General features: G+C 38.1%; 11 protein-coding genes and 2 pseudogenes across 16 annotated transcripts; 9 read left to right on the top strand and 4 right to left on the bottom strand.

Annotated features, from left to right (window-relative positions):
* The first annotated feature begins 45,182 nt into the window (after positions 1–45,182).
* On the top strand, positions 45,183–72,183 carry LOC137708474 (kinesin-like protein KIN-14A). Of its 2 annotated transcripts, XM_068447561.2 has the most exons (19): positions 45,183–45,446; positions 45,698–45,821; positions 46,140–46,226; positions 46,369–46,539; positions 46,691–46,797; positions 47,263–47,394; positions 47,508–47,686; positions 48,711–48,872; positions 49,232–49,323; positions 49,622–49,773; positions 50,082–50,255; positions 50,524–50,670; positions 67,587–67,772; positions 68,439–68,510; positions 69,044–69,099; positions 69,218–69,437; positions 70,791–70,982; positions 71,112–71,303; positions 71,974–72,183. In XM_068447561.2, the coding sequence occupies exons 1-19, from the start codon at positions 45,183–45,185 to the stop codon at positions 72,181–72,183; spliced, it is 2,919 nt and encodes a 972-aa protein (XP_068303662.2). The 2 variants fall into 2 exon arrangements, with proteins under 2 accessions (XP_068303662.2, XP_088541696.1); XM_088685570.1 differs by lacking the exons at positions 71,112–71,303; positions 71,974–72,183 and adding an exon at positions 69,761–69,930 and having other exon boundaries at positions 70,791–70,931.
* Positions 54,132–56,235, top strand: LOC148690641 (uncharacterized). Its single transcript, XM_088686064.1, has 2 exons — positions 54,132–56,030; positions 56,201–56,235. The coding sequence occupies exons 1-2, from the start codon at positions 54,902–54,904 to the stop codon at positions 56,233–56,235; spliced, it is 1,164 nt and encodes a 387-aa protein (XP_088542190.1). The 5' UTR covers positions 54,132–54,901.
* A 7-nt stretch (positions 72,184–72,190) lies between the features above and the next one.
* LOC148690640 (kinesin-like protein KIN-14B) lies at positions 72,191–74,459 on the top strand. Its single transcript, XM_088685569.1, has 5 exons — positions 72,191–72,324; positions 72,810–72,908; positions 73,256–73,396; positions 73,492–73,650; positions 73,797–74,459. Exons 1-5 carry the CDS (start codon positions 72,208–72,210, stop codon positions 74,253–74,255), a joined length of 975 nt encoding a protein of 324 aa, XP_088541695.1. The 5' UTR covers positions 72,191–72,207; the 3' UTR covers positions 74,256–74,459.
* Positions 74,460–79,206: 4,747 nt separating this feature from the next.
* LOC137739754 (Alkaline-phosphatase-like family protein) lies at positions 79,207–87,493 on the top strand. Of its 4 annotated transcripts, none has more exons than XM_068479463.2 (17): positions 79,207–79,512; positions 79,832–79,925; positions 80,206–80,250; positions 80,377–80,544; positions 80,632–80,716; positions 80,821–80,927; positions 81,261–81,341; positions 81,734–81,786; positions 81,872–81,974; positions 82,522–82,665; positions 83,082–83,178; positions 84,342–84,567; positions 84,658–84,751; positions 84,888–85,904; positions 86,078–86,170; positions 86,280–86,563; positions 87,089–87,493. In XM_068479463.2, exons 1-17 carry the CDS (start codon positions 79,388–79,390, stop codon positions 87,195–87,197), a joined length of 2,925 nt encoding a protein of 974 aa, XP_068335564.2. In that variant the 5' UTR covers positions 79,207–79,387; the 3' UTR covers positions 87,198–87,493. The 4 variants fall into 4 exon arrangements, 3 of the variants coding, with proteins under 3 accessions (XP_068335564.2, XP_068335572.2, XP_068335555.2); XR_015956895.1 differs by having other exon boundaries at positions 79,230–79,512; positions 85,186–85,904; XM_068479471.2 differs by having other exon boundaries at positions 79,235–79,512; positions 80,372–80,544.
* An 800-nt stretch (positions 87,494–88,293) lies between these two features.
* Positions 88,294–90,073, top strand: LOC148690639 (uncharacterized). Its single transcript, XM_088685538.1, has one exon. The coding sequence runs from the start codon at positions 88,455–88,457 to the stop codon at positions 89,601–89,603; it is 1,149 nt and encodes a 382-aa protein (XP_088541664.1). The 5' UTR covers positions 88,294–88,454; the 3' UTR covers positions 89,604–90,073.
* Positions 90,074–91,766: 1,693 nt separating this feature from the next.
* Positions 91,767–93,631, bottom strand: LOC148690638 (feruloyl CoA ortho-hydroxylase F6H1-3-like). The gene is made up of 2 exons (XM_088686697.1): positions 93,041–93,631; positions 91,767–92,616 (listed from the first exon to the last, which is right to left on the bottom strand). Exons 1-2 carry the CDS (start codon positions 93,556–93,558, stop codon positions 92,043–92,045), a joined length of 1,092 nt encoding a protein of 363 aa, XP_088542823.1. The 5' UTR covers positions 93,559–93,631; the 3' UTR covers positions 91,767–92,042.
* Positions 93,632–105,411: 11,780 nt separating this feature from the next.
* On the top strand, positions 105,412–107,148 carry LOC148690637 (GPI ethanolamine phosphate transferase 2-like). Its single transcript, XM_088686145.1, has 4 exons — positions 105,412–105,590; positions 105,764–105,856; positions 105,966–106,249; positions 106,772–107,148. The coding sequence occupies exons 1-4, from the start codon at positions 105,504–105,506 to the stop codon at positions 106,908–106,910; spliced, it is 603 nt and encodes a 200-aa protein (XP_088542271.1). The 5' UTR covers positions 105,412–105,503; the 3' UTR covers positions 106,911–107,148.
* An 867-nt stretch (positions 107,149–108,015) lies between these two features.
* LOC137731290 (uncharacterized) lies at positions 108,016–114,722 on the top strand. The gene is made up of 3 exons (XM_088685197.1): positions 108,016–109,174; positions 111,136–111,141; positions 114,523–114,722. The coding sequence occupies exons 1-3, from the start codon at positions 108,131–108,133 to the stop codon at positions 114,613–114,615; spliced, it is 1,143 nt and encodes a 380-aa protein (XP_088541323.1). The 5' UTR covers positions 108,016–108,130; the 3' UTR covers positions 114,616–114,722.
* Positions 111,903–113,775, bottom strand: LOC148690636 (uncharacterized). The gene is made up of 2 exons (XM_088685390.1): positions 112,650–113,775; positions 111,903–112,338 (listed from the first exon to the last, which is right to left on the bottom strand). Exons 1-2 carry the CDS (start codon positions 113,773–113,775, stop codon positions 112,301–112,303), a joined length of 1,164 nt encoding a protein of 387 aa, XP_088541516.1. The 3' UTR covers positions 111,903–112,300.
* LOC148690635 (auxin-binding protein ABP20-like) lies at positions 113,816–114,204 on the bottom strand (annotated as a pseudogene).
* A 2,024-nt stretch (positions 114,723–116,746) lies between the features above and the next one.
* LOC137724892 (feruloyl CoA ortho-hydroxylase F6H1-3-like) lies at positions 116,747–118,548 on the bottom strand. Its single transcript, XM_068463546.2, has 2 exons — positions 118,031–118,548; positions 116,747–117,600 (listed from the first exon to the last, which is right to left on the bottom strand). The coding sequence occupies exons 1-2, from the start codon at positions 118,546–118,548 to the stop codon at positions 117,027–117,029; spliced, it is 1,092 nt and encodes a 363-aa protein (XP_068319647.2). The 3' UTR covers positions 116,747–117,026.
* A 5,480-nt stretch (positions 118,549–124,028) lies between these two features.
* LOC148690634 (uncharacterized) lies at positions 124,029–125,676 on the top strand (annotated as a pseudogene). The gene is made up of 2 exons (XR_015957207.1): positions 124,029–124,432; positions 124,701–125,676. The product of XR_015957207.1 is annotated as an uncharacterized LOC148690634 (transcript).
* Positions 125,677–141,760: 16,084 nt separating this feature from the next.
* LOC137724900 (transcription factor bHLH131-like protein) lies at positions 141,761–142,495 on the top strand. The gene is made up of 2 exons (XM_068463553.2): positions 141,761–141,985; positions 142,088–142,495. Exons 1-2 carry the CDS (start codon positions 141,761–141,763, stop codon positions 142,493–142,495), a joined length of 633 nt encoding a protein of 210 aa, XP_068319654.1.
* The last annotated feature ends 626 nt before the right edge of the window (positions 142,496–143,121 follow it).

The raw sequence follows: 143,121 nt of genomic DNA, 5'->3' as shown, positions 1-143,121 counted from the left end.
GTAAGCCGTACCCTAAACCTTAAGTATTAGTAGCTTTTTACGGAGTGATCAGTGATCGATGTTGACTTGTCTTCCCCCATACCCGGCCAAGCATGTCCCTCCCTCGATCAGGCACTAACTTCTCTTTGAGATTCGATTTCTCTTTTTATTTTTATAACTAATCTTTCTTATTATTTATTGGGTGCCTCCAATCTCATTTACTGCATTTGCTTTAAATGTGCGTGTTGTACTACTGTTGTTCACTGTAGTATCAAAATGATTGATTTTTTTATAAAGATAATAAAATATAAAATAATAAAAATATAAAATATTAATGTTATTCAATCATGACCGAGAAAGGGATGGAAAGGATATCTAAATAGGAGAGAAGACAATCTGCCTCGATGCGTGAAGGGTTGGCCAACGAATCTCAAGTTTGGGCCTGAGACCATCTTCATCCGTTGGGCTAAAAGCTAAATTTTTTAGCCCGAAAAATTTAGTTTTTAGCCCAAAAAGAGTTTTTTTGCTCCAACCATTCAGACCTAAAATTTTGGTCTGGGATTATTAAAAAATGAACTTAAGCTATTTTTTTTTTCTTAAATTAACTTTAAAATAAAAAATTATGTAGACTATCATAAATTAATTTTATGAACATTTTAATCTAAAAATATTTAAATTCCGATAAATATTGAAAAATCACTAAATCTTTCCACAAAGCAAGCCTTCAACTTTCACCAATCTTTCAACTTTCACCAAACTTTTAACTTTCACCAATCGTTCAACTTTTACCAAACTTTCAACGTAAGTACTTCTTCCTCTCTGGAATGTATTTGTTGAGGTCCTTCATCATCAAATTTATTTCGAACCTCTCTGGCTCCCTATCCCCTTCTTCCTTCATTTGCAAGCGCATTCGGGCCACTTTTTTGGTGAATTTTGAGTTAAATATTTTTTTTAATTATTTTAGCCGTTGGATTTAAATTTGAGCCATTAGATCTGTTTTTTTTTTTTTTTTTTTACCGTTATATTTGATTATATTCGATGGGTTGGGTTTGGTGCATGTAATGATAGTGGGGCCCACCCTGTCGGGCGTTGAAGGGCTCAGCCTGCGTGCAACGAGTTGGGCGCGTGATCGGACCGAGAGTGGGCTGGGAAAGGGAGAGTCCACGCGTTTCTGGGCTATTTCTTAGGGGGAATTTGGCCCTCAATTGGTATTTGGGTTGGGTTGGGTTGGGTTTTGGGCGGAAATAGGGGGAAATTTGGCATTTAGCCTAGGGTTTGAGAGAGTCTAATGCGAGCAATAGCTTACTAGGAGATTGGTGTTGAATGATGTATTAATAGGGAGCATGCCCATCCATATGTGTAGAGTTTTCTATGTTATGTGTCAAGATCTAGCCAAGTTGTATAATCTAGTGGATGGAGTTGTACTTGTACTTTGACAGTATTGAGGATAATCCTTGTAGATATTATTAAACTCTTCTGATTAATAATCTTAATCTTAATCTTCTGATTAATAATATTAATAATCCTTGTGTCAACCTACTTTATCAAGATTAATTATTAATGCTAAGGATTATCTTGAAAAATCATTAATAGGATGTAATTAGGCTTCCTTGTGTAACGGAACTTATCTTCAATGAGGAAAGCTTAAAGGCATGAATTAGTTATTAATTCAAACCTTAATTTGTTGTATCATTGCCATGAGTAGAGGAGCTCGAAGAAGTGGTAGTCAAATCTTTTTCTCCACATATGCCTTCCACAATTGTTGTGTTGCACCTCCTAAGTGCAGAAGGTGTAGAAATTCTAATTTGAGTGGGCCAACCAAAAGTTAATTTATTGACTGTATAAGATTATGAGCTCTAACTTATAATAGTCTTCGAGAGATGGAGTCCAATTGCATTTTGATTTAATTTACTCTACTTAAAATACAAGACTAAATAAACCTAGAGAGTAATTATTTTCCAAACAAGAAAGAGAGAAAATCAGATGAAATTGTTCCCCTGTCCCCAATTTTCTTTTTTGCTTGCCTGTGAAAAGTTATTTTTCGTCTTTGTCGTTGTGTGTAGCGACTCCAAGGTAAGAAAAAGAAAAAAAAAATTTCTACAATTGTGGCTCGACTGGAACCACAGGAGGAGTCAACGACACAACTAAGAGGAGTATCAATGTAGCTGGACGTTGTGAATTAGGTAAACGAAACTTGGAACCGTGATGCAGGAGGGCTACCGCGAATTGGGTTGCCAAATGAAGGATAAGCGCTCTGCACTCACTGGAGCTGGGTTTGGGAGGCCTCTCTAGAGTCATTAGGTTGTAGCCTACTAAGGCTGCAAATGCAGCTGTTGTTGCTGTTACTTGGGTTGAGGCCTAGCACACGAGGGTGTTAAGCTGCAATCTGGTGCCCAATCTTTCTTCCTCCTATTTTTTCAAACAATTTTAAATATTTTTCGGTATTTAATGCACGGTTTTTTCAAAATGTCTTCCCCCAAGAGTAAGTGTAATGAATATCCCCCACCCAAGTATCGTCTTGGTGGTCTTTTGGGAAAGTATGATACTTAGAGCTGCTTATGTGAAGATTAACTTTGATGATTTGTTCCGAGACTTCCTGAAAGAATTTAAGCATGCAATTTCATCTAGTGCTCATGTGAAGCAGGTGGAGGATAGATGTAGTCAAGAGTCGTGTGTTGAGGCTGCTTTTACATGAAAGAGAGTTATCACATTCCATCCGTACTACTTCATGTTGGGATACTTTTCCCATGTTGCGCTTCTACCAAAAGGTGATCTACTCCATGAAGTATGCTCATGTTCAGTGTTCTCCCAATACAATTTGTGCGATGGTGGGATTTTCCAACCTTGTTCTTTCATATGGAATTGCCCATCGATAAATTCTGGTACTTCTTCAAAATGGGCCACAAGGATAGCATGAGGCAACTAAGGTTTGTGTCATAAGCTCTTTGATTCTTCAAGCAAGAGTGACCATAAATGGGCCAAGGAGACTTTAGAGGTCAATGGTAAGTGAAAGGTCCAACTCTTTAGCTGAGTTACATGTCTCAATGAAGTTTATTGAAGATAAGCAAATTGTATGTGCATTTCATATCTCTATTTGTGTTGCATTCTAACTAGTTTGATTGTCTAGCCAGTTTAGGGCACTGACTTCTAGTTGTCTAGGCACACAGATTAAGACAACCCACATGGACTTTTTGACACCTTTATGATAGTAGTCAGTTTCTGGCCATTGATTTGGCTAGATCTTTTCTGCAGCCGACAAGTGTCCTTGTGAAAAGTTGGCTGATGGAAATTCTGATTTTCTTGGGTATATTTGTTCCCTTGGGTTTTAGATTATTCCTTTGAGAACTTAGTTTTAGAGAAAGAGTTGCTTTAAAAGCTTAAAGCTTGCATCTTCTCCATTTATGAACCCTAACTGCCAAACCTTCCTCATTTATTAAACACCCAATCATTGTTTATTATGGTTGCATTGTTTTTAAGGTTTTGCATTATGTCTTGGTCTGGTTTTAAGCTTTAAATTCGTTTTGAGACCAATCTTTTGGATTCAAGTTAGATTATTCCTTCAACAATTTGATTGGAGAATCTGACTGGTCATTTGACTCCAAATTTCATGTGCATATCATAAAATCATATCATATCATTGATCGTGTTGATCTCGATGCACAAGGTGATGAGCTCATGAGGAGCTACCACTTCATGAAGATCGAATGAGTCCATCTTGTGTAAGGCAAGGTTGCACAAAGGTGAAGCTGCTCCGTAGATAAGGATCTAGGAATTGAGCTTGTGTAATCTTTGTATGAACCTTTGTTTACACTAGTGGATTGGACTCAGTGGAAAGTCCTCAGCTTTTTAACCCAGATGTGGGTTTTTCTAGCCAAAAATATCTTGTTTTCAAGTTACGTTTATTGAGTTCAAGTTATGCTTATTGTTTTACACATCCCACACACATGTACATGGTACATATATCTGTTGAACATCTAAATGGTATGTATTTATTGTTATGCTCACTTGACACATTGATAACATGCAACGAACTACAGCCTTGCTGACTATGATAATTTTTGGAAACTGAAATTGGTATTTAAATCTTTGATTTATTGACTAACAAATCTATCTTAGTTGACTAGTGGGCTTGACTAGTTAGTCCAGCGGATTATAATTTTTATAAACAGTTTATTCCACCTGGTACCAATTTCAATTGGTATCAGAGCCTTACTTTAGATATATATAAAGTGATCTCTGGGATTTAATGGTATTAGGTAGAATCTCACCATGGATCGTGATCGTGTTGGTAGCTCATGCAATACACCTCCATTATTTGATGGTACAAATTATGTGCGTGGAACGACAAGTTTTAGATATTCCTTGAGGCTCAAGATCTTATAGTTGTTGATTATCTCATTCTTGAGTGGGAGGCTCTATCGAGGCTAGTCAATAGAGAGTATGTGATTAAGCCAAAAGGCGAATGGCCTCAAGGAGAAATTGCTTCGACCATAGCTAACAGGAAAGCAAAAAATGCTATTGGTTTTGCCATTTTGTCTAATCAATTTGCTCATGTTCAAAATTGCACAACGGCTAAGCAAGCTTGGGATAAACTCTGAATTCTTCATAAGGGTGATAAACAATGAGAGATTTAAAGCTCCAAATGACCCTTTCAAAATTTGAAGATTTGAGAATGCTCGAGTTTGAGACTTTCTCAGTTTTCTTTGAGAAAATTGAAATGTTAACAAATGAAGCCTTGGGTTTGGGGAAGCCTATTGATGAACAATTATGGTTCAAAAGATTTTGAGATACTTGCCCAAGAGATTTCATGCCAAGAAGGCTGTCATTCAAGAATTTAAGGACCTAAAGGAGATCAAGCTTGAAAAATTGGTTGGGAAACTCATTACCTATGAGATGAAGCTTGACATGGATGAAAGTGACTCCAAGAAGAGAAAAAGAGTAGCCTTTTAAGGTGTTGAAAAAAGTGAGGTTGTTGGTGATGTGTGTAGACATATCTCAGAATATGATCTTGCCTTATTTGTAAAACAATTCAGAAGGATTCTCAAAAACAGAGGAAAGGGTTCAAAATGGTTTAGTGAGTTAACAAATAATCAAGAGAAACAATCTTCTAGAGTGAAGAATAAAGGGTTCACTAGAAAAAGTGACAAAGGTTTATTGAAGGTACCTGGTCTATACTTTGCATGTGGTGGAAGTGGACAAGGTTTTGTGCTAACACCAAACTTCTTGGTCAAAAGCGCGAAAAGGAAATGATGGTTACTTAGAATGATAACAATGAACAAGGTTTTGTGCATTCTGATGAGTCATCAGATAATGAAGAAAATGTTGTTGCTTTTGTTGCTCCAACTGAGGAAGTGTCTCTGAGTGATGATGATTCTGTTCTGAATGGCAATGAAAAGATGTCTTATGATGAATTGTGCATCAAGTATGATTCTCTCTTTGATGAGACTTGTACTACAAAAGTGGAGAAGATTGAGCTAACTACGAAGGTTATTAAGTTACAGAAAGAAAACAAGTTTCTTCGTCTAGTTAGAACTGAACTGGATAAAATAAAATTAGTTATCTTGAGGCTCATGTTGAGGAGCTAAATGAAAAGACTTCCAATTGCAATGACAAAGTTGAAAATGATGGTGTTATTACTACTCTTGAAGCTCAGGTTCAAAACTTGCTAGAATCTCAAGATAACTTGATGAATCAAATTCATACATTGAAGGCAAATAATGTGATGTATCATGAGGCCAATAAGAAATAGCTACTTGAACTAAATGAGGCAAATGATAAGGTTATTCGTCTTACTATTGGGGCTGAAAAAAATAACAAGATGCTGAGTATTAGGAAACAACACGGTGACAAAAATGGTCTTGGTTTTGTAGAAAGTAGCTCAAGTTTTGTCCCCACCAAAACAAAATTTGTCAAAGAATCTAGACTTGTATCTCAGAATGTCAAACCAGGTCCAAAGACAAGATCTATTCTTACGTGTCATCACCATGGTGAAGTTGGGCACATTCGTCCAAAATATAGAAAATTGTATTCTGAAAAGACCAATTTGTTAAAGGATCAGGTGGATCGTCTGGTTATTGAAGTCAATAGAATTGCTCAGCTCATTCATTCATCTTCATCTGGTAATTTTAAGCAAAGTTTGAAGTGGGTGCAGAAGGACTCAAACAGGTGCTTTGTTGTTTTAAATGCTTTATCTGCTACTAAACTAAATGTGTGGTATCTTGACAATGGGTGCTTTCATCACATGACTGGAGATAATGAGGCTTTCTCATATCTTGCCTCTTTTGTTGGTGGTGGAGTTGTGTTTAGTGGTGGAGATAAGTCTCAGATCACAGGAAAATGTGATGTCAAAATCCCTGGATTGCCTAAGCTTGAAAATGTTAGCTATGTTGATGGGTTGATGTCAAATCTCATTAGCATTAGTCAATTGTGTAATGATGTGACTGATGAAGTGTGCTTCTCAAAAAAGAGGGTGTTGGATTATAGATGAATATGGAAAGAACTTGTTTGTTCTCTCGAGATATGAAGACAATTGCTACATTCTTGATGTTTCTCAAGTTGCTGAATACTCCAAGTGGCATAAAGTCATTGACGATGCTAGTATTTTGTGGCAAAAAAAACTTGGGCCTTTGAACTTCAAAGACCTCAAGAAGTTGTCTAAACACAAGGTTGTGAAAAGGCTGCCACCTCTTTCTATTTCTAACTCATATGTTTACAGACCATGTTAATTGGGAAAGCAATCTAGAGTGGCACACAAGAAAGTGACTGACATCAAAACAACTAAGCCTCTTCAATTGATTCATTTGGATTTTATTGGACCAATTCAAACCTTATCTCTTGGTGGCAAGAAGTACGTCTTGGTAATTATGGATGACTACTCTAGATTCACATGGGTATGCTTTTTAAGGGGAAAATCTAATACCTTTCAATAGTTCTTCACTGTGTGTAAAGTAATGTTGAATAAATCTCTTCCTAGCCATCATGCTCTAGTCAGAATTAGAACTGATCATGGAACCGAATTTGAGAATGCTCACGTTGATTATTTTTGTTTAACCAACGACATCAAGCAAAAGTTTTCTGCTCCAATCACCTCTAAAAAAAATGGTGTAGTGGAAAGGAAAAATCGTGTTTTGATTGAGATGACTAGGGTGCTACTTAAAAGCAAAAACTTGGCAAAACACTTTTAAGCTGAGGTAATGAACATTGTCTGCTACATCTCAAATCGTGTGTTCCTCAGACCTGGCACCAATGTGACTCCCTATGAACTCTGGAGGGGTAAGAAACCAATGGTAAAGTATTTCAAAATCTTTGGGAGTGTGTGCTACATTCTACATGATCGAGAATATCTTGCGAAGTTTGATACTAAGAGTGATGAAGGAATCTTCTTGGGGTACTCCAACACAAGTTGGGCCTATAGAGTTTATAATTTGAGGACAAAGACCATCATGGAGTCCATAAATGTCAAGATTGATGACACTGATGTCCCTTCCTCTTTGGCAACTGAAAGTGATGATGTGTTATTTCCCTCTTCTGAGGATAATGGTGATGCTTCTTGTGAGTCAAGTGTGGTGTCAGAAAATGACAATAAGAGTGAATCAAGCACTAATCAAGATTCTTGTGGCCTACTCAAAGACAAACCAAAGTGGGCCAGAGGTCATCGTGATGATGAAATTGCGGGTCTGATTGACAAACGTTAGAACTCGAAGAAAAATAGCTGATGAAGTTGCAAATGTTTGCTATGTCTCCCAGATTGAGCCTAAGAATATCAAAGATGCTCTAACTAATAATGAATAGATCTTAGCCATGCAAGAATAGTTAAATTAGTTTAAGAGGAATGAAGTATGGTCCCTTGTTGATCGTCCATCAAACACTAATGTTATTGGGACAAAATGGATTTACAAAAACAAGTCTGATGAGTCAGGAAATGTAATTATAAATAAGGCCAGGCTTGTTGCTCTAAACTTGAAGGTATTGATTTTGATGAAACCTTCGATCATGTTGTTCGTCTTGAATCAGTCTGACTTCTATGTGTTATTGCATGCCATTTAAAGTTCAAACTTTTTTCAAATGGATGTCAAACCCGCATTCCTTAATGGATATCTTAATGAGGAGGTCCATATGGAACAACCAAAGGGCTTTGAGGATCCTTACAAGCTAGATGAAGTGTACAAACTGAGGAAAGCTCTCTACGGTCTCAAACAAGCCCCACGTGCTTGGTATGATAGGTTTTCATATCATCTTCTTTCTCATGGTTATACTCGTGGTTTTGTTGATAAAACTTTGTTTGTTAAGAAGGTTAAACCTCATGTTGTGGTTGCTCAAGTATTTGTAGATGATATAGTTGTTGGATCTATTTATGATTTTCTTGTGAAACAATATATCGATATGATGACAAGTGAATTTGAGATGAGTTTGGTTGGTGAATTAAACTACTTCTTTGGACTTCAAGTGAAATAACAAAATGATGACATCTTCATCAAACAAAGTATGCCAAGAACTTGGTGAAGAAGTTTGGTCTAGAGGGGTCAAAAACTGATAGATCTCCCATGAGCACTTGTGCCAAAATTCACAAGGACTCAAGTGGCAAGGATGTTGATCATATTATGTATAGAAGCATGATTGGAAGCTTACTTTACCTAACTACTAGTCGACCAGACATCACATTTGTTGTTGGGGTATGTGCTTGGTTTCAAAGTGTCCCAATGAGTCTCACTTACAAGTAGTCAAAAGGGTCATCAAGTATGTAAGTGAGACCACTGATTATGGACTTCAATATACTCATGACACCAACACAAACCTGGTTGGGTACAGTAATGCCAATTGGGCTGGGTGCATTGATAATCGAAAGAGTACCTTAAAGGGAGCTTTCTATGTTGGGAACAATTTGGTTGCTTGGCACAGTAAGAAGCAAAATTGTGTCTATTTATCTACTATCGAGGTAGAATTTGTGGCTGCCATTAGCTGTTGCACTCAACTGATGTGGATGAAACAAATTCTCAGTGCATACGGTATATCTCAATCCACTTTTCTTGTTTATTGTGATAACATGAGTGCAATTGATATCTTTAAGAACCATGTCCAACATTCGAGAACAAAACACATTGAGATTAGGCATCACTTCATTAGAGATCTAGTAAAAGCTAAAATTCTTACACTGAATTTTGTGCCAACTGAATAACAACTAGTTGACATATTCACTAAAGCCCTGGATAATCGAAGGCACAAAGATCTTCGATGGTCTATTAGCCTTTCTGCTATAAACTGAAGTGTTTGAATAGCTACGCTTCCAAGTTGTGCATGTCTTGTCAGCATGCTCATCAGATACCTACATTTTGTCTCTCTATATGCTTATCTTAACTGTCATACATTCATGATATGTTTTAGATTATCCTTAGTTAATTATTCACTGTGATGTCAAAGGTTCTCCCCATTGTCTTGATGATTTCTGAAAAATCATTTTTTCCAATCATCCAAAGCTAGTGGTGTTCTTGGATTTAATGTTGCTTTGGTCCTATTTAAGTGGTAGTGACTTTACTTACTCTATAATCTAGACTATGTGCCAATTCTCTTCTTTTTGTCCTCTCCCCAAATCAAATCAAAAAATTCAAATTGGAAAGTGTTTTATGAAATGGGTGTCTTCAAAAGAAAGTATATATTTTCAAATGGGAAAATCCCTTCATTTTGACCTTCCATGCAATGTCATGAGTAATGCCTCAAGATCCCTTATGTAGGTCATGTTTGCTATTCTCTCAAATATCAATGGTGATTCATCAAAATTTCACCTTCATTCAAATGACCTTGGCACTTCTCAAATTGGTGCCTCACTCAAAGTTCCTCACCAAAGTTGGCTTTTTCTTCAAGGCTTATGCCTTGCTTTTTGCGAGTCTTATCCATTGTCCATATTATGTAGGAAGTGTTGTCTCTTAAGGTCAATGGATTATTAAAAGCTTGGTTAACTTTGAAATGCTTTTGAGATTAAATGCTTGGTTCTATGATTTTACGATGGCTATCCAAAATCCTCTCTCCCATACCTTGACACATTACTGTCGGATTATGAGCTTATGTAATCTCATTATTAATGTTTGTGTATGCCTTTGAAGATTTTTCCACTGAGAATTGCATTGGACGTCTACTTTTTTGTGTTTCTCAAATTTCATATCTCTTGGAAGCATAGATATTGAAGCTACACTATAGTTCATTCTCATCTAGTCATTATGTTGTTGGTTGTCTATTGGTGCAAAGATTCAACTGTTATCTTGATCTCTATCATCTTAAAGAGCTACCTTCGGTTGTTTGGGTACATTTGTCTATACCTTTTTGCTCAAATTCATGTTTCAATAGGCATCTCTCCTTTCTGTTGAGTCACCATCCCTCATCAGATAAATGAAGTTCAATTTAGAGTTATTAGGGAGTGTTTTCATGAAGCGCATCAATTTTGGGGGAGTTTCCATTATGGGGAAGTTAGTTCACACTGCATGCATTTTTCATGCTTACTTGTTGATAGTCTAATTGTTGCTACACTTTGCTTGGGCACAAATGATCTATTGCATATTCTCTATCTGTTGTGCTCTTGTTGTTCTTATCATGTGTTTGTGTAGCAAATTTGACTCTTATGTGTGATTTCTACCATTTCTTTGTCTTACCATGACAAAATGGTGGAGAAAAATTTTGTTGTACTTCATATCTTGTAAGCCTTTACCCATGATAAATTTCACTTGTTCTTGTCAAGAGTTGTTCTTTTGCAGGAGTTATTACTTGGTCTTCTTCTATTGCTTGATGTTCTCTTAGGTGTGGGTTTTGAGTGAAATTAGTTATAGGCTTGGGATATTTTGTCAAGGAAAGCCAAAAGGGGAGATTGTAAAGCCTAGCTTTAAGTGTTTGACTTTCCTTGTTAAATATTGTAATAAATACATCACACATGCTCAATCTAGCTTTAGAATATACTAAGATTATGGGTTGATGCTACTGGAGTAAATGTTCGAGAATTGGCACATTTCAACTCTAAGGTTTGTTTATGTACATGCATTTCATATCTCTATTTGTGTTGCATTCTAACTAGTTTGATTTTTTAGCCAATTTAGGGCGCTAACTTCTAGCTGTCTAGGCACATAAATTAAGACGGCCTACATGGGCTTTCTGTCACATTTTTTATGGTAGTCAGTTTCTGGCCATTGATCTGGCTAGATCTCTTCTGCAGTTAACAAGTGTCCTTGTGAAAAGTTGGCTGATGGAAATTCTGATTTCCTTGGGTATATTTGTTCCCTAGGGTTTCAGATTGTTCCTTGGGGGTTTAGAACTTAGTTTAGAGAGAGAGAGAGAGAGAGAGAGAGAGAGAGAGAGAGGGAGTTGTTTTAAAGGCTTGAAGCTTGCATCTTCTCCATTTATGAACCCTAATTGCCAAACCTTTCTAATGCATTAAACACCCAATCATTGTCTATTAGGGTTGAATTGTTTTTAAGGTTTTGCATTTATGTTTTGATCTGATTTTAAACTTTAAATTCGTTTTTAGACCAAGTATTTTTATTCAAGTTAGATTCTTCCTTCAATAGTTGTTGGAGAATCTGACTGGTCATTTGAATCCAGATTTCATGTGCATATCATAAAATCATTGATCATCATTGATCATCTTGATCTCGGTGCCACAAGGTGATCAGCTTAGGAGGAGCTGCCACTTCACGAAGATCGAAGGAGTCCATCTTGTGTAAGGCAAGGTTGCACAAAGGTAGCTGCTCCATAGATAGAGATCTAGGGATTGAGTTTGTGTGATCTTTGTATGAACCTTTGTTTACATTAGTGGATTGGACTCAGTGGAGAGTCCTCAGTTTTTTAACCCATAGGTGGGTTTTTCTGGCCAAAAATATCTTATGTTCAAGTTACGTTTATTGAGTTCAAGTTATGAACATACATGGTACATATATCTGTTGAACATTTAAATGGTATGTATTTACTGTTATGCTTACTTGACACATTGATAGCGTGCAATGAACTACAGCCTTGCTGACTAAGATAGTTTTTGGAAACTAAAATTGGTATTTGAATATTAGATTTATTGATTAACAAATCTTTCTTAGTTGACTAGCGAGCTTAACTAGTCAGCCTAACGGATTATAATTTTTATAAACAGGTTATTCCACTTGGTACCAATTTCACAGAAAAAATCAGAATTTGGATTTTCTTCAAAGACTAAGTTTGACATGAAGAAATTGCATGTCATCATGGGCATTCCAGCTGAGTATTGTGAATGGCTTATGGATATTTAGTCCTCTTTGTAGGGAAAAGGGCGAGCTGCAACATTGGGAAGAGATTGAGCATATCAAGGAAAAGGCACCATTCGCCATATCGTTATTAAGAAACTTGCTGCCAGTTAAAGTGGAAACAAGATAACTTCGTCATCTGCTTGTGAGTCATTAGTTGAGAAGAAACTAAGGACCTTTGCTGCTCGTGGGAGTTTTGCGGCTCTAGGAAGCTTGTCATAGATATGTCTTCCTCAAAGAGAATGAAGTTATTGAGTCTGCAAAGTCTGTCACTCCAAAAAAAGCTAAAACTCTGGTTGAAAAGATTGCTCAACATCAGAGTTATGTGATGCCCCATCTTATCTAGTGAAGCATGCATTTATGGATAAGTCTATATCATTTTTTGAAAGGCTCGCCACTATGAAATGGGAAAGTAGATTCATTGCTAAAGAGGTGTCAAAGTTTTCTCCTTCTAGTAATGTCGCATCTGTGCTGTCTACCAAGAAGGAGAAAACTGCTCCTGAGGGCAGTTATGAGGAGTTAAAAGATTCTTCACTTGAAAACTTTTATGATATTCGCTCATTGCTCAATTCTAAAGCTTATGGATCCTTATGCTTGCACCAAGTTTGTTGAATGTGTTGGAAATGCAGTGGGCATAAATGTCATTTCAAAGCGTCCTCCTGATGAAAGAAGAACTTTTCTCATTGCAACAATGCAAAAGATACTGATCTTGACAGCTGAGACCATGCAAGTTGATAGGAATGCGATCTATGGTACCAAGGAAGCTAAAGCTGTAATGGTTGTCAAAGCTCGTTATGGGACCATTATTTTCTAGGCCTTTGACATGTGGCAAAAATGATCAAAATCCCCGAAGCCCATGGAGCGTAGTACGACAGACTAGGCTTAAACCCTACTAAAGATATGACTTGTCTCCCAAGTAAGGAAACCCTAATTCAAGTCAAATTAGGATACCTTGGAAATTAGGAAACGTAATCATGATATTAGGAGCATTGGGTATCCTATCCCAGATTTCCTCATAGATAGTCTCTCGATTTAATTTGGATTACTTTCCTTACAATGACTCTCAAGATCTCTATAAATACTCTAGCATGGGTACTTATCACGGGACTTCTCTCTAAGTATAATATTCTCTACAAGACTTATATTTTCTCACTACGCCACCACCGTCTATGTGTAGACAATCCATGGACACAGAGTTTATCGTTTAGTTCAACCTCCTATAATCCTCAGGCTTGCTTGGAATTAGCACACACTTCTTACTAATGCAAGTAGTCTCCATAATGTGGAACACGCTCAAGTGTTGATCCGTGCAAGCGCTCTAGCAGACTTTAGAGAAGCAAGCTCATGCTCCGATAACTCAGTCAAGAACTATTGTCAAAGTCGATACGTAGTAAGTCCTTCTTTGCCGTTTATCCCTGCCTCATTCTCATGAATTGAGAAAATAGGCTCATGTGTGGACTAAGGTAGCACTCTTAGTCAGGCCGATTGGCCGAGAGGATTCGCAAGCTTGAGGTGGCATTCTAGAGTGAATATAGGCTCAAAGTACAGTTGGAGAGACAGTTGCATAAGCAATCTACGAAGTTGGAAAAGATGATGGCGGACAAACATACTGCTGAGAACACTTACGAAGAGAATGTAGATGATGTCTTTGTCTAGCGATGAAAATGCAAAAGACGTCGCTCGAACCATTTTATTTAATTTTTATTAAAAACAGCAACTCGTTTTGGCAACTCGATTCGGTGAGACTCCAGCGCGAGCTAGGGTTTTTTTTTTTTCCTTTTTCTTTACTTATTCACATAGACTCAGTTCATCACAATTATAACAACAGTAGTATAATATAATTGCGAACAATAATTTAAGTAGATATTCGATAATTAAAAATTAAGATTCATGCTTAATGGTGAATGTTTCATGCAATCAAATTGAAAAAAAAAATATCCACATTTAAATGGTGTTATAGAAGAACCTAGATTGCAATGATAAATCTTGTGAACGTGTTTGTAGCAGAAAAATCTTCATTTCCTTAGTGTAGTAAGCTTGATAACGTGTTGTTGTCTTTTTTTACTGAAAGGAGACAGAGAGTGACAGAAACAGATGAAGAAGGATTTGAAGATCTTTGTGTGTTATTCTTCATGCCTAATGCATTTATTTATGGTAAACTGGATATGATTTCTTGTCTTGCAAGTAATACAATTATAAATGAATAAGATCCTCTAGTATATATACAATCTAGTAGTGATTTTTTTTTTTTTTTTTTTTTGAATCTAGTAGTGATTTACACAATCACACATGTGTTATATTTAATAGGTATAAATCACACATGTGCTATAATTAATAGGTTTAATTTCACTAACACCCCCTAAAATTTATCGTGTTTTCACAAAAATTCCTCAAGTTTGAAGCATTACACTAACATCCCTTCGTATTCTAATTTACTTTCATGTAACCCCTTTAGCGTTGACCTCATCTTAAAATATTTTCTTAAAGACAAATTTTCCCTCATTATTAATTACTTTAAAATATAAAAAAGCCTTTTAAAAATAAATATAATAAAAATTGATTGGATAAAAATTCAGTGTAATTTATCCGGATTAATACAAAGAATCAACATAATAACCCGGGTTAATAAAAAAATTAGTTTTTTTTTTATTAATTTGTTCAGTGTAATTTGTTCATTGTTTCAAGAAAAAAAAAACAAAAAACAAAAATTCATAACTAAATGGAGAAGGGTGGGCGGGGGACGGGGAAATTTGGGGTGGTTTGGGGCGAGAATGACAACTGTGTAAAAGGTGATGAGAAGACTTCAGGAAGGTGGTTCGCTGGAGGAAGGAAAGAGTCAGTGAGTTAGGTTAGGTCCCGGATCTGGGACGGGTTACAATTGGCTGTGTGTGGGTTTAATTGGTTATGGTGGTAGAGTTGGGATAAAAAATGTGAGGCTAGAAGCTTAGAAGCCTAGAATGATTTGCAGTGTGAAAACACGATAAACTTCGGGGTATTAGTGTAATTAACCCGATCGAAATATCACACAGTTTGTTTCGTTGATTTTGATTAGTTTACTTGATGATGTATAAAGTTGGAATCATCTGCTTGATTAAGGCCATCTTCTGTAGCTAACTCTTGTTTATTTGTTGCTTTGGAATACATGTTGTGTCAAGCACAGAAGCGGATTGGTTCCATTAGAATAACATGTCAAATGCCTTATGTCTTGCAAAGCTTGATACATGTAACAAACAATATCTTGTGGAATTTTCAGCCGCGAAATGTGTGATCAGAACACCCTGAGTTTGAAACCTCTATTTCTTTCACGTTGTCCCCAAATGAAATTGAGAGGACATCGATAGTCGTTGTTTAGTTGATCAATAAAAAACTTGAGAGGAGATCGATAATATGCACTTAACATATCCATTAGGCATCCAATAACTTAAGGCGATACCACCAGCATGAATATCGAACTTGAAATTCGAATACTTAAGTCGATGGTGCACTCAATGTGCCAAACAGGTCTTCCTGCTCTCAGAAATCGGCTCTCCGGTCTTTTGCAGAGTTCCATAACACAAAATTCACAAAATTTCCTTTCCTTGAATCTACTAAAACTCGTTTTGCAAAATATCATCTCCTTTCGCTGCGTACGAATAGCTATTGTATTCCATTTTGTGATTATATCCTCGATATGTTCTTATATTCTGTGATCAGAAGCATGTAACTTTTTTAAAGATGAGCTTTTATAATATTAGAATGGTTTGCAGTTGGGTGGTGGGGGAAGGGAGCGACGACGGAGGTGGAGGCGAGATAGACGTTTTTTTTTATATAATGTTTTTCTTGATCGAATCAATTTTTATTATTTTTATTTTTAAAAGACTTTTTAAGGTAATTAATAATGAGGATAAATTTTTCTTTAAGAAAATATTTTAAGGTGATATCAACCCCAAAGGGGTTATGTCAAAAAGAATTAGAACCGTATGTGTTGCTAATCTAATGTTTCAAAAATGAGGGATTTTTGTAAAAACATGATAAACTTCAGGGATGTTAGTGTAATTAATTCATAATTAATCTCACAAGTACTAAACTCTCCTCATTTTTTTTCTTCTTCGGTTCTTCCTCCAGAGATCCACCTTTCACTACAATTGGCAATTGCACGCTTGCTGCCGTCTGCTTCTCCCAAATATGTTAGATTTCGTCAATTTCACGGACCTAAAAAATTGCAAGAAGTCTACTTTTGATTTTATTTCTTTCTAATTTAGTTTTGGATCAAATGCAATGGGTGAGATCAACTTCTTCAAGTTCATAGGTAAGTATTCTTTTTGTAGTGGTCTTTTCGTTCACATTTTGATTACTCCCAGACAAACTAAAGAAAAACTTGCCTTTACTTTGATTTTAAGTTTACAACAACAAAAAGGTAGCAACCTTTGTAATTTGCACGGGTTTCTAAGTGATAGAAAGACGAAAGCTGTCAGATGAACATGAATGGGTGTCGGTGATGAACAAAAAACAAATGGTTGCAAACATAGGAGATGACAAAGAACAAATGGTTGCAAACATAGGAGATGACAAAGAACAAATGGCTGCAAAAATAGCAACGGTTGGAGGCGTTGCTGAAAGAATCTCTGGTAGTAAGTTACATTTTACCATCTCAGATTTGAATCAATTGTAACCTTATACAATATCTTAAAATATTTCAATTTCATATATTTACTTATTTTTCCTTTCAATATTATACAACCGTTAGTCAATTTGTTAACTTCACTGTGAAGTGGTGATATGACAAACTTAAAACTTATTCTTATGCTGACGTGGATGTTTCAAACTACTACATAAGCCAAAAAAAAAAAAAAAATTCCTTTAAGAGTAGAGAGTGTATTTTTGCTCATCACCATTTAGTGTGATGTATGCTCACCATCCTATTTATCATCGATGAGTTTAAATTTTGAGATTTGTGCTTATACATTACATGAATGTTGAAATTCAAACTCATTTAACGATGATAAATATGATGGTGAACATACACTACACTGAATGGTGGCGAGCAAAATGAGTAGAATAATTAAACTTTTTAACAAAAACAACGTGGACCAACCAAACTTGCGATTCTTTGTTTTTGTCTTTTGATTCTGGGAAAATGTTGACCATTTCTCCCAAGTAACAGGCTCTGACATATGACTACCAGAGGAGATTGATTCTCATAGGCAACGAAGGGATTACACTGCAATGAAAAGCATATCTCAATTTCCTTAGTGAATTTCAAAATCCTACTGGTAAAAACGTAACCAAATCATACAAGTTCATCCAAACACGAAATTCAATAACTCCAACAAGTAACTATAAAGAGGATCTTTCCCCACCAAAACCTAGATTTGAGGCAGTGGAACATCAGGTTGGATAAGTTTGGTTCGTACAGTTGTATCGAGTTGGGAAATTTGGAATTTTTGATAAGGATTTCATGGTGATGCTTTGAAGTCTGGTTTTATTTAAATGGATTTGTGGGTTTTTCGCTTAGAGGAAGAAGAGCAAAGAGTACGGAGGTTCGGAGAGAGAAGGAAGTAGAAGGAAGAGGAAAAGGAAGATACTTTGACGGCAGGGCGAATCTTGGTTCTTGCAGAAGGAAGTAGAAGGAGGAGGAAAAGGAAGATACTTTCAGAGCAGGGCGCATCTTGGTTCTTGCAGAAGCAAGAGAGACAACGGAGCACAAGGTGAGGGGGAAACTCTAGAAGGCGACTTGTGAAGAAAGGAGCTTGATGAGGTCAGTGTTCGCCGATTGGATTTGAGCGTACTCATAGCCGAGCGAGTCCAGCTTGTTAGTGAGGTTGCGGAGGTGAGAATTGTAGAGGTCGTAGTGGTGGGCCAGGATGGGCGGAGAAAATTTTGTGCGAGGCTCGGCTTCTCACTAAATTTTGTTGAGTAGCATGCGTGGTAAGTTTTATGTATAATATTTTTTTACTTTTTACGGAGAAATTAGGTTCTCGTCTTTCCTTTTCTACTTTATTGATTAAAATTCTATTTCTTTTTAATTTTTGATCAAGATCTTTGTGTATTAATAACATTATTAATTATTTCAATAATGAAATATTTTTTTTATTTCTAAATATATTCATTACCTAACTACAAATTAATTTCCAATAATTTACCTACAACAATTATACCATGGGTGTAATGTAACATCTTTCTTCACAATGATACAAAATATTGTATGTACCAACAACAAAACTTGCCTAACATAAGTACTTGTACATGGAAAATAATTTACCTATAACAAAAGAAATGCAGTTTGAAGTATAAAATCAACAATATTATGTTCCACTCATGTTTATACAACAACAAAACATGTCTAACATATATAACAATACATAGAAAATAATTTACCTACAAGTTAGAGGAATGTTATTTGATTCAAAATATATAATATAGGTGTAGTATTTTTTTTTTTTAAATAATTGGAACAAACTAATTTATGTGACAGCCCGTCCCGAGAAATTTTAAAAACGTACGCGTGAAAAGACAGTTTTACCCCTAGTGCGTTTCCTTTTCGTTTTATGGTTGTTTTTGAGTTTTGTTGGCATGTTGTAGGCCACACACATTCTCCCACACCCCATAACCTTTCCTCCCTATTCCTGCACACTGTCCCGAGCCCCATTCCTTCCCATTTTCCTTGAAACGTACGGACACACCCACAAACCCATTCAACCTCCACAGATCGAGGAAACCAAGACCATATTCATGCTCGTGAAGCTTGTGGGAGTCCAACCATACCTTTTTCAGGTGAGAATACCCCCGTTTTCACGTTGAACTCACGATGCTCGATTTTGGGTACTGTTCATGCACACGTGATTTCTCACGTTTTAGGAAATTTCAAGCTTGTAGGTAGCTTGGTGAGGTCCCTAGGAGGCTCGGGGTGGTTCGTTTGAAGGTTTTGGACGTCGGGATCACTAGTTTCGAAGTTGGCCGGAGTTGGGTTGATTTTTCAAGTAAGATTTCGTGGATTTTAGCACTTGAAAGTGGTATGATTGTGTTCCTCTAGTTCTAAGCTTCATTTTGGTACCAATTTTATGAAATTTGGATGAAAAACAAAGAAGATATCAAAGTTTGAAATTTTCCCAGTTTTCCGGCGCCGGAGGCTCGCCGGAGAAGACGACGGAATATTCCTGACGCCGTTGATGGAATCTGTTAAATCTAACGGAATATTCCTGACAGCGTCAACTGACGCCGTCAGCATGCCAGGCACATGCCTGCGCGTGGCCGGCGCGTGTGGCCGTGCCTTGGCCGGCGCGTGGGGGCGCGTGTGACGGTGAAAAATTATTTTAAAAATATAGGGATGTTCCTGAAGTTGAGTAGATCACGTTGGTATATTCATACACCCCATTTGAGCATTGTATGAGAAGTTATTTCTAAAGGTTGGTTATGTGCTTTAAAATTAACGTTTTTGTAGTTGTTTCGCATATAGGTGATACCTATCCCGATAACGAGCGTGGTCACTCGAGACAAGGGGGCTACGACCCTTCCACATATCAGTGAGTGGGCTTTTGGTTTTCCGTATATACCTATATACTTATATTTTCCCAGAAATTGATTGGAATTGTTATTTTGTCATATGCCATGCATTATATTATCGTTGTTTATGCATTATTAGTTGGTTATATATATATATATATATATATATATATATATATATATATATATGTGCATATTTGGTGCTGCGGACGCACAGGTAAGTGCCAGGTAAGTGTTATTCATGTTTACAGTCGGTAGTGATTTGAGATGCTTAGAGAGCTCATAACCTGCACCCCCGGTGTTAGTGCTCCCGCCTATAGTATGACACAGTCCTTCACGTGACATTCACCTCCCGCACCACACGCTCAGCTTAGATCCAAGTTAGGTGCACAGTCCTGTCGTACATACCACTTTAGGTGGTTCCGACTCGTAGGTGACCCGTGATTATTCGCCCAGCCTTCACGTGATCGTAGCACTTGAGCGTATATATATATTACACCCAGGCCTGTCGTACAGACCACTTTAGGTGGTTCCGACTCGTGTGCAGGTCCAGTTAGTGAGATTGAGATTTGAGCTCTAGATGCAGCCGTACAGGTCACGTTAGGTGACTCCGGCTGCTAGATTTTATGTTATTGATATGATTTATACCTGAGCACTTGCATTTCATTTTGAGGTTTTGGCATGGCATATTCTTGAGCATGATTGGTATATATATATATACACGTATATCTATTTTCTAGGAAGTATACAGGTTTTACGGCGAGGGGTTAGAATGTATTTATTAAATGGTTTTCGAAAAGCTTTGTTTTTGCCCACTCACGCTTTTGTTTTGCGCCCCTCCAGGTTCTAGTTGATTAGCAGGTTTGGTGGTTACCCAGAGGGCTTTACCGGCATTTCTGACAGACGATCACCAGTGTAGGGCCACCTTCGGGTGTACTGTTGTCGCGTCATTTTCTTTTGACTGCTTTAGGCTTTATGCTCTGAACTTGTGTCTCACTTACGCTAGCACTTGTTTCTATTATCTTATGTAAGCTAGTTTTATTTATTCGTATTATTTACATTATTATTTTATTAGCTTCCGCACTGTGCACATGGTTACGTCACTTCCACGTGACGGCCAGCATGCCCTGGTCTCGATTGGGGTGTGTCAGTTTGGTATCAAAGCCTAGGTTTGGCAGTCCTGTGCTTTTGTGAGTATTCTAATGGTTTTGGTGTCTTCTGTCAGAATTATGCCGTCTCGTCAGGAACCACGTCGCTTTGATGAGCCTAGTTTCCCCGATATTGCTCAGCTGGGGGAAGCTATTGCTACAGCTATTCAGTCGGCGATTCGTCCTCCCCAGAGGACTCCTCTGGAGACTATGTACAATTTGAAATTGGATAAGTTCGAAGGTAGCGAGGGTCACGAGGTTGCAGAGCGATGGTTAGAGCACATTGAGAAGACTTTTCGTGTGTTGCACAATCAAGGGAACCTTCATGTTGAGAGGTGGGTTGAGACGACCTCGTGGTTTTTGGGTAAGGAGTCTGCAGCTTGGTGGGAGCAAGAATCTCGCCGTTTGACTCTAGCTGAGAGGACTGATTGGGATGTTTTCCAAGAGTTGTTCAGGAGAAGGTTTGTGCCTCCTGAGTATATTGATCGGAAGAAGCAGGAATTCACTGAGTTGAGACAGGGGAAGTTGACGGCGAATAAGTACTATCGGAGGTTCACTGACTTGTCTCGCTATCATCCAGATGTTGCTGGTAATCCGGCAAAGATGCTTTGTCGTTTCCGCTTAGGCACTAAGAAGAAGTGGCGTTCGATGGCGACCACTACCCACTGTGATACCTACCAGGATTTCTAAGAGATATTGTTGAGGATTGAGGATTCAGAAAACATGCCGAGCGAGAGTGAGGAGGAAGAGAATGATGGTAATCAGAAGAAAGATGATAAGGGTAAAGGTCAAGCGTCGCTCGGACCTCGTAGGACACAGAACTTCAAGAGGGGTGGCACTAGTTCGAGTTCTTCTAGCGGCGGTTTTAGTGCCACTGGTCAGGGACGTGGAGGTAGGTTTGCTGGTGGTGGTAGAGGCCAGAGACAGGGTGATGGTGGTAGAGGCAGGGCCCCAGTTTGCCGTAGGTGTAATAATCGGCATTTTGGTGAGTGTAGGCGTGGCAGCAGTGGTTGTTTTACGTGTGGGCAGATGGGACATCGAGCTGCAAATTGTCCCCATAGTCAGCAGCAGAAGCCTCAGCAGACTTTCTTGCCGCCACCTGCACCGATTCAGCAGATTTAGGGTCCGGGTAGTTATGGACAGTTAGATCGAGGTGGTGCCTACCACTATCAGGGTGATGATGTTCCTTATGCCCCGGGACAGTATCAGTATCCCCAGGACCCATATTCCCAGGGTGGTTATCCTCCGTATCCTGGCGGCTATATGCCGTATCCTCCAGCTTCAGCAGGCAGTTCTCAGTGGTTCCAGGGAGGACAGTTCCAGCAGGGGGAGATTGCTACGAGTAGTACGGGGTCTTCGAGGCAGTCTGGTCAGCCCAGTCAGGGGCGTGGCACTCAGAGCCGTGGTGGCCAGGCGAGCAGAGGTCGAGGTGGACGGCAGCAGACCTAGGGGCGTATTCATAATATTTCTCTGCAGAATGCTCAGAACAATCCGGATTTGATCATGGGTACGTTAAATATCCTTGGTTATTTTGCTAGAGTATTAATTGATTATGGTGCTACACATTCTGTGATTTCTCATACATTTGCTCAAGTGACGCAACCTCGCCTCACACCTCTAGGGTATGACTTAGAGTTCGTTATGCCTAGAGGGGAGAGATATATAGTAGATCGTGTGTACCCAGGATGTCCAGTGATAGTTGAGGATGTGGTTATGCCAACTGATCTTATCCCGTTGGACATTGTTGACTTTGATGTGATTCTGGGCACGGATTGGTTGCATTTCAATCGTGCCAATATTGATTGTTACGGGAAAATAGTTACGTTTCATCGCCCTGGACTACCTGTGGTTACTTTTGTGGACGAGCAGAGTGGGGTGAGACATGGTGTTATTTCAGCATTGCGAGCGAAAAGGTTATTATCTAAAGGTTGCCAGGGGTACTTAGCTCATGTGGTGTTGAATGAGGCCGCTCCTAGTAGAGTTGAGGATGTGAGAGTAGTCAGGCACTTTCCCGATGTTTTCCCCAAGGAATTACCTGGTTTACCACCGGATCGAGACATGGAGTTCACTATCGAGTTACTTCCAGGTACTAATCCTATTTCCTTGACTCCTTATCGTATGGCTCCCGCAGAGTTAAGGGAATTGAAAGCTCAGTTGCAGGAATTAGTGGATAAGGGATTTATTCAGCCTAGTACTTCACCGTGGGGAGCTCCAGTGTTGTTTGTGAGGAAGAAAGACGGAACTTTGAGGCTATGTATTGATTACAGGCAATTGAATCGGGTGACGATTAAAAACCGTTATCCGTTGCCATGTATCGATGATTTGTTTGATCAGCTTCGAGGTGCTTGTGTATTCTTCAAGATTGACTTGAGGTCTGGGTATTATCAGCTGAAGATTAGTAGGGATAACGTTCCTAAGGCGGCATTCAGGACTCGTTACGGTCATTACGAGTTTCTGGTTATGCCATTTGGGTTGACGAAGAACCAACTGCTTTTATGGATTTAATGAACCGGGTGTTTCAGCCATTTGGACAGGTTTGTTATTGTTTTCATCGACGACATTTTGGTGTATTCGAAGTCCAAGGCGGAGCATGTTCGACATCTTACTTTAGTGTCGAAGAGGTTGAGGGAACACCAATTGTATGCTAAGTTTAGCAAGTGCCAGTTTTGGTTAGACCAAGTTACGTTTTTGGGGCACATCATTTCTGCTCAGGGCATTTTGGTGGATCCACAGAAGGTCGCAGCTGTGGAGAAATGGGAGCAACCGCGAACCGTCACTGAGGTGAGGAGTTTCCTTGGTTTGGCGGGGTATTATCGACGATTTGTTAAGGATTTCTCTGTGATTGCTTTACCACTGACGAGGTTAACGAGGAAGGATGTTAAATTTGAGTGGGATAATAAATGTGAGCAGAGTTTCCAGCAGTTGAAGTATTGTCTCACTCATGCACCTGTTTTGGCACTCCCGGACGATAGTGGTGATTTCGAGGTTTACAGTGATGCTTCATTGAATGGTCTAGGATGTGTGTTGATGCAGCATGGTAGGGTGATTGCTTATGCTTCACAATAGTTGAAACCTCATGAGTTGAATTACCCTACACATGATTTGGAGTTAGCAGCTATCATTTTTGCGTTGAAGTTATGGAGACATTACCTTTACGGAGAGAAATATAGGATCTTTACAGATCACAAGAGTCTTCAGTATCTTTTTACTCAGAAGGAACTTAATCTTCGTCAACGAAGGTGGATGGAGTTGCTCAGCGATTACGACTGCACGATTGATTATCACCCTGGTCGTGCAAACGTAGTGGCTGATGCACTTAGCAGGAAGTCTCAGGGCCGTATCAACGCGTTGTTTGCGAGTCGTATTCCTTTTCTAGCAGACTTACGTTCTACGGGAGTGAGGTTAGAAGCAGAAGATCGAGAAGTAGCTTTACTTACTAATTTTCAAGTTAGACCAATTTTGGTTGATCGTGTGCTTGAAGCTCAGGTAGCTGATCGGGAAACCCACGAATTGATCCAAGCTCGAGATCGAGGAAGGAGGAGAGACCTCAGAGTTCGTGAATCAGATGGCATGTTGATGCAAGAGGGTAGAATGTTCGTGCCTAATAATTTGGATTTAAAGAAAGAAATTCTCGATGAAACACATATCTTGGCTTACGCTATGCATCCAGAAGCTACTAAAATGTATCATACCATTCGACCATTTTATTATTGGCCGGGTATGAAGAGGGAGATAGCTGAGTATGTGAGTAGGTGTGCTGTTTGTCAGCAAGTTAAGGCGGAAAGGAAGAAGCTGTTTGGGTTGTTGCAGCCGCTTCCCGTTCCAAAGTGGAAATGGGAAAATATCACTATGGATTTCGTGTACAAGCTTCCGCGTACACATAATGGTTTCGATGGCATTTGGGTGATCGTTGATCGGCTTACTAAGTCAGCACATTTCATTCTTGTGAGGGATAAGTATTCTTTGGGCCGATTAGCGGAGTTGTTTATCTTGAAGATTGTGAAATACCATGGTGTCCCTGTGAGTATTGTCTCGGATCGTGATCCACGATTTACATCTCAGTTTTGGGTAGCATTTCAGGAAGCTTTGGGTACGAGACTACTTTATAGTATGGCGTATCATCCTCAGACAGACGGACAGTCAGAGAGAACTATTCAGACTTTGGAGGATATGTTGCGAGCTTCGGTGCTACAGTTTAGTGATGCTTGGCACAAGCGATTGGATTTAATGGAATTTGCCTACAACAACAGTTTTCATTCGAGTATCGGCATGACGCCATTTGAGGAAAACAAAACAAAACAAGGTCAGAATTCTTAACAAAAACTAAATTAAACAGAAAGTAACAATCCAAGGGATTAGCAAAGTTGCTAATCCCCGGCAACGGCGCCAAAAATTTTGATGCGAACTAATTAAGCACACAAATTAAAACCCTCTTTTGACAATTGTAGTAAAGATGCAAGTAGGGATCGTTCTAGACCGAGGATTAGGAGGGATTACTAAATCAATTGGAAACTGACTCAAAAACGTAAAACAAACGTAAAAACACTAAACTAGACTCAAAGAATGCAAAACATTTATAAACACAAACTATGACACTTTCTAACTAAATTGGACACTAAAGTAAAGGGGGATTGAGGTTTTAACGAAATTAAACTAAATGCATAGATTGTAATTAAGGGCAGAATGTAAATACGAATGTGATGAAAATATGGATGGAATGCTAGCTAGAAGGTTCTTCTCCATACATGTCACACTTGCATACAATTTGATTTTCAATTGGTCTTTCGATGAATTATGAAACTCGACACTCCAAGTTAATTAGGTCCGCTTAAATTAACCTTCAGATTTCCCTAGAATCATTGAATTGGATGAATATGCATCGCAACCAAATTATTCCTAGCAAGTTCTCTATATGAACAGCATGATAAAGATACAAGTTAGAATCATTACGTTCTTTGGAAATCATAAGCATCGACAAGGCATTTGTAACTATGAAAAACATGATACTCTTGCCAGGAATTCATTTAACGCGATTGTTTATAAGCAACATCCACTACTTGTAAATATAAGTTCATAACTATTAGGTGAAATTCACTTATATTCTAGCGTCATATTCATGCATGAAAATTAAGCATGCACTCTCAACAAACATACACAAATAAGTTATCAATCAAGCAGTTAAACAAATTGAATCCACAATACATGAAATTTCAACCAATGGTAATCAAATCATATTATAAGCATAAACATAATTTCGAATCACCCCCTAGCTAATTAGGGATTTAGCCTCTCATGTTCACAGAAAGAGAAATAAAATTGAGTTTAAACATAACGAACAAAAGATTGATTACACCTACAAGCTCCTCTTTCTCCTTTCCTTGCTGCGGCAGTGAGGTTAAATGGTGTTTTTGGATGATTTTCTGGGTTATAGATGGGTTTAGGGGAGTGTGGTGGTGCGGCAAGGTAGTAGGGAGGTGTATGGAGGTGTGGAAGGTGTCTGGAAGGGATATGGTGGTTGCGGCAATGATGGGGGAATGCTGGAGTTGTGGAAAAAAGTGCGGCTGAAGGAGAGAATGAATTATGGAAGATGGTGCTGCAGCAAAGGGTTGTGATTTAGGTTTTTAGGTGGCTGATGGGAGTCACGGCTTAGGGGAAATTAGGGTCCATGATTAATATGAATGAAAAGTTGCGGATTGAATGGAGAAAAAGGGTATGGTGGCTGCGGCTTATTGCAAAAATGTGTGAATGTTAAAGTCAATGAATATGGTGCGGCTGCATGGGGAAACTAGGGTGATTAGGGTGAATGATGGTGGCTACGATTTTAAGAATGAATGGGAGCCAAGGTAAGTGACGGCTTAGGGGTTTTTTTTTTGTGTGTGAATGTTGTGAGAAAAAAGATGGGATTTTTGCGGCTGAAAGAATAATGGGTGAATGGCCGATTTAAATTTGAATGAATGGAATGAATTAGGTCGGCTAGGGTTAAACTAAAAGGGTACGGCTAAGATGATTGTGGGGTGACGGCTAGGGTGAGTTAGGAGAGGGAAATAGGGTTTAAGTGAATGATATTGGACACAAATGCCCCCCTTGCACGACAAGGGAAGGAAAAAAGACAAAAAGGCACGGCTTGGGCTATAAAGTGGGCTAGGGCCTTGGTCTTGTGTACTAAAGTGCATACAAGGCCTACAAAGTGGCTAGAAAATACGGACGTTTAGATTAGGAAAGGTTACCAAAACGGGAAACTTAGGGTTAACTTTCCTACTTCAAGTAGGAAACCTTGTTTGAGTAGGATTCCTCGTTTTGGTAAGAATTCATCGTTGGAGTAGGAATTCGTCGTTTCTTCAAATCTTCAACTCATTCATTCCTCTTTCGCTCCAAAAGACTCCAATTTGCATCTTCTTGCACACTTTGGCCTCATAATCTGAAAATACACAAAAGTAGCCTTAAACACTAAAATAGCTAAGTAAACACAACATAAATGCACGAGAACAAGCTAATTAAGTCACATGAATATGCTCCTATCAAATTCCCCCACACTTAACTTTTGCTAGTCCTCGAGCAAAACAAAACAACTAAAGAAAACAAGACGAAACAAAACAAACAAAACATAACCTAAACCTTCCAACATTTGCCTCAGGGATTTCCAATGAAACATGACATGTCAAAGATCATTACTCACATAGCTTTTAGTCTTCCTTCCCCTCAAGCACATACTTAATCATAGTCACCATTTACTAGTTCGCATTTAATCAATGAAAACACATTTTGAATGTAGTATCATGCCTTAGAGAATTCCCTCAATTTCTCACTAGTTATGTACTCAATTTTCACTCAGATTTTCTGACTACACACCCTACACTAGTTATATGTGAGAAGATTGATGTAAACATGAAAAACTAGTACTCACATACGTTATAACAAAGAAAGCAATTTCTGGAGTAATTAAACGTGTTTAGATATGATCTCATGAATGAAATGCTGCTACTTAGATGCGAGAACCAGTGACACCATATGCTCATACCAAATTCAAACTCCACAAATTGAAATGCACAACACTCAAGATAGAAGTCAAGGGTTGTAACGGGGCTTGGGGTATTGGCTAACAAGGAAAGATAGGGATAACAAAAGTTCTTTAAGCAATAGCAAGTAAAGTAATGAAATTAAGACCTAGAATTCCCTTAGAATACAGAAATCAACTTTTAGACAAATAGGGGAGATTCAAACAACTCTTAAGGCCTAATTCATTGTTTTGGGCCCTTACTTCAACAACCAATACTTTGGAACTCTTTTTCACTTTTTTTTTTTTTTTTTTTTCTAGCCGTGCCTATGGCACATAAACTCACATCAATACTCCTTCCCCCACACTTATTTTCTGCAACACATTAATCAAAAGGAATTCATTCATGCTTACTATGCTTCAAGAATAAGGGTACGGATGGTCATAATCTAGGCTAGGTGAGGATGATATGGGTTAACAAAGAACATGGCTAACACGGCTCAACAGGGTTAAACTCAAACACAAAATGAATGAAGGGTACATGGCTATTTGGCTTTGGTGGTCACTACACAACTTCATCTTGAATATGTGGTAGGCAATTCAATAACATGCTTTGAATGAAATGGGCATGAGTTCTAGCATTTGGAACTAAGTGATGAAACGCCTTCTAAGTAGTAACCAAGCAAAGAATAATGAGATCATGCAACGACTTTAGAAAACAATAATGCACAGATTTTAACTCTCCAAATAACGTTTAGGCTCAAGTCTCACAAGGATGTAGCGTTTGTTTAAGTTCTTTCCTTCAAGCATGTTACAAAAACTAATTTTTTTCTTTTGTGATTACATGTGAATTCGTAAACTATAACTACAAACAAGCATAAACCAAAGAGTATATCCAACATCCATCCATGTTTGTAACTTTATTTAACCATCATGCAGTTAAAAACCAAATCCTCATCATTGTGTTGGAAGGTAACCTACGACACAAACAAACACACAAAAACAACTCTTTTTGGGTTTTTCAACACAATTTTTCAAATTTTTATGGGTTTTTCGGATTTTTAAGTCAACACACTCTAAAACACTTTAAATAGCTTAAAAACACTTAAAAACAGTGGGAAACAATTTTAGACATGTTAGGTGGTAATACCCTACGAATTTCATGCAAAAATATCTCAAAACAGAATGTTACCCCCCCACACTTAAACTAAACATTGTCCTCAATGTTTTAGACACAATTGAACACATTACACAAAACATAAAGTAAGCAACAAAGGAGAGGGTTTAGGGACGCAAATCTGAGTGTGGAGTGATTCCCAAGTTCTTCCTTTGTTGATTGCATGGGTTGCCTCCCAAGTAGTGCTTGCTTTAACGTCTTCCAGCTGGACGATGCCACATTGATCAACCTTCATGGGAACCCACGGCATAGTGGGTGGTCTCCTCCACATCATGTTCTACAAAGCTCTCGTAGTAAGGCTTCAATCGATGCCCATTCACCTTGAACTCTTGACCTGTTTTGAAACTACGAACTTGGACTGCACCATGAGGAAAAACATTAGTAATAACAAAGGGTCCAATCCAACGTGAACGTAACTTACCCGGAAATAGACGAAGGCGAGAATTAAACAACAACACTTTTTGTCCAACAGAGAAGGACTTGGTGCGAATCATCTTATCATGAAAAACCTTTGTCTTTTCCTTGTAAATGCGGGCATTCTCGTAAGCGTCATTCCGTATCTCCTCAAGTTCATTCAATTGAAGCTTACGATAAATTCCCGCCTCATCTACATCCATGTTGAACTTCCTCACGGCCCAATGAGCCTTGTGCTCCAACTCCACAGGTAAGTGACATGGTTTGCCATACACAAGCCGAAATGGAGACATTCCTATGGGTGTTTTGTAGGCGGTCCTATAAGCCCACAATGCATCCTTTAACCTCAAGCTCCAATCTTTTCTTGTTGGGCCAACCGTCTTCTCAAGAATCTGTTTTATCTCGTGATTCGACACCTCGACTTGCCCGCTTGTTTGAGGATGATAGGGTGTTGAAACCCTATGTGTAACGTTGTACTTCTTGAGCAGTGCCTCGATTGTGCGATTAGAGAAATGTGAACCCCCATCACTTATAAGGACTCGAGGCATTCCAAACCTAGCAAAAATGTTAGACTTCACAAAATCTGCAACCACTTTGGAATCGTTAGTACGGGTGGCTTTTGCTTCCACCCATTTGGAAACATAATCCACCGCCAACAAGATATAGAGAAAACCATGTGATGAAAGAAAATGACCCATAAAATCAATTCCCCACACATCAAATATTTCAACAGAAAGTATAGGGTTTTGTGGCATTTGATCCTTAACACTTATATTACCCATTCGTTGACAACGATCACATGTAAGGCAAACTGTCCTAGCATCCCTAAAAATGGTTGGCCAATAAAACCCACATTCTAAGACTTTAAGAGCCGTGCGTTGGGTGCCAAAATGTCCCCCACATGCATATGAATGACAAAATGTTAAAATAGATTGAAACTCAGATTCATTCACACAACGTCGTACAATCTGATCGGGACAAAATTTCCAGAGGTAGGGGTCATCCCAAACATAAAACCTAGCATCCTTTTTAAGCTTATCACGTTGATTCCTATTAAGTGTGCTAGGGATATGTTTAGACACTAAAAAGTTCACCAAATCTGCATACCAAGGCTCACGTACCTGGATAGACATTAATTGTTCATCGGGGAAGGTTTCAGAAATTGGCAATGCTTCCTCATGCACCATTCGACTTAGGTGGTCAGCCACCACGTTCTCCACGCCCTTCTTATCCCGAATCTCAATGTCAAACTCTTGTAGAAGCAACATCCATCGAATTAGTCTAGGCTTGGCCTTCTTTTTCGTGAGCAAGTACTTGAGAGCTGCATGATCAGTAAAAATAATAACTTTAGTACCAAGTAAGTATGACCGAAACTTATCTAATGCAAATACTACCGCAAGTAATTCTTTTTCAGTAGTTGAGTAATTTAATTGAGCATCATTTAGTGTTCTAGATGCATAATAAATAACATGAGGTTGTTTGTTCTTTCGCTGCCCCAAAACAGCACCAATTGCATAGTCCGAAGCATCGCACATCAACTCGAAAGGAAGGCTCCAATCTGGAGGTGTAATAATGGGAGCCGAAGTGAGAGCCTCTTTGAGGTGGTTGAATGTTTTCTCACACGCCTCGTTGAACTCGAAAACCACCTCCTTTTGAAGCAATCGGCATAGTGGTTGCGCAATCTTGGAGGAATCCTTTATGAAGCGCCTATAAAAACCTGCATGACCAAGAAACGAACGAACCTCTCTAACCGAAGTTGGAGAGGGTAAGTGACGAACAAGGTCTACCTTAGATTTATCTACTTCAATGCCTTTTTCAAAAATAATATGTCCTAGAACAATACCTTGTTTAACCATGAAGTGACATTTCTCCCAATTTAACACAAGGTTTGTTTCAACACAACGGTTCAGAATCACACTAAGATTATTCAAACAACCATCAAATGAATTACCAAAAACACCGAAATCATCCATAAAAACCTCAATAATTTTCTCAACATAATCTGAAAATATGCTCATCATGCATCATTGAAATGTGGCAGGTGCATTACATAAACCAAATGGCATACGACGATAAGCAAATGTACCAAAGGGGCATGTAAAAGTGGTCTTTTCTTGATCATCCGGGGCAATAACAATTTGATTATAACCAAAATATCCATCAAGAAAACAATAAAATGAATGACCCGCTAACCTTTCCAACATTTGATCTAGGAACGGCAATGGGAAGTGGTCCTTCCTCGTGGTGGCATTTATCTTCCTATAATCAGTGCATACGCACCAACCAGTTTGGATTCGAGTGGGTACCAGCTCATTCTCCGCATTTTCTACCACCGTCACTCCAGATTTCTTCGGCACACATTGGATAGGTGACACCCACTTACTATCCGAGATTGGATAGATGACTCCACAATCAAGGAGTTTGATTATCTTCTTCTTCACTACTTCCATCATCGGAGGGTTAAGACGGCGTTGAGCCTCTCTAGTTGGTTTGGCCCCCTCCTCAAGAAATATGTGATGCATACATGTAGCGGGACTAATACTTTTATATCGGCCAAGGTCCACCCTAGGGCAGATTTGAACTCCTTCAAAACACGCACTAGTTTCCCTTCTTCTTGTGCCGTGAGTGATGAAGAAATAATGGCCGGTAATGTCTCATCTTCCCCCAAGAAAATGTACTTCAAATGGCTTGGTAGTGGTTTGAGATCAAGGGTGGGTACCTGAACTATGGATGGAAGCAACTTATTAGTCGAAATGGGAATTGACTCAAATTTAGAAAACTTACCCTCGTGCTTAGGCATTGACTCAAAGGCAGCAACCAACTCTAGGCATTCCTCATTAGGAGGCACGGCATGGAGTAGAGAGTGTATGCCGTGGGTTTTCAACAATCCCCCACCATTGGTTTTGAGTTCCATGCTTCTTGTAATGACATTTTCTAGTGCATCGGCGTTCAAATCTTCAAAGTGTCCCTGCGCCAACGAGTCAACTATATCAATGGAGAAACATGAATGATCCTCACTAGGATACTTAATAGAATCAGAAAGACTAAAATTAACAACTTCCCCATCAAATTCCATGGACAACGTTCCATTAAACACGTCAATCTTTGTCCGAGCCGTCTTCATGAATGGTCGTCCAAGTAGGATTGGCAACGTAGGGGCATGGTCAGATTCATCCATCTCGAGCACATAGAAATCCGCTGGAAAGATTAAGTGATTAACCTGCACTAACACATCTTCCAAAACTCCCTTTGGATAAGCATTAGATCTATCGGCCAATTGCATAAAGTACATAACGTTTTTCACGTGTCTATGCTTCGACATTATGTTGCTGATCTGTCTCATGTGATACCTCTTCAACCCTTGGAAATTAATCCAGATTTGACTTATGACGAGGAACCAGTGACGATACTAGATTGGAAGGAAAAGGTTCTGAGGAACAAGACGGTGAACTTAGTAAAAGTTTTGTGGAGAAATCATTCAGTTGAGGAAGCTACGTGGGAGACAGAAGATCGGATGAGGGATTTATATCCTCGGTTGTTCTTTGATCACTAAGGGTTATTTGGTTGTTTGAATTTCGGGACGAAATTCTTGTAAGGTAGGTAGGTTGTGACAGCCCGTCCCGAGAAATTTTAAAAACGTACGCGTGAAAAGGCTGTTTTACCCTTAGTGCGTTTCCTTTTCGTTTTATGGTTGTTTTTTAGTTTTGTTGGCATGTTGTAGGCCACACACATTCTCCCACATCCCACAACCTTTCCTCCTTATTCCTGCACACTGTCCCGAGCCCCATTCCTTCCCATTTTCCTTGAAACGTACGGACACACCCACAAACCCATTCAACCTCCACAGATCGAGGAAACCAAGACCATATTCATGCTCGTGAAGCTTGTGGGAGTCCAACCATACCTTTTTCAGGTGAGAATACCCCCGTTTTCACGTTGAACTCACGATGCCCGATTTTGGGTATTGTTCATGCACACGTGATTTCTCACGTTTTAGGGAATTTCAAGCTTGTAGGTAGCTTGGTGAGGTCCCTAGGAGGCTCGGGGTGGTTCGTTTGAAGGTTTTGGACGTCGGGATCACTAGTTTCGAAGTTGGCCGGAGTTGGGTTGATTTTTCAGGTGAGATTTCGTGGATTTTAGCACTTGAAAGTGGTATGATTGTGTTCCTCTAGTTCTAAGCTTCATTTTGGTACCAATTTTATGAAATTTGGATGAAAAACGAAGAAGATATCAAAGTTTGAAATTTTCCCAGTTTTCCGGCGCCGGCAACGGCGCCGGAGGCTCGCCGGAGAAGACGGCGGAATATTCCTGACGCCGTTGACGGAATTTGTTAAATCTGACGGAATATTCCTGACGGCATCAACTGATGCCGTCAGCGTGCTAGGCACGTGCCTGCGCGTGGCCGGCCCATGTGGACGTGCCTTGGCCGGCGCGTGGGGGCGCGTGTGACGGTGAAAAATTATTTTAAAAATATGGGGATGTTCCTAAGGTTGAGTAGATCACGTTGGTATATTCATACACCCCATTTGAGCATTGTATGAGAAGTTAGTTCTAAAGGTTGGTTATGTGCTTTAAAATTAACGTTTTTGTAGTTGTTTCGCATATAGGTGATACCTATCCCGAGGACGAGCGTGGTCACTCGAGGCAGGGGGGCTACGACCCTTCCACATATCAGTGAGTGGGCTTTTGGTTTTCCGTATATGCCTATATACTTATATTTTCCCAAAAATTGATTGGAATTGTTATTTTGTCATATGCCATGCATTATATTATCGTTGTTTATGCATTATTAGTTGGTTATATATATATATATATATATGTGCATATTTGGTGCTGCGGACTCACAGGTAAGTGCCAGGTAAGTGTTATTCATGTTTACAGTCGGTAGTGATTTGAGATGCTTAGAGAGCTCATAACCTGCATCCCTGGTGTTAGTGCTCATGCCCATAGTAGGGCACAGTCCTTCACGTGACATTCACCTCCCGCACCACACACTCAGCTTGGATCCAAGTTAGGTGCACAGTCCTGTCGTACAGACCACTTTAGGTGGTTCCGACTCGTAGGTGACCCGCGATTATTCGCCCAGCCTTCACGTAATCGTAGCACTTGAGTGTGTATATATATATATATATATATATATATATATATTACACCTAGGCCTGTCGTACAGACCACTTTAGATGGTTCCGACTCATGTGCAGGTCCAGTTAGTGAGATTGAGATTTGAGCTCTAGATGCAGCCGTACAGGTCACGTTAGGTGACTTCGGCTGCCAGATTTTATGTTATTGATATGATTTATACCTGAGCACTTGCATTTCATTTTGAGGTTTTGGCATGGCATATTCTTGAGCATGATTGGTATATATATATATATATATATATACACATATATATATATATATACGTATATCTATTTTCTGGGAAGTATACAGGTTTTACGGCGAGGGGTTAGAATGTATTTATTAAATGGTTTTCGAAAAGCTTTGTTTTTACCTACTCACGCTTTTGTTTTGCGCCCCTCCAGGTTTTAGTTGATTAGCAGGTTTGGTGGTTACCCAGAGGGCTTTACCGGCATTTCTGACAAACGATCACCAGCGTAGGGCCACCTTCGGGTGTACTGTTGTCGCATCATTTTCTTTTGGACTGCTTTAGGCTTTATGCTCTGAACTTGTGTCTCACTTACGCTAGCACTTGTTTCTATTATCTTATGTAAGCTAGTTTTATTTATTCGTACTATTTACATTATTATTTTATTAGTTTCCGCACTGTGCACATGGTTACGTCACTTCCACGTGACGACCAGCATGCCCTGGTCTCGATCGGGGTGTGTCAATTTACCTACCAATTAACATGGATACAAATTGCTACAAAATATATCACGAAAAAAAAAAACTAATTTTCTAGTTTGACATAGATACGGTTAATGCAAACACTTTTTTCATTTTATTTCACTTTTTCTACTACTTTTAATTTGGCATAAATTTAGGATTTTGGAAAAGGGACCATAAAGTATAAGTGGCATGAGTGTAAATAAATTGTATTAATATGTCAATAGTGTTCCTATATGTTTGCAAATTTTAAATTTGGGCTTAAACTGGATCTTTAAAGATAGATGGGTTTTTATCTAGAAATAATGAATTGTAAGGGCCAAAATCTAAAGCACCCTTATATTTATGATTAAATTTTTTATCATATATTTTTAGTTTTAGTTTGTACTCATTTTTAATTTGTATTTTTTTTTTTTTTTAACTTGTACCAATTTTCTTTTCAATTTTAATTTGTACCCATATATTAATTTCTTTTTGTGCCCATATTTTTTAAAGTTTATTTGTATTTGTACCCATATATTTTTTTTTATTTGTACTTTTTATTTTGCTAAATGTACCCATGCTAATTATATGTACCCTTTCATGTAAAACTTTTAATCTTAAAATGAACTCATTCTTAAATATACCAATTTGTTATATGTAAAATGTACCCTTTTTTTTTTATATAAAATCTATTCAATTTTTTTCTAATCCATTTTTAAACTTATATGGGTACATTCTTTTTTCTTTGATTTTAAAATGTATCCATGTCAAGTTTAATCGAAGAAATTTACTAATGTTATTAAACCTAATATCTTTTTTATTTTGTGATTTTGAAGAATGTACCCATGTTTTGATACAAAAATTTTTTTGGTTAATTTTGATGAATGTGCCCATGTTTACACACACACACACACACACACACAAATAGTATATTTATATTTTAATATTTTTAATCCCACAAAATATGTTTTTTATTTAAAATCTCATTTATATAAACAACTAAAATTTCTAATTTTTAATTTAAAAAATATAGTAACGTACATAGAATACCAACAAGGTTTTAATCAAAGAATATTCATAGCTAAAGACTGCATCCAAAGTCTCCTTTATATTAATATTGTATATTATTGATGTTGTGATTTTTTTTATAATTATTATTATTAGAATTATATTATTATTTTTTATATTTTCTAATATTGCTTCAACACCTTTTGCTTACCGTTCATTTTCTTACGAAGAAAGGAAAGAAACATACATGCACCTATGCATATGCTGCTGAACACGAGAATAACTTTTGCAGTAGGATTTAAGTTCTCTTTTTATATTTTGATTTCATTTTTTTCTGATTTTCTTGTGCAATATACTACAGGGATGATTTTCAGGACTATGTAGAGCTCTAATTAAACCTTTTATATCTTCTGGGGCTCGGCTTACCGGTGGGATATGATTTTCATGGTGTATATGAATTAGTAGTAGATGATTCTTAATTAATTTATTTTTAATTAGTAGAAAAGATAATTATAAAAAAAATTAAAAAAAAAAGAATTGATAAAATAGTATTATATTCAAAACTTACTCCATGACAAGTTTTAACTGGATTGTAGTGCCATTTAGCAAAATCTAGTGACAAATTGAGGCCCACACAAATTTTTCTCAGATGAGTTTTTCATTTTTGGCTTTTTTTTTTTTAAGTTTTAAAATAACATTATTTAACCATATTTTTTTTAAAAATGGGATTTGTTGACTTTTATTTATTTATTTATCCACGTGGCACATATATTGTGGAACCCATTGTTGTCATGTCATCACTTAATAGTTAACTTAACAGATTTTTTGTGTGATATTGAAATGAAAAATAAATAAATGTATAAGCTTGAAATGTTCAAAGATATTGTATGAGATTGCAATTGACTCTAATCTTGAGAGGGTAAACGTATTACCCTTTTTAAAATTAAGAAAAAAAAACGATAACGTTAGTAGGTTAAATAATTAGTTGTTATGGTAGTTGGTTAGTAGGAATCAAACTCGCATCATTGTGCATAATCATGAATATTTTATATCAATGCGGTAAAGCGTCATCAACCTACTAATGAGTAGTTGGGTCAACATATAAAGTCTCGATTTAGTGACCAATGACATAAAAGTAATTTATAACTATTTACATGACCTGAAACTCATGTGGCATTCCTCATTGATCTAATCCTAATTAATATATCATTGATTAAATTCAAAACAAATATTAATCATTGAATATGACTAATTAGTAAATCTTATATTGAATTTTGGCTAAGTAACCTTGAATATAAACTCCCTCTTATAGTCTTATTGCATTATTCACAATTCTTATCATTGAGCCAGTAGTTTGTACGATGAAATGTATTTTCAAACTTTTTAATAATATATATATATATATATATTTCTTAACCAAATTTTTTTATTTTGGTTTTTGTCTACGAGAACTGTGACATCCCACATTGCCCAGGGGAGTGATCCTTAAATGTATATTCTCATCCCTACCTAGCACGAGGCCTTTTGGGAGCTCACTGGCTTCGGGTTCCGTAGGAACTTCGAAGTTAAGCGAGAAGGGAGCTAGAGCAATTCCATGATGGGTGACCCACTGGGAAGTTGCTCGTGAGTTCCCAAAAACAAAACCGTGAGGGAATGGTAAGCCCAAAGCGGACAATATCGTGCTACGGTGGTGGAGCGGGCCCGGGAAGTGATCTGCCCCGGGCGGGGATGTGAAAATTGGTATCAGAGCCTAACCCTGGTCGCGTGTGTGCCGACGAGGACGTCGGGCCCTTAAGGGGGGTGGATTGTGACATCCCACATCACCCAGGGGAGTGATCCTTAAATGTATATTCTCATCCCTACCTAGCACGAGGCCTTTTGGGAGCTCACTGGCTTCGGGTTCCGTAGGAACTCCGAAGTTAAGCGAGAAATGGGCTAGAGCAATCCCATGATGGGTGACCTACTGGGAAGTTGCTTGTGAGTTCCCAAAAACAAAACCGTGAGGGAATGGTAAGCCCAAAGCAGACAATATCGTGTTATGGTGGTGGAGCGGGCCCGGGAAGTGATTCGCCCCGGGCCGGGATGTGATAAGAACTAACTCCTCATTTTGGTTCATCAATTTTAAAATCGATCAATGCCATTTTTGAACTTTACTAGCGCACGTCAATTTGTATAGTGAGTGTACACTTATAGGGATCATGTTGTTGTTCTAATGAAGCATTGATGAAGAGTGGGTTTCACACGCCTCAACCACCAAATTCCTCACTCAAACATACCCAATCTTAAGAGTTGGTTATCCCGGGAAGATGTTTTAAAGCTGGTTGTCGTCTATTTGTGAGTCTATAGAAAAAGTTAACCCTCCATTTTCTATCTTATTTTCATATAATTGAGTTTATGGTAAACAATTTATATGAAACAAAAACACTGCTATATGGCTCCCGAATCAATAAAACAATAACATTTAAACAAAAACTTGCACGTCATTATTCATTTTGTACGGAATACCATTGTAATAGTATACACATGCCATATAAAATCATTCTCATACATTGGACAACTAAACTCTTGACCTCCTATGAAGGAGGGCATATATTAAATTCAAAAACCATAAATTAAAACGAAAATAAAATTGCAATTAAAATTCAAAAAGCAGCAAGCTCTCCATCCAAGAATTTTTTTTCTTTTCACAAATGATATTATCTACCTAAGTGGATGGAGGGGTGTGTGGAGTAAGCCTCACAATAGGCTAGTAATAATGTGACTCAAATTTTCCTTTGACGAGAATCAAATCTAAAACATCTGACTTACAAATAAAGTGAAGAAGAATGTCATTAAATCGTAGTACTAAGTGGCAGTTGTACATCCATGATTGAAATAGAAAGAAAAGCATTGTTGGAGAGGTGTGGGCCAAAAAAAGACCAAGCCCCAACTGTTTCATCATCATTACAACGGCTACTACAACAAGTACAAAACGGCCATATTTTGAATTCAGCTGGGCGGGTCTTTGTGTTTCCAACAAAATATTAGGATTAAATATTATTTGAAAAAAGCCCAACCACACAAGGCACCACAGTACGCACATAATGTGGCATGTCTTTACAATCCATTTGTATTTGTATATATAAAGCCATCAATTCTTTTTAGGGGGCGTTTGTTGCACCAGACTATCTCATGCTGGACTAGCTTTAAGGAATAAGCTGGATTGACTTATAATAGACTAAGTTAGACTAACTTAGTGAAGTGTTTGATGCAGTGTTAGACTAAGAAGCAGGATAATTAATAAATTCTAATATTATATTAATTTATCTATATCTATATTAATATTTTATTCTTACTGCTCTCATTTTTTCCTTCTTTTTTCTGAAAACTCTTCCTCATCTTCGAAACCCAGTTCCATACTTTGAGATCAAATCAAAACCCAGTTCCATACTTTGAGATCAAATCAAAACCAACTTCCTACAATTGCATATCAGAGGAATCGGACGACGGCAAGAGCGGGACCTTCCTCAGAGGTTTGCACCACAAAAGTCATTGTTGGAGCTCTATGCAGCTGCAATTTGTTCGAGTCGCCGAGAATATCACCGTAGTTCTCTCAGATTTGAGACGAGGGAATGGTCTCCCATAATTGCCGCCGCTACGACCTCAACACCGGGTGCCAGTACTTCGTCCAGGGCCTCTGCCTCGTCGACTCTGAGTACCTCCACCGCACCGACAACTTCCTCCCGCCACCCAATGCCTCCGAGTCCTGTTAAGCGCCTCTGCCTGCAACCAGTCTCTCGAAAATGGATCGCCATACACCCTCTGCACCACCAGAATGACCTTGCAGAGCTCGCTCTTGACCGGCAAGTCCGTCATAAACCTCTCCACTTGCACGGCGTACCCGTCTTGGTGTGGTGATGTGATCTCGTTGGAGAGAGGACGTAACGCAGACGAAGCAAGGTCTTCGCAGAGGGAGGACGCCAAGCGACGCAAAGGAGACGAAACAAGTCTTAGCAATCCCGTGGTTTTCGAGGGGTTTCACTAAGATGACCTAACGAGGGAGATAGTCCACACGAGTTTAGGCTAGTCTTATTTAAGTTAGTCCCCAAGCTTACCAAACATGGGACAATAATCCTAGCCAGTTCAATCCCACTTAAGAAGTTGAAACAAATGCCCTAGGGTCAGAGCTTCACTAAACATTTTTGAACAAAAATGCTTTTAAGACGAAAAAATTAAAAAACAGTTTAAAATAATGCAAGGGTAATTTCATAATATAAACAATGTTTTTTAAATAATTAAATTTTTTTTGTACAACTTTTTTTTTTAATAATTAGTACCTCACAATGGGTTAGCAATAATGTGATTCAATCAGTTGTTTGTTAAATATTATTTTCTCTATTTTTAAACACATTTAAAACATCTTAAAAGGTGCGTAGTGATGTTATAAAAAAGGTGTTTCACACGCACATAATAATGTGATTCAATTAGTTGTCAAATGATTTTTTTTTTGAACAAACATTATTATTTACTCTAAGGGGGATGAGAATGGGTTTAGCCTCATAATGGGCTAGCGATAATATGATTCAATCAGTTATTTATTAAATATTATTTCTATATTTTTAAACACGTTCAAAACATCTTAAGAGATGCGTAGTGCCGTTTATAAAAAAAAAAAAGTCTTTCACACACGCATAATAATGTGACTCAAACGTTATTATCTATGCTACGGGAGAGAAATGTAGGCTTAATCTCACAACGGGCTAGCAATAATGTGATTCAATAAGTTGTTTATTAAATATTATTTTCTCTATTTTTAAACACGTTTAAAACATCTTAAGAGAAGCATATCGCCAATGATAAAAAGGCCTTTCGCACGCGCATAATAATGTGATTCAATAAATTGTTCATTAAATATTATTTTATCTATTTTTAAACACTTAAGAGACACTTAATATCGGTTATAAAAAAGGCATTTCGGATGTGCATAATAATGTGATTCAATTAGTTGTCAAATGATCATTGTACTTTTTTTTTTTTTTTTTTTTTTACAAACGATGTTATCTACACTAAAGGGGAGGGCGTGGACCTAACCTCACAATGTGCTAGCAATAATGTGATTCAATCAATTGTTTATAAGATATTATTTTCTCTATTTTTATGTAAATTCAATATAATGTAGATAGAAATTGAAAGACCGATTTTATTATGTGAATTCAGCTGTTTTGATTGGTTTATGAGTGGTTTCTTCTAGCATGGTCTAATATTATTCATTTGCCAGTTATAAAAAAGGTATTTCCCACATGCATAATAATGTGATTCAATTATTTGTCAAATGATTGTTTTTTTTTTTTGACCAAACTATATTATCCACGCTAAGGAGGAAGGGGTGGACTTAACCCCATAATGGGCTATTCAATCATTAATTTATTAAAAAGGCCTTTCGCACGCGCACAATAATGTGATCCATTCAATTGTTCATTAAATATTATTTTCTCTATTTTTAAACACTTAATAGGTGCATAATATCGGTTATTAAAAAGGCATTTTGCACGCGCATAATAATGTGATTCAATTAGTTGTCAAATGATCGTTATTTTTTTTTTTTGAACAATCAATGTTATATACACTAAAGGGGAAGAGGTGGCCTTAGTCTCCCAATGGGCTAGCAATAATGTGATTCAATCAGTTGTTTATTAAATATTATTTTCTCTATTTTTAATGTAAATTCAATATAATGTAGATGGAAATTGAAGGATTGATTTTATTATATGGATTCAACTGTTTTGATTGGTTTATGAGGGGTTTCTTCTAGCATGAGCTAATATTATTTAGTCTAAATATCTGACTTTCTTTTTGTCATAAAAAAATTTTGAAGCAATTCACGCATATAAAATACATTTAAAATGTATAAGTCATGCGTATCATACCGTGATTCAAAAAATGTTTTATGCATGCACGTAAGCACGTGCATGAAGGCTTGTAATTATATAATGGGATCCAGATCATGTGCCACACATTTTTGGACATGTATTTTGACACACGTTCATAGGACGTATTTTTCGACATATATTTAGGCATAAATTTATAGGACCAACTTCATAATGTATGTGAACATTTTAACTGTCTAATTTTTCAGGTATTCTTTTAAAGATTATATCTACCAAAAATATTTAAGTTCGAAAGCATATGACCGTTAAATAGTATTATAGTTAATTTAGTGTTTTCTTTTGCAAAATGATATTCGTTCATTTTCTCAAAACAATGACTAGTCTCTTAAAAATGAATAAGTTTTTTGATATTCGTTCATTTTTCTCAAAAAAAAAAAAAAAAAAAAAAATCTCTTAAAAATGATTAAGTTTATCTATTTTTTATAAAAATATTTAATGAATAATAGATTAAAAGGTAATTTATCCAAAGATCAATAAAAACTTTACTATTTAATCATATATTAGTTACATATTTTTATTTTGTACATAATCAATGATATATTTTTATTAATTAGGTATTGGTCAATTATAAATGTTACATGGGCTTTAAGGCATAATCAACCTTCTTTCCCATTTTTGTAAAAAAGTTGTGATTACATGCTACCGGACCTTTCTCCTTCACCCCACAACCAACTGCCAACCAGATTGCGAAATATGCAGTCAAGTCATCCATGTGCAATTCGTCTTCCCCCACCAAGACACCACGTTGATCTCTCTCAGCCTTCTTCCACTCCTAATCTAGCAAATTGTTCTTGGTGGGACTCTTCGACGACACCACACCACTGCCACCACATGTAGGAGAAAAGGGACCCGAAATCAGACCCAAAAAGCTCTTATTTCAAAACATACACCTCGTTGCCGCCATCTTTCACCGGTAAGGCCTTCTCATTGAGCCCAAAACAGGTAAAGCCATGACAAGGTTTTGCGGGGGATGGATTTGGGGTTGAATCTTATGGGTTTTGATCTTTTCTTTTTTTGGGTTTGAAATCTTTTTGCGTTTTGATTAATTTGATAGGTTTTGTCTCCTTTTGTTCTATGATATGAAATTCGTAGTTTTTTTGTTTAACAAGTAATTTTATAGTTCGAGAGAGACTCCGTGAAATGTGGAAATGTTGACAGGAAGAAGAAGAGAACCAGGAAATGGACATTGCAATGCAACGTCTAAATAGAAATGTAAAAACAGAACTAGGAAACAGACACTGCAATGCATTGTCTGAATCAAAATGTAAAAAAGAAAAATAAAAGCATAATCAGGAAACAAACACTGCATTATAGTTTCTAAATCAAAAAATATATATATATAAAAAAAACAGAACAGAGAAACAGACACTGCATTGCAGTGACTGAATCCAAACGTAAAAATAAAGAGTTGCGTGAAGAATGAAGCAAGAAGGCATGTGAGTGATGAAAAAAGAGAACCAGGACATGGACCCTGCAATGCAGCATTTGAATCCAAGTGTAAAAAACAGGGTCAGACACTGCAAAGTAGTGTTTGATCCATATTGACCTGTTCCAAAATACAAAACATATGAGAAATGGGGTGTCAGTTGAAGTGGGTGCCAACTGTAGTGGCAGATTATGTAATTTTTGTTTATTTTAAATCCATTAAGTGTCACAATACATGATTGACATATTTATAATTAACATAAATATTATTGATCTATTGGCAATATGGTAAGTTTGTATTGATTTCATACAAAATTACCCTAAATTAAATTATAAAAAATTCAAAATGAGATCGTATGCCAAAGAAAATAAGCATCCCTGATTCTAAGAAAATAATAAAGGAAATACAAAAAAAGGCAGAAATTAGATGATCTCTGGCCTCGTTTGGTAGCTCGAACTGTACTGACTATTTCTGTCGGATAGGATAAATAGCCAACAGATAGTACTGATTAAATTAGTCGGGCGTTTGGTGCAGTATCGGATTAATGACGATATTATTTATACTGTGTTTGGTTGGATACTCTATCGGATAAGAAAGAATTAAAATATTATTATATTGATGAATGATGAATTTTGAACAATACTGTGAAATTACATCGCAACCAAACCAGCACAAGCATTGATACTATGAATTCATCAAGCTTCATTCCAGATGTAATCGCTCAACCCATTTCTTCAACTGGGTTCGAATTTTCAACATACCCAATTTAGGATCTTTGCAATTTTCAACATACAGATCAAATTTTTTTTTTCGGATCTGGAAGAAGAAAAATAAGAGGATGGTAGATCATAGAGAGAATAAGAAGAAAAATAGGAGGTGAACGGCGGAACAAAGAGAAGAAGAAGGAGGACCTGTGATTCAGATGAGAGAGAAGGAGAAAAAAGATGAAGAAGAAGAACCTGGGTTCAGATGAGAGAAGAAGAAGGAGGAGAAGACAAAGAAGGAGAACCTGGGATTCAAATGAGAGAAGAAGAATGAGGAGAACCTGGGATTCGAAGGAGAACCTGGGAGTTGGAGAGAGTGAGAGAGCCATGTTTTCAACCCGACTAAATAATACTGTGATTTTGGAAAGGATAGTTAAGCGGGTGTCAGCCGTGTAGAATAGGTTGGGCCGGAGTATTTAGTCGGCTGACTATTTAATACATGGGGACACCAAACACCTGATACCGTATAATTAATTCTATCCGATGTGTTATACGTGTACCAAACAAGGCCTCTATTTTCTAGGTCCACATAGCCCAAAGCCATAACTAGAGAGGCAAGCAATTTTTACTTCTTTTGAGTTTTAAAATAGGAATTTTAACGAAAAACTTACGGTTCATTTTAATGAAAAATCATATTTTTAACTTAAAAATTCAATCATATACTATTCACTTCAGTTTTCTTTTTTTCCAAACCCTTTATTTTCTTTTTTTTTTTTTTTTTACAAACCCTTTAGTTTTCTTTTTAAAATTTGAGTTTCCAAATTTGGGGTAAGATTTTTCTGCCGGGGGGCAACGACGGCAATGGCGGAGCAGAGGAACAACAACAACAACAGGTGGAACTGGGAGGTCAGTGGCTTCGAGCCAAGGAAGTTGCCTTCTTCGTCGACGTCGGCTGCGGTAGCGGCGTCCAGCTTCGACCACCACCACGACAATTACAAGCCTGGTGCGCCGTTAGTTGGGCGGTACTCGATCTCGGCTGCGTCGGCTTTGGCTCAGTCTGAGCTCGCCAACTCCAACAACCAGGCTGTGGCTTCCAAGCTCCAGAAGCTCAAGGATAAAGTTAAGGTAATGGGTTTTGTAATTTAGGGGCTCAGAATTTGAGAGTTTGAGTTACTGACTTTTGAGCTGAATTACTGTGGTAATCTCAGTGGTTAGTGTGGTTTAAGAGTGTGTTTAGCGCCAATGCGTTTTGAAAATTGAAGCTTTGGGCACAATGTGAGAGACTTTTAAGTGGTTCGATATCTTCATGGGTGCTTTTGAATTTCTGCTTCTGTATTTATGTAAAGATTTTCTGTTTTTAAATTTTTATGGGACAGCTTGCTAGAGAAGATTACTTGGCGTTGAGACAAGAAGCAAGTGAGCTGCACGAGTACTCGAATGCGAAACTTGAACGAGCTACACGTTATCTTGGTGTTCTTGCGAATAAAACCCGAAAACTAGGTAAGGGATTTGGTTATGTTGTTTGACTGTGCGGTCTGCTTTGAAGGTTTAATGGATTTTTTGAAGTGGCCCAAGAGGGTGTTGTGGGAGGACTATTTTCTAAGTTCAGGATGAGTAGTATTTTGGCATGGGTACAGGGTTTGATATTACATGCAACCAAATGAAAACTATATGAATGTAATTTCTTGTGTTATACATTTTCCTTTGAGATTAATCACGAATTTGATATTCCTTCACTTGTTCCTTCTTTGTAAGGTTTATTTAGTGTTCTTGGTTCATCTCGATGGATTTGAAAGTTTTTCTTTGATAATATGTCAGATCAGTTTGCCCTTGAAACCGAGGCTAGAATTTCTCCGCTGATCAATGAGAAGAGAAGGTTGTTCAATGACTTATTGACGGCCAAAGGTACTCATCTTCTGTGAGTGTTCTCCTTTTGTAACTCTCTCTCAAAAGCATTTATATTTACTTTTCAAGGTTGTTGAGGTGTTTGGGTGATCTTACAAAAGTTTAGTGTGGCAGTATTTTCTAACTAGCCTTTTAATTCCAGGAAACATAAAGGTATTTTGTCGTACAAGACCTTTATTTGAGGATGAAGGTTCCTCAATTGCTGAATATCCTGACGAGTACAATATCCGCGTCAATACTGGTGATGATGCCCTGTCCAACCCCAAGAAGGATTTGGAACTTGACAGAGTTTATGGACCTCATGTTGGACAGGGTGAGAATAACTGTTTATCTTTCATTGTTTTCGCCTTATCTGTGGTTCTACTACTTGAATATTAATCATAAAACTTTAATTTCTGAAAAGAAAAAAAAATGCTTAAAGTATGTCTGCTGCTAAACTATTTTTGACATTTTTTGTCTGTCAGCTGAACTTTTCCATGATGTTCAACCATTGGTGCAATCAGCATTGGATGGATATAACGTTTCCATATTTGCATATGGACAAACCAACTCTGGAAAGACACACACTATGGTTGGTCTCTTTTCCTCTTTTTCTCTCTCCATGTTTGTTTGTCTGTGTCTTTATCGATATGCATTTCTGAAGCGTATAGGTTTATACTTGCATGGTGGACTGCTGTTTTCTCTGGCCAAATGGTCAATGCCTTTTAACTCTGTCCCATTACAAATTTGTATATTGAAAAGAATAAAAATTGTAAGTTGATGCATTGGACTTTTGAAAAGAGATTTGAAGTAATTTTTACACTATTAGAATTGAACCTTTTAGGATGGTGAGTTGGAGAATTCTTTCAAATGGTTACCCCATAATAAAAATTAAGTTTAAAGTACTAAAGCAAGAATTTAAATAGGTGCAACGAGGGATGTGCCTTTCACTCTGGGTGTTTTATGCCTTTCATTTTTTTTCATTTAAAATTTATGATCATTGTTTCAGTCTGTGCACCAGTTTTATGATATTTGTACTTTGTTAACTTTCTCTCAGGAAGGATCTAGCCATGATCGCGGTTTATATGCTCGATCTTTCGAGGAACTATTTGATTTATCCAACTCTGATTCCACTTCTACTTCAAGATTTAAATTCTCCGTTACAGTTTTTGAGCTCTACAACGAACAGGTAATATTGTTACTGTAAGTATTTTATGCTTTCTGGTTCTTTTTTTGTTTGAATGGCTTTTGGGATGGAAACCTTATGATGGTTTGATGTGGATTCCTTCCATTTTCTTTTAGATAAGGGATTTACTTTCAGAATCAGGAATTGCTCTACCAAAGATTCGCATGGGATCACCAGAATCCTATATAGAACTTGTGCAGGGAAAAGTTGATAACCCACTGGACTTCTCTAAAGTATTAAAAGCTGCATTTCAGAGCCGAGGAAATAAGCCATCAAAGTTCAATGTTTCTCATTTGTATGTTCCAAAATTTTACCTCAAAGTCTCAAACTTCCATACATTTTTTGTATTGCTAGTATTTACTGTAAGGTCATACTTTTGGTAGTTAAAATAGTAAGCTATACCTTTCTCTTAAAAGGAGTCCCTTCATATTACTGAATGAGAACACCATGCTAAAACTGTTATTGATTTTTATTTTTATTTTTTTAAATTATGAGAATTCCTGAATTTTTGCTTAACAGTTTTGATCTAATCACTTTTTAGCGATCACTCAATTCATCAAAGTGACCATTATTCTGGTGCTAAAAGTATTTATTATAACTTAATACACCTTTTTCTCAAAAAAGGGGACTATTTAACTTGTTCAAAGTTTTATTTCTTATGATTGAAAGGAAAATCTTGATTTAATAACAACTTGAACTTGTTTGTTCAATTTCATCTCATAAAATACATGTAATGGCTACACAACTTTTTGGGTTACTTCAAATCTACTTAAATTCTTTTAATGGCTATATCGTTAATTCAAATTAAGTTTAAGGTTTTCGCGGTGGAAAAAGTGATAAATTGATATGGGGTTGTCTGGTGATGGCTATATGTAGATTGTTGATTTTATGTTCTTTTCTCTTCTGCTCCTGGTGGATTACTTCCCACCACTTTGCTGTACAGGTTTTATTATGTAAAAGTATTTCATCTTTTGAACAAAGTTATATAAATTAATTGTTGACATGGCTAGAAGCTAAAATCAAGTTGCCTAACCCTGACTAGGTAGTTTCCTTTTACTTACTGATTGTAGTCTATGAGATAGAGGTTATGCATATACTCAAAACTTGACAAAAGCCACTGGACTGCCCATTATTAGGGGTCATAAAAGTTGAAAGGAATAACAAAAATAAGTAGACCATTCTGAAACAAGTTGCGAAGCTAGATAAAGAAGTTCCATATACGTTGTCAATTGCTTTTGCATTTATGCTTGTGTATGTGTCACAACTGCTCAGCACTTAATTTATCTAAAAGTAGATTCTTGTTTCTTCACTATTGCCAGGATCATCAGGATACATATATATTATAACAATTTGATCACTGGAGAAAATACATACAGCAAGCTTTCTCTTGTTGACTTGGCTGGAAGTGAAGGATTAATTGTTGAAGATGAGAGTAGTGAGTGTGTGACGGACTTGCTGCATGTTATGAAATCACTTTCAGCGTATGTTACGATGTCTTATCTGTTTTTATTTTTTTATTTTTTATATTTTTTAACTTAATAAGTTTCGGCTTCTTTCAGGTTACCTATAATTTAAAGGATGGTTCACATTGGTTTTGTACTTATAAGTAGTATATGATTTTCATTGTGCAATTGTGCATCATTCTTAGCATGTGATCACCTATGTTTCATTTATACAAATTCGGGATACGAATACATATGTGGTCATATTTTATGTCAGTTGTAACAATATATCAGTTTCCTGTTGTCCTGCTTATGCCAATGTGTTATCTTGTGCCATCTATGTTTACTTCTGCCGTCCTGTACTTAAATAATTCTGCCTTTTGACGCTGTGCATGTAGGTTGGGAGATGTCTTGTCTTCTTTGACTTCAAAAAAGGATGCTATACCTTATGAAAATTCAATGCTTACCAAAGTACTTGCAGATTCACTAGGTATTCAATCCTTTTCATTGTTTATGTTAGTCCTGATTTTGGACGTGCAATTCTAAGATGAAAGGAAAAGTAATAATGAACAATTTGTTAATGCTTTTTTTGGTTGCATATGCTTATAACTGCCTCATGGTCATGGGTACTTGTGATTGAGTTGCATCCATTACCACATTTTCTCCTGTATGATTGAATTACCATTTGGTAACATGTACGGTTGATTTTTGTTGACTTTCTTTCCGTGGTCTTGTTGAAAATATGGCTTTCATTGCTTACTGAAACAAACAAACAAAAAATTCTATAGGTGGAAGTTCAAAAACTCTGATGATTGTTAATGTCGTTCCAAATGCTTTGAATTTGTCGGAGACATTATCATCTCTCAATTTCTCTTCTAGAGCTCGAAATGCTGTTCTAAGCCTTGGGAATCGAGATACGATAAAGAAATGGAGAGATATCGTAAGTTCTCTCTCTCTCTCTCTCTCTCTCTCTCAGTTTATGAGTTTTATTTTTCTTTTTCTTTCTTTGTCATGATTACACATCAAAGCAAGGAAATAGAATAGAAATACTAATAGTAAAACAATAACATAAAAATCTTTCTATTAATTGAAGCATGGAGCCTCAGATGGAAACTTGCTGAGTTAACAATGAAGAATCACTTCGGCACTTCAAGGAAATCTACTTGCGATTTGTGCTGGTTAAGGCATTGTGATGAGCAAGATTATAAACTATTTTCTGCTGAATTTTAATTGTGATGATTCTTGTAGGCAAATGATGCACGCAAGGAGTTGTATGAAAAGGAAAAAGAAAGTCAAGACCTGAAACAAGAAGTTTTGGGACTTAAAAATACACTCAAGGATGCAAATGATCAGTGTGTCGTGCTCTTCAATGAAGTGCAGAAGGCGTGGAAAGTTTCTTATACGTTACATTTAGATTTAAAGGTTTTATAACTTGCTGAGTTTGGTACAGCTTTCATGTTTACTTGCATGTTATTGGATGTTAGACAATTTAAAGTGCTACCTTGCTGAAGCCGTTGGATATATGGCTTCGATTTATACTACAATTAATGAATTCTCCAGGGTTGCTAGTAGTCTAATTTAGTGGTTTTCTGTCTTTTTTTTTCCATAAATTTTCCTTGTCAACAATGATAATGTGGTTTTGGCTGGTAAGCATGGTTCTAAACTGGTTTAATATTCCCATTTGATGCAGTCTGAGAATATAATGCTTGCAGATAAGCAAAAGATAGAAAAGGAGCAAAATGCACAGCTTAGAAATCAAGTAGCTCAACTGTTACAATTAGAGCAAGATCAGAAAGTGCAGATAGAACAACGAGATTCTACAATCCAGGCCTTGCAGGTTGGTCATGTGTCTGCTTAATCTTCTCATTTATAAGTATTAGGGTTCAATGGTTCTGTTAAAATATTTCAGGAATTTACTGTAGACCATATTTCAGGAACTACTGTACACGTTCATATTTTTAGAGTAATCCGTGCTGCATACTTTTCTGATGCCAGTGTGCTCTGATGCGATAAAAGATAGCAGTCAAATTAAACCTTCTTTTTGACAATTGTAGTATAGATATAAGTAGGGATCGTTCTAGGCCGGGGATTAGGAGGGATTGCTAATCTAATGAAAATTGACTCAAAGATGTAAAAATATGTTTTAAAACACTTTAAATAGACTCACAAGACTCTTACTAACTTATATGACTCAAAACAAACTTTAAAGACTCAAAACAACCAAAAACAACCAAAAATACTCAATTTAGACTTTAGGACTTAATTTGGACGAAAATACATTTGGTTTTGACTCTAAAAACTCAAAAGGACTCTTTTGGACAGATTTGGAACAAATAAGAAGGGGGGTTTTGATTTTGTACGAATTTAAAAGAAAACAAGTGACTTAAAACTTTAAAACAGATTTTGGACGAAAATAAGAAAAACTAATGGATGATGGGATAGCCAAGGGATACTTTTCCACACATGATACTTTCTAATATAAATTGATTTCCAGTTGCTTTTCCGATAAACCATGAATTCTCAACGCCCCAGATTAACCGTGAATTGCACTAATTAACCCTCAGATTTTCCTAACGTTATTGAATTGGATGATTGCATACGACAACCCAAAACATTCCCCACAAGTCCCCTATATGATTGCATAATAGAGATACAAGCAAGAATCATTAAGTTCTATGAAAACCATAAGCATTGACGAAGCACTTGTTACTATGATTGCATGAAACTTATGCTAAGAATTTACTTAACATGATTGTGAAAACAACCTTAACTACTTGTGAATATTAGTTTGTGACGATTATGTGAAACACCCTAATATTCTAGCTCCAAATTCAAGCATGCAAATTAAGTAGGCCTCCCTAATAAACATACAAGAATAAGTTATCCGTCAAACGGTTAAGTAAATTGCATTCACAATTTATGAAATCACAACTGGACTTAATCAACTCATATTATAAATGTAATCATGGTTTCAAAGCATCCCTAGGCTAAAACGAGTTTAGCCTCTCATGTTCATGACAAAACAAAGCAACATAGATTTAAACATTAACAATAAAGGATAGATTACACCTAGAAACGTCTAACACTCTAACTCGAATGCACAAACGCCCAAGGCTTGGTCTTCCTTCTCCTCCTCCTTGCTAAGTCACGGCAAAGGGGTCTATGGTGGGTTTGTGGATGAGTGTTTGATGGTTGGAAGGTGGTAGGAAGGTATGTGGATGTGTGGAATGGTTGGAGTGCTGCTGCTAGGAGGGGGGAAATGCTGGAAATGGAAGGGGAATGCACGGCACCAAAGGATTGTTCCTGGAATGGAGGGTTATGCACGGTTTTATATAGAAATGAGAGAAAATGGATGAATGATTAAGAGTGCATGTGGGTGAATTATAGAATGGGAAAACATGTGAGTGACAGCTAGGGTGATTGGTGGCTGCAATGATGAAGTGAGAAAGCTGGAAATGCAAGGGGAATGCACGAAACCAAGGGAGAATGGGAGAATGTAGCTGAATGATGATGGTTTTAATGGGAGTGACAGCTAGGGAATATGGAAGTGTGCGGCTAAGGTTGGAATAATGTGATGGTGGCTGAAATAATGAAGGGAATGAATGGAAAAACAGCTAGGGAGTGAATGATTAAAGGGTGCATGAATGGAATGATTAAAGAGTGAATGAATGGGAAAGCATGTGGTTGAATGATGAAGTGGGAAAGCTGTAATTGGAAGGAGTGGAAGGGGAATGCACGGCAATGGTGTTAGAATGGGCTAGGCCCTTTGTTTTATGTCCTAAAGTGCATACAAGGCCTTCAATTTCGTCCAACACTTTGGCTCCAAGCATAAGTTATCCATCCTTAGCCCAAAAGTGCTCCAAAAGGCTCCAAAATGCACTTCTTTGCTCCTTTAGCCCTTAGAACCTGAAAACATACGAAAATAACTTAAAAGACTTAAAGAACTAAGAAATAACAACGTAAATGCACAAGAACAAGCCAACTAAGTTGCCTAAATATGCTCCTATCAAATTCCCCCACACTAAGTTGCCTAAATATGCTCCTAAATCTGCTAGCTGGTCATCACTCTTCACATAAGGCAAGTTAATGGTACCATCAACCAACCTTTCCTTAATAAAGTGCCTATCCACTTCAACATGTTTAGTACGATCATGTTGAACTGGATTATGAGCAATGCTAATGGCGGCTTTGTTATCACAATAAAGATTTGATAGCTTTGTAGAATTGAAACCCAATTCTCTCAACAAAATCTTGAGCCATAACAATTCTTGCACGCCGTGTGCCATACCTCTAAATTCAGCTTCAGCACTGGATCTAGCCACTACATGTTGCTTCTTACTGCGCCAAGTAACTAGATTTCCTCCGACAAATGTAAAGTATCCAGAAGTCGATCTGCGATCAGTTACTGACCCAGCCCAATCTGCATCAGTGTATCCTTCAACTTCTTGATGTCCATGATTGGAAAACATCAAGCCTTTTCCAGGAGCAGACTTCAAATACCTGAGAATGCGTTGTACAACATCCATGTGGGCTTCACTTGGCCTATGCATAAATTGACTCACCACACTTACAGCATAGGCTATGTCAGGTCGTGTATGAGACAAATAAATCAACCTCCCAACTAATCTTTGGTATCTTTCCTTGTTAGCCGAAACTTGATCAGGATAGTCTCTTAATCTATGGTTTTGCTCAATTGGTGTGTCTGCAGGTTTACCAGCTAACATCCCAGTCTCAGTTAATAAGTCTATAACATATTTCTTTTGAGAAAGAAAAATGCCATGCTTTGATCTTGCAACTTCAATACCCAAGAAATATTTCAAAGTACCCAAGTCCTTCATTTCAAATTCCTTGGCTAGATACATTTGAAGTTTTTGAATTCCCTCGACGTCATCACCTGTAACCACCATATCATCCACATAAACAATTAAGGCTGTAAGTTTACCTTTATCATGCTTAAGAAATAAGGTATGGTCAGCCTGAGTTTGCTTGAACCCATAATTTCTCATCGATTAAGTGAACCTGCCAAACCATGCCCTTGGTGATTGCTTCAATCCATACAAGGACTTTCTCAACCTGCATACTTTGCCAATATCACAAGTGGCAGTGAATCCAGGAGAAAGATCCATGTATACCTCTTCATCCAAGTCTCCATGTAAAAATGCGTTTTTCACATCAAACTGTAGTATAGACCTCCCCTCTCTCTACCATGACCAATCAACGCTTTCGTTCGAATATCCTGAAACCAACAATGAGTAGGAGAAAAGATGGTAAGACAGTTTAGTTGATTTGTAAGTTTACCAATAGAAAGCAAATTGTGAGAAAGATTAGGAACATGTAAAACAGATGAGAGAGATAGGCATGGTGTTAATGAGATGGAGCGTTGATTGGTCATGGTAGAGAGAGGGGGGGTCTATACTACTTGGACTTACCACTAGATTGTGAGAAGACAAGTTACAGTTGTCAAGTGGAAGCTAAACAATTTGAAGCTTCTGAAAAAATTTGGTTATGGCACAAAAGATTGGGACATCATTCCTTTCAGTACCTGCAATATCTATTCCCTTCTTTATTTTCTAAAGTCAAGGTTTCTAATTTCTATTGTGAAACTTGCATCTCTTCTAAAAATCAAGAAATTAACTCTATTTTGGCATGGTATCAGAGCCATTCTGATTCAAAAGGAGTTTCTATTCTGATTAACCTACTGGCACTACTGCCATCTACCCCATAAGACCTGCAGAATAGCAGGCCTTCTACTTTCATACGAATTCAATCTCTCTTTGGCCATATCTGCCAACATCACTACCCATATTGAGCTTGTTAACCATATACATTCCACTGCATCTCTACCCATCTTCTGTCCATTTGCAATATCTCCACGAACCCATAAAACTTTTCAAAAACAAAAAAAACAAAAAATTTTAAATACTACCCCATACCCTATAAACCATACCCGTTGGAATCACCCAACAAACCCGTGCCATTGCCTCTTCCTCCTTGCATTTTATTCCTGCGTCTCTCTCAGTGAGACAGACTCTCTATTGTTTCAATAAAGAGAATTCGTTGCAGTAGTAATGGGTGACTCCAAGACCACTGTTTCAGCTGCTGTTACACAAAATGATATGTATTTGCATATCACCCCAGACAAGTTGGATGGGTCCAACTATTCCTCGTGGTCCCAAAGTGTTCGCATCTACATCACTGGCAGAGGCAAATGGTCTTATGTCAATAGAAAAAAGAAGACACTAGCAGAAGCCGATGCATTGTATGCTATATGGGAGGAAGAGAATGCCATGGTTCAATCTTGGCTTCTCAACTCCATGACTAGAGATTTGCGGGCCATTTTTCTCCGACTCTCTACTGCAAAAGATGTTTGGGATGCTGTTACCCAAACTTACTCAATTGAAAAAGATACATCAAAATTATATGAACTTCGCTGTCAAGCACCGGCGACTCGCCAGAATGGTGAGCCTTTATCTGCATATTATGGTAAACTTCAGCAAACATGGCAAGAAATAGATTTCTTACGTCCTGGAAAATTGAAATGTGCTGATGATGTTGCTGCTCGAGAGACAGAAATTTCAGAAGAAAGATTGTATGATTTTCTGGCTGGCCTTGATCCTCATTTAGATCATGTTCGCAGTCAAGTTTTGACTCAAACACCTTTGCCATCTGTTCGTGCTGCTTATGCTCTTGTGAATGCTGAAGCAAGTAGGCAAACCATTATGTTGGTTGGCCCACAAGTGGAAGGATCAGCCATGGTAGCTGTTCCGTCTCGATTTCCCCGTGGAGTCTCGAATTCTCGATCAGGTGGATCTAAAGTTACTGATACAAGGAAGTGTACTTATTGTGACAAGGATAAGCATACTAGAGACACTTGTTTTAAGTTGCATGGATATCCTGATTGGTGGGTTCAAAAGAAGGAAAATCAAAAGAAAAGCATTATTGGATCACAAGCACACCTGTCTACACCAACGCCTTCCGTGCCTCGAGTAGATCAATCTGCTCACTCAGTTTCTCCTACTACTGCTTCCACTTCCTTAGTCGATGCAGGTAACTTTGGTTTTGCCTTGAACACCACATTTGGTGCTCCAAATAAACCTTGGATCATTGATTCGGGGGCTTCTGACCATATGACCAATAACTCTTCATGGTTTGCTTCTCACACTACTCCACCTTTACATACCGTTAAAGTTGCTAATGGTATTTCCACTCTAGTGCTTGGAGCAGGCTCCATCTTATTAACACCATGCCTATCTCTCTCATCTGTTTTACATGTTCATAATCTTTCTCACAATTTGCTTTCCATTGGTAAACTTACAAATCAACTAAACTGTCTTACCATCTTTTCTCCTACTCATTGTTGGTTTCAGGATATTCGAACGAAAGCGTTGATTGGTCATGGTAGAGAGAGGGGAGGTCTATACTACAATTTGATGTGAAAAACGCATTTTTACATGGAGACTTGGATGAAGAGGTATACATGGATCTTCCTCCTGGATTCACTACCACTTGTGATATTGGCAAACCATGCCCTTGGTGATTGCTTCAATCCATACAAGTCCCCCTGTTCGTTATGGTTATTCTTCTACAAAGGGTATTCAAGATCCTATATCTAATTTTGTTTCATCTCATCGCTTGTCAGACTTTTATATAGCTTTTGCAAACCAATTATCATCAGTCTCAATTCCTAATAAGTTACAGGATGCTCTTAAAAATCCAAAATGGAAAAAAGCTATAATTGAAGAGATGGAAGCTCTTCGAAAAAACTCCATTTGGGAACTGGTTAAACTTCCTGAAGGCAAGAAACCTGTTGGGTGTAGATGGGTGTTCACAGTAAAGCATAAAGCTGATGGTTCAGTGGAGAGGTACAAGGTCAGATTGGTAGCCAAAGGTTATACTCAAACCTATGGCATTGATTATCAAGAGACTTTTGCATCGGTAGCAAAGATCAACACTATTAGGGTTCTTATGTCATTGGCAGCAAATCTGGGGTGGCCTCTACGACAGTTTGATGTGAAAAACATAAGAACCCTAATAGTGTTGATCTTTGCTACCGGCGCAAAAGTCTCTTGATAATCAATGCCATAGGTTTGAGTATAACCTTTGGCTACCAATCTGGCCTTGTACCTCTCCACTGAACCATCAGCTTTATGCTTTACTGTGAACACCCATCTACACCCAACAGGTTTCTTGCCTTCAGGAAGTTTAACCAGTTCCCAAGTGGAGTTTTTTCGAAGAGCTTCCATCTCTTCAATCATAGCTTTTTTCCATTTTGGATTTTTAAGAGCATCCTGTAACTTATTAGGAATTGAGACTGATGACAATTGGTTTGCAAAAGCTATATAAGAGTCTGACAAGCGATGAGATGAAACAAAATTAGATATAGGATATTGAATACCCTTTGTAAAAGAATAACCATAACGAACAGGGGGTATCCCTCGATTTTCTCGAATAGGATAACGAGAACCAGACTCATGATGTGGTTCATTTGGATCAGCACTTAATGAAATCTCATGATTGGACTCATCAAATATAGTAGGCTGAAGAGAATGAGTGGTTACCTCAGGATAATTCGTATGAGTAGCAGCTGATTGGTCAGAGAGTTGGTCAATGAGGGGATCTATATGTGGGTGGTCTATCTCATCAGCCACTTTTTCTTTTTCTTTTCCTTTATCTCCCCTTTTTCTTGTCCTCTCATATACCTTCAATATTTTTCCACTCTTTGCCTCATCATTAGGCAAATTTGGACCATCACCGGCATCAGACAAGTGTTCATCCGAAAAATGCATACCACCAATGTCAAGTGGCCACTGCTCTTCCTCCTTACTCCCCATCTCCCCCTGAAGAGAAGTGACCGAATCTCCCTTTGAAAAATAAGCCTCTTGTTCCTGAAAGGTAACATCCATAGAGACAAAAATTTTCCCATTGGGAGGATAGTAACATCGATACCCTTTCTGAGTAGCAGAATAGCCAATAAACATACATTTCATGGCTCGAGGATCCAACTTATCACGATTTTGCATGTGGACATGAACGTAGCAGACACAACCAAACACTTTTGGAGGAATATGAAGGAGTGAAGGAAGAGAATGATACTGGGAAAGGGTTTGGATAGGTGTTTGAAATTGGAGAACACGTGATGGCATGCGATTGATAAGAAAAACAGCTGTGTGAATGGCATCACCCCAAAAACGTTTAGGAACATGCATAGCAAAACATAAAGATCGAGCCACATCCAAGAGGTGACAATTTTTGCGTTCTGCTATACCGTTCTGTTGAGGAGTATGTGGACAAGATGTTTGATGAATGATACCTTCTTGTTGAAAAAATGTTCCAAGTCCATAATTCAAATACTCTTTCCCATTGTCAGATCGAACAACTTGAATTTTAGCATTAAATTGGGTTTGAATCATTTGATGAAATATTAGAAAAACAGACATAACCTCACTCTTACTTTTTAGTAAGTATACCCAAGAAACTCGAGTGCAGTCATCAATGAAAGAGACAAAGTATTTAGCACCAGTATAAGTAGGAATATGAAATGGTCCCCAAGCATCAGAATGAATAAGAGAGAAAGGAACATCACTTTTATTGGAGCTTAAAGGAAATGAGACACGATGATTTTTAGAAAAGATGCAAGTTTCACAATGGAAATTAGAAACCTTGACTTTAGAAAATAAAGAAGGGAATAGATATTGCAGGTACTGAAAGGAAGGATGTCCCAATCTTTTGTGCCATAACCAAATTTTTTCAGAAGCTTCAAATTGTTTAGCTTCCACTTGACAACTGTAACTTGTCTTCTCACAATCTGGTGGTAAGTCCAAGTAGTATAGACCTCCCCTCTCTCTACCATGACCAATCAACGCTTTCGTTCGAATATCCTGAAACCAACAATGAGTAGGAGAAAAGATGGTAAGACAGTTTAGTTGATTTGTAAGTTTACCAATGGAAAGCAAATTGTGAGAAAGATTAGGAACATGTAAAACAGATGAGAGAGATAGGCATGGTGTTAATGAGATGGAGCCTGCTCCAAGCACTGGAGTGGAAATACCATTAGCAACTTTAACGGTATTTAAAGGTGGAGTAGTGTGAGAAGCAAACCATGAAGAGTTATTGGTCATATGGTCAGAAGCCCTCGAATCAATGATCCAAGGTTTATTTGGAGCACCAAATGTGGTGTTCAAGGCAAAACCAAAATTACATGCGTCGACTAAGGAAGTGGAAGCAGTAGTAGGAGAAACTGAGTGAGCAGATTGATCTACTCGAGGCACGGAAGGCGTTGATGTAGACAGGTGTGCTTGTGATCCAACAATGCTTTTCATTTGATTTTCCTTCTTTTGAACCCACCAATCAGGATATCCATGCAACTTAAAACAAGTGTCTCTAGTATGCTTATCCTTGTCACAATAAGTACACTTCCTTGTATCAGTAACTTTAGATCCACCTGATCGAGAATTCGAGACTCCACGGGGAAATCGAGACGGAACAACTACCATGGCTGATCCTTCCACTTGTGGGCCAACCAACATAATGGTTTGCCTACTTGCTTCAGCATTCACAAGAGCATAAGCAGCACGAACAGATGGCAAAGGTGTTTGAGTCAAAACTTGACTGCGAACATGATCTAAATGAGGATCAAGGCCAGCCAGAAAATCATAGAATCTTTCTTCTGAAATTTCTGTCTCTCGAGCAGCAACATCATCAGCACATTTCAATTTTCCAGGACGTAAGAAATCTTATTTCTTGTCATGTTTGCTGAAGTTTACCATAATATGCAGATAAAGACTCACCATTCTGGCGAGTCGCCAGTGCTTGACGGCGAAGTTCATATAATTTTGATGCATTTTTTCAATTGAGTAAGTTTGGGTAACAGCATCCCAAACATCTTTTGCAGTAGAGAGTCGAAGAAAAATGGCCCGCAAATCTCTAGTCATGGAGTTGAGAAGCCAAGATTGAACCATGGCATTCTCTTCCTCCCATATAGCATACAATGCATCGGCTTCTGCTGGTGTCTTCTTTTTTCCACTGACATAAGACCATTTGCCTCTGCCAGTGATGTAGATGCAGACACTTTAGGACCACGAGGAATAGTTTGACCCATCCAACTTGTCTGGGGTGATATGCAGAGACATATCATTTTGTGTAACAGCAGCTGAAACAGTGGTCTTGGAGTCACCCATTACTACTGCAACGAATTCTCTTTATTGAAACAATAGAGAGTCAGTCTCACTGAGAGAGATGCAAGAACAAAATGCAAGGAGGAAGAGGCAATGGCACGAGTTTGTTGGGTGATTCCAACGGGTATGGTTTATAGGGTATGGGGTAGTATTTAAATTTTTTTTTTTTTGTTTTTTGGAAAGTTTTATGGGTTCGTGGAGATATTGCAAATGGACAGAAGATGGGTAGAGATGCAGCGGAATGTATATGGTTAACAAGCTCAATATGGGTAGTGATGTTGGCATATATGGCCAAAGAGAGATTGGATTCGTATGAAAGTAGAAGGCCTGCTATTCTGCAGGTCTTATGGGGTATATGGCAGTAATGCCAGTAGGTTAATCAGAATAGAAACTCCTTTTGGATCAGAATGACTCTGATACCATGCCAAAATAGAGTTAATTTCTTGATATTTTCATCTCCCAATCGGAGGATTTATATAGGAATACAAGCAATGATGATCAGGTATGAAACCAGTACAAGAAGTCATAAAAACACTGCTATGAAACTACTGCCTATACCTAACTTTACTGCTTACAACTACTTTATTAATTACAATGGAATTCATGTTTGATTTCCTAATTCTTTAGTCAACAATGGCTGCTTCAGTTAACAAGTCTACAATGGCTGCTTCAGTTAACAATATGCACTCAGATTTTCTAACTACACACCTTAATCTAGTTACATGTGAGAAGATTGATGTAAACATGAAAACGAACTCACATATATGTATCTCAAAGGAAGCAATTTCTAGAGTTAATAAGCATGTTTAGGTATGATCTTATGAATGAAATGCTACTACTTAGATGCGAGAACCAGTGACACCATATGCTCATACCAAGTTCAAACTCCACAAATTGAAACACATAACACTCAAGATTGAAGTCACGGGTTGTAATGGGGCTTGGGGTGTGTGGATAACAAAGAAGGGATATGGAAAACAAAGGTTCTTAAAGAAATAATGAGCAAAGCACTTGAATCAACTTAGAATTCACTTTTGAATGAAAACTCAACTTTTGAATGAAAACTTAACTTTTGAACAAAAAGGGAGAATTTAGACAATTTAGGGCCAGATTTGGTGTTTTGGACCATTTCTTCAACATTCAACACTTAATCACTCATTCTTTCATCTTTTCAAGCTCTTTTTCCTTTTTTTCTTTCTTTTCTTTTCTGTTTTTCTTTTTCATACGTTTTTCACAATTTTTTTTCTTTTCTTTTGAATCTCAAAACATACATAAACACTTAAGAACAAACATTCTCTCCCCCACACTCATTTTCTTTCATAATGTAACTCAAAAGGAATTCATTTAAGTCATGCTCACTATCTTTTAAGAACAAGGGTGTGGACTGTCCTAAACTAGGCTAGGTGAGGATAATGTGGGTTAACAAAGAATAAAGGCTAAACAAGGCTTAACGGGGTTAACTTAAACATATAATGAAGTAGGATACACGGCAATTTGGCTTTGGTGGTGGTCACTACACAACTTTTTCTTGAATATGTGTTATGCAAATCAATAACATGCTTCGAATGAAATGGGCATGAGTTCTAGCATTTGGAACTATATGATGAAACGCCTTCTAAGTAGTAACCAAGCAAAGAATAATGAGACCAAGCAACGACTTTAGAAAACAATAATGCACAGATTTTAACTCTCCAAATAACGTTTAGGCTCAAGTCTCACAAGGTTGTAGCGTTTGTTTGAGTTCCTTCCTTCAAGCATGTTACAAAAATGAATATTTTTTTTTATGATTGCATGTGAAGTCATACATTATAACCATAACCAAGCATATACCAAGAGTAAATCAAACTTTTCTCCATGTTTATAACTCTTTTTAACAGTCATGCAATTACAAACCAAATCCTCATCATTGTGTTGGAAGGTACCCTAAGACATAAACACACAAAAACGACTCAAAACACTCTTTTTAGGCTTTTCAAAACATGTTTTTCAAATTTTTATGTGATTTTCGGAGTTATAAAACAAAACATACTAAAACACTCTAAAACAGCTTAAAAACACCTTAAAACAGTAAGGAACAACACTTGAAGTTATGGGTGATAAAATCCCACGAATTTGCATCAAATATACTTAGTTACCCCATCACACTTAAATCAAACATTGTCTTCAATGTTTTAAGCATAGATTCACACAAAACATAAGTAAACACATAAACAGCAACTAAACATACTAAACATGACAGAATATAACTAACAAAGAGAAGAGTTTAGGGACGCAAATCTGGTTATGGAGTGTAAATTCCATCTTCTCCTTGGTGATTGCATTGAGGCTTGATCTTGAGTTTGACTGGAAGATTTTCTGGTTTCCTCCAATCGTTGATTTTCCACAGGCTTAATCTTGAACTGGGCTGGAGGATTCTTTTGGTCTCTCCCGAAGGTCTGAACTTACTCCTTTTATCTAGAGTTGAATTTGATTCAAGGGTGGTTGAATCAGACTTGTGATTTCTTCAAGGGCCATCGAGGCTTGATCTTGAGTGAAAATAGGACCATGAGCGGTTTCAGGATTCAGACACATGGCAGGCAAGCACGAGGTGGAGGTGATGACCTGTTTTTTTTTTTTTTTTTTTTTTTTTTGCACCGTGTGTGTTTTGTTTTTGTGCCGTGTGTGGCACCTTATTTCCTTACTTGTGCCGAGTCTATTAGATTGATTGCTAACCTTGTTTGTTCTTGTGTGCAGGTACTAGTTTATGACCCGTGGCTCACAACATGTTCGTGAGCATATCTCCGACTTTGACGGTGATTTCGAGAAGACTTTGAGAAGGAAAAAGAAATCGCAAGCGTCTAATCCTCCTAGTCCCGAACCTGAATTAAAGGAGCAAGAAGTTGAAATTGAGGTTGAAGAGGAAGTACCAACCATGGCAATGAACAATCGAACCATCAAAGAGCTTTCTGCCTCGGGTTTGGCCAATGCAGCCCCTCTTTGCATCCAATACCCTAGGGCAGCCCTTGAGAAGACCGATGAATTTGAGTTGAAGTCCAGCTTGTTACATCATATACCCAAGTTCCATGGGTTATCAATGGAGGACCCCAATAAGCATTTAAAGGAGTTCGAAGTCGTATGCTCAAGTATTACACCGGTGAACGTGGACAGCAACATATTGAAGATGAATGTTCTTCCTTTTTCTTTGTTGGAGAAGGCCAAGGATTGGTTGTATGAGTTGGCTCCCGGCACTGTCACATCATGGGAGAGTATGAAGCGAGCCTTCTTAGAGAAGTTCTTTCCGACATCACGAGTCATTCTTCTTCGCAAGAAGATTAGTGGAATTCAGCAAAGCCAAGGTGAATCTTTTCCAACTTATTATGAACGTTTTAAAACTCTTGTTGCTTCATGTCCACAGCACCAAATGAAGGAGGAGCTACTTCTTCAATATTTTTACGAAGGTCTTCCACCACTTGAACGGCAAATGTTGGATGCATCCGCAGGAGGAGCTCTAGTGGACAAGACACCTAGGGATGCCAAAACTCTCATTGCTAATCGAGCACTCAATGCACAACAATATGAAGGTGTTGGGCAGAGACACCCCAAGGCCACAACAAGTGAATGAGGTAAGTTCTCAATCCAATCTTCAAACTCAATTAGCTAATCTTACTTCTCTTGTGTCTCAGATGGCCGAAAGAATGAAGATCCAAAGTACAATCTGTGGTGTATGCTCCATTCAAGGACACCAATCTGATCAATGCCCTCAATTAATTGAGAACGGAGGGTGGGAATCTGCCAATACTGTAGTGCTTGGTAACTTACCATTTTCACGAAATTGTCCCAAAAATTCGGCCATTTGTCCCATTTGCTTCTTTAGCTCATTAACCTCCTTTGCTTGGTTCTGCATTCCCTGTGCCATTGTGGTTAATAATTGATATGTTTTATCATCATTCATAGACGTACCTGAGTTGGTTTGGGATGATTGTGCTTGAGGAGGTGGTTGTGGTGCCATTGGCCTTGGAAAGAAACCCGGGGGTTGTCGGAATCCACTTTGTTGGGCATATTGTGGTGCATCTCTCCATCTGAAATTGGGGTGGTCACGCCATCCCTGATTGTATGTGTTGGAGAAAGGATCACCCCTTGGTTGGTTCTGATTCCTATAGCCCATAACATTGGCAGATTCCCACCCTCCGTTCTCAATTAATTGAGGGCATTGATCAGATTGGTGTCCTTGAATAGAGCATACACCACAGATTGTACTTTGGATCTTCATTCTTTCGGCCATCTGAGACACAAGAGAAGTAAGATTAGCTAATTGAGTTTGAAGATCGAATTGAGAACTTACCTCATTCACTTGTTGTGGCCGTGGGGTGTCTCTGCCCAACACCTTCATATTGTTGTGCATTGAGTGCTCGATTAGCAATGAGAGTTTTGGCATCCCTAGGTGTCTTGTCCACTAGAGCTCCTCCCGCGGATGCATCCAACATTTGCCGTTCAAGTGGTAGAAGACCTTCGTAAAAATATTGAAGAAGTAGCTCCTCCTTCATTTGGTGCTGTGGACATGAAGCAACAAGAGTTTTAAAACGTTCATAATAAGTTGGAAAATGTTCACCTTGGCTTTGCTGAATTCCACTAATCTTCTTGCGAAGAAGAATGACTCGTGATGTCGGAAAGAACTTCTCTAAGAAGGCTCGCTTCATACTCTCCCATGATGTGACAGTGCCGGGAGCCAACTCATACAACCAATCCTTGGCCTTCTCCAACAAAGAAAAAGGAAAAACATTCATCTTCAATATGTTGCTGTCCACGTTCACCGGTGTCATACTTGAGCATACGACTTCGAACTCCTTTAAATGCTTATTGGGGTCCTCCATTGATAACCCATGGAACTTGGGTATATGATGTAGCAAGCTGGACTTCAACTCAAATTCATCGGTCTTCTCAGGGGCTGCCCTAGGGTATTGGATGCAAAGAGGGGCTCCATTGGCCAAACCCGAGGCAGAAAGCTCTTTGATGGTTCGATTGTCCACTGCCATGGTTGGTACTTCCTCTTCAACCTCAATTTCAACTTCTTGCTCCTTTAATTCAGGTTTGGGACTAGGAGGATTAGACGCTTGCGATTTCTTTTTCCTTCTCAAAGTCCTCTCGAAATCACCGTCAAAGTCGGAGATATGCTCACGAACAGGTTGTGAGCCACGGGTCATAAACTAGTACCTGCACACAAGAACAACAAGGTTAGCAATCAATCTAATAGACTTGGCACAAGTAAGGAAATAAGGTGCCACACATGGCACAAAAACAAAACACACACACACGGTGCAAAAAAAAATTAAAACAAAACAGAAACTAAACAATTTAAACAAGACTCAACACAAGGGATTAGCAAAACGGCGCCAAAAATTTGATGTGATAAAAGATAGCACTCAAATTAAACCCTCTTTTTGACAATTGTAGTATAGATATAAGTAGGGATCGTTCTAGGCCGGGGATTAGGAGGGATTGCTAATCTAATGAAAATTGACTCAAAGATGTAAAAATATGTTTTAAAACACTTTAAATAGACTCACAAGACTCTTACTAACTTATATGACTCAAAACAAACTTTAAAGACTCAATTTAGACTCTAGGACTTAATTTGGACGAAAATACACTTGGTTTTGACTCTAAAGACTCAAAAGGACTCTTTTGTACAGATTTGGAACAAATAAGAAAGGGGGTTTTGATTTTGGACGAATTTAAAAGAAAACAAGTGACTTAAAATTTTAAAACAGATTTTGGACGAAAATAAGAAAAACTAATGGATGATGGGATAGCCAAGGGATACTTCTCCACACATGATACTTTTTAATATAAATTGATTTCCAGTTGCTTTTCAGATAAACCATGAACCTTAACATAAAAATTTGAAAAACATGTTTTGAAAAGCCTAAAAAGAGTGTTTTGAGTCGTTATAAAACAAAACATACTAAAACACTCTAAAACAGCTTAAAAACAACAGCAAGGAAGAACACTTGAAGTTATGGGTGATAAAATCCCACGAATTTGCATCAAATATACTTAGTTACCGCTGCCAGGATGGAGTGCTGGAAAATGGAAGGGGAATGCACGGCACCAAAGGATTGTTCCTGGAATGGAGGGTTATGCACGATTTTATATAGAAATGGGAGAAAATGGATGAATGATTAAGAGTGCATGTGGGTGAATTATAGAATGGGAAAACATGTGAGTGACAGCTAGGGTGATTGGTGGCTGCAATGATGAAGTGGGAAAGCTGGAAATGCAAGGGGAATGCACGGCACCAAGGGAGAATGGGAGAATGTAGCTGAATGATGATGGTTTTAATGGGAGTGACAACTAGGGAATATGGAAGTGTGCGGCTAAGGTTGGAATAATGTGATGGTGGCTGAAATAATGAAGGGAATGAATGGAAAAACAGCTAGGGAGTGAATGATTAAAGGGTGCATGAATGGAATGATTAAAGAGTGAATGAATGGGAGAGCATGTGGTTGAATGATGAAGTAGGAAAGCTGTAATTGGAAGGAGTGGAAGGGGAATGCACGGCAATGGTGTTAGAATGGGCTAGGCCCTTTGTTTTATGTCCTAAAGTGCATACAAGGCCTTCAATTTCGTCCAACACTTTGGCTCCAAGCATAAGCTATCCATCCTTAGCCCAAAAGTGCTCCAAAATGCACTTCTTTGCTCATTTAGCCCTTAGAACCTGAAAACATATGAAAATAACTTAAAAGACTTAAAGAACTAAGAAATAACAACGTAAATGCACAAGAACAAGCCAACTAAGTTGCCTAAATATGCTCCTATCATGCTCTCAAGAATAGAGTTACATGTTTTCAGATGATTTTTCAAAAGAATGTCCCACAGGGCCACAGCGATAAGCATACCCATCTATATGTCATATCATATTAGCGTGATAACAGGAAAGATGTAACAAGGAGTCCATGCTGAATAGACATTGTAATCTTCTTTGTTTAGCATGCAAGCGTATGAATTGTCACAGAACATAATTGATAAGTTAAAGTTTGAAAAATCTATCGGCACATAGTGCAGGCTTCAAATTTAGTTATGTGTGGGCTGAAGATTTCCAAAACTCGTTATTTATGTGACAAGTACTGAAGTACGTGAAAAAAGAAGAAGAAATCATGACATTTTCTTCGTAGCACTCTTCATATAAGCAATTAGTTGTTTCATGGCATTCTACTTTCTAAAAACAAAAATCTCCAAATTTTGGGTTTGAAACTTTTTTCGTTGGCATATGATTTTTCATTAGAATGTGATTAAGTTGTTTGAAATGCATGGGGTTAGCATATTGGTTAACTCCACTCATGATATAATAGTTTTGAAGTGAATATTTATGTTTTCAATTGTTTTGTGCTGTGGTTCTTCATTAAAGTGACTATCACACCTTTACATCTTCAAGTGGATTGATCAGGTTTTGAGGTTTCAATTATGTCGCATTATTAAATGGTTGAACTCTGGAGGGCGTATGTTATAGTATGAAAGTTTCCCATTTATACTTCCTAACCAAGGAACTTTTCCTTGCATTTTGCACCACATGATGGTGCCCAACATTAACTGTTCGATATAGGCCAAAATTAAAAGCATCGAGTCCAAACTCAGTGAAGCCCTCCATTCCAGTGAAGATCGGCCACCATTAGTCTCGGATCCAGGGTATGCAATTCTATCAAATTCCAAGGCAATGGGAGATAGCATGGATTCTCCAGTAACTACGAAATTGGAAGAGGAGCTTAAAAAGCGTGACGCATTAATTGAGGTGTGCTATTCTACCATAATTCCATGTTTTCTGTTTCTAGAATAATGGTTGCAACCTAATGATTTGTACATATGCATGAACGTCTGTTATCTATCCTATCTGTAATCCAATTTTCATTTCTCATACAAACGAGAAGTTCACAAACCTATGGATAGACAATAGATTAGATTTTAGCATTTTGAATTTGACTCATAATGACACTCCATCAAAGGAAAATTTTGATATTTATAGACCCAAAATGACCTCGCTAAGAAACTGCTAATGGCAAGTGCCACTTGAACGGTAATCATGGTACATTATTGTGAAATGTGAACAATGCTGTTAAGATGAAGACCATTAGACTGCAAAAACTAGTATAAACTAGACTGGTTAAGTACCAATGCCATGATTTTATTTTGGTCTTTTTCAAATAATGTTTACTTAATTTGTCATTTTAAAAAACCAAAGGTACATTCCTTGGGAGCAAAAAGTTGTGTTATGAAGAGGTTCTTCCGCAATGAGTTAGTCTTGTACCAAGTCATTGTTTGTGCATACCAGCATGAAATATCATCTCTTCTGAATCTATTTTCCCATTCTCAATTGATATGACCATTTTTATAAGGTTAATGCTCTCTGTCTCTCTCTCTCCCCCTTCCTCCCTCTGTCTCTCCCTCTCTCTCACACCAGAGGTTGCATGAAGAAAATGAAAAGTTATTTGATAGATTGACAGAGAAAACACCTTTGGCTGGCTCACCAAAGGTAATTTCTGTTAGTCCCACTTTTGATGTGGTTGCGTGCTTTCACAATATAGTTGTATATTTGTTCGTCTGATTGTTTTACATGCTATTTTAAGTATCTGCTACATTCTTGGGTGCTCATTGGTGCATTCAGTGTTCTCCTTGATTCAGTAATTCATGGAAACCCAAAGGAGTGCAGGTGGTTAGATGTAATTCTGGGGGTTTATTGTTATAAAAACGCTTGAAGATTTTGGGATGAATTTTTTTTTTTTTTTTTTTTTCAGTTAGCATTCCCGACTCTATTGTAGCAGTTTCATATAGTCATATGGTATTGATTGTTCTTTATTGTGATGCCATTTGTGAGTGGAAAAGTTTAAGAGAGCAAATTTCGATGAAAAGTTTATGAGTTTGGATAGGTGTGGTGTCCTATCACAATCCATTATCAGTTAATAAGCTGCTTCCTTATCTCATTTGTGGTATTTAAGCAATTCTACTTCTATGGTTTGTTAAGTGTATCATAACAAATTTCTAATATGTGTGGGTGTGTATTTTCAGTTGTCAAGTCCATTGTCCAAAGGGCCGCAAAATGTTCAGTCTCGGGACCTTGTGCGGTAAGACTTCTGCAAGACTTTATGTTTAATGTGTTTTGTATATTATTTTTCTTCATCCCTCAATTCCTAAAAGAAAAAGCTTGTTTATCTAACTTTCGCTTTCAATAATTTAAAACAGGAATGATAGTAGAGGACACTCGATGGATATTATTTCTTCATCAATCGCCCCTGCTGCAGATAAGACTGAGGGTACTGTTGCTTTGGTGAAATCTGGTGTGGAGAAAGTCAAGACAACCCCTGCTGGAGAATATCTTACGTCTGCCTTGAATGACTTTGATCCTGAGCAGCATGACAGCCTTGCTGCGATTTCGGATGGAGCAAATAAGCTTTTGATGCTGGTATGCTTGGTTATTTAATTTATCTTTTCATTTGTGTTTTGACACCATACTGGCATACCTTGATATTATGCTTAATTGAATACGGGGTCATCACGCATTACTTATTTTAAAGTGAGTATTAAGCGTTGATGTTCAACTTTTCACCTTTCTTGATGTGGAGAAATCTTGCTAACAAAGGCTATCGTTTTTTGTTTAATTTTTTTAGGTTGTGGTGAGCACTTAACAAAAAGCTTCTTAAATAATTGTTAATAAGTGACTTTTGTTAGTGTTTTGTAGTTTCAACTAGGGTTTGACTTGATGAAATTTGGATTAATTTTGACAAGAAATTGAAGAAGATGATGAAGGCAGCAAAGGGAGTACATCGCTCCTCTTGGATCAGTTCAAAGAATGAGAATAAGATAGAGAGTACAAGTGGCCGTTACAAAAGCACTCACACGAACAACTTGCTCGCTAACACTCATGTGTGCTGCGTACAATTTAACGAGCACAACGGGTATGGCAGCTGGCGGAAATCTAGCCTATGAGCTAGTTTAATCTCAACCATTCATTCTAAACACTTTAAAAACAAACACTAACAATTCTGACAAGCTTGAGGGTGAAGAAATCAGCTCAAGTGCTTATATTTCAAGACTCCCTTCTAAGCTTTTAAGTTTAGCTGACTTCATTCCAAGTAAACCTCAGAGATAATAAAATCGATCATTTGGCAGAGCTTTGGTGAAGATTTCTGCCATTTGGTCCTCTGACTTCCAGTAAACCAAGTTGATAATGTTTTCCTGCAATGCATTTATGATGTAGTGATATTTGTGATTAATATGCTTTGATCTCTGGTGGAAAACTGGATTTCTTGTCTTTGCAATCGCAAAAAGTATTGTTCACATTAAAGTCGAGTTGCATCTGTTTGCACTTCTCCAAATCCTCCAGAACAAATCTAAGCCGAACTACTTGTGTAGTAGCTTCTGATGCACTTACATACTCAGCTTCAGCTGTGGAAAGAGCCACATTATTCTGGTTAACACTATAATAAAATAAAAACAAGAATTACAAAATAGTGGTAAGAAATCCACCATGTAGCAAAGCTAGCTAAGACCTCTCAAATAGATCTAATTACAACATAACCTCATCCAAAATCATTTTACGGTTGCTAACATATCCCACACTATATGAGAAAGAGAATAATCCCTGAACTCATTTGAAACTGATGCCCAGTATCTTACTCTACCTAATAGTTCTGCCACCCCCACTCCATTATAATCTTCAAAAACTCTTGTTACGCGCCAACCAAATTGATGGTCTATGATACTTATTGTGTGCAGCTTTAAGATGTAACGCTAATTGTCTCTTTACAAATTACAGGTTCTGGCTGCAGTAATTAAAGCAGGGGCTTCTAGGGAGCATGAAATACTTGCTGAAATAAGATATGCCGTTTTCTCTTTTATTCGTAAAATGGAACCACAGAGGGCAATGGACACCATGCTTGTATCCCGTGTTAGAATTTTGTATATTAGATCCTTGCTTGCTAGATCACCAGAGCTGCAGTCCATCAAGGTAATGAATGTTAAAGAATAGAGACTTACCTTTTTATTTGTATGCTCCTTTTATTTTTTCTTTGTCTTTTCTCAAGGCCGGGGTGGGTGCTGTCAATGCTTATTATTTCTTCTTTCTTACCATTTATAGGTTTCTCCGGTAGAGAGTTTTCTAGAGAAGGTTAGTACCGGACGTAGTAGGAGTTCCAGCCGGGGAAACAGCCCAGGAAGATCTCCTGTGCTCTATGTTGATGAGCATATCCAAGGCTTCAAAGTGAATCTAAAGCCAGAAAAGAAGTCCAAGTTTTCATCAGTTGTATCAAAGATACGCGGACTTGATCAGGTAACTGTCATCTCTCTCTCTCTCTCCCTCCCCACCCCACCCCCCACTCCCCCCCACCACCCTCTCTCTCTATATATAGAGGGAGAAGGCAAAAAGAGTGAAGCTTTCATAATCCCAACTTTGCTCCTCCCATTAGGATTTCAAAAGAAAAAACAAATTCACAAAAAGTAAAAAAAAAAAAAAAAACCACCCACTTAGTGGGACTGTGAGTGGTTAGTAAGTAGTTTATTATTTTTTTATTATATTATTTATTGTTTTGCTTTTTTGTTTCTTTTTTCAAACAGAAAAATAAATAATAAAATAAAAAGAGTCAATTGCCACACACATTTGCGTGTGGAAAGAGGGTAGTGTGTGTGTGTATACTGTATATATACAAACAAGGGATAAATGAGAGAGAAAAGAGTATCCCAACACGCAAGCACAAGGCAGATAAGAGAATGAAGAAGAAAAAAAATATCTAGCTATGCTTCTACCATTTTATCTATTTTAATGGACAAGAGTGGAAGTTTCTTTCACTTTTCTCGTGAACCTCTTTCTCATTCTTTGCTTTTTTGGTGCTTCTTCCCTACGCATATGTACACAAATTTAATAGTTTTGACCTGTTTCTGCTAATGTTGTCTTTTGTTGCAAATGTTTTGTATGGTGCGGCACTAAGCATTCAAATGTGCAGGAGACTCCAAGGCAGCAGGTAACTGCTGGAAAGCTTAAGGAAATAAATGAGGAAGCAAAAAGTTTTGCAATTGCAAACAAAGCGCTTGCTGCTCTGTTTGTTCATACACCAGCTGGTGAGCTCCAGGGCCAACTTAGATCCTGGCTTGCAGAAAATTTCGATTTTCTCTCTAGTACAGGAGATGATGCATCAGGAGGGACAACTAGTTAGTTGGAGCTCCTTTCAACTGCAATCATGGATGGTTGGATGGCTGGACTGGGTGCTGCAGTGCCTTTTCATACAGATGCTCTTGGCCAACTTTTATCTGAGTATTCGAAGCGGGTCTACAGTTCTCAATTGCCGCATTTGAAGGTATGTATTTATTTAGCTGGCTAGTCTCCTACTTTAGAGTTGGTATCCGATATCACCACATTATAGTTGGAGTAATGTTGCTTTTGCGCCCTTCAAAATGCCTGGAGGCCCAATTATCTAATTTGCACCACGTTATAGTTAGCTTATTATTGCTTTTGCTCCCTTTAAAATGCCCGAGGGCCCAATTACTTTGATAATATGCACCAGGGAAATCTGCACCTTTGTATGCTCTCCACTGTTTTTATGGTGGCCCATATATACTGGTGCCTTTCTATTCATCTTTTGGTAGCATCTCTGTATCTATGATTTTATGCTCATTAGCATTTTTGTGGTATACTTGTTGAATTTGGTGAAATGACGTGTATTTTCCTTCAAATATGAGATGCAATATAAATAGTTTTACTATATATATCTAAGATGAAACTTGTTCTGTATGCTCTATCAATGAATTATTGGTTGATTTCTGAATTTCTTTCATATTCCAGGATGTTGCTGGTACATTGGCATCAGAAGGTGCTGAAGATGCATCACAAGTTGCGAAATTGCTATCAGCTCTCGAGTCTGTTGATCACAAAAGGAGAACGGTAATCATTCTTTATTGATGTATGTGCATATCTTAGAAAGTATTTCTTACGTATATCATGCACTTCATAGATGTAAATTTGCATATCCAACAGAAGGGAAGAAATCCTTATAACAAAAAGGATGTGGTTCTACTAAGTAATCTGTTAAAAAGAAGAAAAAAAAAGCAAGCGAAAGTTTTGGCCCTTTGGGTTTATTAGAGTTTCAGAAAATTACTCGATGAACCTTCCACTGGGATGCGAGTTGAAATTCCTTTTTTTTTTTCCATTTTTATGTGTTGATTGGCTGAAGTTGTATTCTCTTGTTGTGCCGGTTATTGGATTTTATGCTGATTTCTTGATTTCATCAGATTTTGCAACAAATAAGAAGTGATGCAGCCTTATTGACACTGGAAGATGGTGGTCGACCTATTCAAAATCCTTCCACGGCTGGTGAAGATGCACGATTAGCATCTCTCATTTCCCTTGATGGCATATTGAAACAAATCAAGGTACTCTTTTGTACTTCTGGTGTGATACATAATGATTGGGTTATCGTAAATTAGAAAAGAGAAAATGTAATGTTATTTTTTATTTATTTATACAGGATTTAATAAGACAATCGTCTGTAAGCACCCTGAGCATGAGCAAGAAGAAACTAATGCTTGCATCTCTAAATGAACTTGCTGACCGGATGCCTTCTCTTCTTGACATTGATCATCCATGTGCGCAAAGTCAAATTGCTGATGCTCGTCGTCTAATTCAGGTGTCTACGAAATGCTGAACGCTAAAAGGATATTTTCCCACATAATTTGTCTTTGTTTCCTCATTTTGTAACAGATGCTTTTTGTGAAACTGATGTGAATGTTTTTGCCTGATCATTCATTTGCTCCACTCCTGAATCTTTTGCAGTCTATTCCCGAAGAAGACGATCTTCTTCAAGAACAATCGCATGCTCGCAAACCATCTAGAGATTTCGGGGGGTTTAATACTGAAACCGATGTGGCGCAGTGGAATGTCCTGCAGTTCAATACAGGCTCGACAACCCCATTTATCATCAAGTGTGGGGCAAACTCAAATTCAGAACTGGTCATTAAAACAGATGCCAAGATTCAAGAACCTAAGGGTGGTGAAGTTGTCAAGGTCGTCCCAAGACCGTCTGTTCTGGAAAGTATGGGCTTGGAGGAGATGAAACATGTATTCTCCCAACTCCCTGAGGCTCTGAGCTTGCTTGCCTTGGCAAGGACTGCCGATGGAACGCAAGCTAGGTATTCTAGGCTGTACAGGACTTTAGCAATGAAAGTTCCCTCTCTGAGGGATTTAGTGGGCGAACTTGAAAAGAGGGGAGTCCTAAAAGACGCGAGGTCATGAAACGTAGTACGTAGTAATCTATTAGGACCTCCACCATTTGCGTTTCAGAGGTATGTATGACACATATAGTTTCATTTGGAGGTGTCCAAACAATTGGTATTGTGATTTGTAATCTTGTTGATTCGTGTCGTGTGCCCGTATTCAGGCATGCTCATTGATTGCCTCACTTACATTACATATTACCAACTCTCTATTTCTTCTTCATGGTTCTTATGCAAGTTTTAAAATGTTGAGTTAGCGTGGTTAATACGACCTGATTCCTAGTGGCATCGGTTGCATCATATTCGACCGGTGTCACTTCAGGACTCGGTCTAATCCAAATTAATCCACCCTAAATTGACATGTTTAATTAGTCGTGACTTGTGTCAAACGACATGAGACGTGTTCAACATGTGGTATTAATCGTGTTGTTATCGGACCACCCCACATCATCATATGAACATTCAAAATTTACTGCTGAAACAGATGACAGAGACTTTGCTTCCTTAGCGAGTGAGTAAACAGATCGGTGGGGACTGGTATGATTTGACGAATCTACTTTCCTACCCTAACTTGGAAATTATCTACTTTCTTTTTTTAATTTTCCTGTTTCCAGTCAATTTTTGCCCTTTTTTCTTTTCCTTTTCTTAATCAAATTCCCTTTTTATTAATGGAATACAAGTATGATGGTTATTTGGGTGATTGTTTTTGTTTTTTAAATCTCCTAGACCTTGGGGCTTAAATAAATCGTGATCAATCACCGATCGTATCAACTAATTATCAACCTTATTGTACTGATTTTGTGGTAAATTTTTTTACCAATTGGTAATGGTATGCTAATGTTTTTTGAAACAATTTTATGTATTGCAAATACAAAAATGGGTGAAAATTGCACCAAAATGCAAGTGCTGCGCCAAACGCTGGTGGTTGTTTCTTGTTGTGTTCTCTCTGAGTCCACAAGTGTCCACTGGAGATTGTGATCAAGAAATGAGCCGACCTAGCTCCTTCTCCACTCACTAGGAGTTTGAAAGCTTCAGTCAACACAGTTCTAGGCGCACAAGGTCTCAGACTCGCACAAGTGAAAAGTATCTCGAGGTTTCACCGCTTTGAAACAAAAAGTTTAAAAATATCGAAAAAATTCAACGTGGACGTAATAGATAGACGGACACCCCCCCCCCCTTTGGCCTGGATTGTGACCCCGGAGACATTTTTTCAAGTCTTGTTCAACTTATTTAGGTAAGCACTATGGGAAGGGCCCAGTCAGTAGCCCATTCGTTGACAATGGAAAACCGGGTTTCCAGGTAGTGGTGCCTCTTGGTCCAGGTCTTTCCCACTTATACATATAATAGTGTCCAAAAAAGAGTGATTGAGGCAATGATATAAGCTGCAGTAGAGCAAACCAATACTGGAGGAAACTTGAAAAAGCACATTTGTCTTATATCAAGATTCAGTGTGGTAAATGTGAAACACTTTGACCATCGGAATTCCGGCAAACACCAAGAAGTATCCATTCGATAAAAGAATAGGACAAAGGTATATATTAAAAGTCTAAAGTCAAGCTTTGAATACCTAAGTTCTGCACGCATTGCAGACGACAAGGTCATGCTCGTCACGAATGCAAAGCGGGGAATAAGGAACCTGGTGTGGAAAGGAATTCATTGATTTTGAACAACAAAAAAAAGAGGTCCATGAGCACTAACTTGTTGATTTGCTTATTGTCACTTTCTGGTGCTGTGACTTTTATAAGCCTTCATTCACTTTAGATGAAGTTCCCACGCGCATGTCATCAGTGCAAATTTCGAAATCATCTTATGCGTAACTCTTGGCATACCTTTTGGATCGAGGGTCCCACCCGGTAAACACCCCTGATGAGGAGTCCATATGTCAATTCAAGTTAAAGAAGAAATAGGACAGGTTCCCTTGGTAGACTCCAATCTTCCATATAAAGCCCAGCTAACATCAGACAGCTCACAATCATCAAAGTAGATTGAGTAAGCGGATTTAACAACTATGGCACAATCAGTGTTGCGATATCTATCCGAAATAGTTAGATTCCCTGTTATCAGTGTCTTGATGTCAAACAGCTAATGGAAGCGCTTGAAACACCAACTAGTTCAGTCCCTTCCTTATAGCCTTGCTGTCCAATCTTTTCTACAATCATTTCTTTCTTCTAGGCATCAATCCCATGTGAACAAAAAGACATTTGCGTTCCTCGCCCTACTCTACTTGCAGTCATTGTGGATGCACCTGGGAAGATAATATTCACTGCATGAGGGGCTGTACTAGGGCCAAATCTCTTTTGGATGGTCTTGGCATCCCTCCTTGGTCAACTTCTTTAATTTTCCCTTAATGGCTCAAGGTCAATCTATCTTCCAACCAAAAAACCAGGTTTCATTTGTGTTGGGGTCAAGTTTTTGGTTTATGTTGTTGGTTCCTGTGGAGGTGGAGAAATCTTGAAATTTTTGCTGATTGTTTTGGTAAAAATAAACTCAAAAAACAATATTTAGACTAAGTTTTTTAGAACACCAAATTGATGTTTTCTTTGTTTTCAAGAAATAGTTTCCAAAAAAATAGAAAATAAAATATACATCGTAATACAAAGTTAGAGATTTAATAAAATCATGTATGCCGCTGCCACCACCACCATCACCACAACAACATTCTCGACCGTCTCACCACTATCATGACCATCTTTGACACCACCACCTCCCACCACCATTATCGCCACCGCCATCACCCTCGTCACCATGGCCACCACCACATCTACCATTTCACATTCAACACAACCGACACTACCACCACTTTTTCACCATTACCACCATGACATGCACCTCCAGTGCCATAACTGCCACCACAACTAACATTAACACCACCATATTATCCACCCCCATCATTGTCATCACCACCTTCGTTGTGTCACTGCTACGACCACCACCATTGCCACCAACTTCTACCACCATTGCCACCACCACCATCACATTCTCCACCCCATTACCCTCACTACCACCACCACCACTACCACCACTCCAACCACCATTGCCACCAACACCACTCTCATCTCAACCACTATCTCTTCCACCACCATTACTATGAAGTACACATTTTTTTTTTTCTGACATTTTTGATATTGGTAAGACGTGTTTTCATTCTAACAAATCATTCTCGGATGTGTTTTCATTCTAACAAATCATTCTTGGATTAAAACTACCAAATGCATTCTCAAATCATAAAAATGCCAACGTTTTTGTTTTACAAAACCGTTCTTCACATGTCATTTTGCAAAATGTTAGTGACCAACCCTAATTTTTCTATTCTTTTGGAATATGTTCTTTTTAGAAAACGTTTCCAAAATTTTGGATTTATTATAAAAATTGGAGCAATGGTTCCTGAATTTTGGACCAATTGGAGCTTTGGTCCACAAACTAAAAATGTATGAGTCTTGATCCCTCAACTTGCCATAATGTGGAGCAATTATCTTTTTGAGTAACCTGTTAAAAATTCCATCTAAAATAAAGATTTTATTTTGGGCAAATTATACAAAACTGCCTCAACTATTGTGTTAATCACAGTTTCATACCTCAACTTTAAAACATTTCAATGTCATACCTTATCTTCGAATTTGTTACAATGTCATACCTTCCGTCAGTTTATCTATAACTTCCTCTATTAAATGCTGACGTAGCTTGAGGCGAGGCCCACTCCCTATTAAAAAATTAATTAAATATTAAAAACTAAGAAAATAAAATTATTTAGTAATTTTTTTAAATAGGGGACCCACCCCTACAAACCCATCACCCCTTCTTCCCATCCACCCGTGTCCCCCTAACCTTCCTTCACCACCAAAACCAGAACCCCATCGCCGCCCTCTATTTCTCCATCTCCACCTCCCTCCCATGACACTCATCCCCCTCCCCCTCCTCCTACACACCCATCACCCTTAGCAAATTAATCGTTGTAACCAATTTCAAACAAAATACCCCAATTCCATCCAAACCCTAACCCTGAATTTCAAATTCTTAGCACTAATCATCCCCACAATAATGTCCACAACACCACCATTGTCGTCTCCCACGACTTCAGTCTCCACCACCACTGCCGTTGCCCACGACCTCTGTATCCGCCTTGCCCCCAGTCCTAAATTTTGAATTTGCCTATTTTAGAGAAAGCTTTGGCCTTTGCTCACGGGTTTGTGGGTTTTCGATTAAGGGACAGGAGGCAACTGTGCTTAGGTTCTGGGGTCGAAGGAGAGCGAGTTCGATTGAATTTTCTGGGTTTTGGTTTGGGGTTTAGAAGGGGAGGTGGGGACGATTGGGTTTGGGGTCTGGGAGTATTACTTGGATATGAATGGGTTGAAAACAGAGTTGAAGTTGGGGCTTTTTTTTACAACAGATCTACGAGTGCCGGCTACTGATATTGATGACCATGGTGACTTTCTACGGCGGTGAGCTGACGAAAAGTGAGATGGTGGTGGGAACAGAGGGGGAGATATGCATGAGGTTTTGATGGTTCAGTAGATGGCGTGGGAGAGGAGGGGTGGAGGAAGGGTGGGATGCGAGAAAGAAGATGTGGGTGGACGGGAGTTGCAGAGAGGTGAGGGCGAAGGAAAGGGATCTGGGTGTGGGTTTGGTTTGGTTTGGTTTTTTTGTTTTTTTTTTTTCAAATATTTAGTTAATTCTATAATTTAGTTGGAATTGAAAGTGGGTCTCGTCTCAAGCCACGTTAGCATTTAACAGAGAGATTGACAGAAAACCTAACGCGTGTCTGATATTGTAACAAATTCGTAAGATGTGTTATAACATTGAAATGTTTTAAAGATGAGGTATGAAACTGTGATTGACCCAATAATTGAGGTAGTTTTGTGTAATTTATCATTTATTTTATTATTATAATCTAAAATAAAGTGTTTAAAAAGACAAAAAATAAATAAAAATTCTAAATTAGTCAAAAGATTATTTGCTTCACGTTAAAACAAGTAGCAATACTCACGATGTTTTTAGTTTAGGATATAAAAATTCTATGAAGCTGAAGTTGAGAGCCATTTCTCAAATTACTTTTTATTATAATATTAAAGTGTGTTGTATTGAATCCAAAATTGTAGGTTTGTACGATAGTATCGTTCCAAAGTTTGAATCCAGGGTTTAGGGTTCGTGAAAATGCCATGGCTAACGTGCACGAAGCTGACGCTTTTCACCATAGCTGGAGTCGCGATTCAAATGGTTGGCCTCTCCATCTTCGTCTTCGGCTTCTTCCCCGTCAAACCAACCCTTCCCGGACACAGGTACTCTGCATTTTCTTAGAATAATACCAACGAATTTATATATTCTTTTATAGAGCAATAGTGTTAGTGGGTTAGACAATTAGTTGCTAGGGGAGGGAATTGGTGGGGATCGAACACGCACCAAGGTGCATAAGCATGATTGCTTTTTGCCGCGGTAAAGCGCCATCTCCTACCAACGAATGTTTCCATTGACAGCTTGAAACAGAAACAAATCAAAGAAAACAAATTGCAGAATTTTTTTAGTTTTATATGCTCCGAGTTTGTTATAAATTGTCTGAGTTTATGTTGAATTGGGGTTCATTTCACTGGATACTGCCAGTGGTTCGGAGAGTTTTCGAGCACCGCAGTGCGATTTGGTACGAAATGAGAGTGAGAGTGATCTGCATCCCCATCAGCTCAGGTCACTATATAAGGTACATGTTTCTTTCATGCTATTTTTGGGTTGGCAGCTTTTACTTTCACTCACGTCTTGTTTCGAGAAATTCGTCAGTCTTGCTCTTAGTGTGCACCTGCATTGGTGGGTATTTAGTATTTTTAGTTAGCTTCTGAATTGTTAGTTTAGGTGCCAACGAGGTTGCGAGGAATTCAATGGGGTCCAGGGCCATCTGTTTCCGGATAATATGTTTGCAATTTTGTTGAGATTTTGGGATTTTGACATAACATGCACAATCCTGTGTTCTTTTGGAAATGTAGGAACTATCAGGAATGCCGCCTGCATTTGACCGACTAATACTAATGGTATGTCTAATTTGTCTCTGTAAACTATACCTGTCAAGGTTTGCGTGGTGGTTTGATGTGTTGGTTGTAAAAGATGCTATCTTGAGGATAAGATTTGGTTTGTCCTTTACAATCATGCCAGTTTAGGTTATTGACGGTCTTCCAGCAGAACTTGTGCTTGGCAAGGATGGTAAGCCTCCAAGCAAGGCGTTAATGGAAGCTATGCCATATACTCAGTCACTGCTTGCAAATGGAATGGCAATTGGGTTCCATGCAAAGGCTGCACCTCCAACTGTTACAATGCCTCGTTTGAAGGTTATCTCCATCACAATATTTTGAATATGCAGACAAACATTCTTATATACGTCTTCTTTCTCATCACCCTTTGGTATAGGATTGCAGGCTATGGTTTCTGGAGCAATAGGGGGATTCCTGGATGTGGCTATGAATTTTAACACACAAGCTATGTTAGATGACAATCTTCTCGGTTAGTTAATAGATTGATATTTAATGCTGTCATAGTTCAGTAAGTGTCTTGTTATGAAGACTGTCTTGATTTTCAATTTACATGTTCATTTCTTTGCCTCGCAGGCCAGTTTTTCAAGATTGGTTGGAAAATGGTGATGCTTGGTGATGAAACATGGCTTAAGTTGTTTCCCGGATTATTTTTGAGGCATGATGGAGTCAGCAGTTTCTTTGTAAGTGTGAATTTACACCACCAACTTGTTACATGCAAATGCATATGGTGATCATTGATTAAACTTGCTTACTCAGTTTTTGAATGCTAATGGAGTGAATGTTTGCGTAAGGTATCCTGTTTATGAAAGCTTGGCTCTTTTACGTGATCTATTTAGGCCTTTGCCATTTTTGGTTTGCCAGTTTTCATCCAAATTTCCACTTTCAGAGTGTTAATTAATCTCGTGTTTGATCTTACTGCATTCTTGGAGAAGTCAAATTGATTATTTTTGTATCTGGGTATGTAATGAAGATTGTAATATTTGCTTACTTGCAACATGCCCATTGTTCTACAGGTTAAAGATACTGTACATGTGGATCAAAATGTTTCTCGACATCTGGGTTATGAACTTAGCAGAGATGACTGGGATTTTCTGGTTAGTCTCAGTTACTAGACAGTGATGTTTAGTCCTGCACTCCTAGCATACCTTATGAGCAACAGTATGATGATTATTGTTGTAAAGAATATTTGTACTCTTACTTTGCCAATTTGATAACTATCCCAGCATTTTGTGGGTTTCACTCACAAACTGATTTTACAGGGTAGTTCCAAGTTTGTTTTATAGAAATATTTGAAGTAGTACTTCCATTATGATGAAAAAATCCTACTGTGAATGTATACGATTTAGATTGATCAACACCTCTTTGGAAAAGTCAAAGTATCCACGTACATGCATTGTGTTGATTTAAAGTAATCTTGAATGATAAATTTGGTTTCTGCTTGGAGGCATTGCTTCATTTTTCACTTTTAACTGAACCTACATTTCAGATTCTCCACTATTTGGGCTTAGATCATGTTGGACATATTGGTGGGCGCAACAGGTGTTCCACTTTCCTAATTTCTGTTGAATTTTCATTTGTTTGATTCAACAATCTTATTTTTTGTACATTTGTTTGATCATTTCAGTGCCTTGATGGCCCCAAAACTTCGAGAGATGGATGAGGTGGTGATGATGATTCATATGAATAGTATACTAAATCAAAAGAATGATGAAGGACAGACACTCTTGGTTTGTCATTTCTCTTTTTCTAATTCTTCTTGTTGACCGTAGATTCTTAATCATGTCTCATGAATCTATAGCTGTTGATCATGGGTTTTTCATGTAGGGAGCAATAACTGATCAGCATTTTACCTACCTTGTTTTGAAAAATCCCCAGAACTGACATAAATTAAAAAAAGAAAACGAAGCTTAACACAGAAGAAAAAATGTAACATGCATTCCTAGCTGTAGGGTTTCTTAAGCTGTTTTTTTATTTTTTGGATTTAATTTTGAGGCACCAGTTGTATCATGTAAAACAGCTGTTAATGTGTAAAACTGTTGTACATAAATACATGATATGCTGACTACCACTGATTGGTACAATGTTTTGTTAACATTCCATGCCAGTTTTCTCTACTTTCTTTATTTTGGCGGGGAAAGAGAAAGCTATATCTTATAATTATTGTCTCTTTTGGAAATGTGAGGTTTTAAGGTGTTATATATTCTATATTGTCAGAAGCCTTTTAAGAGCTGGAACTAATAATCACATCTTTCTATATCGTGATTTCTTATCTAGGTTGTAGTAAGTGACCATGGCATGACTGAGAGTGGTAATCACGGAGGGTCCTCCTATGAAGAAACTGACTCCTTAGCTCTTTTCATTGGCGTGAAAAATAACATCTCTGATGACTTCTTGTCCACCCATAACATTGTTCGCCAGGTAATTTATATATTGAATTGTCTGTTTACAGTGTTCTATGATTATTTGAATCGAATGGGCTTCCTCAGATTCCATTACAATGCAAGAGGATTAAACTTTAATTTGCTGCCCTAGAGAATTTGGCCCAGAGTATAAGACCAATGTAATTCTTGTAACTCAAATTTATAATTAACCAATGGGAGTTGTTAAAGACACTCCAAAAAATTTACCCTGCACTCCAAACATATAGAAATATAAGAGAGAAATAACACTTGGGAGGACTGCAGGATAACTTTTTTGGAGTGCCTTTAGCAGCCCCCTTCACCACATAGAGCCTAGAGATGGTTATTGTTTCCTCTTCTGGTAGGTGATTTCTTATGTCTTCATCTCTTTTATGAAACTTAATTCATCTATGACCTGCAATTCTTGTGGTTCAGGTTGACATTGCACCAACATTAGCTCTTCTATTTGGTGTTCCAATTCCAAAAAACAACGTTGGTGTTCTGATTGCTGAAATTTTTGGGTATTTGTCTGGTTAGCTCTCTGTTTCTCTCTCCACACACATATCTTAAGATTGATGAAGTCCAATTCTAATAGGATCCCCTTTGATAAGAACTAAAAGAGGCATTGTTGTGGTCCAATGATCAAAACTGTCTAATTTCTTTAACCCTGTTTAAGAATATTTCATGATTAAGATCAATAAAATCAGAAGTTGTTTGACTAGTTGATTATCATCATGAACATTTTATTATGTATAGGAGACACTGTAAGATCAATAAAATCAGAAGTTGTTTGACTAGTTGATTATCATCATGAACATTTTATTATGTATAGGAGACACTGTATGTTAGATGATTAAGTGGTTTTTGTTGTGGGAATGATCCTCAAATGTTAACCTAACAAATGGACTGTTTGGATCATTGGATCCCTCCTTGTAAGTTTTGTATGTCACTATGAGTAATTTATATAATCTGTGTTATAGTTTGACTGTGTCTGCACTTGTTAATCATTATTCTTGGGTTGGTTGTAAGAGGTGTTGAAAGAATGATATTTGGATAATTTAAACAATAAAATAAAAATATTTCTTTAAGTATTTAGAGGATCAAACACTATGATACTGTTACAGCATCCCATTTTCCCTTGGTATGAATTAACGTTTTAGTGTTCGCTTAAAATAGCTGTTACGGTTTCAGGGAAGCTATTTAAATTGATTTGCTGTTGTCTCTTTATGCTCAATGACATTTGGATGCCTTCTTGGCTGATTATGCACAACAAATCAGCCAATTGACTTGTAATGATACTCCATTTGATTATATGGAGGCAATTAGTGTTAGATTTTGGTTACAGCCCTTTTTGTAAGACATCCATAAGAACCTTTTAACTGGAAAGACAATAAAGGTAAATTTGAGTAAACTTGAAACAAGTGGAAGTTTGAGCAACAAAATTTTCCTTTTCTCTCAGTTTATTTATGTATGTAAATATGAATTCTTTAATTGCCTTACAACAAAAATAATTTAAGTTGTTTTTTGACAAATATATGTGGATGATTATTTTTGTTGCTTTTGAACATATGAATTTTATAATCTATGGATCCCTATTTTAGCAGATAAATTATTGACTCTCACACTGAGTTGCAGCAAACTACTACAAAATTGTGTGATTTTCTGATGTTGTTTCCTCGTCTTTGGTGAGTAAAGAAGACCAACAGATGAAGGCACTGGAGTTGAATTCCTGGCAATTACTTAGATTATTGCAAGCACAAATACCTGGTTTATCATGTCGAAATTACCCATGTGATGGCTCATGGGATGATCAAGAGTCCAGAATAGCTAAGTGCTCTGGGAGCATGGAAGCGATGTTTTGCTGCCTATATACAAATGCTGCACTTCTCCAAAAGTCCTGGATGTCTAAGGAAATCTCCAGGTGATACATAATACCATCTGTTTTTGTATCATCAGAAAAATCCATTAAGTAACGCCTCTAATTCCAGTCTTGCTTGGTAAATGTAAATAGGTCTAACAGTAGGGAAGACTACACCAGTACGGTTGTAGGATACTATGAGTTTCTCAGAACTGCAAGTGAGTGGTTGTCACGCAGAGCGACTGATGTATGTATCTGTCTCCCTTGTAAATCTGAATAGATATTATGATTGTTTTTGATGGACAGAGTTTTAACTGTTTCATTCTGTAAATCTTAGTTTCTTTCACACAACTTTTTTTACTGACAATTTTTTTAAATTCTAGAAACCTGTGAGACTACTTACTGTCGGAATTGCTGCAATGCTCCTATCTTGTCTGATATTATTAAGCCTTCTATTTCATACATGCAAAGAAGTCTACCTTAGAGAGCAGTCCCTTTTTGACTTAGAGAGCATCAAGCAGACCTGGTATTTAGACGAGACTTTTGTATTAGGCGTAGTATTGATTCTCATTGTAAGTATGGCATCAAGTTCTATGGTAGAAGAAGAGCAATATATTTGGCATTTTGTGGCTTCCACATTGAATTTGCTATTATTGCGTAAAACAATAAAGTGTCCTACAGGGGCAGGAGCACAAGATCTCCGTAGTTCATCCAAGGGAAAAAACAAAATATGTTTTTGTCGATTGAGTTCCATCTCTGTGGTTCTTATTTCTGGAAGGATATTGAGAGGCTGGCACCAAGGAGGTGTGAATTGGACTAATCTTCCAGACATTTCAAAGTGGCTTGAGCAGGCTGGGACTGATAATGTAAAATCAATTCAGCTAGTCTCATGCCTTCTAGTAATGAGCTTAAGCTTATGTGTTCTTTTTCTATTTGGATTCAACATGAAATTTGTTCTGGTGATTGGATTCAGCTTTCTTATGTCTGGATTGCTGGTTTTGCAACATTTTGTTAAACATCAAGATGGTATGTTTGCGTCATCGAGTTACAGTACAACAACATTGGTACAAATAATTTATGCAATTATGGGTATTTCCACATTTGGGACTGTTGTAGCCTTACCATGGTTCGTACGTTTCTCAACATCTGAGATTGGCTTGAGTCATGATTTGTACACGTCAACTTCTGTTCCCAATGAAGTTCAAAATAACACGCTGCTGGTGAAATTAAGAGAATCTCTGTATCTAGTTGGGTGGGAATACATCTCTTTCTGGTGTCTTCTGCAACTGCTGCTTCAACAAACAATTAACTCAATGACTATATTGTTGCTACTTGTGCAAATTTTGGCCAGCATGTTGTATTTTTCTTATAGTGGCCTGCATCAGAAGCAATGGGTTGAGGTCAGTTTCAATAACCTCTTGTTTTGAGTTAAAACTGATTTCAGTATTGTGTTGAAGTCAATGGAATTATAGACCGGTCCAGTCACTAAATGCAATTATGTTGTACAGTTATTTATTCCCTAAGCCCGATTTATTTCACACACTAATACTTCATTTTACATTTGTTCTTGTAGATTGCTGCGTTGTACTTTTTGGGAATGGCCGGCCATTTTGCTCTGGGTAACAGCAATTCACTAGCTACTATTGACGTTGCGGGAGCTTTTATGGTACATCTTTACCCTGACATGGTTTATATTATATGCAGAAAAAAATGTATTTTTGGGGTACAGTTGCAGTATTTTTTGGGTCTAATTTTGATTGTTTACTCGTTGCTAGGGAATCTCAAATCACTCGACAGTACTTTCTGGAATTTTAATGTTCATTATCACCTATGCATCCCCAATGTTATTTATCCTTAGCATGGTGATGTATGTCTCTGTGAGGGACACAAGCTATCTCCCATCTCTCGTGAATGCAGATTCCACACATCTCCTCAAACTGATGCTTGGCTTCCCTTGTCTGATTCCGCTGGGGTTGAACTCCATTTTGCTAACAGCATACACCATCGTATTGCTGATAATGAGGAACCATCTTTTTGTTTGGAGCGTCTTTTCCCCAAAGTAAGTCTCACTTAAATTAAATAAGAGCTTGTATTAGTTTCAACTGATTGTTATAAAAAAATTCTGTGATCATCTATATATTCTACTAGTGAACTCCTTGGTAAGATGTTGGAAAATATATGACACCAATTTATATAGGGCAATGGTGAGACATCTAGAAAGAATTGAGAGTCGAAAGAGAAGAATGACTGGGGAAAAATAAAGAACTTAAAACAAGAGTCATCTGTCAAGAAGTATGAAACTTTAAGACCTTATCTATGCAATCCACATGATGACATACAATGAGAGTTGTAACCGGAAAAAAAATATTCGGTGATCAAAGATAAATAAAAATGAATCCCTAAATTCTATTTGTATGTGACATACTAATTTAAGATAAAACCGCCATCTAAGCTTATGTTTACTTGTAAAGTAGATATTAGTTTTCCTTGCATCTGCTGCTGAAGACATTTCGATAGCTAAATTGAGCACACAGCTCATTAACTTGACTTACATTGGAAACTATGGTGTACATCCATTTTCCAGGTACATTTATGTTTGTACCACAACTATATGCGTCTACATCGGTGTATCTGTAGTAGCTACAACAGTGACATATACTTACTGGGTGCTGGGGTTGAGGAAAAAGATGTAATCTAAGCGTGGCCATCACCATTTAAGATAGAGCTCGACTGCGGGAGTAATGCTAGTTTGTTGGCGGTAAACCAACAACACAGACAGATGATTCTTTTATATGGAAGGGTTCGTATTTTGTTCACTTCCGCCAGAAGTTTTTTGTAGAAGTAATTTGTAGAGTTACCGAAACAGCAGAAATACGGGCTGATTAAAGTGTTGATTTTTGAGTTAATTTTGTGTTGCAATAACAATTTAAACTTAGAGGGTAAGACCTTTTATAAAATCATTTCCAATACAATGCAAAATGTTTCTTAATTTTTCTTTTGGTCTTTTGCAGGTTCTCACTTTTTTATTTTATTTTTATTTTTATGTTATACTTTATTTTTAGCAGAAAGAAGCAACTCACTTCCGTTATCTTTCTAATAACTTGGAAACCCCTTCAACACGTTATCTGTCTGCCATGTCTACCTGTTGTACTTAATAAATTACATTTAAAGGGCACCAGGTTTCTGCCATACAAATACAATCAGCGGCAGCTTCCAATCCAACTTTTATTGGAGAAACATGAATGGCATTTTCAATGGTGCTCCAATGCATCCGATGTTTCTGACGTTTTAGACGTTAGATATTTTGTATAAACACACAAAAATTAAGATTTCACAGTGAAAATGTTCAAGATATGGATTTAGGCTTTGTCCTATCATTTTAGAGCAGCATACAACTGTTAAATGATCTGTTTTTAATATATCATTATGCCATCGTTTTGTCATTTATATGTATTACTACATTCGTAAAAACATATCGATATGTTGTTGATATTTAATTTTGATCATTTCAACAACCAATCAGTCAGAATTTTAGCTAATTACCTGGGACTCACTCTGACTGGGGTCAGATGATACAGTCAATACCATTGAAAATTTTGAAACCCTGTGTCTCCTTACCATCTGATTTTCTGATTGAGCGCAGACCGCACCAACTGCACCAAAAAGCACGAGAAGTTTGTGCCCCAAGCAACAGCCACGTCTCTCTCCCTGCGTGCCACCTGCAATGCAACGCATTACTCCTCTAAATGACCAAAATACCCTCACAAATTCCAGCTCAAAACCGGCAAATCTTCTCAAAACGTCATGCCCTTTTGTGTCCATCAAAATCCTCCTCTTTAAAACGGGATTCCCTCTCTTCCCCTCTGAATATCCCCCTCACTCCACTCCGCTTCTCTCCCACAAAGAAAGCACAAAATCCCTGAAAAATCAGAGAAACAAAACAACAAAAAATGGAACATGCAAAATGCAGCAGCGGCAGCGGGTCGTCCAAGGCCCAAACACTTCTCAACCGCTCTGCCCATTGCCTCAGCCGCCGAGATTTCTCTACTTGCCGCAAGCTCGCTCTTCAAGCTCGAGAATCCGACCCCTACAACTCCGCCTCCGACCAAATCCTTGCCGTCGCCGACGTTCTGCTCGCCGCCAACCGCCAAAACCCACCTGATTGGTACTCCGTTCTTCAAATACCCCGACCCGGACCCGCAAACCCGACTCTCATCCGGACCCAGTTCGAGAAACTCAGGACCCTCTTGCTCTTGAAACCCGGAAAGAACCGGTTCGCTTTCTCTCAGGAGGCCCTGTGGCTCATCAAGAAAGCCTGGTCCGTACTATCGGACCCGGAGAAGAAAACCCATTTCGAAAACGGGTCTGAGGAAGGGAAAGAAAGCGGAAAACAGAGAGAGGAGAGGGAAGGAATTGTGGGTAATGGGAAAAATGGCCGAGGGTATAATGGGGGAAAGACATTCTGGACTCTGTGTCCGTACTGCTATTATATGTTTGAGTACGAGAAGGTGTATGCAGATTGTTGCTTGAGGTGCCAGAATTGCAGGAAAGGTTTCCATGGCGTGGCGATAAAGCCGCCGTCAGGGGATGTGATAGTGGAGGGAAAGGAGCAGTACAATTTCTGTTTTGGCTACTTTCAAATGGGGTATATGGACCCGAATTCGAAGATGGAGTCGGAGGTGGTTGACAAGAAAGACGAGAATGTGGTGGTGATATCCGATGATGATTCCGATGAGGACGATTTCGGTGATGGTAATGTGGGTTTTGAGGGAATGCATGAGGAAGTGGTGAGGAGTGGGAGTCATGGAGCTGAAGGGAAGACGCCGGTGAAGAGGGTGAAGATTCCGGCTGGGCGGATAAAGAGCACGAAATCAAAGTCCGTGGCGAGGAATACGAAGAAGATAATGGGGAATGGGATGAGGAGTAGGAGGATTGAGTTGGAGGATGTTGAGAGAGTGAAATGTGAGGACATGGAGGTTGAAGAGGGAAATGGAGTTGCTGAGGGAGAGGGGGGTAGTGGGAGTGGTGGAACGGGAGGGCTGGAGTTTTTTGAAGGAGAAGATGATATCTTTGTTGGAATTGGGGATGGTCCCATATGAAAGGAATGCATTGCTTTTCGGGGTCGTTGACGGAAGCTTTCTGAATGGTTGAGGTAGCTAGTGGAAGGGTTTTCACAGTTGAAAGGAGACTGGATGACGACTCAATGAACCAGGTGATTTCATATCAAATCTGAAAATTAGATGAGTAGTTTATTTTGGTAAATTTAACCGACTTTTATCTTGTAAAAATGAAAAGTAAAGCAGAGGTTCTGCAACATCTCTTTGCTTTCGGTATAGTGCATCTGTGCTAGTCACTGAGAGTACATGCCTGTTCTACTTCTTTCTGACTCTGGTTAGTTTTGTGGAAGAACAGATGGGGCTTAATGAATTTGGGGACCGAAATTAACCTTCTCATAAATCCTAGATTGACTCTCTTTTATCGGTTTATGCCTTGTTTAAACTTTGAAAAATGCTTGCTGTGAATGAATGTTAATGAACAGTTATATGCTGCTCTGCTTGAGACTTCAAAATGTTTCAGTGAGTTATTGAACTAAGATTCTTAGAATGTTGGTTATCGCTCCGTTTTTCAGGGGCTCGATATCATCTATTTATACCGATGTTATTACAAGTTGACAGCTTAGTAGTAATACAGAAGTTCTCCCTGTTCAATGTTCCTTTTCCCTTCTGGATTGGAGGATATCAAACCTTCACAAGTCTTCACTTGTTATTTTCTGCGTTCTCGAAGAAAATATGGTATAGCTATTATGGTTAATATTGCGGTAACAGATGAAATGAAAAAAAATGGATGGAGGTTTTCCTTGCTTCATATCCCTTCTTATTTCACAACTGAGCTGGTCTGTCTTATCAGTTCATACATCCTTTTATGGCAGGTCTGTCTAAGAAGTGTCTAGGCTACAATCATCCTTCTGAGCTTATTGTGTTGTTTAAGATATATCGTGTATATCCTTATGAGTGTCTCTTATTGTTCCTCACTTTAGCGTATGCTTCATACGAACCAACTTGGTTGTAGGACACATCATTTATAAGTATAATCTTCAGGACCTTAGCGATCGTGATGAAGCACCTAGATTTTAAGGTCAGTGAGAAAAGAGGACTAGTTGCAGGTTCAACTTTTGTTGTTACATTGTAACTTATCCCACATCAATGTTTTTATTTACGTTGGAAAATGCTTTTCTATCCGATTTAGATGAAAGCAAGTTAAGCAACTTACATGACCACTAATATTAACCTCCCAGTATGTAACATATTTTGAAGCTTTTGCATTGTATTCAAAAGTTATAAAGCACTCTTCTACATGTTAATTATTTTATATTCGTACATACATAATTGAGTATGAGATGGTGTTGTTCAAGAAAAACAATAGCAATGGTGTTAAAAATGTTAATGTACTGTATGGCTACTGCATTGTGTCTTCATTCCTACTGCTACTGCCCATGATTTGTGTATGCAAACAGTTATATTAGTCACTGATATGGCATGCATATTTAAAATGATTGCAGCTTTCTGTCATCATATGTTTCAATACAATTATAATGGCGGCCGATCCTGGACTGGACTTGGAAAGTCAGTTTGATAAGTGTTTATTCTTGTTAGATGTGACCAAAGTAGTTAGCCTGTTAAGAAGTTAAGATATCTCCAAGATGAATTAGACAGAAATCTATATATCGCATTGACAAAAATTGAAGAGTATGAGTTCCTTGAATTAGAATTCGATTTGGGTTTTTCTAGGTTGGGAATTGGGTTCTGGATTTTCTGCTGAATGAGTGATTTCCATGTACTGGACACTGCTTGAAAAATGGTAGACAACTTGGAAGTTGTGATATATTTATCTTCTTCTTTCTTGTTACCTTTTTACTTTGTTGTTTGTTGTTGGTGCTTTGGTGGTTGGGAATTTACGATTCCAACTCAACTAAAAGATGTGATGCGAACGAAGAGGAGAATGACTATACCTATACATCCCGAGACGTTACTGTGGCATTTCGAACTTATCACATGTTGACATGCGTTTTAACTTCCCCACATGATGTTGCGGAGAGATATTGAGGTGTAATTATAGCATGTGTGGTGTTTCTTCTTCTTTCTGTATACTGAGCTCAGGTTATATACATATAATATGAGTTTGTTCAGGTAATTAAAACGTATGCAACCTATTTATATCACGTTTGGAAGTGCTTGACATGATCAGAAAATGAGACTTACAAATTTATCACATTTACTTAAATAACAAATTTAATAAAGATATTACATCGTTGATCACATCTCTTACAAAGATAAGTTCCACGAATGTCACACATACTTAACACATAGTTTTATTCTTTAATAGGACTTTGATCGCTAAACTTATTCACCCAACATCTTTTACGAAGATAAGTTCCACGAATGTCACGCGTAGTCAACAAATTGTTTTATTCTTTAGCAAGACCTTGATCGCTAAACTTATTCACCCAACGGAACATTCCACAATGCATGGTAATAACTTCATGCTTTGGCAAAGTCAATTGTACCCTTCCCATCATGAGCCTTGCGGAAGAAATGTCTGACATAGTCAGAGTAGAGAACTTGTTTATACACTGCTTTCTCCCCACTTGCAAGAACTTCCGGCAGCGGAGCGATCAAATCCGATGGCCTTGGGTTGACAAAAATGGGAACCGAAATTCTGTTCTTACATCCATTGGCTGCGACTCGATGCTCGATGCTCTTGTATCGTCCGTTGCTCATTATTTGCAGTGCATCGCCTACGTTGATCACCAACGACCCCTTCACTGGAGGAACATGAACCCAGCTCTTCTCATCGGTTCCGCGGATGTAAAGTCCACCGATGTGGTCTTGGAGGAGGATTGTGAGTGTTGAGACATCGGAGTGACGGCCGACTCCAACCGTGAGCTCAGGGTTTGGACACACCGGGTAGTAGTTAAGGTTAATCCGCTTGGATCCCATTAGAAGATGTTCCTTTTCTTGGTCCAGTTCTTTCACGTTTAGTCTTTTCATTAGCATTTCTAGGATTTGTTTTGTAAGAATGTCGGTCTTCTTCATGTATTCCAGCACTTCAGCCCTACAAGCATGTATGCATATATTAGCTCATACGATAATTAAATTTGTAAGTACATTATAAAGGTGTTAAAAGAGAATAATACATAGGAGAGATTTAAGTGAAATCGTCCTTTCTCCTTATCATGCATGCTAGCATGTCAGGTATAACCATTTCATGATGGGTATTTGGAAATGAAAAAGATCTAACAAATGACTTAATATGAGCAGATCGATCCGCCGTCACGATGACATAATACGACTATCATACGTACACTAATGATTCTCGGCTGAACTAATATAATTATATGTATTACAATAATTCATTGATCATACTAGAGAAAGTATGGTCAACATATATATATATATATATGTATGTATGTATGTATGTATACAAATAATTTTGATTTAATGTTGTGGTGTAAAGAGTAGATACTAGTAGTGCTTACTTGCATGCAGGAGGCCAGAATGCAGATGCCTCATCCTCAGACACATAGAATAGACTAAGCCAATCTTTCCACTCCAAAGCCTTCTCTGCATGAGGACTAAAGCTCGTTCCAAACCGGACATTTTTTGAGGCCGAATGCTCAACCGAATACTTAGTCTTCTTCTCGGCTGGCAACTCGAAGAAGCGATGAGTTGCTTCCTTCACATTCTCAAGAACTTCAATTGGCACCCCATGATTCACTAGTTGAAAGAATCCCCACTTCTCCGCTGCATTGCAAATTGCTTCTGCAACTTTTGGGTCGTCAGAGTTGGACATGTCGATAATGGGAATGTACTCTCCAGGGTTTGTTGTGGCCACAACATTCATAGTAGTAATTCTTTCTTCAAGGGGTTGGATATATTGCTTGGGGAGGGCTTTTAGTCCCATTTCTGAAAGACCCTTTACTCCATGACTTTTGCTTATAACAAAATCAGTGACGCTTGAAGGGTCGGTGATGGTTTGTGCCACAGGTGGAGCCATTTCTGTAGGTTGGGACTTGGGAACGATCCAATGAGGGTTGCAAAATTAAATCTTCAAAGAAGTCTCTGGCTTGAAGAATTGGTTTGACTATAAAGTGGGAGCAGAGGTATATTTATATTTGAGTTTTATTAATTAACAATGTCTCACCAAATGAGCTAGCAATTAGCATGCCTAAGTTCTTCAAGCTTTGGGTTTAGGTGTGGCACTAGTTTAATTGTGTTCGAGTGACTATTACACAAACAATTGGTGTTACCAATTCTTCCGTAATTTCTTTTTTTTTTGGTTGAAAAAAACGATATTATCTATATTAAGGGGAAGGAGGGTGAGCTTTTTACAATGAGTTAACAATAATATGGTTCAAATTCGCCTTTGGCGAAAATTAAATCTAAGACATCTCACTTACAACTGAAGAGAAATACCACTAGATCGTAGTACTAAATGACCATTCTTTTGGAATGGTGTTGGAATCCCTCCTGAAGTTGCCCATTCCTTTGTTCTTGATTTCCAGAGTTGGATGGCCATAAACCTTAGGACACATTGTTCTACCATTCATGGTTTACCCTGGAACCTTATCTTTGCTTCAACTCTCTGGTATTACTGGAAAGGGAGGAACAATCTTGTCTTCAATGATGGCCAACAACCGCCTGTCTCTCCCCAGAAGTTCATTTTTCAATTTGCAAGGGATTGGTATGATGCCAACAAGTGTTCTTCTAGTAAGCCTCCTAGACAAATCATCTCAATCCATTGGATCCACCCGCCAATTGGTAGATATAAAATCAATACAGATGGGAGTTGTAATGACCCATTTAGTCACATAAGTGCTGGAGGTTTGATTCGCAATTCTGAAGGGGATTGGATTAAGGGATTTGCTGCTAATTTGGGCAGAGGAACCATCATGGAAGCTGAGCTTTGGGGTGTTTTCATGGGCCTTTCTATAGCTTGGGACGAGGGATGCAGGGATGTGATCCTCGAATGTGATTCTTGGGATGTTGTTAGTTTGATCCAAAAACCTATTATGGATTCGCACCCGCTCTACAACCTCATTATTGACTGTAAAGAAGCCATCGAAAAAAATTGGAAATGTGAAGTCACTCATATCTATAGAGAAAAGAATGCTTCAACCGATCACATGGCTGACTTGGGTCATGGGCTATCCCTAGGCCTTCATGTTTTTGTTTCTCCTCCTACCACTACTAGTAATTTTCTAGTTTCTGATTCTATTGGCAGGGCCCTTCCTAGGGCTGTTCTTGCCTGACTTTTTTGTTTTGCTTGCCGGGCTTTGCCCTCCGTTGTACCAAAAAAAAAAACATTATATGAATCATTCAGCTAGTCGCCATGCCAAATATATAGGTTAAATCTAATTCTACAAACTTCTTTTTCTATCTGTTTTAGAAATGCTTTTATGAAAAACATTTCCGTTCAGAAGCGCTTATAATTAATATTATATTTTTAATAAAAATACAAGTAATTTTTTGAAAAAACACTTGAAGTGTTTCTTGAAGAAGCTTATATCAAGTGCTTCATGGAAGAAGAACTTGAAGAGTTTTTTGTAACTTAGAAACATTTTTAATCTTTTATGTCAAAAATTTTAGTTAAAGCACTTTGGATGATATAAAAGCGTTTATCTTCAAACCAATTCCTCCCTCCCTCGCTTCTTAGTATAAATATACTTTTATATCAAAACAAACACTTGGAGGACTTTTCTTAGGTAAAGTGCATGAATTATGAAAATCAACTGACTAAAGCATAGTATATAGGTCTTCCTTAGCTTTAGGGGTAGGTGATCGTGGGTGCTTCATGTTGTATGCAGTATAATAGAAAAAATGCTAGTTATTTATTATTTTTATCTCATGTCATATGCAATATATTAGAAAAAATGCTAGTTTTGACTACTATATTATGCAATATAACAGTCAAAATCTTTTCCGTCACTATGATGTGAGGTCTTATCTAATTTGTACTTAGGGTTACCAAAAATTGCGACCAAGAGAAAAAGAAAAGGTTCTTAAAAATCTAGTAATATTTATGGGGCTAAATTACATTTGATCCCTCCCAAATACAATCTTATATGACATTTTAAAGATATTTCAATCTCGTACATTTTAGTAATTATTTTATTTGAATTTTATACAACTGTTAGAAAATTTGTTAAGTTAGATGTCGAATGATGATGTGGTAACACTAGGTTCCACATTTGTGCTAACGTGACTACCAACTTATGCCACATGACCAAACAAAATATTTACCCATCTTTTTTCTTTTTTGATTACCTTCCTTGCGTATGTATAAGACCGAATCCATTCAATTTCTAAAAAAGATTACATTTTGCACCATCAGGTTTGTGTTCAATTTCAACTTTATGCAACATCATTAAAACATTTTAATCTCATAGATTTACTTATTATTTCATTTCAATGTCATACATCCGTCTCAAAAATTTGTTAAGCTAACCATTGAGTGATGATGTGGTAATAGTTGGTTCCATATTTGTACTGACATAACTGGCAAACTTGTGCCACAAGACCAAACAACTAATTACAAAACTATTTTGTCTATAAATGTTTTTAAAAAATTATAATTTAGTTGGCTTCTCCGAACAACTGATTAAGAAAATCCAAATATATCCGTGAACAATAAATTAAGCAAACACTAATTAACTAAAATCAGATTAAATAGTTCAGATTTTTAATTATCAGCTCAATCTTCGTGCTGGAAAATGATTCTAGCAAATCACTGAACTCAAAAATCACATTTGGATTTAATGTCAAAGCAGAATTATAAACACCAACAAAGTCTTATCCCACTAAATGGGGTTGGCTGTATGAATCCTAGAACGCCACTGCGTTCAATTTTGAGCTAAGTTTTCTGGTAGCTCGAAGTACTCCATATCTTTCCTTAAAGCCTCTTTCGAAGTCTTTCTCTATCCCTTTTGGCTTGAGCACCTATTTCATAATTGCATTTTCAAACCGGAACATATGTAGGTCTTTGGTTTACATGTCCAAACCACTTTAACCGATTTTCTCTCTTAAGTTCAATTGTGATCACTCTACTTTACCTCTGATATCCTCGTTCTTAATCTTAGCCTTTCTCGTGTGGCCACACATTCTCAATGGAGCACTCTATCTCCGCTACACTTATTTTTTTGCACGTGGTGATGCTTGACAGCCCATCATTTCGTGCCATGGAGCATTGTTGGCCTTAATGTTGTTCTATAAATTTTTTCCTTTAGCTTTATTGGCATACCAGGGTTGCACAACACACCCGATGCATTCTTCCACATCATCCATCCAACTTGTATTCTATGTTAAAATCTTCATCAAATTCTCTGTTCTTTTGTAAGATAGATCCAAGATAATGAAAGCGTTAATTCTTTGGTACTTTCTGATCTCCAATCCTCACCCTGTCATTTAGACCCTCATTCCCACTGAACTTGCATTTCATGTTGGAGTTTTGAGGCTCCTTGTCCCACATCGGGGAACATAGGCTTCCCAAGGACCTTTATATATTTTTTGTCTTCTACATTAGTAGTTAGGATTTGGATCATTTGGAAAGGGATTGAAGGCTTGGGTCTTATGGTTGTGTGGATTAGATTTGTAAAATATAGCCTAATATAATTGATATTAATTAATCAGGACAAGGGCCTTGGGCCTTGTAAGTTAAAATTATTAATTTTGGATTAAGTTTTTTAATTAACATATTAATTAAAAAACGTTTTGATTAAGAGGCATGATTTTTAGAAAGAGTTGTGTATTTTCAAATAAGTTCAACATGTATTTGAAAGAGTGTGAAACAACTTATATATTTGTAATCTCAATTTCCAAAAAAAAAAAAAATCATCTTTTCTGCACTAAATTTTCGGAGAGTAAACACACAAAATAATTCGCTAGAATTCTATAATCCAGTGCGGGTTGTGGAATTAGATGGTTGTATCCTGGTCGAGCAGACGTTGTAGAACCACAAGCACAAGAGTGGGACAAAAATACTGTTCGAAAGACAGCTTTTATACTAGCCTTTACTTGTGGTTAATCAAGTTAATACTATTTTAATTCCTGTATTTATTTCTATATTTCATTATGTATAACAAGTATTTTTGGTTAATAAAGTATTAGAATTTCTAGTTCTATTATTTCTGTTATTTTTATTTATTTCTGAATTGTTCTCCAACACTTTATACTTTTTCTTTAACCTATTTAGGCAAAGACTTTTAGATCCCAACACTTCTAGCCAAAGGTTAAACTTCGTATTTGCTCCACCCTGTATTTCATCTATCATTATTTGATTCGCACACTGTTCTTGATCTCGCGATCGACGACTCTAATGAGGTCGATCCCCACTTCAATTTGTTCAAAGGCTGAGGTGGGTCCCTCTTGAAGGAGAAGATGGTGAAGGGTGCTTGTAAGAAATTTGTCTGCATCGTCGACAAGTCGAAGCTCGTCAGGGAGTTTTCGATATCAGAACCTGGTCTCCGTCGATGCCCTGTAGTTCGAGTTTGGGATGGGGCAGGGTGTGGTTGCAAGCCTTGCCCGTGGGGAGTATATGGTTTTAAGTTTTTTTTACTTTCCTTAATTAATTATTTTAATATCCTAACTAAATTATAATTTTTAAAAATATTTGTAGAAAAATTAGTTTTTGTTATTAGTTGTTTAGCCATGTGACACAAGTTAGGTGGCCACGTTAGCACAAATGTGAAATTTATTGTTACCACATCATCAATTAATAGTTAATTTAACAAATTTTCTAATGGAAATTGAAATGAAAGAATATATAAATGTATGAGATTGAAATATTTTAAAGATATTATATGAGGTTGCAATTGAACATAGACTTGAAGGTGCAAAATGTAATTTACCCTATTTATGAAGCACATGTTAAAAGTATAATGAGAAATTCATCATGCCCACATTTTTGTACTTCTTTCCTGCCTCTTAAACTCAGCGATAACTTTGCATTGGTTCAAAATACTGTTGATGAATTATTAAGGGGAAAATTAGAATCCCATGCACTTTTCTAACCGTCTTTAGATCAAACATTGATTTTATTTTGAAATTTGATTAGGACGCCTAAACAATAGCCATGTCAGCATTTTTATATTTATTTAGATTACATGCTATTATTGTTTTTTTTTTAAAATTTAAAATGTTTATTATTAAATTCCATATATATTCATTTAGGTTGATATATTTTTGTACGTGGCCTATTTTGTAGGAAGTCGTTTGTTTCTTCTCCATGTTTGAACCGTATGGTTCTTCTCCCACGTTTGAATTATGTGATCCTCAATTTCGAATTTTGAATGGACTTATCCATTTCAATTAGTGGTTATTTTCATTACTTTATTTTGATATCATGTGGGATAATTAGACTTATTTCCTATTTTCGGAGGCTTGAGGCTGGTATGTTTAGAAGGTTTTATCGAGATTCTTTACAACGTCCACCTTGATATCTGTGGTACGTTGTGATAAATACTTATACCTCATTTATAGTGATTGTGATATATTGTTGTTTAGACATAAAGGTGCTTAATGGGGTTTCAGATAATTATCATAAAGTTAATGCTTTTTGTAGTTTTGTCGATTTTAATCTGGGTTCGAAAAGCGATTAGAATTGGTTATTTTGTTGTGGGTTTCAGATAACTATTCAGATGCATTTTTTTAGGTGCCATGTACAATTGTTATGTTGAGTTTTAATGGAGCGGTGCTTGTTTACATGATTTGGTTTAAGACTTGTCGTCCTAGCACTAATTCATTTTCCTCATTTTTATTCCTTCTCTTATTAATGCTCATTTATATTGATAAGATATAACACTGAAAGATGCACACTAAAGAAGTTGGGTTGAGTTTTTGAAGATTTGAAAGTTGCCCTACACATGTTCGATGAAATGCCCCAATAAGTATTGGTGTTGTGTGCATTTTACTTGGGTGTGTAAGGCTTATGTCTTGCTTGAAAGAAGCCAGGTGGTCGGTTATAGTTGTTGGGAACAGATTGTTGTCCGTTGTCTTGATTGTTCCACTTTAAGTGTGGATGATCACGCCACCCTGCGTTATAGTTGTTGGAGTATGGATCATACTTTTGTCTTTGTTGCCCCTGAAACCCTCCTAACGCATTAGCTTGCTCAAGACCACCTTGATCCATTAACGAAAGGCACATATCTGTGGCATGTCCCATTATTGAACATACACCGCACACCTGTTTTGGAGCCACCATAACCTGTTGCACAAGATTAGTCAAGTTAGCTAATTGTAATTCAATACTAGAGTTAGCACTTACCTCGTTAACTTTCTTAAGAGGTAGCTCATCTCTCCCTCCAAATTGTCGTGTGTTGCCAGCAATGTTCTTTAATAATGCCTTAGCATTTGTTGGTGTTTTGTCCATGAATGCTCCTCCACTTGCTGCATCAAGCATTACACGATCAGTACCACACAATCCTTCATAAAAATATTGTATTAAAAGATGCTCTGAAATTTGATGATTAGGACAAGATGCAACCAAATGTGTGAATCGCTCATAGTAATTTCCAAAGGGCTCTCCATGTTGTTGTTGGATTGCACATATGTCTTTCCTTATGCTTGCAGCTTTTGTGGCCGGAAAATATTGCTCCAAGAATGCTTGCTTCACCTGGTTCCATGTGTTCATCGATCCTGGAGGTAAATTATAGAGCCACTCCTTTGCCTTAGCTTCTAATGTAAATGGGAATGCCCTCAACTTGACTTGCTCCTCATCCACATTGGCTGGTCTCATTCCCGAGCATACCACATGAAACTCCATGAGATGCTTGTTGGCATCCTCTGTTGAGAAGCCATGGAACTTAGGCAAGTAGTGAATCATGCCGAACTTAAGCTCAAATCCTCCTTCTGCATTTGGATATGTGATGCACAATGGTTGTTGATCCGTATTTGGCGTTGCCAACTCCCTCAAAGTACGGTTATCAGCCATGCCTTCTTGTGGTTCTTCCTCCTCTTCCGAACTCAAATGTGGTGGAGAAGATGGTGGTAAGGACACCGATGCACGCTTCTCCTTGATTGTTCCTCGAAGCTTTCGAAATGTTCGTTCAACCTCAGGATCGTAGGAAGCTAGATCAATGCTCTTGGACCTTCGAGTACGCATATACTACGAAGAGTACCTGAAATAAAAACAAAAACAAAAACACTAATTAGACAAGAAAAGAAAACAATAAAAAATAAGTAATTAGAAATAACAATCCCCGGCGACACGGCGCCAAAAATTTGATAGGATTAAAAGCACACTACAAAGTAGCACACAAATGTCCTATTGATTTTCCTTATTAACATTAAGATTTGTCAATTGTAGCATATGAAAATAAGGGTCTTTCCCGCAGAAGATTGTTTTATCTAACTACTTAAAATGTCACAAAAACTGGGCTGCTGTCACTACTAACCAGCCACCGAAAAATAATTATTAGACCGACTTAGACTTATCTAAAGTCTACGAAATTTTATATGCAGATACTAGACACACAGAGCTACACTCGCACAAATTTTTGGAATTTTTGGAGTTGATTTGCTATTTAAATTAAATCGATCAAAAACAGAACAGAGACAGATTTTTGAGTAGTTCGCAAATTAAGAAAAACGAGTTAGGGGAATTGCTATTCACCACCAAATAATCATGCAAACATGTTATGTTTCATTCAAATTCCTTTCATTTCTGGATGAAGATGCTCAAGTTGACTCAATGTTAGAACCCAACCTATTACTCTTTCTTATGTAATATGTTAAGAGAATGACGTTTTCAACTTAACTTAGTCTCTAACATGCAATCTAGAATGGTGTGTTCATAGATTTAACAAGTAGAAATCATTAAGAACAAAAAGAGTTTGAGTCATCACAAGGCATCGTAAGTACTAGCGTTGTCTTACTTATCCTAGAAATTGATTCACATGTTAATCACAATTAACAGGTACTACTCTAGAACATATGTAGGTCCTCATTCGACAAGGGTAGACACACACATATTCATAGCATTAGAATCCTAGATATGCTTACTAAGTATGCATCCGTAGAAAACACAAAAAGAATTCATCAATGAGACAAATAGTGAACCAATTTTCATCCATTCGTAAAAGTAATTCAAACGAAATGTCATAACAAACTTGCAATCATATTCAGGGCTTCAAAACAGCCCCTAACTACTAAAAATTAGTTACACATAATTCTCAAATTAAACCAAAAGAAAGACATGAGTTTGAGAAGATAAAACCGAGAGAAGAGAATGCCAAGATTTCCTCATTCCTTTCCTTCCTTCCCCAACGCAGCAGCCTTTCCTTTTTTTCTTGTTTCCTTGTTTTTCTATATTTTTTTTTTCACACTTTTTCTCCCCCTTTCCTGCTGCAACTTGTAGGTCTTTTCTTATTTTCTGCTGCCACAGTTTTTTCTCCATAACTCACCCCACTAACAGCCATTTAGTGATGACAATAAGTGGGAGGAAATGCTAAAACAATTGTAACTCTTTGGGCTGCCTTTATGCCCATTACTCTCACTTAATTTTTCATTTCCTCTGATATTTGAATAGGTGTTAGCTGGCTTGTTCTTGGCTGCATCAGTTTTGGCTGTTAGTTTTATGGGATTTATTGCTTTCAATGCTTTCTTGTCAGTTACAAACTGCTCAGCCTCCTGGGAACCTTTCAGTGTTAGAACAACCATAACTTCTTCTAAAAAAATGATATTAAAATCCACAAAATGCTCCAGAAAATAGACATCCGTAGCTTTCCAAGCATATAAGGCTCATTCTCTAATTCATTCTGAGCTGTCCACAACTTGCTTCCAAAGTCAGCTGACCTGCACAGGCAGTTTTGACGAATTTATTACTTAGAATTCCACTTGTGTTATTTTTCTTTTCTTTACTTGACAAATCCTGCAAAACACAAAAACAAAGTAAATAACTTAAAAATATAAGGAACTAACTAAGAAAAGACAAGTGAATTTGATATAAAATATATATAAATATGAGCTTATCAATCGAGGGTCCCACCCGGTAAACACCCCTGATGAGGAGTCCATATGTCAATTCAAGTTAAAGAAGAAATAGGACATGTTCCCTTGGTAGACTCCAATCTTCCATATAAAGCCCAGCTAACATCAGACAACTCATAATCATCAAAGTAGATTGAGTAAGCGGATTTAACAACTATGGCACAATCAGTGTTGCGATATCTATCTAAAATAGTTAGATTCCCTGTTATCAGTGTCTTGATGTCAAACAGCTAATAGAAGGCTTGAAACACCAACTGGTTCAGTCCCTTCCTTATAGCCTTGCTGTCCAATCTTTTCTACAATCATTTCTTTCTTCTAGGCATCAATCCCATGTGAACAAAAAGACATTTGTGTTCCTCGCCCTACTCTACTTGCAGTCACTGTGGATGCACCTGAGAAGATAGTATTCACTGCATGAGGGGCTGTACTAGGGCCAAATCTCTTTTGGATGGTCTTGGCATCCCTCCTTGGTCAACTTCTTTAATTTTCCCTTAATGGCTCAAGGTCAATCTATCTTCCAACCAAAAAACTAGGTTTCATTTGTGTTGGGGTCAAGTTTTTGGTTTATGTTGTTGGTTTCTGTGGAGGTGGAGAAATCTTGAAATTTTTTCTAATTGTTTTGGTAAAAATAAACTCAAAAAACAATATTTAGACTAAGTTTTTTAGAACATCAAATTGATGTTTTCTTTGTTTTCAAGAAATAGTTTCCAAAAAAATAGAAAATAAAATATACATCGTAATACAAAGTTAGAGATTTAATAAAATCATGTATGCCGCCGCCACCACCACCATCACCACAACAACATTCTCCACTGTCTCTCCACTATCATGACCATCTTTGACACCACCACCTCCCACCACCATTATCACCACCGCCATCACCCTCGTTGCCATGGCCACCACCACATCTACCATCTCACATTCACCACAACCGACACTACAGCCACTTTTTCACCATTACCACCATGACATGCACCTCCAGTGCCACAACTGCCACCACAACTAACATTAACACCACATATTATCCGCCGCCACCATTGTCATCACCACCTTCGTTGTGTCACTGCTACGACCACCACCATTGCCACCAACTTCTACCACCATTGCCATCACATTCTCCACCCCATTACCCTCACTACCACCATCACCACTACCACCACTCCAACCACCATTGCTACCAACACCACTCTCGTCTCAACCACTATCTCTTCCACCACCATTACTATGAAGTACACATTTTTTTTTTTCTGACATTTTTGATATTGGTAAGACGTGTTTTCATTCTTACAAATCATTCTCGGATTAAAACTACCAAATGCATTCTCAAATCATAAAAATGCCAACATTTTTGTTTTACAAAACCGTTCTTCACATGTCATTTTGCAATATGTTATTGACCAGCCCTAATTTTTCTATTCTTTTGGAATATGTTCTTTTTAGAAAACGTTTCCAAAATTTTGGATTTATTATAAAAATTGGAGCAATGGTTCCAGAATTTTGGACCAATTGGAGCTTTGGTCCACAAACTAAAAATGTATGAGTCTTGATCCCTCAACTTCCCATAATGTGGAGCAATTATCTTTTTGAGTAACTGGACAGTGATGTTTAGTCCTGCACTCCTAGCATACCTTATGAGCAACAGTATGATGATTATTGTTGTAAAGAATATTTGTACTCTTACTTTGTCAATTTGATAACTATCCCAGCATTTTGTGGGTTTCACTCACAAACTGATTTTACAGGGTAGTTCCAAGTTTGTTTTATAGAAATATTTGAAGTAGTACTTCCATTATGATGAAAAAATCCTACTGTGAATGTATACGATTTAGATTGATCATCACCTCTTTGGAAAAGTCAAAGTATCCACGTACATGCATTATGTTGATTTAAAGTAATCTTGAATGATAAATTTGGTTTCTGCTTGGGGGCATTGCTTCATTTTTCACTTTTAACTGAACCTACATTTCAGATTCTCCACTATTTGGGCTTAGATCATGTTGGACATATTGGTGGGCGCAACAGATGTTCCACTTTCCTAATTTCTGTTGAATTTTCATTTGTTTGATTCAACGATCTTATTTTTTTGGTACATTTGTTTGATCATTTCAGTGCCTTGATGGCCCCAAAACTTCGAGAGATGGATGAGGTGGTGAAGATGATTCATATGAATAGTGTACTAAATCAAAAGAATGATGAAGGACAGACACTTTTGGTTTGTCATTTCTCTTTTTCTAATTCTTCTTGTTGACCGTAGATTCTTAATCATGTCTCATGAATCTATAGCTGTTGATCATGGGTTTTTCATGTAGGGAGCAATAACTGATCAGCATTTTACCTACCTTGTTTTGAAAAATCCCCAGAACTGACATAAATTAAAAAAAGAAAACGAAGCTTAACACAGAAGAAAAAATGTAACATGCATTCCCAGCTGTAGGGTTTCTTAAGCTGTTTTTTTATTTTTTGGATTTAATTTTGAGGCACCAGTTGTATAATGTAAAACAGCTGTTAATGTGTAAAACTGTTGGTACATAAATACATGATATGCTGACTACCACTGTTGTAGTAAGTGACCATGGCATGACTGAGAGTGGTAATCACGGAGGGTCCTCCTATGAAGAAACTGACTCCTTAGCTCTTTTCATTGGCGTGAAAAATAACATCTCTGATGACTTCTTGTCCACCCATAACACTGTTCACCAGGTAATTTATATATTGAATTGTCTGTTTACAGTGTTCTATGATTATTTGAATCGAATGGGCTTCCTCAGATTCCATTACAATGCAAGAGGATTAAACTTTAATTTGCTGCCCTAGAGAATTTGGCCCAGAGTATAAGACCAATGTAATTCTTGTATCTAGTTGCTGGTGAAATTAAGAGAATCTCTGTATCTAGTTGGGTGGGAATACATCTCTTTCTGGTGTCTTCTGCAACTGCTGCTTCAACAAACAATTAACTCAATGACTATATTGTTGCTACTTGTGCAAATTTTGGCCAGCATGTTGTATTTTTCTTATAGTGGCCTGCATCAGAAGCAATGGGTTGAGGTCAGTTTCAATAACCTCTTGTTTTGAGTTAAAACTGATTTCAGTATTGTGTTGAAGTCAATGTAATTATAGACCGGTCCAGTCACTAAATGCAATTATGTTGTACAGTTATTTATTCCCTAAGCCCGATTTATTTCACACACTAATACTTCATTTTACATTTGTTCTTATAGATTGCTGCGTTGTACTTTTTGGGAATGGCCGGCCATTTTGCTCTGGGTAACAGCAATTCACTAGCTACTATTGATGTTGCGGGAGCTTTTATGGTACATCCTTACCCTGACATGGTTTATATTATATGCAGAAAAAAATGTATTTTTGGGGTACAGTTGCAGTATTTTTTGGGTCTAATTTTGATTGTTTACTCGTTGCTAGGGAATCTCAAATCACTCGACAGTACTTTCTGGAATTTTAATGTTCATTATCACCTATGCATCCCCAATGTTATTTATCCTTAGCATGGTGATGTATGTCTCTGTGAGGGACACAGGCTATCTCCCATCTCTCGTGAATGCAGATTCCACACATCTCCTCAAACTGATGCTTGGCTTCCCTTGTCTGGTTCCGCTGGGGTTGAACTCCATTTTGCTAACAGCATACACCATCGTATTGCTGATAATGAGGAGCCATCTTTTTGTTTGGAGCGTCTTTTCCCCAAAGTAAGTCTCACTTAAATTAAATAAGAGCTTGTATTAGTTTCAACTGATTGTTATAAAAAAATTCTGTGATCATCTATATATTCTACTAGCGAACTCCTTGGTAAGATGTTGGAAAATATATGACACCAATTTATATAGGGCAATGGTGAGACATCTAGAAAGAATTGAGTCGAAAGAGAAGAATGACTGGGGAAAAATAAAGAACTTAAAAAAAGAGTCATCTGTCAAGAAGTATGAAACTTTAAGACCTTATCTATGCAATCCACATGATGACATACAATGAGAGTTGTAACCGGAAAAAAAATATTCGGTGATCAAAGATAAATAAAATGAATCCCTAAATTCTATTTGTATGTGACATACTAATTTAAGATAAACCCGCCATCTAAGCTTATGTTTACTTGTAAAGTAGATATTAGTTTTCCTTGCATCTGCTGCTGAAGACATTTCGATAGCTAAATTGAGTACACAGCTCATTAACTTGACTTACATTGGAAACTATGGTGTACATCCATTTTCCAGGTACATTTATGTTTGTACCACAACTATATGCGTCTACATTGGTGTATCTGTAGTAGCTACAACAGTGACATATACTTACTGGGTGCTGGGGTTGAGGAAAAAGATGCAATCTAAGCGTGGCCATCACCATTTAAGATAGAGCTCGACTGCGGGAGTAATGCTAGTTTGTTGGCGGTAAACCAACAGAGACAGATGATTCTTTTATATGGAAGTTTTTTTGTAGAAGTAACAGTTACCGAAACAGCAGAAATACGGGCTGATTAAAGTGTTGATTTTTGAGTTAATTTTGTGTTGCAATAACAATTTTGATAAAGTTAAACTTAGAGGGTAAGACCTTTTATAAAATCATTTCCAACACAATGCAAAATGTTTCTTAATTTTTCTTTTGGTCTTTAGGTCTTTTGCAGGTTCTCACTTTTTTATTTTATTTTTATTTTTATGTTATACTTTATTTTCAGCAGAAAGAAGCAACTCACTTCCGTTATCTTTCTAATAACTTGGAAACCCCTTCAACACGTTATCTGTCTGCCATGTCTACCTGTTGTACTTAATAAATTACATTTAAAGGGCACCAGGTTTCTGCTATACAAATACAATTAGCGGCAGCTTCCCTCCACTCTCCTGCTGCTTCCAATCCAACTTTTATTGGAGAAACATGAATGGCATTTTCAATGGTGGTCCAATGCATCCGATGTTTCTGACGTTTTAGACGTTAGATATTTTGTATAAACACACAAAAATTAAGATTTCACAGTTAAAATGTTCAAGATATGGATTTAAGCTTTGTCCTATCATTTTAAAGCAGCATACAACTGTTAAATGATCCGTTTTTAATATATCATTATGCCATCGTTTTGTCATTTATATGTATTACTACATTCGTAAAAACATATAATCGATATGTTGTTGATATTCATTTCAAAAACCAATCGTCAGAATTTTAGCTAATTACCTGGGACTCACTCTGACTGGGGTCAGATGATACAGTCAATACCATTGAAAATTTTGAAACCCTCCGTCTCCGCACCATCTGATTTTCTGATTGAGCACAGATCGCACCAACTGCACCAAAAAGCACGAGAAGTTTGTGCCCCAAGCAACAGCCACGTCTCTCTCCCTGCGTGCCACCTGTAATGCAGCGCATTACTCCTCTAAATGACCAAAATACCCTCACAAATTCCAGCTCAAAACCGGCAAATCTCCTCAAAACGTCATGCCCTTTTGTGTCCATCAAAATCCTCCTCTTTAAAACGGGATTCCCTCTCTCCCCCTCTGAATATCCCCCTCACTCCACTCCGCTTCTCTCCCACAAAGAAAGCACAAAATCCCTGAAAAATCAGAGAAACAAAACAACAAAAAATGGAACATGCAAAATGCAGCAGCGGCAGCGGGTCGTCCAAGGCCCAAACACTTCTCAACCGCTCTGCCCATTGCCTCAGCCGCCGAGATTTCTCTACTTGCCGCAAGCTCGCTCTTCAAGCTCGAGAATCCGACCCCGACAACTCCGCCTCCGACCAAATTCTTGCCGTCGCCGACGTTCTGCTCGCCGCCAACCGCCAAAACCCACCTGATTGGTACTCCGTTCTTCAAATACCCCGACCCGGACCCGCAAACCCGACTCTCATCCGGACCCAGTTCGAGAAACTCAGGACCCTCTTGCTCTTGAAACCCGGCAAGAACCGGTTCGCTTTCTCTCAGGAGGCCCTGTGGCTCATCAAGAAAGCCTGGTCCGTACTATCGGACCCGGAGAAGAAAACCCATTTCGAAAACGGGTCTGAGGAAGGGAAAGAAAGCGGAAAACAGAGAGAGGAGAGGGAAGGAATTGTGGGTAATGGGAAAAATGGCCGAGGGTGTAATGGGGGAAAGACATTCTGGACTCTGTGTCCGTACTGCTATTATATGTTTGAGTACGAGAAGGTGTATGCAGATTGTTGCTTGAGGTGCCAGAATTGCAGGAAAGGTTTCCATGGCGTGGCGATAAAGCCGCCGTCAGGGGATGTGATAGTGGAGGGAAAGGAGCAGTACAATTTCTGTTTTGGCTACTTTCAAATGGGGTATATGGACCCCAATTCGGAGATGGAGTCGGAGGTAGTTGACAAGAAAGACGATAATGTGGTGGTGATATCCGATGATGATTCCGATGAGGACGATTTCGGTGATGGTAATGTGGGTTTTGAGGGAATGCATGAGGAAGTGGTGGGGAGTGGGAGTCATGGAGCTGAAGGGAAGATGCCGGTGAAGAGGGTGAAGATTCCTGCTGGGCGGATAAAGAGCACGAAATCAAAGTCCGTGGCGAGGAATACGAAGAAGATAATGGGGAATGGGATGAGGAGTAGGAGGATTGAGTTGGAGGATGTTGAGAGAGTGAAATGTGAGGACATCGAGGTTGAAGAGGGAAATGGAGTTGCTGAGGGAGAGGGGGTATTAAGTTTAATGTTTTGTTGTATAATTATTCAAACTGCTGTAATAGCAGTTGTTGTTTTATATACATCTTACACACACGCATGCATTTAAACAATTGCATGCAATAAACAAATGTTGTAAAAAGGTGGCGTGCTTGCTGCCCATGTTGCAATACATCAGAGCATGTGTTCCTTCTGCTGTAAAGGTGGCGTGCTGTCTGACAAGGAATATGTGCAGTATTCCTTCTGTCCAGGTCACATGGGCAAGTTCTCTCAACACTCCCCCTCAAGTTTGGAATGAATGTTGATTATTCCTAACTTGCAAAGCAAAGTTGTAAACTGGTATAAGCTCAGTGGCTTTGTGAAGATGTCGGCTGGTTGTTTCTTGGTTGAGATGTGAGATGTCTCGATCATTCCACTTTGAACCCTTTCTCGTACAAGGTGGCAGTCAATCTCTATGTGTTTGGTTCTTTCGTGAAAGACCGGATTCGGAGCGATGTGAAGTGCCGCTTGATTATCACAATATAGCTTGACTGGACGTTTATGTTTGATACCCAAGTCTTGTAGAACAGATTTCAACCAAGTGACTTCACAACAAGTTGCTGCCATTGAGCGATACTCTGCCTCTGCACTAGAACGTGACACAGTATTTTGTTTCTTGCTTTTCCAGGAGATCAAAGATTCTCCAAGAAATACACAATATCCAGTGGTAGAACGTCGTGTGTCTCGACATCTGGCCCAATCCACATCACAAAAAGCATTCAATTGAATTGGACTTCTCGCAGAAAGAAAAATACCTTGCCCTGGTGTGTGCTTAACGTATCGTAAGACTCGCTGGGTTGCCTCCAAGTGTGGAGTTCGAGGCTTCTCCATAAATTGACTAAGAATATGGACAGCATACACCAAATCAGGGCACGTGATTGTCAGGTAGATTAGTCTCCCAACAAGTCGTCGATAAGAGGAATGATCAGTAATCCATTGTCCTTCGTCCTTTCTGAGTGATAAGTTTTGCTCCATAGGAGAGGTGGCTGGTTTTGCGCCAAGATGACCTGCATCCTTAAGTATTTCAAGGGCATATTTTCGCTGTGAGAGGGTGATCCCCTTGCTAGAGCGAGCAATTTCAATGCCCAAGAAATATCTTAATTGGCCAAGGTCTTTCAACTTGAATTGCTTCATAAGAAAAGACTTGGTATCTTCAATTGCTTGTATGTTATTTCCTGCCAAGATAATATCATCAACATAGACAAGGAGGACAGTGAATTTACCATCATGGTTTCGGATGAACAATGAATAATCTGCCTTGGATTGTTGATAGCCGGCCTTTCGAATAGCACAAGAGAGTTTGATAAACCATTGACGAGAGGCTTGCTTAAGCCCATACAAAGATTTATGAAGTTTACAAACTCGTGTCTCCCCCTTTCGTCCGAAACCAGGAGGCAAGGACATGTAGACATCTTCTTCAAGATCACCATGGAGGAAAACGTTATTAACATCAAGCTGGTGGAGGTGCCATTGTTGGACCGAGGCAACAGCAAGGAGTAGACGAACTGTAGTCAATTTTGCAACCGGAGCAAAGGTCTCTCGATAGTCTAAGCCTTCAATTTGGCTATAACCTTTGGCAACCAAACGTGCTTTATATCGCTCAATGGATCCATCGGATCGAAATTTGATTTTGTAAACCCATTTACATCCAACCGGCTTCTTGCCAGGGGGCAATGGTTGCAGAGACCATGTCCTATTCGCAGCAAGGGCTGCCAGTTCTTCTTCCATAGCGAAACGCCAGTGAGGGTCGCGTATAGCCTGTGAGAATGAGCTGGGTTCTATGGCAGCTGAAATGGAAGTGGTGAAAGCACGATGTCGAGCAGATAAACGATCGTATGTGAGGACATCAGACAAAGGGTAAGGAGTACCTGGTGCTTTGGTCAACGCCGAGTGAGATGAAGGGACGGACCGAGAAGGGAGGTTGATGTCGATGTGATATTGTTGAAGATAACCAGGTGCATGAGTGGGTCGTTTAAGACGAGGTGGTGAGGTGGAAAGAAAAAGAGATGAAACCGAAACAGGACTCACCAGCGAAGAAGAGGATGGATCGACGGAATCCTGCTCCAGTAGAATGGACGGATGAATGATAGGATCATCATAGGCAGTATCTTAAGTATGTGGAAACACAAGTGGTGAAACTGCAGCAGAAGATGAAAAAGGGAACACATGTTCATGGAAAATAACATCACGGGAGATAAAGATTTTACCCGTGTGAAGGTCGTAAACTCGATATCCCTTTGTGCCATATGGATACCCAAGAAAAAGACACCGTGTGGCTCTTGCATCAAATTTTGTGGGACGATGGTGGTGGGTGGAAGAAAAACATAAGCAACCAAACACTCGCAAATGTGCATACGCTGGCTGTTTGTGGTGAAGTATTTCATAGGGTGATTTGCTTTGAAGAAGAGGAGTGGGAGTCCGATTTATGAGATAAGTGGCAGTGAGGATTGCATCACCCCAAAATTTCTTAGGAAGATGAGATTGAAAAAGTAAGGCTCTAGCAACATTGAGTAAGTGGCGGTGTTTGCGCTCTGCTACCCTATTTTGTTGGGGAGTAGAGACACAACTTGTTTGATGGAGAATCCCCTTATCTGAAAAAAATTGGGTCATAAAAAATTCTGGACCGTTATCACTACGAAGAACCTTGACTCGTGTGGAAAATTGTGTTTCAACAAGGTGGATGAAAGTGATGAGATAAGATCGTGCATCTGATTTGTGATTCATTAAATAAACCCATGTGCATCTTGAGAAATCATCCACAATAGTTAAGAAATATTGTGCCCCTGTGATAGTGGGAACATGGTAACCTCCCCAAATGTCAACATGAATTAACTCAAAAGGAGCCTTTGTGGTGATAGAACTCAAAGGAAAATGAGCACGTGTTTGTTTGGCTAATGGACAGATCAAACAATCATCAATGCTACAAAAATTCAAATTTTTAATGCAAGTAGAGAGATGCCGTAAGGTCTTGTTGGAAAGATGGCCAAGGCGTTGATGCCAAAGCTGAGAAGAGGAAGAGGCAACAATTGACGCTGAATTGCACCTGGTTTTCATCACATTATCAAGGTAGTAGAGTCCTTCTCGTTCAGTTCCCGTCCCAATCATCTTCCCCGATCGTTGGCCCTGAAGTAGACACATTTTATCAGTGAAGATGACAAAGCAAGATGAGGTATTAGTAAGTTTGCTGACAGAAATTAAATTCAGTTTAAATGATGGAACACAAAGCACGTTGTGAAGGGTGAGATCATTCGAGAGATGAACTGTGCCAATATGTGTGACATCGGCAAGTGCATGATTGGGTAAGTGCACTTGTCGATTGTATACCGGAACACTTGTGGTCATTAAGCTTGGTGAGCAGACCATGTGGTCTGTGGCGCCTGTATCGAAAATCCAGTCCCTTCCCTTATAGAGAGCAGAAGCACAAAAAACTCTACCTGACAAGTTATTCATAGTAGAGGTGGTACCGACATGATTAGATGTGGAGTTGGATTGACTCTTATCAAGGAGTGCAAGCAGATTGTGATATTGCTCGGAAGTGAGGCTGTAGGACGAAGAAAATGTTGCTGGAGGCGTTGGCTGGGTATCAACATGATTCGCCTTGGAATTGGAACCCCTGCGATCCTGATAATCTCCCCTATTGCTGTTGTCTTTCACCTTTTTCAGTTTGCGGCATTGATCAATGGTGTGACCTTTCAAATTACAGTAGTCGCACTTGAGGTGTGCACGACAGGTATCTGAAGTGTGTCCAGTTGCATCACAACGACCACATTTTAGATGGGAATTTCTTGGAGAAAAATTCCTACCAGAGTTTCGCATGTTATCCCGCACGGCGAAAGCTGCAGTATCGGTGACTGAGGACCTTCCAGGAGCATGTATTGAAACTGTTCTTTGCTTCTCATCTTGAATAATAAGTGAGAAAGCTTTGTTGACAACAGGGAGGGGATCCATAAGTAAAAGTTGCCCACGAACCGCAGCGTAGGATTCATTGAGGCCCATGAGAAACTTCATGGTTTTCTGACTTTGCTGAAACTGCATTAATTCTTTTGCAGCTCCACATGTACAGGTTGGGAGAGTGCACATGGCATCACGTTCATCCCAAAAACTTTTCAGTTTGGTATAATATGCACCAATGTTCAAATTTCCTTGAACACTTCCATGTATCTCTTGTTCAATATGGAAGAGATGTACACTGTTTGTGTGAGAGAAACGTTCCTTCAACTCATTCCAAATATCAGCTGCAACATTGTTGTAGATGACACTTGCTCCGATATCTTTCGAGACAGAGTTGAGCAGCCAGGATTTCACGAGGTTGTTGCAACGAGTCCACTGTTGGAATTCACTTGTGGATGCAGACTCGGGCCTTTTAATGGATCCATTGATGAATCCTTCCTTGTTCTTGGCATTGAGGGCCATGGCCATGGCTCGGCTCCAAGTGGAGTAATTTTCGTCATTCAAAGGGTGTGTGACGAGGATCGCTCCAGGCTGATCAGAGTGATGAAGATAAAGAGGATCGCTAGGATCTTCGTATTTGGTGTGTTTGCTGGAAGAGTCAGTTGCCATGTCGGCGGGCAGTGTGCAGTGGCTGTGCTTGGCTGTGACAAGTAGAGCAGCGACGAGTGAAGGCAGAGCAGCGACGAGTTTGTAGATAAACTGTGTTCGCTGAGAAAACAAAGCCGGCGCAGATGGTCCCTTCGATGACAATTAGGACTTCCGAACCTCTAGGTGTGTGTGAAATGGGATGACTCCACCAACAACCAGGTCTAGACGCGCGAGTGAAATGCCAAGGCCGTTGACACCAGGGAACTGAGCAGCAAATGCAGGGGTGACTGCAGCCTTGATGATGTTTGTAGTGTTGCCAACAACGCCTAGGCCCGAGAAAACAAAGTCATCTACTTTAACTGTTGCAGGGCTTTTGCAAGAGTAGCCTGCAGGGCCGTTAGGAGCTGTGAGGTCTGCAACGCAGAAGTCCTGCACAGCTGCATTAACAGATCACAGTATAGCAGCGGAAGAGTGAAGGCAGAGCAGAGCAAATCCTTCGCTCTGATACCATATTAAGTTTAATGTTTTGTTGTATAATTATTCAAACTGCTGTAATAGCAGTTGTTGTTTTATATACATCTTACACACACGCATGCATTTAAACAATTGCATGCAATAAACAAATGTTGTAAAAAGGTGGCGTGCTTGCTGCCCATGCTGCAATACATCAGAGCATGTGTTCCTTCTGCTGTAAAGGTGGCGTGCAGTCTGACAAGGAATATGTGCAGTATTCCTTCTGTCCAGGTCACATGGGCAAGTTCTCTCAAGAGGGGGGGTAGTGGGAGTGGTGGAACGGGAGGGCTGGAGTTTTTTGAAGGAGAAGATGATATCTTTGTTGGAATTGGGGATGGTCCCATATGAAAGGAATGCATTGCTTTTCGGGGTCGTTGACGGAAGCTTTCTGAATGGTTGAGGTAGCTAGTGGAAGGATTTTCACAGTTGAAAGGAGACTGGATGATGACTCAATGAACCAGGTGATTTCATATCGAATCTGAAAATTAGATGAGTAGTTTATTTTGGTAAATTTAACCGACTTTTATCTTGTAAAAATGAAAAGTAAAGCAGAGGTTCTGCTACATCTCTTTGCTTTCGGTATAGTGCCTGTTCTACTTCTTTCTGACTCTGGTTAGTTTTGTGGAAGAACAGATGGGGCTTAATGAATTTGGGGACCGAAATTAACCTTCTCATAAATCCTAGATTGACTCTCTTTTATCGGTTTATGCTCTGTTTAAACTTTGAAAAATGCTTGCTGTGAATGAATGTTAATGAACAGTTATATGCTGCTCTGCTTGAGACTTCAAAATGTTTCAGTGAGTTATTGAACTAAGATTCTTAGAATGTTGGTTATCGCTCCGTTTTTCAGGGGCTCGATATCATCTATTTATACCGATGTTATTACAAGTTGACAGCTTAGTAGTAATACAGAAGTTCTCCCTGTTCAATGTTCCTTTTCCCTTCTGGATTGGAGGATATCAAACCCTCACAAGTCTTCACTTGTTATTTTCTGCGTACGCGAAGAAAATATGGTATAGCTATTATGGTTAATATTGCGGTAACAGATGAAATGAAAAAAAAATGGATGGAGGTTTTCCTTGCTTCATATCCCTTCTTATTTCACAACTGAGCTGGTCTGTCTTATCAGTTCATACATCCTTTTATGGCAGGTCTGTCTAAGAAGTGTCTAGGCTACAATCATCCTACTGAGCTTATTGTGTTGTTTAAGATATATCGTGTATATCCTTATGAGTGTCTCTTATTGTTCCTCACCTTAGCGTATGCTTCATACGAACCAACTTGGTTGTAGGACACATCATTTATAAGTATAATCTTCAGGACCTTAGCGATCGTGATGAAGCACCTAGATTTTAAGGTCAGTGAGAAAAGAGGACTAGTTGCAGGTTCAACTTTTGTTGTTATATTGTAACTTATCCCACATCAATGTTTTTATTTAAGTTGGAAAATGCTTTTCTATCCGATTTAGATGAAAGCAAGTTAAGCACTTACAAGACCACTAATATTAACCTCCCAGTATGTAACATATGTTGAAGCTTTTGCATTGTATTCAAAAGTTATAAAGCACTCTTCTACATGTTAATTATTTTATATTCGTATATACATAATTGAGTATGAGATGGTGTTGTTCAAGAAAAACAATAGCAATGGTGTTAATAATGTGAATGTACTGTATGGCTACTGCATTGTGTCTTCATTCCTACTGCTACTGCCCATGATTTGTGTATGCAAACAGTTATATTAGTCACTTATATGGCATGCATATTTAAAATGATTGCAGCTTTCTATCATCATATGTTTCAATACAATTATAATGGCGGCCGATCCTGGACTGGACTTGGAAAGTCAGTTTGATAAGTGTTTATTCTTATTAGATGTGACCAACGGAGTTAGCCTGTTAAGAAGTTAAGATATCTCCAAGATGAATTAGACAGAAATCTATATATCGCATTGACAAAAATTGAAGAGTATGAGTTCCTTGAATTAGAATTCGATTTGGGTTTTTCTAGGTTGGGAATTGGGTTCTGGATTTTCTGCTAAATGAGTGATTTCCATGTACTGGACACTGCTTGAAAGATAGTAGACAACTTGGAAGTTGTGATATATTTATCTTCTTCTTTCTTGTTACCTTTTTACCTTCTTGTTTGTTGTTGGTGCTTTGGTGGTTGGGAATTTACGATTCCAACTCAACTAAAAGATGTGATGCGAAGGAAGAGGAGAATGACTATACCTATACATCCCGAGACGTTACTGTGGCATTTCAAACTTATCACATGTTGCCATGCGTTTTAACTTCCCCACATGATGTTGCGGAGAGATATTGAGGTGTAATTATAGCATGTGTGGTGTTTCTTCTTCTTTCTGTATACTGAGCTCAGGTTGTATACATATAATATGAGTTTGTTCAGGGAATTAAAACGTATGCAACCTATTTATATCACGTTTGGAAGTGCTTGACATGATCAGAAAATGAGACTTACAAATTTATCACATTTACTTAAATAACAAATTTAATAAAGATATTACATCGTTGATCACATCTCTTACAAAGATAAGTTCCACGAATGTCACACATACTTAACACATAGTTTTATTCTTTAATAGGACTTTGATCGCTAAACTTATTCACCCAACATCTTTTACGAAGATAAGTTCCACGAATGTCACGCGTAGTCAACAAATTGTTTTATTCTTTAGCAAGACCTTGATCGCTAAACTTATTCACCCAACGGAACATTCCACAATGCATGGTAATAACTTCATGCTTTGGCAAAGTCAATTGTACCCTTCCCATCATGAGCCTTGCGGAAGAAATGTCTGACATAGTCAGAGTAGAGAACTTGTTTATACACTGCTTTCTCCCCACTTGCAAGAACTTCCGGCAGCGGAGCGATCAAATCCGATGGCCTTGGGTTGACAAAAATGGGAACCGAAATTCTGTTCTTACATCCATTGGCTGCGACTCGATGCTCGATGCTCTTGTATCGTCCGTTGCTCATTATTTGCAGTGCATCGCCTACGTTGATCACCAACGACCCCTTCACTGGAGGAACATGAACCCAGCTCTTCTCATCGGTTCCGCGGATGTAAAGTCCACCGATGTGGTCTTGGAGGAGGATTGTGAGTGTTGAGACATCGGAGTGACGGCCGACTCCAACCGTGAGCTCAGGGTTTGGACACACCGGGTAGTAGTTAAGGTTAATCCGCTTGGATCCCATTAGAAGATGTTCCTTTTCTTGGTCCAGTTCTTTCACGTTTAGTCTTTTCATTAGCATTTCTAGGATTTGTTTTGTAAGAATGTCGGTCTTCTTCATGTATTCCAGCACTTCAGCCCTACAAGCATGTATGCATATATTAGCTCATACGATAATTAAATTTGTAAGTACATTATAAAGGTGTTAAAAGAGACTAATACATAGGAGAGATTTAAGTGAAATCGTCCTTTCTCCTTATCATGCATGCTAGCATGTCAGGTATAACCATTTCATGATGGGTATTTGGAAATGAAAAAGATCTAACAAATGACTTAATATGAGCAGATCGATCCGCCGTCACGATGACATAATACGACTATCATACGTACACTAATGATTCTCGGCTGAACTAATATAATTATATGTATTACAATAATTCATTGATCATACTAGAGAAAGTATGGTCAACATATATATATATATATATATGTATGTATGTATGTATGTATATATACAAATAATTTTGATTTAATGTTGTGGTGTAAAGAGTAGATACTAGTAGTGCTTACTTGCATGCAGGAGGCCAGAATGCAGAGGCCTCATCCTCAGACACATAGAATAGACTAAGCCAATCTTTCCACTCCAAAGCCTTCTCTGCATGAGGACTAAAGCTCGTTCCAAACCGGACATTTTTTGAGGCCGAATGCTCAACCGAATACTTAGTCTTCTTCTCGGCTGGCAACTCGAAGAAGCGATGAGTTGCTTCCTTCACATTCTCAAGAACTTCAATTGGCACCCCATGATTCACTAGTTGAAAGAATCCCCACTTCTCCGCTGCATTGCAAATTGCTTCTGCAACTTTTGGGTCGTCAGAGTTGGACATGTCGATAATGGGAATGTACTCTCCAGGGTTTGTTGTGGCCACAACATTCATAGTAGTAATTCTTTCTTCAAGGGGTTGGATATATTGCTTGGGGAGGGCTTTTAGTCCCATTTCTGAAAGACCCTTTACTCCATGACTTTTGCTTATAACAAAATCAGTGACGCTTGAAGGGTCGGTGATGGTTTGTGCCACAGGTGGAGCCATTTCTGTAGATTGGGACTTGGGAACGATCCAATGAGGGTTGCAAAATTAAATCTTCAAAGAAGTCTCTGGCTTGAAGAATTGGTTTGACTATAAAGTGGGAGCAGAGGTATATTTATATTTGAGTTTTATTAATTAACAATGTCTCACCAAATGAGCTAGCAATTAGCATGCCTAAGTTCTTCAAGCTTTGGGTTTAGGTGTGGCACTAGTTTAATTGTGTTCGAGTGACTATCACACAAACAATTGGTGTTACCAATTCTTCCGTAATTTTTTTTTCTTTTTTTTTTTTGAAAAAAACGATATTATCTATATTAAGGGGAAGGAGGGTGAGTTTAGCTTTACAACGAGTTAAGAATAATGTGGTTCAAATTCGCCTTTGGCGAAAATTAAATCTAAGACATCTCACTTACAAGTGAAGAGAAATACCACTAGATCGTAGTACTAAATGACCATTCTTTTGGAATGGTGTTGGAATCCCTCCTGAAGTTGCCCATTCCTTTGCTCTTGATTTCCAGAGTTGGATGGCCATAAACCTTAGGACACACTGTTCTACCATTCATGGTTTACCCTGGAACCTTATCTTTGCTTCAACTGTCTGGTATTGCTGGAAAGGGAGGAACAATCTTGTCTTCAATGATGGCCAACAACCGCCTGTCTCTCCCCAGAAGTTCATTTTTCAATTTGCAAGGGATTGGTATGATGCCAACAAGTGTTCTTCTAGTAAGCCTCCTAGACAAATCATCTCAATCCATTGGATCCACCCGCCAATTGGTAGATATAAAATCAATACAGATGGGAGTTGTAATGACCCATTTAGTCACATAAGTGCTGGAGGTTTGATTCGCAATTCTGAAGGGGATTGGATTAAGGGATTTGCTGCTAATTTGGGCAGAGGAACCATCATGGAAGCTGAGCTTTGGGGTGTTTTCATGGGCCTTTCTATAGCTTGGGACGAGGGATGCAGGGATGTGATCCTCGAATGTGATTCTTGGGATGCTGTTAGTTTGATCCAAAAACCTATTATGGATTCGCACTCGCTCTACAACCTCATTATTGACTGTAAAGAAGCCATCGAAAAAAATTGGAAATGTGAAGTCACTCATATCTATAGAGAAAAGAATGCTTCAACCGATCACATGGCCGACTTGGGTCATGGGCTATCCCTAGGCCTTCATGTTTTTATTTTTCCTCCTACCACTGCTAGTAATTTTCTAGTTTCTGATTCTATTGGCAGGGCCCTTCCTAGGGCTGTTCTTGCCTGACTTTTTTGTTTTGCTTGCCGGGCTTTGCCCTCCGTTGTACCAAAAAAAAAAAACATTATATGAATCATTCAGCTAGTCGCCATGCCAAATATATAGGTTAAATCTAATTCTACAAACTTCTTTTTCTATCTGTTTTAGAAATGCTTTTATGAAAAACATTTCCGTTCAGAAGCGCTTATAATTAATATTATATTTTTAATAAAAATACAAGTAATTTTCTGAAAAAACACTTAAAGTGTTTCTTGAAGAAGCTTATATCAAGTGCTTCATGGAAGAAGAACTTGAAGAGTTTTTTGTAACTTAGAAACATTTTTAATCTTTTATGTCAAAAATTTTAGTTAAAGCACTTTGGATGATATAAAAGCGTTTATCTTCAAACCAATTCCTCCCTCCCTCGCTTCTTAGTATAAATATACTTTTATATCAAAACAAACACTTGGAGGACTTTTCTTAGGTAAAGTGCATGAATTATGAAAATCAACTGACTAAAGCATAGTATATAGGTCTTCCTTAGCTTTAGGGGTAGGTGATCGTGGGTGCTTCATGTTGTATGCAGTATAATAGAAAAAATGCTAGTTTTGACTACTATATTATGCAATATAACAGTCAAAATCTTTTCCGTCACTATGATGTGAGGTCTTATCTAATTTGTACTTAGGGTTACCAAAAATTGCGACCAAGAGAAAAAGAAAAGGTTCTTAAAAATCTAGTAATATTTATGGGGCTAAATTACATTTGATCCCTCCCAAATACAATCTTATATGACATTTTAAAGATATTTCAATCTCGTACATTTTAGTAATTATTTTATTTCAATTTTATACAACTGTTAGAAAATTTGTTAAGTTAGATGTTGAATGATGATGTGGTAACACTAGGTTCCACATTTGTGCTAACGTGACTACCAACTTATGCCACATGACCAAACAAAATATTTACCCATCTTCTTTCTTTTTTGATTACCTTCCTTGCGTATGTATAAGACCGAATCCATTCGATTTCTAAAAAAGATTACATTTTGCACCATCAGGTTTGTGTTCAATTTCAACTTTATGCAACATCATTAAAACATTTTAATCTCATAGATTTACTTATTATTTCATTTCAATGTCATACATCCGTCTCAAAAATTTGTTAAGCTAACCATTGAGTGATGACGTGGTAATAGTTGGTTCCATATTTGTACTGACATAACTGGCAAACTTGTGCCACAAGACCAAACAACTAATTACAAAACTATTTTGTCTATAAATGTTTTTAAAAAATTATAATTTAGTTGGCTTCTCCGAACAACTGATTAAGAAAATCCAAATATATCTGTGAACAATAAATTAAGCAAACACTAATTAACTAAAATCAGATTAAATAGTTCAGATTTTTAATTATCAGCTCAATCTTCGCGCTGGAAAATGATTCTAGCAAATCAATGAACTCAAAAATCACATTTGGATTTAATGTCAAAGCAGAATTATAAACACCAACAAAGTCTTATCCCACTAAATGGGGTTGGCTGTATGAATCCTAGAACGCCACTGCGTTCAATTTTGCGCTAAGGTTTCTGGTAGCTCGAAGTACTCCATATCTTTCCTTAAAGCCTCTTTCGAAGTCTTTCTCTATCCCTTTTGGCTTGAGCACCTATTTCATAATTGCATTTTCAAACCGGAACATATGTAGGTCTTTGGTTTACATGTCCAAACCACTTTAACCGATTTTCTCTCTTAAGTTCAATTGTGATCACTCTACTTTACCTCTGATATCCTCGTTCTTAATCTTAGCCTTTCTCGTGTGGCCACACATTCTCAATGGAGCACTCTATCTCCGCTACACTTATTTTTTTGCACGTGGTGATGCTTGACAGCCCATCATTTCGTGCCATGGAGCATTGTTGGCCTTAATGTTGTTCTATAATTTTTTTCCTTTAGCTTTATTGGCATACCAGGGTTGCACAACACACCCGATGCATTCTTCCACATCATCCATCCAACTTGTATTCTATGTTAAAATCTTCATCAAATTCTCTGTTCTTTTGTAAGATAGATCCAAGATAATGAAAGCGTTAATTCTTTGGTACTTTCTGATCTCCAATCCTCACCCTGTCATTTAGACCCTCATTCCCACTGAACTTGCATTTCATGTTGGAGTTTTGAGGCTCCTTGTCCCACATCGGGGAACATAGGCTTCCCAAGGACCTTTATATATTTTTTGTCTTCTACATTAGTAGTTAGGATTTGGATCATTTGGAAATGGATTGAAGGCTTGGGTCTTATGGTTGTGTGGATTAGATTTGTAAAATATAGCCTAATATAATTAATATTAATTAATCAGGACAAGGGCCTTGGGCCTTGTAAGTTAAAATTATTAATTTTGGATTAAGTTTTTTAATTAACATATTAATTAAAAAACGTTTTGATTAAGAGGCATGATTTTTAGAAAGAGTTGTGTATTTTCAAATAAGTTCAACATGTATTTGAAAGAGTGTGAAACAACTTATATATTTGTAATCTCAATTTCCCAAAAAAAAAGAAATCATCTTTTCTTCTTCCTTCTTTGCTGCACTAAATTTTCGGAGAGTAAACACACAAAATAATTCGCTAGAATTCTATAATCCAGTGCGGGTTGTGGAATTAGATGGTTGTATCCTGGTCGAGCAGACGTTGTAGAACCACAAGCACAAGAGTGGGACAAAAATACTGTTCGAAAGACATAGCTTTTATACTAGCCTTTACTTGTGGTTAATCAAGTTAGTACTATTTTAATTCCTGTATTTATTTCTACATTTCATTATGTATAACAAGTATTTTTGGTTAATAAAGTATTAGAATTTCTAGTTCTATTATTTCTGTTATTTTTATTTATTTCTGAATTGTTCTCTAACACTTTATATTTTTTCTTTAACCTATTTAGACAAAGACTTTTAGATCCCAACACTTCCAGCCAAAGGTTAAACTTCGTATTTACTCTAGTGTGTATTTCATCTATCATTATTTGATTCGCACACTGTTCTTGATCTCGCGATCGACGACTCTGATGAGGTCGATCCCCACTTCAATTTGTTCAAAGGCTGAGGTGGGCCCCTCTTGAAGGAGAAGATGGTGGAGGGTGCTTGTAAGAAATTTGTCTGCATCGTCGACAAGTCGAAGCTCGTCAGGGAGTTTTCGATATCAGAACCTGGTCTCCGTGGATGCCCTGCAGTTCGAGTTTGTGATGGGGCAGGGTGTGGTTGCAAGCCTTGCTCGTGGGGAGTATATGGTTTTAAGTATTTTTCACTTTCCTTAATTAATTATTTTAATATCCTAACTAAATTATAATTTTTAAAAATATTTGTAGAAAAATTAGTTTTTGTTATTAGTTGTTTAGCCATGTGACACAAATTTGGTGGCCACGTTAGCACAAATGTGAAACTCATTGTTACCACATCATCAATTAATAGTTAATTTAACAAATTTTCTAATGGAAATTGAAATGAAAGAATATATAAATGTATGAGATTGAAATATTTTAAAGATATTATATGAGGTTGCAATTGAATACAAACTTGAAGGTGCAAAATGTAATTTACCCTATTTATGAAGCACATGTTAAAAGTATAATGAGAAATTCATTATGCCCACATTTTTGTACTTCTTTCCTACCTCTTAAACTCAGCGATAACTTTGCATTGGTTCAAAATACTGTTGATGAATTATTAAGGGGAAAATTAGAATCCCATGCACTTTTCTAACCGTCTATAGATCAAACATTGGTTTTATTTTGAAATTTGATTAGGACGCCTAAACAATAGCCATGTCAGCATTTTTATATTTATTTAGATTACATGTTATTATTGTTTTTTTTAATTTAAAATGTTAATTATTAAATTCCATATATATTCATTTAGGTTGATATATTTTTGTACATGGCCTATTTTGTAGGAAGTCGTATGGTTTCTTCTCCATGTTTGGACCGTATGGTTCTTCTCCCGTGTTTGAATTTTGTGATCCTCAATTTCGAATTTTGAATGGACTTATCCATTTCAATTAGTGGTTGTTTTCACTATTTTATATTGATATCATGTGGGATAATTAGACTTATTTCCTATTTTCGAAGGCTTGAGGCTGGTACGTTTAGAAGGTTTTATCGAGATTCTCTACAACGTCCACCTTGCTATCTGTGGTACGTTGTGATAAATACTTATACCTCATTTATAGTGATTGTGATATATTGTTGTTTAGACATAAATGTGCTTAATGGGGTTTCAGATAATTATCATAAAGTTAATGCTTTTTGTAGTTTTGTCGATTTTAATCTGGGTTCGAAAAGGGATTAGAATTGGTTATTTTGTTGTGGGTTTCAAATAACTATTCAGATGCATTTTTTTAGGTGCCATGTACAATTGTTATTTTGAGTTTTAATGGAGCGGTGCTTGTGTACATGATTTGGTTTAAGACTTGTCGTCCTAGCACTAATTCATTTTCCTCATTTTTATTCCTTCTCTCATTAATGCTCATTTATATTGATAAGATATAACACTGGAAGATGCACACTAAAGAAGTTGGGTTGAGTTTTTGAAGATTTGAAAGTTGCCCTACACATGTTCGATGAAATGCCCCAATAAGTATTGGTGCTGTGTGCATTTTGCTTGGGTGTGTAAGGCTTATGAAAGTCATGTTTTACACCAATTTTGAAAAAAAAATAAACGAGACAAAAATTAAGCAACTAATAAACTAATATACCTTCTTTGGTATAAATAAGTTGTTGTAGAATAGGTTGTTTTTTGCTTTCTTCTCTGCTACTTTGCTAAACAGGAATTCCCTGGTCCATTTAGTTTTTCTGTATTGATCGATATAATTTTACATTTTGCATTGGTAATCTCGTGTATAGCTAATTTTTCCAATTTATGTTTTTATGTAGGACTTCATGGAAGGAGCCATTGTTGGGAGATGTACCCATAATGATATTACTGCTTCTATTCCCATTTTTTAGCACACTTCATTTTCTGAATTGTGCAACCAGGGGTTAGCTCAAGGTTCAATGATTTGGTAGTTGATTCATTTAACCTTACATACGCTATGAATGGATGTGCATGTTGTCCTTTGGAATGTGACATGGATGTGCGTGTATTGCACATGCCCGAAGGAGAACACATATTTTGTTGATATATTGGTGATCTGAAAAGAATCAAATGAAATTGGCAATGCTAGTCAAGATATTCGTATTACAGAACCATTTTTGGCTGAAGGTATAATGCACACTGATAGGAATGAGTTTTTGGGGAAATTTAAAATACCTAATGCTAAGATGTATTTATCGCATTCTTGGAAAAGCTATATTAGTCATGTTGGTCAGGATTATGAGGGTGGAGCGGATGAGTTCAGGCTTAAACCATGCAAGTATGCTGTTGTGATGGGTTTTGAATTTGAGTATGTCGCAAATGAGCATAAAAGGATAACAGCTTCTTGCATTAAGAAGGATATCGAAGGTCCGTGGCTTGTTCATGCATCTATATGCAATGCTAATGGCCATTTTGTTATCCGGACATTAAATAATTAGCACACATGCACCGGTGGCAATCGAGAACGTAAAACTGGGATGATGACCTCAAAGATTGTGTGTTCCATGATGGTTGAGCAAATTCGGTCCAATCCACACATTAAACTAATTCAGATAGTTGATGATTTAAAAAAGAATTATGGTATGGATATTTCCTGTTACAATGCATGGTATGGTAAAGAGATGGCAGGCCAAGGGTTAAGAGGATTAAGTCTAATGGGGAAGAATGAAGACCAATGAAGTGTGGGAGGTGCAAGAAGCTTGGACACCACAATAAGAACACCGCTCAACACCCTTTTGATTATTAGTCATATGTATCATTGTTTTTTGTTTTTAATTTGCTCACCACCCCTTTGATTTTGCTCAGTATTATGTTTTTGGTAATAAATCATTATGTTTTTTTATCTTACCATTATAAACGCTTCTCTTTCATGCTCAGTGTTGTATACGCTAAGTTATCATATACTTTTGAAAGACATAGCTCATCTTCAAAATATTCTCAATACCTCAAAAACCCACCTATCGGAGAACCATTTGATAATCAAATAGTATAAATAGCGCATAGTAATTTACACGGTAATTTACAATAGTTCAAACTTATCGCATTAATGTGTCAATATATTGCTAATTAACGTACCTATTAGTTGATAGTTTAATACCAATCAACTATTAGTTGATAGTTGCAGCTATAACGCTAATTAACGTACCTATTAGTTGATAGTTTAATACCAATTAATCATTACTTGTCGAACTAATGACAAAAGACAAACCAAATAATTGATACATTTGGATTAACACACCAACACTTCGCCAAACCCTTATGTTTCAAAAATAAAAAAAATTTACGTACCAAACACCTTGAATAATCTAATTTAATATTATATCATGAACCAAACGATCATTATGAGTCAGTGTAACATTAAGTAACGTATCAAACTCCTGGTACATTACAAACACACTGTATAACGTTTTTCCAGAGAAATACATTTCAAAAATAAAAAAACTTTACTTACCAAATGCCTGGAATGATCTAATTTAATATTATATCATGAACCAAATGATCATTATGAGTCAGTGTAACATTAAGTAACGTATCAAACTTCTGTTACATTACAAACACACTGTATAACGTTTTTCCGGACAAATACGTTTCAAAAATAAAAAAACTTTACGTATCAAATGCAATGAATGATCTAATTTAATATTATTTCATGAACCAAACAATCAATATGAGTTAGTGTAACATTAAGTCACGTACCAAACTCCTAGTACATTACAAACACACACTGTATAACATTTTTCCAGACGGATACGTTTCAAAAATAAAAACTTTACGTACCAAATGATCAATACGAGTTAGCATAACATTAAATGACATACCAAACTCTTGGTACATTACAAAGTTGCAGTCCAATAATGTACCAAATTAAAAATGTTAACTGGTCCATTTGAGCCAACGCACAAACATAAATAATATGGCATAAAGTCAACTTATATTCTCAACAGAGCAATGAAAATTACTTGCAAGTACGTTTCTACTAAACCAAAATAAATATAAAATATTATCCTAATGAAGGTCTAGCAAAGTGCATTCTCAAAACGCAATTGAAAAGATAGCAATCACCACAATGATGCCTTATTCGACTAGTACTAATATAGTAGCATTTTGCCTACTGTTGGCTCCAATTAAATTCATCATTTAAAAGACTGCTTGCTATTGTAGCTCTCATTTCCTTCATGTCATCGTCTTCACAATGTTCAAAAACGGGTATGCCAGAAGCCATGCTCTCTATGATGTTTACTATTCTTAGCTGTTGGTAGCGTCATAATGTACCTGAAACATTTTTAGTCAAATAATTTGTACCAATATAGATATATATAGATATATATATATATATATATATATATAAATTCTAGGCTGCAAGATGTCCACACGAATCATATATATAGCACACTACACGAATCATAAATTCTAGGCTGCAAACGTACCAAAAGCTAGGCGTCAAACTACGAACATGTTTACCAATTAAAAATTGTGATAAAAATCTTAGAATTCAAAAGACTATCAAAACCAAATAGCATATAATATTCATGTTCAAGCACACTACAAGAAGAGATGTACTAGTACGCTAACGAATGTACCAATCATAGCCTTGCTCAGGACCCTCAACTTCTTATACTAGCTACGTACGTTGCGGTGTAACTCCTAGCAAGTTGGATGGATCTAAGATCCAACCGAAGCTCCATATGGGATTCTTAATTCGATTAATACTAAAACCCTAGTTAACAGTTTAGCTAATACACAACATGCATCGACCCTAACGCGTGAATCATTTTTTTTAACTCGATAACAGCTTCAGCTATACCTAGATTAATCAAGTTTTCATCTTTTATTTTTTTTGTTTAATCAAAACCTTCGACTTTGAAAGACAATCAAAATGAACGCACCCAACTGATAATTGAATAAAAATCAGTAACTGGAACTTGAATACCAACGTTGACCTAAGTATGAAAAGAAGGCTTCTGAAACTTATGGTATGTTCATAGGAAGGAAGTGCCATTGGAAAATAAAATTCACTAGAAAAATAACATTATTAATATCCTTAAATTCAAATCCTTATGATATTCAACAAGTATTCTTCTCGGATTAAAACTCTGAGACATTAGTTAGCAAGAATATAGGAAATTTGCGTGCATTTTGGGGTGAAGAAACTGGATACGACAAAGAAATATGTTAAAGGCTATGACAAAATATGTAATTTAGGTACATTACAATGGGTTAATTAAAGTACACATGGCACCAAAATTGTAGGAGAATGTTTAATCAAACTGTTAAATTGAACAAATGATTAATCTAAGAAGCCTAAAAATGAGGGGTCTATATCAAAACGCCCCAATTATTAAACTGATTAAGTTCTAAATTGTTCTTGGATGATTGGGAAATGGACCCTCTTCGGATCCCTTCCACCTAATTCTTCTCATCAAACAATCCGGGCCTTTGAAATTTGATCCAACGGCTAAAGTTATTATAACTTTTAAAGTGGGCCTATGTTTTTAGCCGTTGGATCAAATTTCAAGGGCCCAGATTGTTTGATAAGGAGGATTAGGTAGAAGGGATCCGGAGAGGATCCTTTTCCAGATGATTGTGTGTTGTTGGGAACAAATGAATAGCAAAGAAGATAATTTTTTTTTATTTTACACGTGGTCCAATATCCTAGTGGATAGGGTATTGGACTTCCACTTATGCGTCCTGAGTTCGAAACTTTCTCTCCTAAAATTAGTCATTCTGTTAAAATTTTGTTAATATTTTTGTTAGTGTCATAATATGGTCACACTAATCCAATCATATGGTGCTACATGGATTAACTATAAAAAACTATTTTTTTTAAGATTTAAAACTAAATGTAAAATAAGAAATTAAAAACAAAAACTAAAAGAAAAAAAAGACATCATCATCTTCATCTAGGTATGCTTAAAAAGAAAAGGAAGGCACCATGACACTATTACAGCTCTTGGCCTCCCTGAACTCACTCCTCATTCTCTCTAGTTGGTTATAATCCTATCAAATTTAAATTGAATTTGGATTCAATTTTATCAAATTTAGGTTGAATGTTTTTTTTCAATTCGGATTATGGGATGTGAGAGAAATGTAAGCGGTGAATACTCGTCAGTTGGTTCACTCTAAAAAAAAAAGTTATGTTTTTTAATAGTTAATCCACTTGGCACCATGTGGTTGGATTAGGAGGACCACATCGACATATTAACAAAAAATATTGACGAAATTTTAACGGAAGGACTCAATTGATGTGCGATAATGAAAGTCAAGGACCAAATTTATCAATTTTTGAAACTCAAGGACCAGAATGAAGAGTTTGATCAATTTTAGGGACCATTTGCTATAAAAACCCTTCTTTTATGTAATCTACGTGTCACCATTTTATTGGATTTGTGAGTCTTACACACAAACTAACGGAATAATTGACGGAATCTAAACAGAATGACCAAATTGATGTGTGGTGATGAATGTCAGGGATGACATTGATTGATTTTAAAATTGAGGGACCAAATAAAACCAACAATAAATGACAAGAGTGTGAGAGAAGTGATCAATCATAAAATAGGGGAAAAAAATAAATGGGTACCATATTTAATATATAAAACTCACCTGGATTCAATTGGTCTTGCAAAATTGCAAGAATTTTGAAACTGATCTTGCACAAATACAGAAAAGTAATTGTTCTCTAGTACAAGAGGGTAAACCAATTCCCCGATACCCATATGGGTATGCTCTCTAGTGCGAGAGGATAAACTAATTGCTCTTCAGTGCGAGAGGGTAAACCAAATCTCTGACACCCATATGGGTTTGCTCTCCAGTACGAGAGGATAAACTAATTGTTCTCCAGTGTGAGAGGGTAAACCAAATCCCCGGCACCCATATGGGTTTGCTCTCCAGTGCGAGAGGATAAACTAATTGCTCTCCAATGCGAGAGGGTAAACCAAACCCCTCGCACCCATATGGGTCTGCTCTCCAGTGCGAAAGGATAAACTAATTGCTCTCCAATACGAGAGGGTTAACCAATTCCTCGATACCCATATAGGTCTGCTCTCTAATACGTGAGGATAAACTAATTGCTCTTTAGTGCGAGAGGGTAAACCAATTCTCCGACACCCATATGGGTATGCTCTCTAGTGCGAGAGGATAAACTAATTGCTCTCCAGTGCGAGAGGATAAACTAATTGCTCTCCAGTGCAAAAGGGTAAACTGAATCCCCGACACCCATTTGGGTCTACTGTCGAGTGCGAGAGGATAAACTAATTGCTCTCCAGTGCGAAAGGGTAAACTAATTCCCCAACACCCATCTGGGTAAGCTCTCCAGTGCGAGAAGGCCACATAGCTCAAAAGATCAAATGCTTGAAGATCAACTAGGCATCAAATGGTCAAAAGGCAGCGGCCATTTTTGCACTTAACAGTTCGCTCATCCGACACTTCATCTTCAACAGCTCCGATCTTGGCAGCTTCATCCTTAACTGCTCTATCTATAACAGTTGAGAAATCAAACTCAAGCAGTTTTCTCATTTTTGGCAAGCAGCCCAGACATGGCAGCCCAAATCGTTGCCCATGCCACTCCATTTCCTTGGCCCATGCCGAGCCAATCATTGGCTTCAATCAAGCCGAGCAACACAAACAATGACCCCTGCCACACCACCTTCTTGGTCCATGCCAAGTCAACTCCTGGCCCCTGCCAACCGACATGCCGCACCACCCCAACAGCTGCCCCGTGGTAGCACCTCCCAAGAATAAGACAAGGAGAATTAAGTTTTTCTTACATCGGTGCGGGGTGAAGAAGACAAAGAAATCAACAAAATATGGTTCTTTGCACAGGCAAGCAAATAAGAGTGCTAGGGGAGGGGGAACAAATATCCTCTAGCTTTCTCTATTTCTTGTAGGGATAAATAATTGCCTTCCGAAGTTGATTTAATCCCCTACTTAAGGTAGGCTTAAATAGGCTTTGGAGGTGATTTATTTCCCTTTCCTAGAAGAATCTAATTCCAAGTCCAAGAGAGAATCTGCATTACAGTTGGGGATCTCTACACCTGTTGCCATTTCCTGCGAGTAGCCTAGCAGAGGCATTTATGGAGCCAAAAATAATCAAGAGACGACACATGGATTTTTGGGGCAGAAAGGACAAAATTACCCTTGAGGATCACCAGAATTCTCACGTGCGAGCAGTGGACAATCATCCCATAATCAAGTCAAAAGTGCCCAAAATAGGTATTTATTCAAAACATATTTCATCCATCTTCTCCACAAGGTAACCCCCAATACATTCCTTTCAAATTATGTTAATTAGCTAATTAATAGATTTATTACCTAATTAATCTATTAATGGCTAATTAAATTACCAATTAACTACAAAATACACTCTAAAACACCACAAAGGGTCGGCCACCTTCTTCCCCAAGGAGGCCAGCCATGCCCTATATATACTACCTCATTTTCTCTAAAAACCTAGGTCTACACTCTTGCTATATACTACTCAAAATTCTCCAAACACTTTTCCCTCAAAATTCTAACTTTGGCATCAGAGGTTTTTCGGCCAAAGCCACCCCCCCAACAAAATTCATCGTGGGTGAGTGAGGCTATTGGCCTTAACCTAAGGTGTTATTTGTTTTGTAGGTGCAATTTTGTCCAAGAACAAGGAGGAAGAAATTTTCATCCACAGGGCTGGCCGGGGTGTGCAGAAAAGCCCAGCCATAGTTAGCTTCGAGGTTTTAGGCTGGGGTAGGTAAGCCCAGTAGCATCTAGGGCTACCGGTTTTTGGACCAGGGACACGGTAGGGTAAGTCTAAGAGAGTTGCATGTCTCTTTGGAGTTAGGCAGGGGCTAATGGCCTGTGGAAATCTACCAGGCCGAAAACCTAAAGTGTCTTGCATGCGTAGTAAAGCCTAAAGGGCTGCTGCCATGTGGTCCAGACACGGTGGTGAGTGGCGGCTCATGCTGCAAAAAAAAAAATCCCATTTTTGAATTTTATTTTTTTCGGACCATTCTAGGGTTTGAAGAACCCTAATTGCTTCTAATTTATTTCTATACTTTGACTCACAAATTCCACATAGCAAAATAAATAATTGTGTAATGCATGAAACATGTATATATATATTGACAATTGTATGAAACATATACAATATATATATATATATATATATATATATATTTATATATCGAAGGGTAAATATAAATATAAGGGGTTCATGAATCATGGGGAATGTTTTCATGCTTCATGATCGTTTTAAATATCTTACTTTATTTTAAGCACACCTGAATACAAGCCTTTGAATTTTGTAGAAGGAAGCCTCTTCCACAATCCTTCAGTTTCTTAGCTTCTGGCAAGAGCGTGCTAATAATGTGTTGTAGGACTAATTTACTGAACTATTCTAAGGGAATAGAGAGGGGGAGGCCGGTGGCAAGAGAGAGAAGAGAGAGATTTAATTGTGATGTGTGTTGTATTTCACCCCATTGTGCCTTTATTTATAGTGGTAGGGCAGGTTAATTCCTTACCCTAATAGGTTACAACTCTAATAGGATAATATCTAACCCTAAAGAATATTCCTAGATATCCCCAAATATACTAGGATTTACACAATCACATTCCTATATTAAATATGACTGCACCACTTGGTGATTTCTTAATGAAAACTATTATTTTCTTTGGACACCCACAGAGTTTTAAAACAAACAATGTGATAACCAAGCGACTAATGAACTTCGCAACTCTTGAATTTTATTTTATCATGCTTATCTAAACTTTGGGACTCTTCCTCATATTGCGTCTGGTTATAGTGCAAATTTTGCTTCATGGAATAAAAGAACCATTCAGTCACATGTAGACAAAGAATTATGCCATCAGCGGAAATTCTCAAATTGAAGATAAATCCTTCATAATTAATACAAGGAAAACGAGTGTCCAAGGGAAATGAAAATTTGAGTGTCCATAGAAATAAATTCATAAAAGTAGGGGAAAAAAAAAAAAGAAAAAAGAAAAAAAGGGTAATTTTGAAAGTAAATTATTTTGGATGTCCAAAGAAATATGTCATAGTAAATTGGGTGTCCAATGAAGAACAATGTACACACAACCATACATTTCATAGAACTCCACTAGTTTTGAATCATTTCAAGGAGAGAATGAAAAACCCAAACCTAGCCCAAAAACAAAGAAACCAAAATTTAAAAATTCCAGCCATGCTCCAAATAGACTTGTCTAAAACTACGCAATCTATAAGAACTTCAAACTGGCTTTAGATTCATAAAAACTAATTCTACAAGATTAGTTTCACAATTTATGCACTTCTGCAATATCAGTTTCAAAATTTTCTGCACTTCTGCTATATTAGTTTCATAATTCATGCATTTCTACACGATCAGTTTTGAAATTTTCTGTAATTTTGCAAGATCAGTTTCAAGATTCCAGCAATTTTGCAAGATTTTCGCACTGGAGAGCAGACCTAAAAAGGGTTTTGAATAGATGTTGTGGACAGTAGTTGAGGAAAGCTAGACTGCTGGAGAATTGAAATAATCTTCAGCTTGCAAGGTCTTGTTTGGCGAACTGCTTGAGACTTCGAACTGCTTGTGGAACCCACGTAAGGGTGTAAGTGCAGCGAGCTTCTCCGAGAATTATTGCGCCATCATTAGGTGTTTCGTCGTGTGCCTTTTTGAGGCTTGGTTGACGTGAGCAACATGGCAAAATCGGCATGGTTGGGAGCCGTGGTGCAAGATTGGCTCAGTTATGAACCATGATGATAGGTCAATGGCTGCTGGGAGTCGTAGAGCAGGTAGGCACGGCTGTGAAAGCAGGGCTTGGGTCAGGTTGTGCGCAGTAGTAGGAATTTGACCACTAGGTCCGTGATGCTTGGCTATTGATGATGTGATGTTTTAGTATTGAATTATCTGGAGTGTTGAGAACAAGGCCTGCCCCTGATTCTTGGTAGTTGGGCTGATGTGTCATTCTGGTACTCGTCTGCCCTTGGTGCGTTATTAAGCTGAGCTGTTGTTTGTCGGAACAGAAGTAGTCTTTGTATCCGGTAATCTATGTGGGGTAGTCCTGTCTGCTTGATTTTGTCATTAAAAGATAACTCGCTTAGGTTGGTCATGTCTCATCAAAGTGCCTTGTCAATAGCTTCGTTGCGCGAAAAATCACGCAATCGCTCGGTCAAAAGCCTTTCTACTTTTTCCTGAATTTTCCTTTGTTGGGGGTGGTTGAGCTCTCGGCTGTCCCCAGTCGTGACATGCTGGTCTAGGCTGCTCATCCATGTGTTCGGCTTGTTTACGGTGCTGTTGCGATGTATGTGGTATGTTCCTAGCAGACGAGCAGGTAACTCGCACGTTGCTGGTTGAACTTGAGCCGGATTGAGTAACTGCTTCTCTCCGTCCGCTGTGTTGCCTACTTTGATGTGAGGTGGATGATGCTCATTGCGGGCCTTGCCACGAATGAACACTTCGCCTGGAAGGTTGCTTATGTTGATTATCGGAGTATGGCCCCAACCGTGAGTGTATGTTTATCCATGGGCCTAACTGAGAATGCACGCTTCTCCACGGGCTAAGACAGAGGGCCCAGTCAGGATTGTACTCCATTAGAACGCTCGATTCGTGACTGGTCAAGTGGCTGCTTGCTAGGACGCTGCTGGAGAGATTCTTCGTCTGCCCTTGTCCTACATTGCATCTCGGTGCGCTACAAGAGCTGATTCACCAAGGTTGTCTGCTATGCAAGGGCACTCGTTAACTCTATAACTTGTCGAGACAAGTGTTGTTCTCCATTTGGGTTGGAAGAGCTTGAAAGAAATGTATCTCATTGAGCAGTAAAAGTGTGGTAGACTCCGGGCGCGAGATTTGAGTTGGGAAATGTCAAATTCGCAAAACAATGTGGTGAAAATGCTCTCGATTCGATCGTTGGTCCGGAAATTTGGAGTTAGGATAGTTGAACTAATCTTAAACCGATTTGGGCTGCTTGGAAGGCCATGGGAGTAGGCTGGGCCATAGAAGTGGGTTACTCGGCGGGAGAAGGCTGCGCTACTCGGCGGGAGTAGGCTGGGCCACTGGAGTGGGCTGCTTGGCGTGTGGAGCATGCGGGTGCGAGGCAACGTGTTGGGCGTGAAGTGACTTGGCTCGGCTTGGCAACGTGTTGGGCGTGAAGTGACTTGGCTTGGGCCGTGACCTGGGTGTCATGAGCCTTAGATGGCACGGCTCGGGCTGTGGTGGTGACACCATGGACCTCATCGTGGTGGCTACCGTGGTAGCCACTACGGTGGTTCCCGTGGTGGAAACTCGTGGTGGTGATGCCACTCCACTTATTGTCACATTTAGCCTCGTGGATCGCTGCGGTCCCATCTCTTGAATATTGGAATTTTCACTTTTTGAATTTTCTAAATTTCTAGCCATTGCACTTCTTTTTTACATCTTATCAAATAATTTTTGCAAATAGAAAATTCTAATAATAAAAATGTACGAAAAATCTACAAATGGACAAGAAAAGTAGAAAAACCTTGGATGCGAGAGTCTTCTACGAGTGTGGGACTCAACTCTCAATGAAAGCACCGATTTGTGAATGCAAATTTCTTCCTCCTTGTTCTTGGACAAAATTGCATCTACAAACCAAATAACACCTTAGGTCAAATCCAATAGCCTCACTCGCCCACGATGATTTGGGAGGGGGGGCTTTGGCCGAAGAACCTCCGATGCCAAAGTTAGAATTTTGATAGAAAAGTGTTTGGAGAATTTTGAGTATTTAGCAAGAGTATAGACCTAGGTTTTTAGACAAAATGGGGTAGTATATATAGGGCATGGCCGACCTCATTGGGGGAGAAGGTGGCCGGCCCTTTGTGGTGTTTTTTAGTGTATTTTGTAGTTAATTGGTAATTTAATTAGCCATAATAGATTAATTAGGTAATAAATCTATTAATTAGCTAATTAACATAATTTAAAATGAATGTTTTGGGGGTTACCTTGCGGAGAAGATGGATGAAATAGGTTTTGAATAAATACCTATTTTGGGCACTTTTGACTTGATTGTGGGATGATTGTCCACTGCTCGCGCGTGAGAATTCTGTTGCTCCTCAAGGGTAATTTTGTCCTTTTTGCCCAAAAATCCACGTGTCATCTCTTGATTATTTTTGGCTCCACAAGCCCCGTGCTGGGTGTCTCCCTCCCATGCCTTGTTTTGGCCTAAAAACCAGCATCCTTTACTGTTGGTGTCACATCCCGGCCTGGGGCGGGTCACTTCCCGGGCCCGCTCCACCACCGTAGCACGATATTGTCCGCTTTGGGCTTACCATTCCCTCACGGTTTTGTTTTTGGGAATTCACGAGCAACTTCCCAGTGGGTCACCCATCATGGGATTGCTCTAGCCTCATTCTGGCTTAACTTCGGAGTTCTTACTGAACCCGAAGCCAGTGAGCTCCCAAAAGGCCTCGTGCTAGGTAGGGATGAGAATATACATATAAGGATCACTTCCCTGGGCGATGTGGGATGTCACTATCACACAAACAATTGGTGTTACCAATTATTCCGTAATTGGTCTGGAGTTTAAGTTCGTGAATGAATACAGGTCTGGAGTTTGTAGAATCCGATCACTACTTAAGTTCTGTAAAGAGGACTTAATCGAAGAGGATCTTTTAGAGAAGACATATTCGACCTTCAATTGCCACCAATATTGTTCTGCAGCAACAATAAAGAGCACAAAACTTCACCAAAATTTGGGATTTGATTTCTATTTTACTTATTGCTAAAAAGAAGAACTAGCTTTTGATGAAAAATTATCAAGCTCGACCTACTAGCTCGAACGTTACGCCTGAAGCACATGCGACTAATTCTGGTAGCCACAAATGTCAAAAGAATTATCGTGGTTGTGGACACATGCATTAGCACCAGCCATGGGCATAAGGTCAACAGAGCAGAGGCCCAGCCAAGGGAGGAAATTTGACCTAGAAGCGCCAACCCCTTGCCCTTAAAGCCATAAACTTCAAGAATAAGTGAAAAGCTACCGTTAAATTGGATTCCACTGCAATGGATATGTGCTACCACTGTGGATCAAAGGATAATTGGTCACATGTATGTAGAGCTGCCCCTGGAGCCATTGTCGAGTATCATTCTTGTCGTGAGGCTAACTTTATGCATGTGGAACATCCCGAAGATACTACCACATATATGGAGATGATAGATTTTCAGGAGGCATCAACTCCTATCTAGACATGTTTATAAGGTGTTTTCACCCTTAGTGGCTGAACCCACTAAGAGTGGCCGAACCCCTACCCTATTTTTCTAGGATTATGGTTTAATTTTTCAGCCAGTTTTTCTAAGTCTTTGGAATAATTTGTTTGGTTTTGGCTTGTTTTGAATTATGGATATTATTTCTCGATTGATTAATTGAATGATTGGAATTATATTTATGCATGTGACCGATTCAATTAATTTACTTTTAGGTATGACTAGTGGGGAAGTTAGTTGTCTGGTTGATAGTGCTACCACGCACACCATCTTACGTGAGCGACATTATTTTACTAACTTCGTACCTAAAAAAACACCTCTGAGAACATTCTCAGGCTTATCCAACTTGATTGAAGGATATGGAAAGGCCCGCATAATGTTGTCTAATAGTAATGTCTTAACCATTAAAGAAGCCCTCTACTCTCCATGTTCTGGAATAACGTTGCTGAGTTTTAGAGATATTTGAGATAATAAATATCATATTGAAACCACTGAAGAGAATGGTTCTGAATGTCTTTGCATCACTTTTTATAAGTATGGCTAGAAGCGTATTCATGAGAAGCTAGAATGTCTCTCGAGTGGGTTGTACATCACAACCATTCGCAGCATAAAGACCCATCATGTGGCCGCCCTGTGCCTGGGTTCCAGAACACTTTGCTACTTTGGCATGACCGTATGGGACATCTCGGACGTAACATGATGCGCGTTATCCTCAAATCATCATATGGGCATTATTTATCTCCTTACATTGGATTCTCACCTTGCAAAGCTTGTTCTTTAGGGAAGTCGAATACTCAACCCTTATCTACAAAGATTATTCATAACCCTCATAAGTTTCTTCAGAGAATTCAAGGGGATATTTGTGGACTTATCTAACCAACATGCGGACCATTTAGATACTTTATGGGGTTGGTTGATGCATCGACACGTTGGTTATATATCAACTGTCCACATACAAATATTGCATTTACGAAACTCCTAGCTCAAATTGTTAAGCTTAGGGCTCACCACCTTGATTATCTGATCAAGTCGATTCGACTTGATAATGCTGGAGAGTTTACATCACAGACCCTTGATGATTATTGCATGTCACTTGGGATTAAATTTGAATATCATGTACCCTATGTTCACACCCAAAACGGTTTGGTAGAAGCTTTCATAAAACGCCTTCAATTGATAGCTTGGACTTTAGTTATGCGAACCAAATTGCCGATATCTGCTTAAGGCTATGTAATATTGCACGCAGTTATGTTGGGTCACCTGAGGCCCACTGCTACCCAACCTTATTCACTATTACAGTTGGTTACTGGATACTAGCCTCACGTCTCGCATTTACGTGCGTTTGGGTTCGTAGTTTTTTTGCCAATAGTGCTGCCACTACGCACCAAAATGGATCCTCAAAGAAGAATAAGAATTTATTTCAGTTATGATTCACCATAAATTATTCACTACTTAGAGCCTTTCACAGGAGATCTCTTTACTACATATTTTGCGGATTGTCACTTTGATAAGACATTCTTCTCGTTGTTAGGAGGAGATAGGAACGCCACAAATTGTCATGGTATGCTCCCACTATGTCTTATTTAGATCCCCGCACTGCCCAGTTTGAAATTGAAGTACGTCATATTCTATATCTTCAGAGCATTGTTCACCGTAATATCGCCCTGGAAGGATGAACCGTCCTCGAAGGAGGGGCGCCGCACTTCCTATGCGACCTGGTACATTGGCGACTAGCAAATCTTTTGGTCCTACCTTGAAGCGTGGCAGACCCCCTGGTTCAAAGGATTCACAACCTTGAAAGAGGAAAACAAGACAAACTAGTGAACCTAGTATGAATCTAACCATCACTTACTCATCTATTCCAACGTATGGGGTTATTTTAGATGACGATGATGTCTTAGGCGAGAGAAATCAGCCTCCTGAGAATTGTGAGATTTTGGTCCACTATGTAGTATTGAATGAGGTTTAGAATCATAATGAGATGATTGTCGATGATGCATTTGCGTACACAGTAGCTACTGACTTCATGCTTAGCGATGACATTGAACCACGTTTCGTTGATGAATGTCGACATAGAACTGACTAGTCAAACTGGAAACAAATAATCCAGATTGAACTCGATTCACTTGCGAAATGTAAGATGTTTGGGCCCGTAGCTCCTACACCACCACATGTGAAGATCGTGGGCTACAAGTGGGTTTTTGTGAGGAAGCGTAATGAGAAGAATGAAATAGTGCGATACAAAGCACGACTCGTAGCGCAAGGTTTCTCTCAACGCCCTGGGATTGATTACGAGGAGACGTATTCCTCCGTAATAGACGTTATAACGTTTTGCTACCTTATCAGTTTAGTAGTTTTTGAAAAACTAAATATACAGCCTATGGACGTAGTAATTGCATCTCTATATGGGGATTGATACAGAAATCTGCATGAAAGTTCCAGAAGGACTTCCATTGATTGGTTTAAATAGTTCTAGACCACCAAATACCCTCTCAATTAGATTGAGGATATCACTCTACGGATTGAAACAATCCGGGTGGATGTGGCATAACCGTCTGAGTGAATATTTGACAAGTCAGGGTTATGTGAACAACGAACTATGGCCATGCATGTTTATCAAGAAGTCACATTTTGGATTTGTAATCGTTGTAGTTTATGTCGATGACATGAACCTCATCGGCACTCCCACAGAGGTTGGGGAAATTGTCATTCACTTGAAATCAGAATTTGAGATGAAGGATCTTGGGAAAACTCGATATTGTCTCGGCTCGTTCGGACTCTAGATGCTAAACGAGATCTTTTCCATCCCAAGGAGGATGGCAAACCTATTTTGGAGCTTGAAGTTCCATACCTAAATGCAATTGGTGCTTTATTATACTTGGCTCAATGCACTAGACCAGACATCTCCTTTGCTGTTTAATCTTTTGGCTAGATACAATAATGCGCTTACACGCAGACATTGAAATGGTGTTAAAGACATTTTCCGTTACTTTAAGGGTACAACGGATTTGGGCTTATTCTACACCTATGAATCCTCGAAAGGAGCCGCCGCTCCCTCGGTCCTCAGGTTGATTCTCGCCTTGTTGGTCACGCAGATGCTGGTTTTCTATCTGACCCACATAGGACACGTTCTCAAACGGGCTAGGTCTTTACCATTGGAGACACCGCAATATCTTAAAGGTCTACTAAGCAAACGCTAGTTGCGACTTCTTCGAACTGTGCTAAGATTCTCGCCTTGCATGAAGCCTTGCGTGAGTGTTTTTGGTTGAGAGCAGTCATAGAACATATTCGAAGCACTAGTGGTTTTACTACCGTTGTTGGCCTTCCTACAACGATCTTTGAAGACAATACACCATGTATCGAGCAGTTAAAGAAAAGATACATCAAGGGAGACAACACCAAACACATTGCACCGAAGTTCTTTTATTCTTTCCAGCAACAACATCATCAGAACATTGAAGCCAAGAAAATCCGTTCCCAGGATGGTCATACTCCATTGAGTTCATTACCTTCGTCCCGTATGATATTTGTTTTAGACATTATGCATACTTCTCACTTTTCTCCTTAGTCTATGAGTTTTTACCCGCCTTAGGTTTTCCCATAGCGAGGTTTTGTGAGTTTACTACCAATGCATACTTTCTTTAATTTGAGACTTGTATTCGCCCGTTGTGTTGACGACTTCATCAACTATTCTACCTCAACCGTTGAAGACTTGATGCGATATTTTGTTTGAGTATTTACATACTCAATGGAGAGTGTTGCAGTCATATTTAATATAGGAATGTGATTGTGTAAATCTTAGTATATTTGGGATATCTAGGAATATTCTCTAGGGTTAGATATTATCCTATTAGAGTTGTAATCCTATTAGGATAAGAAATTAACCTTTCCTACTACTATAAATAAAGACACAATGGGGTGAAATACAACACATATCACAATCAAATCTCTCTTCTCTCTCTTGCCGCCGGCCTCCTTTTCTCTATCCCTTAGAGTAGTTAAGTAAATTAGGCCTACAACACCAAGATATTTAAGGTAATTTTCTATATGGGTATAAAAATCTTTTCCTTTTAAATAAAATTAATGAATGTCAAGAGATGAAATTTGGTGTCACAAAGACGTACTATTTGTGTTTTCGTCCTATAGGTAAAGCTCCCTTCAAACATCATTTTGTCAAATAAAATTATTGCTAAGACTAGGCACATTTTAAGCGAGATGATAATACTGACGTAGCACAAGACCAAGACCAATAGCTAGCTAATTGTAAAGCCAATCGAAATTAAAGGTGTGCAATCCAGTATAGAGAATACCCAAATTAATTATATTATATCACAAATTGTATTGGTAATTATAAGAGTAAATTCCATTTATTAGGTTGAATGCGTCACGTACTGACATTTAAATGCAAATATATTCCATCGTAGCATTTATTTGAAAGATTTCGTTCCCGAACACTTACTATAATAAAAAGATAAAATTGTTGTTCCCTCCATTGTTTTCTGCTATTTTTCATGGTTTTACTGCAAAAGGTATGTGTGCGCATGCACGTCTATATACGAGTCATTTTGGTTTTCTACCCTTTCCAATTTATTTTGTTCAATTTCCTTTCAATTTTGATTGGATTTTGTTTTTTAGACAGGACTTTGTTTTTCTAGCCTGATCAAGATATGCAATCCACTCAAAGTTATTATCCGAAGCAAATTAGCTTCCCCAAAGGCCAAGGAGTATTCCCAAAGAATAATATCTACAACAAAAACTTCTTCAAACCAAAATCGAAAGCAGAAGCCAAAGTAATTGCCGCCAAGAAACACAGTGAGTCGGAGAAAAGGCGAAGGATGAGAATCAACGGTCAATATACCACTCTTCGTGCTATCCTCCCAGACTTAATCAAAGTATATTATTTAATTGATTTGATGGAATTTTGTTTGAATGTGTATGGTGTAATATGGAAAATGTCTCGCAAACTTTCCTCACTTAGAATACTTGACATACAGATGGACAAGGCATCTGTGCTTGGAGAGACAGTCAGGAAAGTAAGGGAGCTTAAAAAGGCGTTAGCAGAAGTTGAAGCAGCTTGTCATTGCGGGGACAGGAGGGATGAGTGCGTTTTACCTGGCGGGGTTGACAAGTTAAGTGTCGAACAATGCGAGGGGGAGAAAGGAGGGCTTGTGAAGGCCACATTCAGCTGTGAGGATAGGCTGGGGCTCATTTCGGACATGACAAGGGCACTGAGTTGTGTAAAGGGAAGGGTTGTTAGGGCTGAGATGGTGACAGTCGGTGGAAGGAGTAAAAATGCATTGTGGGTGCAAGGGTTAGGTGGTGGAAATGAAGGGGTGGTGGCGCTGAAGAGAGCACTGAAGGTGGTTATTGATCGCCCTGTTTTGCCAAGGAATATTATCTGAGGAGATTAGACGGCCCTTCTGTAAGACTATGTGCTAACCCTAACCAAAAGGACGCTTGGACAGCCATAGTTGTGTTCATAGGGGACCGAAATTTATTTATCTTTGATTGATTTCTTATTAATTTATCATTAATAGGAATTGATTGTCTGATCTACCTATTTCTATTTTGTGGATCTTATTCACAAAACAAATCAATAAAGATCCAAGTTACAAAACTTGTTCATCCATGTCAAGTAAAGAAGCGACACCCCTTCAGGTTGGAGGGGGGATTGTGCCATGCGACCTAGACATAAACTAAATCACGAACATTGATCTTCATAGAATTTTCGGTAGATAATCTGGCTGGAAAAAGAGTTCACACGAAACCTAGATTACATAGCTAATGGCACATACTTGTAGCTTATCCGTACATGAAAGTTCTTTGAAAATCTATGTCCACATTTTCTCAAAGGAGTGGACACATCCTTGTTAATTGGGTCGTTCCATATGGTAGCTTTAATGAAATGATTAAACATTACAAGCCTTAAATAGGGCATTCCGAATGAAGTCCGGAGAATCCCAACAAAAACAGAAATCGTCCGTAAAAATTAAGGCCATCTTAGCTAGTATATGCGCTGAGATACAAG

The sequence above is a fragment of the Pyrus communis genome, chromosome 15 (genome assembly GCF_041283825.1).
Source record: "Pyrus communis isolate YQ-2024b chromosome 15, ASM4128382v1, whole genome shotgun sequence".
In the NCBI taxonomy this organism is placed as follows: Eukaryota; Viridiplantae; Streptophyta; class Magnoliopsida; order Rosales; family Rosaceae; genus Pyrus; species Pyrus communis.
This window is presented reverse-complemented; position numbering and strand designations above follow the sequence as displayed.

Excerpts from the sequence above, each read along its gene's own strand:
- LOC137708474 (XM_068447561.2), top strand. The coding sequence starts at position 45,183 with ATGGCGGAGCAGAGGAACAACAACAACAACAGGTGGAACTGGGAGGTC. Across the intron at positions 49,774-50,081 it reads TAAAGAAATGGAGAGATATC|GCAAATGATGCACGCAAGGA; the intron begins GTAAGTTCTCTC and ends TGATTCTTGTAG. Across the intron at positions 68,511-69,043 it reads CTTTGGCTGGCTCACCAAAG|TTGTCAAGTCCATTGTCCAA; the intron begins GTAATTTCTGTT and ends GTGTATTTTCAG.
- LOC148690641 (XM_088686064.1), top strand. The coding sequence starts at position 54,902 with ATGGGTGACTCCAAGACCACTGTTTCAGCTGCTGTTACACAAAATGAT. Across the intron at positions 56,031-56,200 it reads TACCGTTAAAGTTGCTAATG|GATATTCGAACGAAAGCGTT; the intron begins GTATTTCCACTC and ends TGTTGGTTTCAG.
- LOC148690640 (XM_088685569.1), top strand. The coding sequence starts at position 72,208 with ATGGATGGTTGGATGGCTGGACTGGGTGCTGCAGTGCCTTTTCATACA. Across the intron at positions 72,325-72,809 it reads CTCAATTGCCGCATTTGAAG|GATGTTGCTGGTACATTGGC; the intron begins GTATGTATTTAT and ends TTCATATTCCAG. Across the intron at positions 73,651-73,796 it reads ATGCTCGTCGTCTAATTCAG|TCTATTCCCGAAGAAGACGA; the intron begins GTGTCTACGAAA and ends AATCTTTTGCAG.
- LOC137739754 (XM_068479463.2), top strand. The coding sequence starts at position 79,388 with ATGCCATGGCTAACGTGCACGAAGCTGACGCTTTTCACCATAGCTGGA. Across the intron at positions 80,717-80,820 it reads GTTAGATGACAATCTTCTCG|GCCAGTTTTTCAAGATTGGT; the intron begins GTTAGTTAATAG and ends TTTGCCTCGCAG. Across the intron at positions 81,342-81,733 it reads GAGATGACTGGGATTTTCTG|ATTCTCCACTATTTGGGCTT; the intron begins GTTAGTCTCAGT and ends CCTACATTTCAG.
- LOC148690639 (XM_088685538.1), top strand. The coding sequence starts at position 88,455 with ATGGAACATGCAAAATGCAGCAGCGGCAGCGGGTCGTCCAAGGCCCAA.
- LOC148690638 (XM_088686697.1), bottom strand. The coding sequence starts at position 93,558 with ATGGCTCCACCTGTGGCACAAACCATCACCGACCCTTCAAGCGTCACT. Across the intron at positions 92,617-93,040 it reads TTCTGGCCTCCTGCATGCAA|GGCTGAAGTGCTGGAATACA; the intron begins GTAAGCACTACT and ends ACATGCTTGTAG.
- LOC148690637 (XM_088686145.1), top strand. The coding sequence starts at position 105,504 with ATGACTATATTGTTGCTACTTGTGCAAATTTTGGCCAGCATGTTGTAT. Across the intron at positions 105,591-105,763 it reads ATCAGAAGCAATGGGTTGAG|ATTGCTGCGTTGTACTTTTT; the intron begins GTCAGTTTCAAT and ends TTGTTCTTATAG. Across the intron at positions 106,250-106,771 it reads TGGAGCGTCTTTTCCCCAAA|GTACATTTATGTTTGTACCA; the intron begins GTAAGTCTCACT and ends TCCATTTTCCAG.
- LOC137731290 (XM_088685197.1), top strand. The coding sequence starts at position 108,131 with ATGGAACATGCAAAATGCAGCAGCGGCAGCGGGTCGTCCAAGGCCCAA.
- LOC148690636 (XM_088685390.1), bottom strand. The coding sequence starts at position 113,775 with ATGGCAACTGACTCTTCCAGCAAACACACCAAATACGAAGATCCTAGC. Across the intron at positions 112,339-112,649 it reads TACTATGAATAACTTGTCAG|GGCCAACGATCGGGGAAGAT; the intron begins GTAGAGTTTTTT and ends TGTCTACTTCAG.
- LOC137724892 (XM_068463546.2), bottom strand. The coding sequence starts at position 118,548 with ATGGCTCCACCTGTGGCACAAACCATCACCGACCCTTCAAGCGTCACT. Across the intron at positions 117,601-118,030 it reads TTCTGGCCTCCTGCATGCAA|GGCTGAAGTGCTGGAATACA; the intron begins GTAAGCACTACT and ends ACATGCTTGTAG.
- LOC137724900 (XM_068463553.2), top strand. The coding sequence starts at position 141,761 with ATGCAATCCACTCAAAGTTATTATCCGAAGCAAATTAGCTTCCCCAAA. Across the intron at positions 141,986-142,087 it reads TCCTCCCAGACTTAATCAAA|ATGGACAAGGCATCTGTGCT; the intron begins GTATATTATTTA and ends CTTGACATACAG.